The following is a 144,179-nucleotide window of genomic DNA, read 5'->3' as shown; positions in this document are numbered from 1 at the left end:
TCTTTGAGTCATCGAAAGGAAAAAAAAAAAAAACTTTGGTTTAACTTTTTCAGTTGGCGCATTTGCTAGAGTAGGGTCTGTCTTACGGAGCAATTTGATTAAGAAAGAAGGTGCCAGAGCCCACGCAACGGGGCGTCAGGCCCCCTAGCTATGTGTGTGTGACTGTTAGTACTTTTTAGGGGCTTATTGTGTGTCGAGCGCGGAGATAATCAACCTAACACATTATATCCATACAGACACACTCACGCACAAGACACACACACACACACACACACACACACACACACACCTCTTTCCTACAATGAGCTCGTGTCCTCGGACATGTTGTGGGGGTCTCTTCTGACACCTGACTCCTTTTCTCCTCTCACCTCAGTGTTACTGGCCAAAGAGAGGGCTTTCCTAGTAGAGGCTTCTCTTGGCTTTTCTACTGGAGATTTTATTCATGTTGACACTGCCTACACCTTCTCTTGTTAAACTACTCTACTTTAATGCACTTACCTTATTTAGAGTCAGTAAACAAACAGGGGATGCTATTCTCTTATCATTTTACTCTATTTCTCTTAAAGTCATGCAAAAAATCGATACCCTTGAAATTGCAATTTGCAACAAATGAAATCTCTGTTTCTTTGTTTGTTTTGTTCATTTGTTTGTTTGTTTGTTTGTTTTCTTTTTCTCTCTTTTGCTTTTGAACCTTCGCTGATGTCCCTCCACCAGGGACCCTCTGCAATGTCCATCCACTGGGGACCCTCCGCGATGTCCCTCCACTGGGGAACCTCCACGATGTCCCTCCACTGGGAACCTCCACGATGTCCCTCCACTGGGGACCCTTTGTGGATGTCCCTCCACCAGGGACTCTCCGTGATGTCCCTCCACCGGGGACCCTCCACAGATGTCCCTCCAGTGGGGATCCTCCGTGATGTCCCTCCACCGGGGACCCTGCGCCGATGTTCCTCCACTGGGGACCCTCCACTGGGGACCCAACGCGATATCCCTCCACTGGGGCCCTGCGCCGATGTCCCTCCAGTGAGGACCCTCCGTGATGTCCCTCCACCGGGGACCCTCCGCGATGTCCCTCCACCGGGGACCCTCCGCCAGTGCCAGTGCCCCGAGGCCCCTCCGCGGATGCCGGCCCAGTGGGGCCGCGTGCTCGGCCCACGCGGCTCCTCCCCAGCCTTCCCCCAGCCCGCACACCCCCTTCCTCCCGCCGCCTCCCAACCACAGGCCCTGGGATTACAATCACCCGGTTTGTCTGTATTATGTACCTGTTAAGGTGAATATCTAACTAATATCTTTCACTCTCCGGCAGTTCCATGATGGTGGGTACCATATCTGGGTTTGATCTCTATGAAACGTAAACCTGGCCCATTATAAGAATCTAATAAATTAGTATTTATTCAATTAATTGTAGGTCATTATCATCTTACTTTTAAAGGAAATGTCAAGGATTTGTTGTCGTTGCTGTTAGTTGGTATCACCGAGCCACAGCAAGTACAACTCTGCACATACACATTATCAAATACTTGAAAGTGGGCAGCCCCGATGGCCCAGCAGGTTGGCACCTGCCTTCAGCCAGGGGTGGGATCCTGGGGATCCCGGGTCGAGGCCCACGACGGGCTCCCTGCATGGAACCTGCTTCTCCCTCTGCCTGTGTCTCTGCCAATCTCTCTCTCTGTGTCTGTCTTGAATAAATACATAAAATCTTTAAAAAAATTTTTAAAAAATACTTGAAAGTAAGATTACTGGGGGTGGGGGAAGGTAGGAGGGAGATGGTGGGCACTCTGACAATCTCTCAAATAGATTTTGGGCCAAAGACATGCTAGAGTGAGAGTCAGAGACAGCTATGCTGCTCTTGGCCATCCCACTGGCACCCCCACCTAAGCGTCGGGTACTTCTCCACAACGGAGGCCACCCTGCAAGAATTAAATGAGACGTGGCCCCGCCTGGCACATAATAGGCACTGCATCGGTTGCAGACGTTATGATTATTAACGTTACTCTCGCTCCAAGGAGCCCTGCAAGTTGTGGATTCAGGCTGAGCCGGAGCTGCTACCGCCTCCCTTCACCACGAGCCTTTCCAGGGCGCCCTTGCTCCTGAATCAAAGACTCGTTCTTTTCACTCTTGTATCTGAAGCAAACGCTCTCTCTTCTCTCCAGGTGCAGCAAATGGGAGATCTTGCCTTTTATACGCACACTGTGTGGATCTCTTAGCATTTTTTATTTAAAACTGAAACTCCACTTTGGATTGTTCCTCCCACGGCAAGTGGCTGCTTTAGAAATGCCTACCCTTCCCACTGTGGCCAACTCTTAGTTTTTTATCAGTCCAGTAAGGGCTGTGACTTTTGCCTTCTCTGAAGAGCACACTCCATATAAAATTTGTCTTATTTAGGAGAAGCAAGTAAAACTGTGGATTCACTATAAAATTTTGATTTGGTTACTTCAAAACAACTTCTCGAGACATTTACGTAAGTGCTCTTCACCCTTCGCCTGCAGGTGTGATTTACAATATAAGTGAAACAATCCCCATTGCTACCTGGAGCTCACAACGGCCTCTTCACATTTTTCTTCTGCTTTTGGAATGGAAAATAGTGAACTACAATTTAAAGTAAAAAGTTATTTTCAGAAATGTGTACCATCATTTTGAAAGTCAAGTTGCCTACCATTTAGCACTATTGAATGTGCTAGCTAGTCTAAATCGTTTAAGCTGAATGTGGAATAATCCATCATGCTTAATAATTATGTACTCCAGTGTGAGAAGATTAACTAAAACTCTAAACATTCACAGCTGAAATTTGCCAAATACTTCAAATAAAGAGATCCTATGTAACAGCAACTTGTTCGAAACCATTCAGTGCACTGTAGTCTTTTTAAATTAAATTGAATTTAATTTAAAGAAAGAGAGAGAGTGGGGATGGGGCATGGGGAGAGGCAGAGAGAGAATCCTAAGCAGGTTCCTCATGCAGCTCAGAGCCCAACTCAGGGCTCTATCCCATGACCCTGACATCATGACCTGAGCTGAAATCAATTGTCAGACGCTCAACCGACTGAGCCAGGCATCCCACACCATAGTCCTTTATAAGATTTGAGTACAGTGGAGTACTAATATATCAGGGTTTGTTTTGTTTTGTTTTGTTTTTGCTACAAAAGGACAGTGTTCCATGCTAGTGTTTAGAGTACATGAAGCAAGAAAGAACGTGCTAATGTAGACAGAATGGGGAGCTGATAAGTTCTCTTACCAGAAATGCTTCAGCCAGATTTGTTTTAGAATTCAATATGTTGTAGATTTTAAGAAAGCAAGTTTGGGAGCCCCTCAATATCTGGGGGCTGCACCTTGTGATGAAATACATTCATACCTCCAGTAAAGCCTGGGTATTTACACAAACGGGTCTTGCAAGAAGAGGAGGTACTTTGTCATCAGGTGAGTTTCAAAGACAAAAGTAATTTTAAAAATTTTTGATCTTTGTTTCATTTGGATTTGGCTTTAGAACTACATGGATTTGGATGCCTGAGATGCAGTGTTGTGGGTGGGAATGCTGAACGGTAAGAAGCTATTGATACAATTAAAGTGTATGTAGAAGTTTAGTTTTTAGAGCCTTTTAGATCCCTCTTCCCCCCTTAGCAGGTTTTCCTTCAGGTCATTTTGACACATGATTTGTTCATGAGGGATTTTGTCAAATTCTCGGAACTCCAAGATGCAAAAGAACCAACTACTGTGGCGGTGGGCTTGTGAGTGTGGCCAGGGTGGCTGGGGACAAGGGCCTACAGAGGACAAGAGTGGAAGAGAGACAGGAGAAAAAGGCTAGGTCTCTAAGAAATGGCCACGTGGCTGTGCATGAAGGAGGTGAAGTTACCCTAGCACTGTCTGTGGCACAAAGCCCCCAAACAATTAGAAAATCAGCTTAAGACATGCAAACATTTACATAAATAAAATCCCCCAGCCTAAATCTGAGAGGTGTCGTTCTTCTCTAGTTCATCTACACGGTGACCCCCCTTACCCTGAACATGCACGTGGCATATATCACGTGCTCAACATCAAAGCACGTGATCCAGGTCCTCTGGGTCTCCATTCTCAGCAGCTATCTGGGCATATAGAATAAACGACATAATTCTCCTAGCTCTTTCTGAGGATCCCCCAGCAATCTTCACAGCTGAAAGAACGTTTAGTAATGACGGAAGAAGAGGGGAAGATGGACAATCCCTCTGCTAGCTCCCCAACCCAGAGATTAATAACATCGTAGGGGCCCAGAAAGCCTTAAAATTGTCTTTTTTAAACCCACTGAGACATAACTTTGATTTCTGGCAGTAAGAAGAAGTGAAGTTCAGCCAATCTGAGTCCTTAATAGAGATGGGAGACACAACACACCCTGTGCCCTTTTAGGCAACTCATGAAATTGAAATCTCTTCCTTACCTCCCTGCAATCAATTCCATCCTTCTTTTCAAGGTTCTAAAAAATTTAGTAAAAAATGCACACATGCACACAGAGTGTTAAACAACACTCAGATAAATGGCATTGCTCATGCCAGTTAATGATAGGTGGGTGTACACCTCTCTAGGACTAGTCTATCACATTTCCTTGTGTAAAGACACCACGATTCAGTGACCCACTTTCCTGCTGGTGGCATTAGACTGTGTCTGGAGTTCCCTGGCTACAAGCATCGAGGTGGGAGGTATCTGGGATCAGCCACCTTGTGCACATGGTTGAATTTCTCTGGGATTTATCCAGGAGCTGGACTGTAGATGTTGTAGATGATGACAAGGTTCCTAAGTTAGTCCTTGGGCTAATGTGATCTGTGCCTCCCAGAAGGCCCGTGATGTCACCTCCCACCATTCTCCCCCTTTGTCACTCTGCTCCAGGACCTACAGTTTCCTCACTGTCCCTCAGACTCCCTGAGCATGCTCCTGCCTCAGAGCCTTGGCACTGAAGGCACCCCTTCCTTGCACTCTCCCACCAGACATTCTGATCACTCCCTCCTTTCATCCCTTCACCTCATGGCTCACCCTTTTGGAAGCTACTATTATCTTTGGAGGAAGATTTCTAAATTACTGATTCTTATTTCTAATGATTACAGGATTGTTTTGGTTTCCTATGTCCTGTGAAATCTGGTTGGGTATATGAGATTGCTCTAAGAATTTGATAACTTTGTTGTTCCACAGTGAAAATCGTAATTTGTGACTCATTTCTCCCGTGAATCTTCCTTTTTTCTTCACATTGGCTAGTGACACAGGAACTTGGAAGAGCTTCTATTACATGATATGTTGCAATATTCAAGTAAATCCTTGGGGTACTTCCCATTTTTTTTAAACCACCAACTGACACATAAAGTTCTCTTACATATTATTCTGTTTCATTTTGTTTTATTTTCACTCTATCTGACAATTATGAAAGATAGATTTGAGAAAAATGTAAGAAGAGATAGCCTTTGCAAGTTCAGAGTCTTACAGGGAATATCTAACATTGGCATCCTGTGAATTCTAGCAAGATATAAATAAACTAAGATAATGAAATTTAGGATGGCAGAGTGCTTGGCGTTAAGGTCTACTCTGGGTCAGATAAAATGCCGGCAGAATTTCAAAATGTATCAAAAGATAATCATGAAAATATCCTCATCAACAGAATTAAAATTGTACCAAGTACTGCAGTTATGCTAACCCAATTAGGAAGAGAATTTGAGACAAGATATTTAACTGTAAAATGAGTTTGCAGATTGTAAATACAAAGATTACATCTAGCAGAAAGAATGATGTGAAAATATAGGAAAGCTTAGATGGGTTGCCATGTTTAATTAATATCCTCAATCAAAAAGACAAATTATAAATAACAGTAAATATGTTTTAGGAAAACCCAAATGTTTTCTAATAAAAATAGAGCAAAATGGGAAATGGAAGATTGTACTAGATTACAGTTTGGGAAGTGGTGATTTAGAACTAATTAGAAGTTATAGGCTTTATAAAGGTTTAATAATTTCAGGGATTTCGGAGAAGAATATATTCATTTCCAGTATACACACACCATTTCAAAGACACACAATGGCCATGTTACCTGGAGGACAGTGGAACAATGACACAGAATATTCTATGTTCTGTTGTTCCTAGAGGCTCCTTCTTCAGCTCCAGGTAATCTATGCTGAAGTGCCTCTCTTCGGCAGAACGTGTAATTGGTTTTTATCATGAAAGGGCAGAGTTCAAGTAGAACACATAAGATGCACCCTGGGTCAGGGCAATTCAACTGTCCCAGTCAGAGGACATATTTCCCCCCACCCCCCAATGACATGGTCCAAACACTGGTTCCAGGCCCCTCTGGCATGCTGCTTGCACTCCTTTTGGATCTCCCTGGAGAGTGCTTTCTTGTTAAATTCCTGCTCATGACTCCTCCTACTAAGGTCAGCTTCTGAAGAAGCTAACTTATACAAGTGACCGAAAAGGCTCCCTATCAAACCAATCAGTATCTGTATTTTAAGTCAAAGATGTATATTGTAATAGTAGAATTAAATCCCAAAGCCCCAGAAGGTCACCTGACATAAGTCAGTTCCTACACATGGTTAAAAGATCTGTCCAACTGGGAAGGCACAGGGTGGCCTTCACAGGCTGCACAAAACAATGATAATACATAAATAAATAGCTAGTCCCATACCCAGATGTCAAAGAGATGGAGTTCTATACATGTAAATAATGTATCAGCTGGGGATAAGTTGAGCTTCAGTGTGTGCCACCTAGGGCATTCATGCGTATGCAGCCCTGTGGGCAAGAGGCCCTGGATTGGTCTCCTTGATCACTCTGAGTGAGCACCACACAAAGTGGCAGTTAAAGTTTGGCAGATCTGAGAAGGAACGTCTGGAAGAATAGTAAAGATGACCCCAGGAATCAGTCAGGGGGCTTCCCAGGAGTGGATTGTGTTGGGAAAGGCACAAGATGAGCCAGGTAGGTTCAGGACTCAGGGTTAGGTGTTCGGTGTGGTGAGTACACCTGCTGTGCAGTCACTCTGCCAAAGGAAGCAAAGTGGGTGTGGTCTGTGCCATAAAGAATGCACCAGACAGCCTCGGATCCCATCGATGTAATCCCAGTGACCACTGGGGTGGCATGCGACGAGTACAGAGTGTGTCAGAACAAATGGATGTACCTCAAGCAAGAGATGTAGTGCGTGTGGCTAAATGCCCAGCAACTGAACAATAAGCATGTCTGTCCCACATAGACCTCCTGAGACTGAGAATGTGCATGTCATAAAAGCGCTGAGGTGGATGCTCTGCCCAGAACAAACACAAAGGGGCAAAAGGAAAGTGTTCTATGTCAGGCAGATGCCAAGGCCTGCCTCATGCCTGAGCAGGAAGCAGCCATCTGACTATCAATGACCAACAGAACCTTGACATCCTACCAGAGAATGAACAAATGTAGGAAGACCAGGACCCAGAACTATGCAGGATGCAAGGATGAGAATGCTGTCCGCTAGGAGTTCAGGTAGGAAGTGGAGTCAAGTCCATTGTCAGAGACTAGAGTTGACTGAGCTTGGCAATACTGGATGTCAGAGTGGAAAAGGGAACTTAGAGAAATACGAGGAGAATATGAGATTGGAAAGGGAAATATTTGAGAAATATGCATGTCAGTGTAGCACTTTTCTTGATTATGTTTGAAAAAAATGTTTTTAAATGCCACTCAGGGAAAATAGTCTTTATGAGTGGTGATATGCCAGCTCCAACCCTGCCACACAGAAAATGGCAGCATAAGATCTCAATCAACCATTTGATAGAAGATTACGTTCTTTGTTGAGTTGAAGTTCATAGTATTAACCTAAGTGTGTCCAGAGGGGGGTGACTCACATTCTATTTTGCTGAAACAAAAAAATATATATATATTCCCTTCACTTCTTTCCCCAGGTTACACCTACTATCTGTTATTGTGTGGGTGCAAACAACCATGTGGGTATTGATTGCTGTTTCTCAAAAATGGTCTAGGGACCATCAGCCTATGAGGTTGGAATTGAAAATCCCAATTCCCATCCCAGACATAATGAATCAGAATTCATCTAGGTGGGTCCAGAGATTTTCATTGTTGACCAGAATTTCCAGATGATTTTATTTATTGGGCTTTGGGAATGTTATGTCTGAGAAATATTATTAAATAAGGAATTCGGTGTTTAGATTACAAAGTGCTTTGATAGTAACATTTGAATGTGGCAACTATTTATATTTTCTATATTTTGTGGGTAAAACCACCAACTGCCAATTCTCCCAAAAGACCACTAACATAACCCATTGACAAAGTAAAGCTGAGTTTATTGCTTAGGGCAGTGAGAGAATCTACTACGTAGTTCTGACTGTGTCTTAGGAGCATTTGAGAGGAGAGAAAGGTTTTGGCTGGAGTGGGGTTTTAAAATAAATGTCAATGTTAAATGTTTAAATGTTAACGGGGGTGCATTGGTCATCGCATTGGATTACGTTCATTTGTTACAGGTTAAAATTGGTGGACATAGAAAGGAAAAAAAATAGAGTCATAAAGATATGCAATTGTTTGGTGAGAAAAGACTTGCTTGAAGAGAGGAGGTAAGAAATCTATTGGCCAAGAAGGGGATAATGAGGACTAATTGACTGGTCTGTTCTTCAAATAAATAGATTTTAGGGAAGATCTTAATATAAGCCATAAAGTCACTCGCAACTTCATCTTCCTACATAAGAGTTTCCTGGAAGTTTCCTGGAATAGGAAATTGTGCCGACGCAAAGAATAAAATCGTACCAGTAGAGAGAGGAACTGTGTGGTTGTAGATGATTTTAAGTTCTCAAGACTGGGGCCTGGAGTTATCTGTATTCCATTAACTTTCTGAAATGTGCCTTGTATCCATTTCAATGCAGGAAGATCTAGACCACAATTTCCAGAAGGAAACAGACTCTAACCAGGCACTCAGACATACTCTTCCAAGGGGGGCTGAGCAGGGAGACATATGGGAGACAAGATACTTTGTGTATCTCTCAAGTCTAACGTCTCTTTGGTGAGGGGGGAGGAGATTGATCCTTTTGTTCTCTGATTTCTCTGTAGAAAGGTGAGAAAATATTTCATTTTTGAGATGAGCTGCTGGTAAAGGATGTGCTTTACCACATTACATAACATGGCATCCAACCTCAGGGTTGACATATTTTTTTGAGCAATGTTGTCACTCAAATCTGGTATACTTTATACGTCACACACAATCTATGAGCCTGGACACTGATAATGCTCTTGAGTATAAATTAACAAATGGAATAGAAGCAACCAGTCAGCTTACTTCGGAGCAGGCTTTGTGGGCAAACTTGAGTAATGTTTGATCCTGAGCTATTTCACAAACATGGGGCATCAGTACCAAAGGGTCATTAGTTCTCAAGTGCTGATCTAGGGTCCCCATGTTTTTTTGATAAGAAATAGATAATAGATAGATGATAGATAGATAGATAGATAGATAGATAGATAGATAGATAGATAGATATAGGTGGATGGATGGATGGATGGATGGATGGATGAAGGCAGAGTGTGGTTGGAGAAGGTTTCCATGGTGGAGACTATAGGATCTTCTTACATTCCAGAGATCTTCCAACCTAAGTGGGCAGGACAACGTCCTAACTGAAACTGGATCTGGAAGTTAGAACAAGCAGGATGACAAAGAAAAGAACAAAAATGCTAGACGATATTTGCTAGAACAGAGTTTCCCTGAGTTTTCATGCTATGATTCATAGAGAAAATAGTATTTGTAAAATATGCCAGTTAAAACAAAAACCAGGCCCAGGAGTCCCTCCTACCCTGAGGGATGAATATCTCAACAGAGTGTACCCACTGCAGAACCAGCTGGGAAGCTCTGATCTAGAAGAAGGTGAATCTTCTATGGGGCTGTTCTCTGATTCCACAATCAGGGAGGAAGAGAGGCCATCAAACTCATCAAGTTTGAGAACATTCACTGAGGCCCATTCATAGGGGAAGAACAGTACCGTGAGGGCTTTAAAAATGCAATTATTGGAAGAAAACCTCTTTTGCTTCCTGCAGGCTGTCCTGTTCTTTCTTAAATTGGCCTGCCCCCAACATGGAGAGGTTAGAATCAAGGGCAATGCTGGGAGTGGGCTTAGGAAAAGGGTAAAGAGCCTGCCTCTGGCCATATCCACACAGAAGAGAAATAAAGCTCCTGTGCCACAGTAATCGTTTAGGTGTTTTGAAGTTGAAGCAATGGCTCATCATAAAATTTGCCCTACTTTGGTGCCAGGTCAAATGTACAACTGGCTGGTCCAGCAGAATTGAGGCTGGAAGCCCACGTGTTCATCTGTTCGGCAAGCTGTGGCCTTTATGAGAATCATGTTTCGGATGCAGAAGAAAACCTGATGCAACATAATCACAACTTGACCCAGGGAGGGGACCTGATGAGATTACCAGTCACAGGCTCCCTCAAACTGTGAGCCAGTAGGATGCCACTGTCACTGATAATTGCTATTGGGTTTTCATAGCTTGAAGAAGATAATTGCTGTTCATTGTGCCCATTGAGCAGATAAATTTGCTGGCAGACAAGGAATGGCATATAGTCCCTAGACTTGATTATACATATAATTATTTTTTTCTTTTTAATTACAATGGTCTTCTTTGAACCACAAGTGGCACTTCTGTTATTATCCTGCAGGAGGGCCCTCTGAATCACGCTCCCGGACCAGCACTTACACTGTGCACAGACTTCTCTGTGTTGAGAGTGTTCTGTATATCCAGCTTTCAACTCTCTCCAGTTACCAAACAATGAGGTGTTGTGTAAGGCTTATTGAATTTGTCAAACCAGGACGGTAGGGTTTGAAGTGTTTTCAGAAACAAAAATATCAAGGTCAAACTTGGGTGTTTCAGTCCATTTTCTTCAAAGCAATTAGACACAGTAACAAAGATCTCTCCTCCTTCTCCCTCCTCCACCCCACACTTAATGAGAATCCACATTAAAACTGCTAGAGATATTTACACTAATTTCCAAAACATGTTTTGAAGCTTTAAGTCATTGCATTTGTCCTCATCTGGCAGACATTCCATTCCCTTCTTCATTGGACGATTCCATCAAGTACATTTGTGCACCCCACACACATTTATACCTCTTAATTCCCACAATCCTGTGAAGTAGGCATTATTCTTCCATTTCAAAGAAGTTCAAAAAGGCTTCATGGCATCCCTCAAGTTACATAGCTAGTAGGTGACAGATCTAAGAGTCAAGTTCCATGCTTTCCGCCTTGGCACAGTTACCTGCTATGTCAAAGCCCCAGATTCTCTATTCTAAAGTCTCCATGCCTGTGGTGCTCACCAAACTCCCTGCAAATACAGGGCCCCTGAAGGCAGAGGTCTTCAACCCAACAATCCTATTGTCCTTTACCATATCCTTTCTTAGCAAAAAATGATGGATTTGCATCCTCAGTATCTACATTTTCCCTGAGCTCATGCCCAACTTCATGCATGAATCCTCAAACACCTCTGAACATAACAGCGAGGCTCCACTCCCTCACCCAGCAAAACTGCAGGCCCAAGTGGATACAAACATGCTTACTAACCTCGTGCACAGGGCAGTCATAGGATTTATTATCCAAAACAGGCCTCTGGAGAATGAAGAAGCACTATAAATTCCCATTATAACATAACAGATGAAAATGGTAACTCTCTCATGTAGGCTGGTAATAGTCATCTAACTTATAAACTTAAATTCTTCTGTTTAGCATATGCCATGGCTTTAGAGCCTTTGAAGAAGAGGAACAGCCTGTTCTGGTAATTGTCCTCAAATTTTCCTTTTGTCCCCCAAAAAAACAATGTTCTAAATTTTAAGTGGTGTTGATCTAAGGATCTATGACATTTTTATTGATACAATCAAAATTCACACAGACATGGGCACATGACTCTTCTTAATCCCTTTCAAGTTCAAGCTAAGTGCTATACTTAGGATAGTTTGTTTGGATTATTATAAAATCATCAATTAAACAGGGAGGAGATTTCAGGTTTTGCCCACTGAGGAAATTACATATAATTTTTTGAATCCAAGACTATCTGTGGATTCATAAAGTTTGCTCATGCTCCCAGGACACTTTGTGAAGACTTCAAGTGTCCTGTGTCTTACACAGGTTGCGAAAGATTTCCTTGCATACCATTTGCTATCTTGCCTTTGAATATAGAAATAAATGGGACTGAGATCAAACATCAGTGATTTCTAGGAAAGATTCAATTTGCAAAAAATGGATTGACTTATTGGAACTAGCTTTGGCAGTGAGGTAACAATAGTAATATTTTTATATAGTACATGGAAAAAACTTAAAAATAAAATCATTACTGTCAGTCCTAAAATACATTTCAAAATAATAAAGTTGAAATATTTTTTCTTATAATATTTAAAGAATATGATAATAGCACTGGAATAAAAAGTAGATCAACATCTAAGACAAGAGTCAGAAACACCCCATAGGTTTTAGTACATGATAATTTGTGGGGAAAGCAGAAGATATTCCAATCAATTATGTTCCAAAAGAATAATTATCAATTTAGGAAAAGTTGTTATATCCCTATCTCATATTATTCATAAAAGAAAAAAAAAAAGAAAAAAAACCCTAAAAACTATTTGACAAATACAAAAACATGTTCAGTATGTTAGACTAGGAAAAGGATTCATAACTGAGACAAAAAAGACAGTGGTCCATAGAGTGACATATAATCAATTTGTCTACATTAAGAGATAAAATCCGGGTGCCTGGGTGGCTCAGTCAGTTAAGCATCTGCCTTCAACTCAGATCATGATTCCAGGGTCCTGGGATCGAGTCCCACATCTTACTACCTGCTCAGCGAGTAGGGGGCGGGGGTCTGCTTCTTCTTTCTCTTCCCATTCCCCCTGTTTATGCTTGCTTTCTCTCCCTCTCAAATAAAATTTTGCCTTTTTAAAAAGGCAAAATTCTTATGTGACCAAAGATGTCACAAAATATTTAAGAAAGGAGGAGAAAGGGAGAGGAGAAATAAGAGATTCTGAAAATTAATGAGAAATGCATAAAAGATCTAATGGAAAAAAAATGGGCAAAAGAGATGAACAGTCAATTATCACAAGAAAAAAAAAGAATGTAAATTGATAACAAAATACATAAGAGCATCAATCATCCCAGAAGTAAATAGAAAATTTATATTGAAACAACAGAGACCACTTTAGATTCATAAGATGAACAATTTCCAGAGGGCTGGAAACGTAGAGTGTTGGATAGGACAGAAGAAAGCTGTTGCTTTCATGAAGTACAGAGGAGACAGAAACTGGTCCAGTCACTACAGAGGACAATTTGGGCAGATTGTACTAACATTTTAAATGTTCATAACCTCTGGCCCAGCAACCTCAATTCTAAGTACTCAAGAGAAATACAACATGAGTACGACCAGCACCACAGGTTATCTCTGCATCATATTTATTGAGTGAAAAGTCATTAAAAGCCCCATATTGGCACCGGGTACAACAGACTCATTACTATAATTGACAAAACCAAATGGATGGATGCCAGTTGTCCAACTATGGAGAAGGGTCTAAATAAATAATGATGTCTTCATACATGTAGATTGAGGTGAATGAACACATATTACTACAAAAATAGTTCTAAGTTGTGCTTTTAAATCAAAATTTAAAAATGCAGAAAGAGGGATGCATGAGTGGCTCAGCAGTTGAGCATCTGCCTTTGGCTCAGGGAGTGATACCCTGGCCCAGGACTGAGTCCTACATCAGGTTCCCTGTAAGGACCCTGCTTCTCCCTCTGCCTATGTTTCTGCCTCTGTGTGTGTGTGTCTTTCATGAATAAATAAATAAAATCTTAAAAAAAAATAAAAATGCAGAAAGATATATAGAGGATGATGTACTTATTGTAAAACATCATCATCACCATCACGTGTATGCAGAGGCACACAAAGGCATAGAAAATGTTAAGGGTCTACACCAGAGAGGTAACATGGAAATCTCAGGAGGGGGTGTCGGGATTCAGACTGCAGTCAAGGGGAGTGTCAACTTACAAGTAATGCTTGAATAGTTTTTAATGAAATGAATGTTTGTGATGTATGTATCTCCCACTAATATAATTCAAAGAAATACTTTTCTCTTTTAAAGTTTGTAAGCAAGATGCTCTGCTACTGCTCCGATTCAAGGGAAATGTGGGACCATGCAGGTAGAGAGGTGTGGTTTTGCTATTTTTTTTTCCTGTTTCCCATGCACAAGACTATTGAAACAGTGCTTTAAGAGTAAATTTTGCCTCTACCACACTGTGCTTCCTCTCTAAATATTTTCTTAAGACTCTTCTGTGTTTCTTAAGCTGTAATGTGCCTCAGAATCAGATGAAGGGCTTATTAAAACAGATTTTGGGGTCCCACCCCCAAAGTTTTGGATTTAGTAGGTCTGGAATGCACCTGAGAGTTTGCACATCTAACCAACACCCATATTTTGCTACTGCTGCTCACTGATCTGGGCTCACACTTTGAGATTCATTTCTCTATAGAAATTTGCATGCTTTCTTGCTTCAGGTATATGGCCTAAATTCTACTATCTATGCTTTTGAGGTTATTTGCTTCCATTATGTCTGTACAGTGGAAATATTATATAATTATGTGTTTCTGAGCATGCCTTCCCAGCTCTCTCTTAAGTGATAGCACCTTGCTGGTCTGAAGTCAACCAAGGCAGAAATCAGCAAATGCGGCAAAATCAACATCCCCCTCCCACCACGAGAGCCACTTGTGAAATATTTACTACTACGCCACTGATTGAAGACAACCATTATTGCTGCAAAATAATTCATATATATGAGAATGGGTGTCCAAATACCAATCTAGGCAAAAGTTCTGGTTTTCCGGCTTAGATACTCTAAGTGCCCCTTTTTTCTATCTAGAGAGGAACTCTTGTCTGGCTATGACTATTCTTTAGGATTTTGTAAGTAAACCCACTTAGAAAGAAGAAGGGAAATAAAGCCCAGACATGCTCCAGTTGGGCCACTGGGGAATTCTTTTTCTGAGTAGTGTGAATGGGACAGCTATAGGGACCATGACATCTATTGCCTCCATGTATGGATCTTTCTGCACTGTGTCACAGAAATGCAACTAACACCATCAGGGAGGCTCAGGCCAGTCTGTAAAGAACTCATCTCAAAGCCCTTCTTAGGCTTTGCTATGAGGCCTTTTCAGTTCCTCCCAGGAAACCTGCCCCTCGGTTTCCTCTTGGCTCATCCTACTGTTTTGCCTTTTAATAATTGCTGAGCATGAATGCATTGCTCGAATACCTACACTGGCATTTCTGGCTCACTGGTTTGAATATGCAAGGGTATCAAGGGCTCTTTATTGCTCAGGAGAAAGAGCAGCCCAGGATCTGGGCATCAGAGAGGCCCAAGGCCCAATCCCATTTATGTACTTCCTACACTGTGATGCTGGTCACATTTGGCAGTCTCATTGTCCTCCTGTTAAACGGAGTACAGGATTCGTGAACTCAGGGTTGTTATCAAGGTTGGAACAGCTAAAAAAAAATAATTCCAGTAGGGAAGCTGGCTAAGCTAAACCAAGCTTCTTACCTGTGGCTTAAAAAATATATCAGAGCCTCTTCTCTAGAGGGACCCTGTGGAAGAACTTCTTAGGGAATGAAATTAGAACTTGCTTCCCAAGTCCATATTTTGAGTTCAAATTGACCATTTAGGTAGCCCATACTGCCTTAACTTTGCATGTGTGAGGTTGTAAGGAACTCCCTGGTTAATAGCTCTTTGCGTCTGAGACAAACGCAAAGATAGCTCTTAGCATCAGTAACCATTTTGTTTCCTGGCATCACTAAAGAAGAGATTTGCTGATGAGAAATTCTAAAAGGTTTGCTTTCTCTTTATTTGGGGAGACACAGAATGCCTTCTAGTATCTTCAGATTTGATGGGAGGGTTCTGGCTTGTGAATTACACAGAGATACACTACCTCCTACTGACCTCCTTCATGCTTCCTTCTTAGATTCTGCAGGAAAATCCTACTGAACGGTGGTAACAGGTGCAGCGGCTGCTTGGAATGTTCTGACCGAATGAGGCTGGAGCCACTCAAAGCATTTCCCGTTAGATATTATATATTCCTGTTTTGAATCCAAGAGCTGTAATATTTTAGACCTGGCAGAGACAAGAGAAATCGCTTGGCCCAACCAGACCATTTTAAGGAGGAATAAACTAAAGACCAGAAAGCAGAGCGCAGGGGGACCCCTGGCCCTCTCGTCATAACTCGTGAGTTGCAGAGCCAGAGTTTATGCTAGAAATCTCAACAAGACATTTCAAAATTTTGTCAGACTTGTTGAAATTTCTAGAAACGAATGCTGGGCTATTTTACACTAAAACAAGCAAAACCTTAGGTTGATAAATAAAAGCTAAGACATACCTCATGAAGATCTCACAAATCTTATTGAGGGGTATAACTGTGCAAGAACATCCAAGGTTATAATTATTGTAATAACACCAACTTACTGGAAACCTGTGTCCCATACAAATATATTTTCATATTGGTCGGGGGTCATCGCATACACAAGCTCATTTTAATTTTCACAAGAATACATAAATTAGGTGTTAAGTCTAAGGGTCCTGATCTTACAGAGAAACCGCAGAGGTCTACAGAGTTGAAAGTACCAGAACGATCAGCAGAAGTGTCATGATTTTAACTCACCATGTTTTTTGACCCCAGAGCTCCTTCTTAAATGTCAGGACCAGCCTCTCTATTCCTTACTTCAAACCTCCACCTAAGGCTAAGACCTGCTTCTCAAGCAGTGACCTTTTCTTTCTATTCTCTCTGCCCCTTACCTTCCAGTCAATACCAGTATTATTCATGGAGCCTGGCTTTGGAATAGGTTAAAATCTCCCCAGCTCTGGACATGAGCAAGGTCTTCCTGTTTAAAAGCTTCTATTGCTAATCTCTTCCATTTGGCTGGAGCGTCACGCAGAGGACACACTTGCTGAAGTGAGAAAGCCAAGCAAGCTGACAAACCTCAGAAACCACAGCAACAGTTGCCAGGGACCAGGGTGTGGAGCAAAGGGACAGACTGGAGTGAAGGGTGGTAGGAAAAGTCTGTCTTGATACAAATGTTCCGTATCTCGATCGCATTGTTGGTTACATGGCTCTATACATGTGTCAAAACTCATCAAGTTGTACACTTCAAAGGAATGAATTTCTTTGCATATAAATTATGCTTCGATGAAGCTTATTGAAATCACTCTCAAAGTTATCATCTCTAGTCTGGACTTCTCAGCTCCCTTTGAAGACCCAAATTATCAGTCCAGGTCCCCGCAGGAAATATATGGTAACACCAACTATAGTATAATTTAACAAAGGCCTGTCCACAAGGAAGCTCACAAGGTATGGGGTAATCATGAGCACCGTTCGCTTTCCTGAAGCTGGTAACATCTCAGAATTGTTAATACTTATAGTCTGGAGAGAGGGGGTAGAGGCATGAGGAGGACCACCAGGTAGCAGCTGTAGTCCCTGGTAAGTCAAGGGATGTAGCCAGTCCCCGAGCCCAACAGAGAGAGCTAGGGAAATAAATCCCTGGCCTCAGTCTGCTCGCCCTCAGTACCCAAATTCAGCCTGAAGCCAGATCCTCGGTGTAGTCCATATGGGTCAATGTCCTGGGTCACAGTCCAGGATGCAGAAAGGCACAGCGTGGGCAGCAGGGGATGTCCAGTATGGCCCAACTGAATGTCCGCCCACCACTTTTGCTCTCGGGCTGGGGGCGCTAGTTCTTTTCCTTCACCTTCACCGCTTCCTTCTTGTTTGACCTTTAGCACAAAGGCGACACAGACATTAACATCACCCATGGAGTCTGCTCATGATCTGAACAGGTTATCAGGACAGAACAGTGGGTTCAGATTTCCCCCACATGACCCCTCCAGAGGGTGAACACCAAGGTACTAAGCCATTCCTCTGCCTATGAGTACATAGCCCACAGCTGCTTAACAGCCCCAACACAAAAGCAGCTGGGCTCCAGGATTTCCAAGTAAAAGAGGGTTGAGTGCTTTTGCCTTGAAAATTAGAGTCATCCTTAGTTCCTTTCTTTCAATGACACTCATAACCTATCCATCAAAGACCCTCATGGCTTTATGAAGCACATTCGGAAAATGACTCCATCCATCACCTCCACTCTTCCTACTGTGTTCTAAATGGATCATTGTGATGGCCTCCCAATCGATCAATCACCCCCCAAGTGATTCCATGCTCAACATGGCAGCCGGGAGATCATCTGGAATGGAAATCCAATCAAGATACTTCTGGGTTCCATAGCTTCCTTTGGCTTCCCATCTCAATCAAGTGCAGAAGACAAAATCCTTAGAATGGCCCAGTGGCCTCCTTAAGACATGCCCCGTGTCCCCCGACACATACATGAGTTCACTCTCTGAGCTCATCTGCCATGGTTCTCATCCTGGTCCACCACACCGGCCTCCCAGCTGTTTCTGGAGCTCTCAGGAGCGCTTCTGACTCAAGGCTTCTACACCCGCTGCTTGCTTCCACTGACCTCTTTCAGGCTTCTCTCCAATAACGTAGGTGGACATGCTCTGTGTATTTACTGGTGTCGCTAGTTCAAGCCATGACTCCCCTCCTCCCTGAAAAAAATGCATAGAATTCTTAGATACAATTTTATGGACCTTGAGGCCCCATGAAGGTAACCCATGCATCCTCCAAGTTTCAAATGTCACAGTAAAGCATTATGCAATCATAAAGACACTACATCACGGAAGTGCACTTGCCCTGCGAGGCTGCGCGAAACCCCGTCCCGAGGTACATCACTCTCATCTGTGTGTGTAACGAAAGTCAAGGGAAGCACCTGCCTCACTCCCCCGAAACTCATCACAGGCAACTTTTCTAAAATACTTAAATCAGTTGCCACCTCGATGATTTGGAATGTTTCTCAGTATAAATCTCCTCGTTTCCAAAGAAACTTTCTTTTTCAGTCACTCTCCGCAGAGGAGCCAGTGCTAAGACCATCGGGGAAACCTATTACCTGCCGCTAATAGGGCTTGAGAAAGAAGCGGGCGCTGTTACTAATAGCCTCATCCTGGGCTCTGAGATAAGAGCCCTTTCTATGCCGAGCTTTGTTACAAGGGAAATTTCTCATCCTGGCGGCAGATAAGATGTCCCTTGTCGCTGAGAGCGCTCCCCGGTTCCACTGAACACGGGGTGAATGGAGCCATCTGAGGAGCTGTTTATCACCCTCTTCCCGGCCCTCGCCTCTGCTTTCTCCTCATCCCCAGGCCCCGAAACCACAACAGGGGGAGCTCGCCTTCAACCTCCCTCAACCCACCGTGCAGGCTGGCACGCTCATCTTAGAGGTGTTGCACACGGGGCCACTAGGACGGGTTCACTCCCCGGGGTCTGATGCCACGAGCTGGGCCCCGCTGTGAAATGAGCCGGGCACCTGGACGACCGTGACTGCACACCAAAGCCCTGAGCGGCAGCAGAATACCAGGCAGCAGGTGTGATGAAGCAGCTGAAGCTGTGCGTGCCCCCACTGGGCTCACTCCGATCCATGCTGACCTTATGGGAATAAGTTTGCTCTTCGTAAGAACAACGCTTCCAATGAGCAAGTCTATCAAAAAGAAATTCTTGTCTTAACTCTTGGCTCCTACATTGTCTCCTGCCCCACGTCCAGGGGCCTCCCAGCTTGTCTCCTGCCCCCACTCTTAGTTCTTTCCAAAGCTCACACTACTCAGCTTTGAAGTGCCCAATTCACTTGCATCTCATCCCACAGGAGGTTGGTGGACACCATGGGACAGCCACGCCAGGCGGGCACCAGAGCTGAGCCCCCCAGAGGGTCGCCGTCATCTACCTCAGGAGTGACCGGTTAGTGCACCTGTACCTTTATTATGGGCCTTCCCGGATTGCCCTGTGTTCACTTTTCACATCCTCCTTCCATCATTGGGTTAAGACCCTCAGGGTTCGAGGCCACCATAATCATTTCATCCACAGGACCAGCCTTCTGAGTAATAGTTTCTCAATAATTACTTATTGGTTGGGTGAATGCATATGGAGCTTGAGAATACAAAAATCCTGATTGTCTTTTGTTTTTGTTTTGGTCACTGCTGTCAAGAAGCCTCTGCCAGATATAGATAATTATTTTGGACAGTTAAGAGTCATAGCTATTTCAAAAGACTGGTGTGCCCAAATGGAACCTTCCAGTAAAGGGACTCGCCCATCCCTGGGTTTCAGAGGAAGGAGGGAAGGGCCTACACTGTGTCCTCCCTCTTCTTTCCTCTTCTTTCCCCCCATTATATGGCCTCTGGATGCTCCAGAACCTGCAGGAAGCAGATAAACAGGGGAAAGGAACAAAGCATTGACTTAGCTGGTGGCCTTGGTGGTTCTCTCTTGCCTCCTTGGACGGCCCTGAGGCCCTCTGGTACAGCTGTCTGAATGCTGCCCCTTCATGGGGGTGTGCTGTGGGGTCTCCAGAGTCCTCTGCTCGGCCGAGGTCCCCACGTGAGGAATGCCAGGCTGAGCTGATCTCTTAGAAGCTCTTCAAATCGGCTGCCTCCCCCCTGGAAACTGGACCACGGAAGGCTGAGATCTTGGAGAGCAGGGTTGGGCCCATGAGTCCAGCTGGGCTCCAGCCGGCCACCTGCTGCAGCCTCTGCTTCCCAAAGGAATACACGCTCTCACCATGTCACAAACGTGAGGACAGGTGGTCTCTGCTGCCCACCGGGGCTGCCCCGCCGTGTGTGTCAGCTCTGCCAAACTGACGCCTAACAGTTCTCCACGCCTCATTCGTGCCATTGGGCGTCTGTATGAAAGATGACATAATTCTGATCTTTCCTATCTTTCTTTTTTTGTTTGTTTTATTTTTATTTTATTTATTTATCTTTTTCTTTCTTTCCTATCTTTCTGCTGGAGCCCGGGGCAAATGGAAGGTCCATTATAATCCCCTGTGGTGCACATACTGATGGATGTGCATGCAGGTGCTCTGCAGACACCAGGGAGGGCCCCAGGGAGGGCCCCAGTCAGGACACTGGCTGCCAAGATATTGAGATGATGCCTTACATACATTGGCAATGACCCCGAGAGCCTCGTCCCCATCCCAGCCACAGCTTCCCTTCCTCCTTGCCTCTCCCTCACCAGAACTCCCAGAACTCCCGAAATTCAACAACTCAAGAAACATTCCTGGAATTGTGGGGGGCCTCCAGGATCCTATACTGGTACCAATCTATCCTGTCTTCTGACTGTTGGGTCCCGGTGCCTTTGTAGCTGGGACGGACTCTGCGTGCCCCCCTCATGCCTAACGCTGTGCTGACATGTCTGGGAGTGTGTTTGTTTTCTACTGCCGCTGTGACACATGCCACAACTGTGGTAGCTCAAAGAGCATGCACTCATCCTCAGGGTTCTGTAGGTCCAGGTCCAAGTCTGGTGCAGCTGAGGCGAGACTCTGCTTGGGAACCCCCAGGCTGCCTTCCTGCCCAAGGTTCTGGGGGAGAAAATGTGCCTCCACGCTCTACATTCAGGCTGTCAGCAGAATCCTGTCCACGATCTGTGTGGTTGTGGGACTGAAGTCCTGGTGTCCTTGCTATTGTTGGCCAAGCCTTGTTCTGAGCTTCCAGAAGCTGCCTACACGCCTTATCTTATCACCTCCTTCCTCCCTCTGTGAAGCCAGCAACACATGGGCTTGTCCTCACACCGTGGGGACGGCCTCTCTGACATCCCTCTGGCCTCATCTTCCCTGATCTTCTGGTCCACCATATATTGGACTCCAACCAGAGAAATTTTCCTTCTTCTAAAGCCCAAGGAATTAGACTGGGCCTGGGGAATTTCAACTACACCCTTGTCTTCCATCTGTCACATGGATCACACCCAAAGTCCCTTCACAGCAGTACGTAGATTGGTGTCTGATGGCTGAACCAGGATACAGAAATCTTGGGGAAAAGAGGCATTTAAATAATTCTGCCTGCAGCAGGGGGCACTTTTCAGAGGAGTTAGTCTGAATTGAGATCTGAGGACTAGGAGCAGGAGGAGGAAGAGATGGGAGAGAGTGTCTCGGGCGAGGCCAGGGCCTGGTGCATCTGCGGCTGTGAAACAGTTCAGGCTACGGCTGGGGTGATGGCAGGGCAGGGCCGCAAGCAGAGACCACATTATGAAGAGCCAAGGAGTCTGGTCTTTAACCTCAGTCTCCTCCACTGGTTTGATGTAACCTTTTCCCATGTATGGGATCCTTTACTCTAGTATGTGATTTCACCCCATCAAGTACACACTCAAAAGTATTTGTTCCTCTCATACATTTTGGAAGGTTTCTTTGATTAGCAGAGCTGGAGGAGAGAGGCGTCTGCTTAGTCCCTAGCTAACCAAGGAATCCCAAGTACCTTGAGAAGTGAGCTTTGATTATCCTGACCACACCAAGAGGCAGCCAGCACAATGGTTCCTTCTGTTAAACTGCTGGCTACTTGAGACTATTCCCTTTCCTCATGGAGGTCCAGAGAGGTGAGAGATTTGCCAGATTTTACACAGGAAGACAAGGTAGATTCTAGTGCCAGTGGCTCTTTGGTATTTGGGGGAAGAGGGCAGGCAGTAAGTGGCAGGCATCATTTCCTTCTGATTTTAAACATTACACAGTTCCTTCATAAAATGCAGAAAGCACAAAAGAAAGAAGAATTTACTTGTTACTAAGTAAGAGGTAGATCATTCAGATTATTAAGAGGTGTAGACATTGCTGAAGAGGTATGCGGTTCAATAAAATACATATTTATTATTATTTTTTTAATAAATTATGTGACTTCTTTTTTTAAATTTTTATTTATTTATGATAGTCACACAGAGAGAGAGAGAGAGAGGCAGAGACACAGGCAGAGGGAGAAGCAGGCTCCATGCACCGGGAGCCTGACGCGGGATTCGATCCCGGGTCTCCAGGATCATGCCCTGGGCCAAAGGCAGGTGCTAAACCGCTGCGCCACCCAGGGATCCCTAAAATACAGATTTAAAAGGATATTTAAAGAATTTCTTTTTGGATTTTTTCCCCGTGTATCAGTTTATGTGTCCTTCTGTTCTTGTGCCTAGCTGAATTTATGTTTTCTTTCTATTTGTTTTGCTTAATTAAATCTTCTGGTGTTTTATATATTTTATCATTTTCTTTCTTGAGACAACTCTTGATATGTATGTATTTCACATTTCTTCTATCTAATGTACTAACGTCTGCTTTTGTCTTAAATATACTCCTCCACTTCCTTTTCATAAACTTGATATTGTTCTCTCACTAATTTTTTGGATTAAATATTTTATTAATTATCACCATGGCTTACTAATAAAAATTCTCAGGATTAAAAATCTCACTTGGAGTAGAATACGTATGCTTCTCAACTACTCACCCATAAAATCTCCAATGCTATTCTTTTTTTTTTTTTTTTTTCAAATAGTTGGCAATCGATTTTTTAAAATTCCCTCTTTGATCCAGGAGTAGCCTAAAGTGCTTGTTTCCATATTTTAGAATTTCTAAATGATTTAGACTTTTGTTTACCCTCTCATTACTACTATTTTAATTCTTCCATTTCTGAATTGTTCATTTCTATTCATCTCTGTTGATGAGGATACGCCTTTGGATTACTTTTTTTTTTCAAAAATAATTTCTGAGTGATTTATTTACTAGAAGTTTTTAATTTCTGCTATTGCTTTATCCCTCCTTGTGTTGATTTTCTATTGTTGCATAAGAAGTTATCACAAAATTGACAGCTTAAAACAGAGAGAAGGAAAAGGCAGGGGTGGGGAGGGAGGGGAGAAAGAAGAAGGGAGAAAGGACACAAGCAAAGCAAAGTACATCTGAGTGACACCTGAGAAGCCCTGATAAAGGACCATGAGGAAAGGATTGACAGTGAGTACTACTGGTCGGAAGCCTGAGGGAAGACAAGGGTGGCTTCTTCTATTCAACTTTACTAGAGGTTCTAGTCTATATCAAGAGTAGAAAGAAAAAAATAAATAAATAAAGGTACACTATTTAGAGGGAAGAAAAATGACACCACGTTTCAGAGGTGAGATGATTACCTGCAAAGAAGATACAGGAAAGTCAACAGATAAAAAATACTGGAACAAATAAGCTTAATTGAATATAAAGTGAAAACAAAATTATTTCACCTGTGTGTATCAGCATTGGGAAGTGAGAATAAACATTTTAAAGAAGAGATATAATTCACAATAAAATAACAAATTAAGTAGTAAAAAAAAAAAAAAACAAAAACAAGGGACTCCTGGGTGGCTCAGTGGTTGAGCATATGCCTTTGGCTCAGGTCGTGATCCTGGGGTCCTGGGATCAAGTCCCACATCAGGGTCCCTCAAGGAGCTTGCTATGTCTCTGCCTCTCTCTCTGTCTCTCATGAATAAATAAATATTTTTAAAGTACCAGAATATGCATGAAAGCATTATAAAATTAAAATAGCATTTAAAAATCAAGATACAGTAGAGAAAATAGTAAATATTAAATAGTATTATATCGGGATCCCTGGGTGGCGCAGCGGTTTGGCGCCTTCCTTTGGCCCAGGGCGCGATCCTGGAGACCCGGGATCGAATCCCATGTCGGGCTCCCGGTGCATGGAGCCTGCTTCTCCTCCCTCTGCCTGTGTCTCTGCCTCTCTCTCTCTCTCTCTCTCTGTGAGTATCATAAATAAAATAAAATTCTTTAAAAAAAAAATAAATAAATAAATAAATAGTATTATATCAAAATAAAGACACAGTTAAGAAGTTCTAGTAGGAAGATATACCATGTGTATAGATGGGAACTCTCTATAGATGGGAAAATTTAATGCTGATTAAAACTTAACACAAGACTTTTTGGGGGGAACCTGAAGAGCTGATTCTGAAGCATATATGATGAGCGACCAGGCCGAGGACAGCCAGGGTCTTTCTGCAGTACCAAGCGGCCATCACAATCTATCAGCAAGCAAGGTGGCATGATACCAGGAAAGCCTGAACACCAATGGAATAGAAATAACCTACACCCGCAGATGCACTTGTTGGAGGTGGAAGCAGAGCCAATGGAAAAGAAAGGTCATTTCAATAAGCAGTGTGAGGCCATTTATAAATACACAGGAAACATGACTTCGTCTCATGTGATATATTAAATAAGCAGATTCAACAGTATAGAGCAAGAGAAGCTTCTGGAAGGGAAAGTTGGAAGCAGTCTTCCTGTCTCTAGGGTGGTGACCTCTCAGCTAGAGTGGGAGATGCACTCACCTTGACATAAAAGAATGACTGACTGTTCCACATCAAAATTAAAATTTTATGTCAACCAAAAGAAACCACAAAACATAAAAACAAAAAAGCAAGGCACAACTTGAGAGAGGGTATTTGCTTGGTGTACCTAAGCATGAAAGGGCTCACACCGGCCACATGGAGAGAGGGCTTTTACACGTCAGTGGGAGCAGAGAGCTGGTGGAGGGACCCAGGGCTCCGGTTGGTCGCACCTGCTCTTTTCAGCCCTGCACTCATGCCCACTGATGGCGATTTAACCTTCCACTGCCCTCCAATACACATCTGTCATGCTCTGGAACCTTCCTTGTTAGATCCTTCTGGTCAACTTGTCTTCTTCACATGTTGGGCCCAATGGAAGCCCCACCCACGCCAGCCAGCTTTCTCCTCCTTCCTCTTTCCCATCCATCCCTGCAGGCTGTTACATTATTCCAGCTTCCATCCCTGCTACATTATTCCAGCACTGATTCCTGAGAAGCAAAAATCCAGCCTGAGAGTTTCCAGCGAAACCCTTTTCTCTCTTGATATGCCACTGCCTTGCAAGAGCATTTTAAGTCTAATATGAAATTTGAACTGAGCAAAGGCTCCAGGTTCTAGGTAGTCTTTGTAATCGGAACAGCAAACCAAGCTTTTTGGCTTAGTTCTCATGACAAAATGACTGAAGGAAAATACATGAAGTGATATTTCAAATTAACATACTGTTCCTTTCTGTATGTGTTTCCTGGAACATAGTCTACAAAATGTCTTAGCCTACTTTACTTCCAAGCTGAAGAATGGCAGAGTTTCCCTCATTTCCTTGACTCTGTCATCTACAAAGTCCACAGAAAAAATGCAGAATGATCTCTAGAAGTTATCAGAACTGGTTTTCATCTTGGCTTGGCATCTGCTCAATGGATGGCAAACTACTGCACCGCTCTATGTCTCAGTTATTTCATCTCTAAATGGTGAACATGAAACCCACCTCTGAAGACCTTTACCAGGACTAATGACTGTTGCAATGGGTAAAACTCCTGGCCACTCCAGCGTGGGGGGACAGGGAGCTGGATATCTTCCATGGGAACCGCCCCCCACCCCACCCCAGCCGGTCCTGGTGTGCCCACCACTCTACAAAACATTATATAACAAGCCATGTAGATTTGTTGAAGATTCCAAAGGTAGATTTTTTAAAAGAAGTTTAATATCATATGTGGGGAAAACTCTATATAACCATCACAAAATTCACCCAAAATTGATTTCCAGTGACCAGCAGCTTCACCTTCAAAGCACCCTCCATCCTTGCACCAGCAACTTGCTGGCAGCATACTCTGTGGATGACCAGAAAAAGTGATCCAAAACCTGAAAATAAGCAAAGAAGTAAGTAAGCATTACGACCTCTCAATGTCATATGGGGGTGGAGAGTGCCCAAAAATTTTCTAGAAAAATGAACTGAGTTTAACTGTCCCTTCTCAATGAAAGGCAAAGACCTCCAATGTTATGAAGTTGCATGCTAACTTGCAAATGTTTGCCCATCAGATATGTTAAGAATTTCTCTCTGCTAAGACATGTAACCCCAAAGGCCTGTGGTTCTGCTGGACACTAACCTGTTTTGTGCTTGAGCCATGGACATGTTCCATTTTTAGCTTCTGAAATGCTCTTGGAATCTGATGTAACATCTTATTGGCTTGCTCATTAATTAATGCATAAAGACACCTTGGACCTGTGCTTATTTCATCTTTACTTGAGAATAGGGACTTTAACTTTTATCCCTTACTCAACATAAAACAAAACAAAACAAAACAAAAAAACAGAACCTTAAAAAAAAAAAAACAACCAACACCTTGAAAGTAGCTTTTTCACCTCCATTCATAGAAAACAGTTTCCTAACCACTGCTCTTTCTTTCTTTTCTTTCTTTTTCTTTCTTTCTTTCTTTTTTCTTTCTTTCTTTCTTTCTTTCTTTCTTTCTTTCTTTCTTTCTTTCTTTCTTCTTTCTTCCTTCCTTCTTTCTTTCTTTCTTTCTTTCTTTCTTTCTTTCTTTCTTTCTTTCTTTCTTTCTTTCTTTCTTTCTTTCTTTCTTCCTCTCTCTTTGTTTTTTAAACAGTCCTGTCGATCCCAGCTCTCTTTTGGAGGCTGTCAGGGCTTCCACGGCTAAAGGAGCAAAAGTTGTTATCCTTATCATGATCCCATGTGCTGCCTCCCATGCCTGCATGTCTTGTAACACTAAAGTGTCTTTCTTTTCTAAACTCCTTGGTTGTCTGCACTCATGGCCTGCTTATGGCCTTTCCTTTCTACTCTGAGATGTATTTCCACTCCTGTCTCCCACTCTTGCTTTTTGCTTGACATTACATGGTGGTATGGGTAGCTCAGAGAGTCACTCATTTCACATTCAGAGCCAATTAGCCACAAACTGGCTCTATAAAGAGCTTCTCTGGCTAACCCAAGTCCTGGACCTCGAGCTGACACAGACCCAGCTCCTAGGTAACAATGAGAAGCATTGGGGCTCTACAACATTGTGACACTACAATTAATGGCTGTGGCTAAAAGGACCCACATCCAAGGAACAACTGGGTATCCCAGTTCCCCAGTAGGGAATTACCCCTACCCTATAGTTTGTGTGTGTGTGTGTGTATGTGTGTGTGTGTGTGTGTGTGTGTTTCAACTCTGTAACCCAGGGGCTGGGGTAGGGTAAAATGAGTTTTGTGTGTGTGGTTCAGTCTATTTCTTCAAACATTCTGAATGATAATTAGCTTTGATTTTTACATCTATTCATAATGATAGCAGAGGGCAACATACAACAGAAAGGGGGTTGCAAGCTTTCCACTTAGCAATTAATTCTATTATTAAATGCTAAGAAAAAAATAAGTGCCTGCCAGCTGTAGCTTTATTATGTTTTCCCAGAAATAATAATAGAAGGCTCAGAAAGTATATTATTTATTTCTCCTTTCTCCCCCACCCTTGTCGGAGAAGAAAATCCCCATGGGTGGTTGCTCCTTCCGTGTGAAAATAGAATCATTCTGCTGTGAGAAGGCAGCTTGGACAGACAGAGCATAAAGAGGGAGACTGGTATCCAATGGAAAGCTTCTTTGTTTTATTTTTATTTACTTTTATTTGTTAAAAGGAGCATCTATTCTGGGCCAGAACCTGTGCTGATCAAGATGGGGATTCAAAATGATAGCATCCTTGAAGCTTCCTCTACAGAAGCTCACAGCCATCCACACACACCTAAGTTGCAGCAAAATAAGGTGAATGCCAGAGTGATAAAACAAACAGTGCCCTCCAAGCATAGAATACAGGTTGGCTGATTGATAAGAAAGTCTGAATTTTGGTGGAGGTGTCAATCATCAGTCCAAAATAGCTACTGATAACTTCTGCTGGCATCCAACCTGGCAAGTAGTAGGTTCTCAATAAATGTGAATTAAGTCTGAGTCTGTCCTAGATTCTTGGTTCAATCCTCACCACGACGACTTGAATGAGGCTCCACGCCACTTCTCATTTCACTCTTCAGATGAAAGAGGCACAGGCAAGTAGCAGGCAGTGTCCTTCACCAGCTGACAGGTGCTCACAAGTATTTGCAAAAGAGAAGCAAATTCAAACTCAGAATTATTAATACTTTAATCCTAACTTCCAAAGGGCTTAGATGAACACTGTTTTAATTGCCTAGGACATAAATTAAAAACCCAACATATTGGGAATAGTGTGGGGCTTGGCACTAAGTGACACCTGACACTGCGCCTCTACCAGCTGTGTGACCTTGGGCGTGCTGCACTCAGTATCATTATCTACAAAATGGGTCTAAGAACACGTCTTCTGAGGAGATGTTATGAAAATTAATTAATACGCGGAAGAGTGATTAGCACATTATAAACTCTTGAAACTATCTTTGAAACTTCGTGTTGCTGTTGTGCCTTAAAAGTCAGCTTTGTGTTGAGACTCAGCTCAATTCATCTCTATCCATGAGAGGTGTTGTGTGTGCGGGCTGCAAACAAACTGTCCTCAGTTAGAAACTCAGGTGCCCACCGTCCGATTCCCCTCATGAGAGTATGTCTTCCTCCATTTGGCTCATTCGTAGGCCAGTCAGGAGAGCTTGTAAATGAGCCAAGGATGATAATTCTCCCTGACTCAATTCAACCCCCGGGAATGGGCACCCCCGTGTCCCCTCATGATGTGTGAGTGTCAGGTGTGAGTGTAAGCAGGTTACCCTAAACCAGGGCTTGCAAGCTGGCCGTCTCTGGGCAAAATCTGTCCTGAGGACTTTTTGGCAGGTGTAGCACTTTTTGATTTGTTCTAAATTAAATTTGCATGTCCTTGGGGGGTCATTCTTCACTTTGCCAATGGCTCCTTACCCCCAGTGCCACAGATGGGTGTTGATTTACGTAGGATGTCACCTGCTGGCTCCTCTAGGCCATCTGAGATTGTGACCACTAGTCTAAACTGTGCTCACATCTAGTCTGAGTGGTATGGGAACCTGCCCATATGGGTTTGGGAGCAAAGACAATAGTCTCCAGATTGATCTCCCTGCCCCCATTCTTTCTCTCTTTAACGCCTCCTCCCCAATAAAAGTGATTAAGCCTTCAAAATGCAGTTACTGTTAGACTTTCTTACTGAAAGTCCTCCGAGAGTACTGTATCATCCACTGGCCCAGTCGCCCTGCCCACCCAAACGCCCTGCTAGTCTGTGCTTTAGCCACACTGACTTTCTGTCTCCACACGTGCCCTTAGCACTCAAACCGCATACTTCCCCAAATAGTCCTTCCACTGCTCAGCATCCCCTTCTCAGACCTTTCCAATTAGCAAACCTCCCTCAAGATACAATCAAAAACACCGTGAAGTGCTTCCTGATTCCCAGACCAAGAAGCCATGGCTCCGTCTGCTGGGTTATCAGGAGAGTCTTTGTTTTTCTTACGATGTCTAGTTTTACAGTTCATGCTCTCTAGACTATATGTCCCTCAAGAGAAGATGTCTCTGCACTGTCTCACAGCAAAGGGGCCTGTGACAAACTCAGATAATTGCTCATGAGCTCTACATTCTCCCTTCATCTCTCCTAACAGAGCCCAATTTTATTCAGACCAGAATTCAGCTACAAATGTGACCAGCTAGAGCCCTGGCTATAAAGACTTTATAGATATAAAACTTTTGTGAAATAAAAGGGCAAGTGCCCTTCTGTCTGGAATATGGGTACGCTGCCTGGCAATGCAGCACCGAGCTTGCAGCCATGGGACGAAAGCCGCAGCCAGAAGACCAGGAGAGGGGTCCCCGACCACACTCTTAAGCGGTCATACCAGGCTTGGACTCCGCCCTCCAAATTTCCTATCATTTAATGAAAGAGTCTGCCATCTGCCTAAACAATAATAGTTGAGGTCTCAATGACTTACAGCCAAAATAGTTGCCCAGCTGTTACAATGGACAGTACCTTCTGTTGAAGAAATGATTGATTTGATCACTTAAGTGATAAATATTTATTAGGCATCTACCATTCTTGAGGCAGTTGAACAAGACCTGGCTCCAGCCCTCATGGAATCCACATGCCAGTGGGGGAGGCTGACAATGACCGACATGTCAGTAAAAGCACAACTCAGTGAATAAGGTCAAATGATTCCCTGTCCAACGTAGGTGAATCAGCAGGATGAGGCAGTGGAGGGTGACAGGATAGAGGATGGATGTACTGGTGGGGGGCAGGGCAGCACAGGAAGGAGGTTCAAAGTCAGAGGACGAGCTCTATCTTCAGAGAGAAGCTCTACAGGTTGCTTGAGGCAGGAGTTCCTGCTCGGGGGAGCAAGCAGGCCAGTGAGGCTGAAGAGCAAACACAGGACAGGGCGAAGGAAGAAAGGCAAGAACTGGGTGGGGCAGGCTGTGTAATCGGAGACACCACCGTGGATTATGTTCTACCAACGTGTAGTTAGAAGACGGGAGGGTTTGATGACTTGGTTTACATTTTCCAGTAAGTATTTTGCTGGCTGGAGAGCTGCCTGTGGGGGAGGCAGGCCTGGCAGCCAGAGACGAGTTTCCGGATGGGAGAAGCCAGTGGTGGTGGCAAGTGGCCCATTAGATAGAACCTGTGAATGTTATAAATTTGTAGTTCGAGAAAAAAGGAGACATCAGAAGTGACTCCCTGATGTTAGGCTGACCTCTTGAATGTTGGCAACATTTTCTAAAATGAGAAAGAAATGAAGAAATAAAAAGTTATTTAGGATGTACAAAATCTCAAATGCCAATTAGATATTCAAGTAGGGGTTCCAGGTGGGTAATCAGGAACCAGGAGAAATTTGGGGGCTGGAGACAGAATTTGGGGATTTTGCAGCCCATAAAGACATGGGACTGGATGAAGTCACCTGAGGAGGTAGTCTAAGTAGACAAGAGAAGGAGGAGGAGGTAAGTCCTTCAGACGTGTAGGCTGGAAGTGGTGAAAGGAAAGGTCTGTGAGGTAAAAGGAAAACAAGTGAGCACTGTCCCCTGGAAGGCAGCTGCAGGCTGTACTTCGGGAGCATAGGATCTGATCCTCTGGGGTTGAACAGATCAGGCCTGAGGACTATCGCTGATTCCTTGACAAGAGTACTTGCCGTGGACCAAAGCACAACGGAAGAACATGAACAAGATGGTAGAGAACCAAGTGTAGACAACATTCTCAAGAAAATTTTGCTGTCAATCTGAGAAGAGAAACAGAGTGATGCCCAGAGGGATATTTGGGATCTAAGTATATTTCTTATTGGTTAAAAATATTGAAAATGCATTCTGCCCATGGGGGTGATGGAGTAGACAAGGAAATAATGATGATACAGAGGAGGGCATGATTGCAGGAGCACAGTCTTTGAAAGAGGCTGATTTCAGATGCACAGGAGAGGTCTGTCCGTGTCCACTTATTCTAACAGGACAGTAGGTAGTGCGGTGGCCAGTGGACACCACGGCAGGATGGCAGGACAGCAGGATGGCAGGACAGACAGTGCACGGGGATGGGGGGGAGTGGACGGACGGACCGATGCATACTCTTAACGTCTTCCATCTCTCAAGAGACCGGCATGTCTTATGATTCATCTCAATGAAGCTAATGACTTCACCAAGTTACAAGCCCCCAGATTATCAGACCACATGTTCAAACAAAGACATTTTGAAAGAAGAATCTTCTGGCTTAAATCTTTTCAGGGATTTCTAAAATAGACTAACGTTCTATGTTTCCCAAGGCCACAACTTTGTCTCTTCTGACAGGGGGTATAAAGATATAGGTGTGAAGGAGAGGAGGGGTGACTGGAATGGAATTATGAACAAAATAAAACTCGAAAAGAAAAGGAAAGAAAAATATGTTGAGACTTCAGGGCTAAGTGATATTTTTTTTTACTGCCGTTCTCAGAGGAATATTGTACAATTATACGTAGTGCCAATACATTTTCCAAACAGGGCCTTGACAAAATTATAGAGTAAAATTGACCAAATTAGCATTTTTATGATTATTTCCGAGAGTGAGAAAAGTTGTATGGTTTTGTGGAATAAATTAAAAAGTGTTTATTGGGTTTTAAGGAGATTTGCGTTTCAAAATAACTTTGAGTTCATGGAAGAGTTGGGAAATATAAAGTTTTGTGCAGTAAAATTCCCTTCAATTAATCAATAGCAAGAGTGAGGTAGGGGGAATTTCTCAAACTTTTAATGCATTTTTGCAGGAAAAGAAATCCAGGTAAGCTCAGCATGATGCACTTGAAATAAAAGGTTGACTATACTGAAAATCTAGTCATGATTATCCAAATACGAATTCTAACCCCAACTCTATCACTTCTTAAGTGAGTGGTTATTCATAACTCTTTGAATTTCCAGTTACTGATCTGCAAAATGAGATGGATACTAACATAATATATTTTTATGAAGATTTAAACAGTCAACTCTACAAAGCACCTGGCAGACAGTGGTATGTCGTAGGGATTCTGAGGCTGCTTCTCTATCTCTTTTTGACTTCTTCATCTTCCTTTTCTCTGCCTATTTGTTCTTTACCTCTATAATTGCACAACTCATAGGGGACCAGGAGTGTTGATATAAATAATGAGTTCTTTTTTTTTTAATTAAAAAAATCAACCTTACAGTCTGGGAAATATAAAAGCATGTATAAAAATAAATATATAAACCTAACATCCCAACACATCACCTATGACGACTTCTCTGTAACTGCCTCCAAACTCTATCACATCTAAGTAATTTGACAGTTAAAATTAAAGTATGGACTTAACATAGTGCTCTTTTCCCTAAACATTACATCACATAGTTTTTCCATATTACTAAGGATACATACCTTTTAATGAAAGTCTAAGGTTTCTTTTAAGTCATTATAATTTTTGTTTCCTTAACAAACAATACTTATTGGGTAATTAGTTTTTGTTTGTTTAGTTTTGTTTAAATGTGTGGTAAACCTCATCAAGAATATGGATTTTTCTCCCTGTTTCAAATTATTTCCTTGAGGTATATTAAGAAGAATAGGACCAAAAATTATTTGTGGGATATAACTATTTTTATTTTTTAATTATTTTTTTGTTAAAGTATAATTAACATACAGTGTTGTCTCAGTTTCAAGTGTACAATATAATGATTCAACAATTCTATACCTCACTCAGTGCTCATCCACACATGTGTACTCCAGGTTTCCTGTATCTCATCTGTCCCTACCCATCTCCCCTCCAACAATCAACAGCTTTCGTTCTCTATATTTAAGAGTATTGGTTGTTTTTTTGGGGGGAGGGGGTCTCTTTTTCTCTTTGTTCGTTCATTTGTTCTCTTTCTTAAATTCCACACGAGTAAAATAATATGCTATTTGTCTTTCCCTGACTGACTTTTTTCACTTGGCATTATACCCTCTAGATCCAACCATGTTGTAAACAGCAAAATTTCATTCTTTTTTGTGGCTGAGTACTAATATTCCATTATATACATACTATATATTTTTTATCCATTCCTCTATTGCTGGGCACTTAAGTTATTTCTATATCTTGGCTTTTGTAAATAATGCTACAACAAACATAGGAGTGTGTGTGTGTGTGTGTGTGTGTGTGTGTGTGTGTGTCTTTTCAAAATAGCATTTTAAAATAGCATTTTCATTTTCTTTGAGTAAATACCTAGTAGTAGAATTACTGAACTGTAGGGTAGCTCCATTTTTACTTTTTTGAGGACCCTCTATACTGTCCTCCACAGTGGCTGTACCAGTTTGCATTCCCACCAACAGGGCACAAGGGTTCTATTTTCTCCACATCCTCGCCAGCACCTGTTGTTGCTTATCTTTTATATCTTAGCCGTTCTGTTGGTGTAAAGTGATGTCTCATTGTGGTTTTGATTTGCATTTCTCTGATGACTAATGATGAGCATCCTTTCATATGCTTGTTGGCCATTTGTATGTCTTCTTTGGAAACATATCTATTCAGGTCTTCTGCCCATTTTTAATCAGATTGTTTGTTTGTTTTTGAGTATCACAAAGAATGTTTTAATCAGTCTTTCACTAATGATTGATTTAATTGTTATATACTTCCCATACAGCCAAAGACATACACACAGACCCAGACACATACACACAATATCCTTAAATCACCCACGGTGTTTTCCTTTCTTTGCAGAAAATTTTTTTTTGTAGCTTTTATTAAAGTAGCTCCAAGTTGCTTGAATCCTTCACAAATAAGCTTTTCTGCAAAGTTAGATTGATCGGGGGCACAGGCAGGCAAGATTACCTGTAATCTGTAGTGTAAAGCCCCATCCATGCCTTTGGAGGAAGAGCAGGAATAGATAATAATTTTGACAACAGGAAAACCCTTTTTATTTTCTGTTTGACTGTATGACTTCAACTTCTGAAAGCATTCATTCTACCTTTTGCTGATAATATAACCGGCATTTCTAATCGTTGCACTGAAATTATGAAAAATCACTCTGCAGTAACTTCCACCCATGTAATCAAGAGAAAGACTATTTTTGATGACTGCAGACAGTTTTCCAGCTTCGCCCTCCTTGTGCACTGTGCTCTACACCTGGGCGACCTGAAGGGAGCCTATGGTTGGACCCAGAATCATGTAACTGATGGACATTTCAAATAATACACACACACCCACCTGGGAGGACATTCTCTACCCTGGCTCCAACCCCCATCTGAAACAATACCCCAAAGTCTGTGTCCCACTCCCCGCCTCTTGTACTCTTGACCTTCTCCTCCGGGAAACCTTTTTCTGGTTACTATGTGAGTAACAAACTTAATTTCACATCCATCAGCGCCTATGTGTCATTTAGCTCAACATCCACCAAATCCCAGGAGGAGGCTGTCCAGTGAACTGCAGGCTATGGTAAGTACTGCCAGGTGCTGCCAATAAAAAACCTGGAACCCACGTTTCCAGGTATTAAATTAATCAATTAACTGATTATCCATTCATTCTGCCCATCACAGGGTTTTTGCCTATGCTTTTTCCTTTGTCTTTGGTATTCTACTACCTGAACCCCTGACTCTTCTCTCAGTTGAATTTGGCCCTCTTTCTTTAAGGAAAACTTACTTGACTTCTCTAGTCCAGGTTAGATTCCTTTGGCACAAATTCTTATAGATCTCTTTGAGCTGAGATTGCAATAAGTAGTAATTACATATGTATTAATATAAACCTTTGGTCATTTTCCTTCTTCCACTTGCTTACCAACTCCCAGTAGTAGACTACAGCTCTGATCATGCTCTCCATCATTTACCTAGTATCTAACATGGTATGTGGCACATGGACAGAAAAGCAAATGCTTTTTGCATTAGGCATTAAAATACATCAATGCCTCCGAAAGACATTGGCCCAATCCTCAGTATGTGTAGGGGTGTGTGTGTGTGTGTGTGTGTGTGTGTGTGTGTGTATGCACAGAAGTGTGTACACATGCACACACAATAAATCTCAATGAAGTTAGCCCATAGACATTCCTCGGATGAGCCTCAGGCTATCCCTGAGAGCATAGGCAAGAGAAGCAGCAGGGAAAAGTTGTCTAAATGTGTTTCGGAGGCAGATCATTGACGTGGTTCCTTCTTTAGCTACTTACAAGCTGTGTGATTTGAAGGCAAGTTGCTTAACCCCTGTGAGAACCAGCTTCTCATCTATAAAACAGAGATTATAAAACTATAGTGTTGTTGTGGGACTTAAACTTATATGTGTAAGGCGTTCTCTGATAAAATCTATAAAGCACGTGTTTAATAAATTGTGCTTATTTTAATTAAAGTGCCCTTTGCTCGATTAATTTGGATAGCAGCCCTGAGCCATAAGTCAAGGGCAGACATTAGCAAGTAGGCTCTAAGGGTTCGAGTTGAATCAAGATTCTCTTTCTCTGAACTTAGCCTTTCTTTTGTAATTCTTTCTAAGTTATATATAAAAACTTCTTAAAGCCCTATTCCCTTTAACAAACATAAAAACTTCATCTCTTTATTAAATTTTTTTTGAAACCTCAGTCCAAACTTCTAAACCATGTAACCCTTCGGAAGTTAAGGTGAGCTGGGACGTGTGATCTACACATTCTTCTCTTCTATGCTTTCCGAATCACTGCTCTAAACTGACAATACAAAAACCAAAACGAAACAAAATGACAAAAAATAAAAACAAAAACAAAAATTGACGATGCTTTTCAGCTATGATGTCTCCTGATATAAATCAGCAGAGAGAAGCAGAGGCAGCTCTGATGGAATTTCTAACTGGGATGCGTTAGTGCCGATGCACACATCTCTCACATGCAATCTGCCCACACTCAGTCGTGCACTCTTCAAACCTTACAATCACCCAGCTGAAAACCCAGTGGCCCTTCCCTTGCTCCATATTCCTATTACCAGCCATCTGTGAGCATCTAGCAGTCCTGGAAATCTTTTCTGCTTTCCTGCAGGCATAGCGGAGCTGTGCCATCTTCCTGTACTGGTTCAATGGGTTTGCAAACTGAACCCCGCTGCCTGGAGACTTCAAGCAGAGGAGAGTGTGTGTGTGTGGCTTTGCCTTGGATCTATTCAGCTAAGCTGGAGCTGCTGTCCCAGAATAGCCTTCTCTGCATATTCAAGTTTTGCCACAAAAGGAACCTGCATGCGATTTGGAATCCAGAAGGGAGCAGCAACCAAGGCTCTGCTTGAGGGGTTGGTGTGGGGCCAGGTTCTGTTATAGCTTCTGCCCACTGTTGCTCGTGTGTAGATTCACCTGTGGGACTAGGGCAGCAGCCAGGCTGCAGCTGCTCCAGCTCCTGCCTAATCTTCCCCTTCAGCTGCTCTGAGTCCTGGGGCAGACATATGTCCAGTGTCCTAGTGAAGGGCACCAGCAGATCTATACCCCACTCCTGAGACTGGAGGTAGTGAGGGACAAGCTTGGGTCCATTTTGTCCTTGTTCTCTTCCACTTCACATCCACCTTTCCTTCTTAGCCACCAGCTCCACTGGCTTTAAATCCAACAACAGGCACAGAAGCAATGGTCTTAAGGAGATTTCTTCACTGCAACAACAACTATAGGAGCTTGATATCAAATCCTAGAACTGTGTGTATATAAGATATAAGAAATCATTTGTCTGTATTACTGATAGTGAGTCTGTTTCTCTGGTAAAACTACAAATAATCACAAAATGCTCACGTATCTGGAGAATTCCACTATGCATGGCATGCAGAGAGTCTGAAAACAGTGGTTAAGGGGAAAATCTGGGGCATTCCCACAAAAGCATGATTGGCCATGTGTGCTCTAATCACACAGACTTTTACTAGTACCTCACAAATAATATAATCCACAAAGATACATAGGTTGTGCTAGAAATGCATTTATGGTGGAATCAGTCAAGAGGCAAATTAAGGTATCTAGGTCAGCAGGGGGATCAGAAGTCAGAATAGCTGAAGCTGATCTGGAAGGAGAGAGAGAGAGGTGACCGTATGGAAGGAAAATCCATGACTGACAAATGTTGCAGGGAGGGTCTTGGACATAACTGGGTTTTTAAATATTTTTTAAATGCAGCCCTAGTCATGCCAGTCAAGTTCAGTAATCTTTGACATTCCCTATTATCTGTCCAGTATGCCTTAATTCTTAAGGTGCCATGATCTGCCTCAACCTATATTTTCAGCCTTAGATTAAACACACCCCTGTAACAAGGCTGCTATAATCAAAATGACCTCAATGTGAAACTTTTCCCAGAATATCCTAATATCAATATTTCTCCAGGACCAGAACTTACTTATTCTTTAAGGGCAAACAGAGATGACTCTTCTAAGAAAACCTCCTTAACGCACAAGGCCAGAAGCCATTCCTCTGAGAATCTATTGTATTTTGTAACTTCTACATTATATTGTAGTTATTTATATATTGTGTTTATTAAACTATGAGCTCCTTAAAATCTGGGCTGTATAGTCCTCAGCTCAGTCCCGGGTATACCATTAGTACTCTTCAGCCAGCTGTTGATGGAATGAAACTACATGGTATCATGTTTCCAGTTGGTTGTGGCCTGTGTGCCTAGCGCACCTGCTATCTTAGGAAGAACGAAGTTGCTTCACCATTGTTTCACTTGGGAGTTTAAAAAAACTATGCCATCATCTTCCTTCACAATAGAACCCAACATCATCTGTATACTATAACCCAATACTCTCTTTATAACAGAATTTAAAAGATCTTAAGCTGCCATCAGTTTGAGGTCCATAGACTGTGGTTGCCTTTACTGAGTGAAAGGAGACTAAGTTAATTAAACACAAATTCTTGTTCTTTGGGCCAATTATTTGTTGAGGAATATAAACTAGAGACTTTTTAGCAGACAAAGGGCAAGGGCAGGTACATGTCAACTACTGTGGTTGCCTTCAAAGGACATGACTTCTGGAAACTTCTTTACTTATTCTCCCCCATTCTTTGAGCCTACTTAATTTCCACCTTCTACAAGAATCCCTTTGTAATGAACACAGGTATAGAGAGTTGAGGATCTCCTTTAAGTGTCAAAGCACTCGATCTATGTCTATCATTTTGTACTTGGTACCAATTTGTAGCAAATTATATCTGTTAGTCATTCCACTAATTATAGAGAAATAATCATCTGCCAGGGACTTCCAGGCTAGTGGAGGAAGCAAGTAAGTATAATATTTATAAAGCATTGTGCCAAATGTTATGCAAGGATATGCACAGAGAAATGCAGAGTTGGAGAAGTAAGTGCCTAATCCAGGCTTAAAGTGAGAGAAGACCACAAATGTGTTTGAAATACCAAACTTACTAGAATTGTTGAATAAGTGCCTTAATGTCAGAATGATAACAATAAAAGAGACACTATTTTTTGGCACTTTTAAGTTTACATCATGAGTACACTTAGTTCCTTTTAGGTACAACTTCGTCATTGACATATTCTTTGTTCTCCAGTACCGAATACAGTGTGTGGCAAACAATATTTTATAAAGATCTATTAAAGGAAAAACTGACATTTAAAAATCTACTATGAAGATATTATATATATACATATATAATTTAATTTAATAATTTAATAATATAATTTTCCCAGTAAAACTCAAATAAAGTAACAATTCATATTATCATCAGAAACACAGCTGGCTAGAGAAAAAAATGGTGAAATTTGTCCTGAATCTTCTTTCAATATACACTTCTGGTCTTCATTAATGTACCTCTTTCGAAGTGTCCTCATCCCTGTACATCAACCACTGAAAATATTTTTTGTCTTGCCCCTTCCATATCTTAGCTACATTAGAAAAATATACTGGTATGTGTCATGTCTCAGGGAAATGTAGATATTTTACATATATTTGACCTCAGAGAAATGGGCAAAGAGAAATCCAATGGAGAGTTGGGGAAATATTTGGAGGGAGGCATCAGCAGGCATTGGTTTCCTTCAAGACAGACCCCAAAAGAATAATTCCTAAATATAGTCACTCTTGGAAGAACATTTTTGCATGTTGAATTATATCCTCTGAAAAGATATGTTCAATTCCTAATCCCTGGCACCTGTGAATGTGTCCTTACTTGGAAATAAAGTCCTTGCAAATGTAATTAGTCAAGACAAGTTCATACTGAATTCAGGTAGGCCCTAAATCCAATATGACTGGTGTCCTGATGAGAGGAGAAGACAAGATACAGACTCAAGGGGAATGCTGTGTGAAGATAGAGGCAGAACCTAGAGTTACATATCTACAAGGAATGCCAGGATTTGCAGGAGAACACCAGAACCTGGGGGAGGCCAGGAAGGATCCTCCCCTAGAGTCTTCAAAAGGAGCATGGCCTTGCCAACACCTTGATTTGAGATTTCTGGCCTCAAAGGCTGTGAGAAAATTAATTTCTGTTGTGTTAAGCCATTCAGTTTGTGGTAATTTGTTACAGCAGCTCTAGGAAGCTAATACAGACATCAATTGTCAAATGTAAAATATAACCTAGTATGCTCAGATCCCAGTTAACAAAGAAGAGCCCACGGCTTCTTGTCACTGGAGAGCATCACAACCAGTGTCATGGAGGAAAGCACATTGACCACACGGAAGAGTACAGTTTTCTTCTGCCAATACTCTGACCCCTGGAATCATCTCTTTTTTTTTTTTTAAGAGAAATTAATTCACTCTTGACTCATTGATTCACAAACATTTACTGAATGCATACCTTATACCATCATGGTTCTAAGCACTGAGGACATATTAGTGAACAGATGAAAAGATACATTCCTGCCTTCACACAGTTCGTATTCTAGTGATAGTTGGTGAGAAACCAGTTTTTAGGAATAATCAAACTGATAGCTCACGTGCTTTGTCCAATTTCCTTTCTGTTCAATTATGATGCAGAACTTTCATCAGATGGCTTAACATATTTTGTGATGATTTACAGAAGTTCTGATCTAGCTGTGTAGAGTAGGATAGGTGACTACTGGTTCTGGGGGAGAACGGGGAGAGGATCTCTTAAAGTGTTGAAGGCATCCCATCCTAAAGAATGATATTTAGGAAATGTCTTCTGTGGATTTTCCCTGCTTTTCCTCTACTGATTAAAAATTGTTTGATATACTCTTTCTGGCCAAATACTTGTTAAATCCCTATTTTTACTTGGTGTTTAACTAGGGGAAGAACTAATACCCTTTTAATTAATTGCACATCTTCTCTCCACAATTCCTCTGATGCTTCTTCCTCCATTAGATCTCCCCTGAACAGAACCGCTATAGAGGTGAGTTATCTATTAGTCTGAGAGCATGAAGATAGTAAATACAGAGCCTCACAAACACTTAGGCATTCACATGTGCTCATATGATCTTAATTATAATCATTCTAATTTAGTTTGAGTTGGCAATCTTGAAAAATATGCAATTTGTTCGGCAAGTGCCACCAGCCTCCATCCTATAGTTTTCTTGTCACTTGTGAATTATTGAGACAAAAAAAGAAATAAAATATCCCTTCATGGAAATTTCATATTCTTCATTCTCTGGCAACTAGATGATGAATGCATCCCATGCATAGTGCATATCTTCCCCTGCCTGGCCTCCTACACCAACTAACTCCTGGACCCCAAGAATGGGCATGGTTCCCTATATCTTTACTGTGCGCACCGAAGTGCTCTGCATGCACCAGGTTCCCTAACTCGGCTCCTCTCCCTCAATGACCACAAAAAATCAGTCACTCATGTTTAATTCTTTTATCTTCCAAACAACTCTGAAATCCTTTTCTCGAGTTTTTCGGGACTTTCCAAACCATCTTTATAATGCTACACCTAGAGATTCTGGTCATGGTTTTAGTTTGCTTATTTTCTTCACATTTCTATGTAGCCCCTAGGGTTCTTGGAATGGGTCTCTGCCTCCGAAGAACAGGGTCCTTTTTAATCTGACTCCTGACACCTTCTCTGCTGCATTTGTCACCTCTACACTGGCAGCTTCACACTCACATTTCTTTTTTTAAAAAAAGATTTTATTTATTTATTCATGAGAGACAGAGAGAGACAGACACACAGACAGACAGAGGCAGAGACACAGGCAGAGGGAGAAGCAGGCTCCATGAAGGGAGCCCGACATGGGACTCGATCCTGCAACTCCAGGATCACGACCTGGGCTGAAGGCGGTGCTAAACCGCTGAGCCACCTGGGCTGCCCCACACTCATATTTCCTACTCCCTGGGCTTACTTTCATGGATGCTGTCACATGTCCCAGCTCTCCGGCAACATTCTATCAGGCCCTGGTCAGGTTGGCAGCTGACAGCTTGCAACTAAATCCCTCTCCAAGAACTGTCTCCAGCCAAAGACACCTACCTACCTTAAAGCAATGACCTTTGGGGGTAGGGGCAGCAGCAGTGAGCCCTGTTCATTGTGATCCTTGCCCTAAGCAGGGCAACTCTGAGGGCCGTCCCAGCCTTAGAGCTTTCTTTGAAGATTGGCTTGCATTACAAGTGCATCACAGTTCACCGCCCTGCTCTGACCAACCCTACTTCCTTATTCCTGCAGAGATGAGCCTGGAGGGAATCCTCAAGAAATGTCCTATGTGCACATCTCCATTTCAAACATCTGTCTCCTGGGAACCCTTGCTGAAGTCACATAGGATTGCCATACTGTAACTTTCTCATTCTAGGTTTGTAGATCTTATTTACCCGGAATGCCTTTCTCCCACATATTCATATTTTTCCCAATGGGTCCCTTAGCTCACTAGACGGGACTGATCACATGCTCAGGTACAGAGCTGCAGGTGGTCATTTCATGCCAGTTTCCTTCCTTCCCAAGAGACTAAACTTCTTTAAGACAGAGATGATGTATGTTCCTCTTTGTCTTCCTCATGCTTAGGCTACTATCTATCACAAAATAACTAGTCAAAATCTATTTGTCATGTGACTAAACAAATGTATGATCCTATGGCTAGAAAAGGTCAAGCCTTGCAGGAGGTGGAAGCCACTCAGCTTAGGACGATAGAACAGAAATCTGTTGCCTCTCCAGGCAAATTAATCTATTGACTAATCAACTGGCTTTGAAGGATACCTAAATACTCAGATAATGAGAAAGTCCCTTAAATTGAGATTTAGCTTTAGCATAAATTATTAATCTGTCCTGTAGGCCAGAGAGATAGAAAGTATAATTGCTTTTTATTTGGATTATGGTATTGGTTCAGTTTCTGACTTTAGGGTTGGTGCCAGGTGCCATGCTAAGTTAAGTAAGGTACAGAATAACTCTAATTAAGATCTTGGGAACATGAACTAAACAAATTGCAAAGCAAGGTAGAGTGATAAGCTCCACAGGAGAGGGATATACAGCAGTCTATAGAATTGATTAATCTCATTAGGCAAGTCACAGATCCTGTCCAGTTCTCCTCTGATAATGCAGGACTCTGACTGAGTTTTTCACAGGTAAGTACCTTGCTATGTCTTGCATTAGAAGTTGTCAGGTCCACATGGGAACTCCTGTAATACTGACTAAAGAGTCAAGAGGAAGAGAAGACAGGGGTATGGAGAATTCATTTCAATACAATACTGGAGGGGTGGGGAAGAGTCAGATCGGAAGAGATGTGTGATAAGTCAAGAACAAACACATCTGACCAACACCCTCAAAGGTCAGCTAATGAATGGTCCTGCCCACTGCTGCCACAGAAGCCCCTGCAGAATGCTTGACTTTGGGCAGGCTGACCTTAGGAATTGGTTGCCAATGAATTTGTGGGTGCTGAATGGTGTCTCAAAGTGTAGCCCACGGGCCATCTGTACTATAACTACCTGGGACGCTGGCAAATATGAAGAGTCAAGGGCTCATCCCCCATATTATAGCTACATCAAAGTCCCTAGGAGGTCTGAGCCCCAAATCTGCATCTTAAATGATTCCTGGTATTTTATCCACACTAAATTTAAGAATCAAGAATCACTGGCGTGGATACTTGGGGAAGTAGAAAGTAGAGGCAGATTCCTTCTTTTCCTGGGCATGTGTGTTGTGTGTGTGCTCATGTGTGTGCATATTTCTCAAAAGTAACAGAGGCTATAAAGAAGGTGGAAGGTGGAAAAAGGAAGAAGGTGGAAGGAACACATTCAAAGGAGCTTGCAGGCCATTAGATCAGTATATAATTGATATCAAGTACCTTCTGCTAGGTAGCAATAAAACAGACCTTAGGCTTCTGTTTTAGGGTTTTTTAGAGTAGTATTTGGTTACTGTAATATAGTAATTAGTTTATTAAGACAGTAAGGCACTCCTGACTGCCTTACTGTCAGGGTGGCTCAGTGGTTGAGCATCTGCCTTTGGCTCAGGTCATGATCCCAGGATCCTGGGATTGAGTCCTACATCGGGCTCCCTGCAGGGAGCCTGCTCCTCCTCTCTGCCTCTCTCTGTGTCTCTTATGAATAAATAAAATAAAAAAATCTTAAAGACAATAAAACTTCTATGAGAGGGTTAATGGTGTAACAATACAATCCCTCTCAAGTACAGAATTTGAAAACACCATTCCTAAACAGAATACGGTATTGCATTTGGTGGCTTGTTATTCGGTAATATTCCCTTCTTTGAACAGCAGATAAGGAAGTAGTATGTTTGTCATTGTATGTGGTTAAATATGGAATGCAAGCTCTAAAACATTCCTTTCCTTCTGAAAGTCTGCATGAACACCTGGACCTTCCTTCTTTTTCTCTTCAAGCCTCATACAAAGACCACACAACACTAATATAACTTGATAAAATCTTGCCTACAGGCCAACCTAAGTTAGAAAGGTCATGAGACAGGAATGTGGCTGAGAATCCACATCCTGGTGTCGAGCTAGAAACTTGATGATGAAAGAATTAATTTCTGAATCCTAACATCTTTTTCCAGGATTGTGTGACCCATCCTTTCATGAGGTTGTGAGGCAGGAAAGGTCCCTATCATGGGTCCCTTTCTGTGGAGAGGCATCAGAGCCCGAGAGAGGGGGAACTTTCACTTACTGAGTCAGAATTGGGATGCTGAGACAGAATTTCTGACTTCCTGGTGAGTCTTCTGCTCTGAAATCATCTCTTTGATGAGCAATAGTCTCTCAAAGTTCTCTTTCCTGTTAGCTCACTGGCATGGGTAAAATGCCAATCGTACGTCCAGCCCAGAGGATGCAGTTGCTTTAGAGGGTGGATGTCAGATACAAGGACATCAACACGTCAGTCCCCACCTGCTTGCTGAGTGTCAGGGCAGAGGCCAGGCTACATTTCCGAGATAATTTTGAAGGCCTGAGCTGCTCTGTGGGTGTTCTGAGACTGAGAAGATAGCAGACCAATGCAGGGAAGTTCCCTTTCTCCCAGAGGCAGTGGGACACCAGGCTGGCTCCCAAGCTTAGACCCAAAAATGATCCTAGATAATACCCTCAGTCGTGATTCTACACTTACTCTCAAAGGTCTCTCTCCACAGCTAGTGCCCAGGTTCAAGAGCACCGTGTCATACCGAATATTCGGTGCTGTTGGTGATGGGGACTCTTTCCTCACACCAGTGGTAGTCTCGCCTCAGACAGACCTGCAGGTCAGGGCACAGGTACCCACCCAACAAGAAGCAGAGGGTGGAACCTCACACATGTCTATTGTCTGTTGTGTAAGTGAGCAGCCCCTTGTACACACAAAGTCAGGTGTGGGGCTGGGCCTGCGTAGTGGATCTCAGAGATTTGTTGTTAGACATGGGAAGGCAGGTGAGGGCTAATACTCTGAATGGTACAGGCAAGTACAAGGGGAATTTAGAAGAGGGAAGAAACCCACCTAATTCCGTGTTCAGGGAAGGCTTCCAAGGGAATAAAGCCAATGCTAGGAGCTAGAAGGCAAGCCTGGTGTCAGCTCCAGGAATCAGTGCTTTTCTACAACCAGAGTGTGAGCAATTTGAGTGCCAGGACCAGGCCTGATCCATCTGTGCCTAGACCCATCTAGGAGGGACGGCCCAGTGGGTTTCCAGAAAATACCCACTGCAAGAATAAAGGAGAAACAGGAAGAGGCCAAGGGGCATTGCTAGGACCTCTCTGGCCTACAGGGCCAGACCAGATCACTTGGGGTAGGTGATGGACAGGTGAGAGCCAGATTAAAACAAATTAAAACTTAGTTAAACCAACTCTAGAGTCCCCTGCACAGTACAGCACCTTCATTACTAGGAAGACTTGAGCAATAGATAATGACAACTAACGGGGATTTGCATGAAGTCTAAAAAAGAGACCCAACAACAACAAAAAATCTCTGAATGAGCTTCACTGTAAGGGAGAAACTCAGCCAATATGGATGGTCATTTCAGCATTAAAGAAGCTGCAGGTACTTGGAATAAGAGTGACAAAACCAACCAACAAAACACTGCACAGGCTTGTGTGTGCAAGTCCACAACAGGGTTTTCCAGTTCCTTCCTGGTGCTTCTGGCCTCCAGTCACCATTTCCAAGGCCAAGATGTATTTTGCCATGGAAAGACCTCCTAGGAGGTGATCTGACTCATATCCCTCTCTTTTTGTAAGATGCCATGTAGGGGTAAAGCTTGTACAACCATCCATACAGGTGTGAGGCCTGGGCACCCCTCCCTGTCTTGCAGAGATTGTAGGACAGTGAATGAGACCTCTTGGTGTCCACATTACAGAGAGCTGTGCGCGTAGCTGGTGTCAATGCTACCACCCTGGTATTGATGTTACAAAACATGTAACACAAGGGAGGGAAAATCGAGCTCTCCCATCAAATGGTGTGTGTGTGTGTGTGTGTGTGTGTGTGTGTGCTCCTGCATGTGTTTTCTTTCCTCTCTTTCTCCTGCTCCTCAATGTCTAATCATTGTAACCAGAAAAAAATACAGAGACATGAATGTCAAAGAATCTCAAAAGATTAAAAAGAGCAAGGGCTCTGTGTTAAAAATGCCTGGGTTTAGATCTTGACTTTACTACTTCCTGCAAGCTGGGTGAAGTCAAGTAAGCTTCTCGTCTTCTCCTTGCCTTCGGGTTTCCCATCCATGACTCTTTGATAATAAAAACAGCTTTCTCCTGAGTTTGTGGGGAAGGGTAAGCTAGCCAATGCACTATAGCACTTAGCAGAGTGAAATTTCTCCTTAGCATACTCTCTTATTGTCAAAGAGGTGGGCGGCCTGGACACAGGGATGGGTCGAGGTGGGCCAGCACCTCTTTGGGACACTTGCTCTGCAGGAGATGCCATGCTGGATGCTCTGCAATGCATTCTTTCATCTTCGCTTTTTGAAACGAGAACACTAAAGCCAAATGTCCAAAAGAAGATAAACATCTTGCCTAAAGGTAGCGTGACGGAGATGAGATCCAGTTCAAATCCATATTTACTGGTTCTGAGTCCTGGGCTTCGATCTTTTAAGCACAAAAGATATGTGGGTCAATCTCTGGAGCAACACAGAAGCTGTGCCCTTCCCCGTAGTCAAACTTCAGGAAGAGAACCCTCTAAAACGTGGAGAATGGCACCTGGCCACAGGAGAAGATTCACAGCTGAGAAGACAGAGCAGGAAGCCAGCAGAGCTCCCGAGAGCTCACTAGACGCTTGTCACTAGAAGGCATAAGACTCTGAGCTCATAGCTTGGGTGGCTGCAAGCGCACAGAACATCACTGTCTATTGTAGTTTTGTGTTTTACGTCATCCTAAACATTGGACTAGCTGCAAGACTCTAGTGTTTGGTTGGAAAAGTAAGGCTGTGTCTAATAAAAGGACAAGTCAAATTTTATACTCAGTTTTGGTCAGTTGGGCATCAGTGAAAACAAGGAATAGAATTTCTAACAGTCAAATCCTTCCAAGCCGCACACATATTTATTCTGGGCTGAGTCATATCTCGAGAGAGCAGTACTGTAAGACCTGAACCGCTCCTGCTGAAGCGGTGACTTCCCAAGATTGCATTCACATTAAACCTAAGCAATTAAGGGTAAAGACTGCCTCCCTCGGCTTTGTGTCATCGATGCCCTTCATCTTCCTCGGCCCCTAGAGGGGCATCAGCAAATAGGTATGGAATGAAGAATAATTTCCTAATCACTTCTGATTCTTTATCCGTCAGTAATAGGTCATTGGGATTACAAATATCCAAATGGATGAGATTTGATGGATAGTCTTTGACGCTATTATATTCTTAATCTGATTATATTTTAGAAATTACTGTTGTTCACAATATTCAGCAATTATTAGGAATACAAATAAGAGTCTGAATTTGGGGTACCTGGTACTGAATTTCTTTTTAGTGATCACAGTGGTTCCAAAGAAGTAGTTGACATACATATCTGCCTGCCATTCCTCCTTCAGCCTCCTTCAAATCCTTCACAGGCCTATCCAAACCCTAACCTGCTGGTCCTTGCAATGCTAGCACAGACCAGACCAGTAAGTAAGCTTCCCGGAGGACTCCCTCCCGATACCAGTTAGAGACCAAACTGCCCCAGCCAGGGAGAAGCTGCTAATAATCATGGAACTGGAGCAGGCTCAGCGGCTTCCCTGTGAAACTGGTTGTGAATAAGACAAGGGTAATTATGTAATGTTGGTCACTTTTAATCAGTCTTGTTTGCATAAAATAAACCCTAGAATTTTAGCTATGACAGTTTTCTGGCACGCAGTGGGATATGTGGCTTTGCAATACCTACTTGGTTAATTAAAATCATTTCAGCTCCTTTAAATAGCTTCCCAGGGTCATGAAGAGGAGCTGTTGGGCCACTCTGGTTCCATTTTGGGTAGCATTGCTCTGACTTACATTAGGTCATTTAGACACTCCGTGCTAGCCATTTTCAGGAATGTTCAAAATCAGAGGGATAAAACCCACAGAGAAGTTAACACAGTTAGTTTAAGAAGTGAGATTAGTGGTTTTACATCCACACACTAGTCAAATTATAAAAGAAAAAACACACATGTGAAACTAACTAAAGTTAACCCATTTCACAGGCATGGGTTCCTCTGGCTCTGTAGGATAATGAGACATTTGACTGATAGAACCTCCTAAGATGGAGCACAGAACATCTCAAGATTTATCAGAAGAATGACACGTGATCAAAACTCCGTTTCTTTGTAGGCCATAGAATTTGGATTGATGCAAATGATGAAGAATGACTTGGTAATCAAAAATAGAATTTTAACATTAATAAAAATCAAATAAATCCATTTTATTTGTATAAGTGAGATTTTAGCCCTCTTCTTAGGTGCTTATCATTTTTGAGTAAATCAACAAGTCATATCTACCATTCAAGTATTTCAAAAATTGCATTTAAAAATATTTAATGTACTTTAAAATGTATTTAAAAATGCATTTGATGAGAACAAGGTACTAAAATTATGACTCATCTGGTCCTTCATTAAATCCTCTTGACACATTTCCTGAGCACCCTCTACGTGCCAGGCACCATGCTGGGACAAAGGGAGATCACAAAATCCCAATGTGATTATTACAAAAATCCCCTGCCCTCAATGAGTTCAAACTAGTCAGGGACCCCTTAATATTACCATGGGTTAATTTTTTTTTTCTCTTTATGGAAGGTGGAGGAAACAGACAATTGCCTATTATTCTTCAGCAAGATGGAACTACCAATGTCTTGGTGTCCCTTGAAGAGTTAGAGTAATGAAATATCAACTAGCTGCCATAGCAATGACAAAATCTGCATGGCTTGGCCCAATAAAGTTGTTTGAATTCCACAAAGGATCCTGCAGGTCCCGGGTTCTCTCCTATCAGATAGCTGTGCCACCTGGAAAACCTGTAATCCCAGGATTCTGGTAGGAGAAAGAGAGCTGGAGCCAGCTCTGGATCCCTTTAAGGGTTAGGCCAGAAACTGGGAGACATGGTTTCCCCACCATGTTCCACTGAGCAGAACGTTGTTACAAGCCCTGTCTTAATTGCAGGGGAGGCTGGAAGTGTATCTCCCCTGGGATGCCTGGAAAAATCACAACGTAGGGCACACAAATCTGCTCCAGCCACAGTCTATTCCAAAAAGTCAAGCAGAGACCTGCTTTTTGCAAAAATAGGCAATGCTTACAAATATCCTATTTATCGTTAGTTGTTTTGGAAATTGTACATCTTTATTTTGTTTCTTTTTTTTTTTTGATAAAAGATTTGAACCATTTTCTTTTCTTTTACTTAAAATACAGAGTTGCTTCTGCATTCCTGCCAAATCCTGACTAATAAGCAATGTGACATAATAGTTACATCAGGGACCTTGATGCTTAAGAGATAAGAGTTTCCATACCCGCTCGGCTACAAGGCTCAATCTCTTTATTATAAAGCAGGGGTAATAATTCTACTTACCTCATAGGGTTGTTGCGAGAATTAAATCAGTTGAGGAATGAAAGCAAAGGCAAAGCAATATTCTATCTAATGGGAAAACTGTCATTTCCAAGAGTTAGTTCTCTTCCACAGCCTCAATAAAGTGGTCTTTGGAAAAGCCCCTTTCCTGGGGAGCCGACACCTCTGCGAGCTTTATCTTTCCACCGAGGTCATACCCCAGCATCTTCTCTGATCTGTCTGAACCTCTTCAGGGACAGACCAAGGGACCCAAGGCAGTGTGCACTCCCATGGGCCGGGCCTCAACCCAATTTGGCAAACCCAGGAAGGCAACAGGATCTGATTACATTAGGACTTAATTTGGGCTCTTTTCTTTGTTTGTTGAGTGTAAAATGAGATTTCCTGAATTTAAAATCTCGTAGCTTCGGTTTATACAGCTGGGACTTCTTATTAACTTCTGAGATGGGTTTGGGTCCTGAATACACGCTCCACACGTTAAAAAAGGGATTCATTTGGAGAATCTGGGAAGGACTCTACTATGTCCCCCCAAAGTATCACTTTTCTCTGGTTCACTGGGAAGCATGGGTGGCCCTTACATAATTGCAGAACTAACTATTGACTGTGGAAAGGAGGTCATAGGAAATTCCTGATTTCTAATCTAAACTCCAAGTCCCAGATTCCCTATGCTATTATTAAATATTTTTTGCTCCTTATTCCAACCGCAGTCCCCAGTCACTGCTCTTGCCCTGCAGCCAAGCTCTCTCTGTCATCACACATCACACGGGGTGGAGGTGGAGGTCAGAGCCTATGCCAAGGAGGCCAGCTATGCCACATTGCCTGCTGAGGACTCTCTCCCAAGCCTCTGGCCTAGACGACGGGGGGGGGGGGGGGGGGGGGGGACCAAAGCCATCTTACTCTGTGGATGCTAATGGACTAGCAGATATTCATCCAAGGAAGCATGAGCCAAAGCAAGAAAGTCCCTCTCTCCTGCTGTCTGTGGGCAATGAGTCTCCTCTCTTTCAGGCACAACTATACCCTCTCTTCCACCCTCTGCTGCTGCCATAGGTGCTCAGTATCCATGTGATATTTTCTTCCCAAATATGTAGGAATCGATAAGAATTTCATATATGTGTATCCTACTAGGTCATTCCATAGCACTTCTATAACACTGTCTCTGTGCGAGGGGTAGTTCTAAGCATTAGTGGAACAAAAATAAAAGGAAAAAAATATATATATCCCTGCCCTCATCAAAAAGATTATTGTCTATTGCAATTTTTAAATGAAATGTTAGGATCTCAGTAGTGGATAAGTAGGAGGATACAAGAGGTCCTTTGACATATGGAATAAAATTCAACAAATAAAAAAAAATTCCTTGGCCAATAATCAAAAGTATTCAGATGAAAAACCACCTTGTGATACTAGTTTATAGATGGAAAAATTAGGACACATGCACACACACACACACACACACGGTTGGTTGCTCTAGTATTGATGAGTCTGCGCTGAATACAGTATACACATGTCCTGAGGATACTCTCTAGTCCAAGAGTAACAAGAAGCCGGAGCCCTTTTAGGGTTACCCCTTTTCCTGCAACCAGATGATCCTATCATTTTGAATCTTCCCTAAAGAATGCTATAATAGAAGTGAAAATCTACTCAGATGCATTCACTACAGTGTTGCCAGAAATAATACAAAATACCCCAACAATAATCGCTGAATTATCATACATGAAAATAAAATATGTTTTCCATATGGAAATAGGAAACTTCTCCATTTGTTTTTATAACTTAAAAAAAAAGGCAGTATATGGATGATACATGCCCTGTGATTGCAACTACATAAAACGAGTCTTTGCATAGACAGAGGCCAGGACAAACTTTGAAAAATGAAATTATCTGTTGCATGCGTGTGTTGAGAGCAGAGCACCCTCAATTCTTCAGAACACTGTCTAAAATCGCTGCACCACCGTATCAATATATATATAATATATAAATATTTCATCCAGGACATCAAAGTTACCAGAGGCTGAGCACGGGATTGAGGAAAAAAAAAAAAATGCTCCGTGATGGTGGCAGAGAAGCGGAAGCAGTCATCAAGCTTTGAAATACCATACAGATGGTTCCCTGGGAGAAAGTAGGAATTTTCCGAAATTAGCCATGAGCCCACCTGGTGGGCTGGATCCAGAAGAACCCCGCCAGCGTCCCGCAGGTGTCCCCAACACCCCAGTCCCCCGTATGGAAACGGGGAAATGCCCGATTGTGTATGTCGCTCCTGAATACTCAATACTTGTACAAAATTGCTCAAACACTTCAAAATATGTAGGGTTTTACATTCAAGTAACGTAGAAAAGAGCCATTATGATCTCAAACATCTCTGAAGGTTATTGTCGAGGTCTGGAAGGGGGTGATTTGCACGGGAAGGCCTCAGGCACGTCCCAGGAAGCAATCTCCTCCACCTTCCTTCTGCCCCTACCCTTCCACCCTGGTTTCGCCGCCACTCCCCCCCTCCAGGAAAATCGAAGCCATGTGACTTTATTTCAACATCTGCTTCCTTTCTTTTCTTTCATAGGAAGCGTGCATGCATAATCAGACCGCACTGCTGCTGTTAATTGTAAAAATCATTAGTAAACTTACAGGTGCTGTTTACTAGAAAGCATTGCAATTTTCTATCCTAAAATCAGCAACTCCCCCACGTCATTGTCTGCCCCGGGGCATGAGCACTGTGTGGCTTTGAGGCTGTCAGAGGCATTTACTGGGACTGAAAGAGATCGATCCACACCTGCAGCGTTTGAGGCAATAATTCCTAATATTAACCAGACCCCATGAGGAGCAGGCCCTGTTGCCAGCCTCCTCGTGATTCAACACTTCGTGATCCATGTGAAATCATTGAAATATGCCCAGATTGACTGACACCCACCCCGAGTTCCCTCTTCCCCTCTCTGCCTCTACTCCACCCCATTTCCCAAGGGTTCTGGAGAGAAACCTATAAGGAAGATAAAGCCCATCCAGACACCACTGCAAGCCACCTCGGAAGCCCACGTGCCTCGGGGTTTTGCGATTGTGAATGAGGGCAGGGGAAGAGGAAAGTGAAGAGCCCTAGAAATCCTGACCTAACAGGAATGAAGAAACGTGGATATTTTACTGAGAGAAGAGATCTTCCCGGAAAGAGGAAGGAACTTGCCCAAAGCCACACACCCGCTGCCTAATGCTTTTGTTACACAAAACAGATTACAAATTCCATCTGTTTCCTTGAAGGCACCTGTGGTTTTCCTCAAAAAATTCAAGATAAAAGGAAACAAAGCTTGAGTTTACATTTTTCCCAGGTAATAGAGACATTCCTGGATGCACCTGCTGTTCTTTCCCCAGGGCTCACAATTCCCACGCTGCTCCTCTAGGCAGGACCCTACGCAGCCTTCCAGGGGCCTTCGGGGGCAACCCCACAGGCTGAGCAGGTTGTCCCTTTGCCTGCACCCTGTGGCCCTTGGTATATTTACAGCCATAGCCATGACTCTACTGTGCTGCATGGTCTGCTTGTATCATCTTGGTTTTGGATCAGGTCATGATCTCATGGGTCGTGACATTGAGCCCCGTGTGGGGTTTGCGTTCAGTGCAAGGATGCTTGAGGACTCTCTCTCTGCCCCTCTCCCCATGCACTCATGTGACCATCCTTTCTCTCTCTCTCTGTCTTTCTCAAATAAATAAATATTTTTAAAAAAATCACAGGAGAGAAAATCTACAACTTAAAAGGTAAAGCCGAGAGTTGTGTTTAGAGCAACTAGAATTCACAGGCTTATAGGAGATTAGATGGGTCCAATCACACTTCTGTGTGGCTGGGAAATGACACTACCTACTAAAACAGACCATGCAGATATCCTATATCCTAGCAATTCCACCCTACATATACATCAATAGAAATGTGCACATATCTTCCACAAAACACATACTCAAGCATATTCACAGCAGCAATATTTGAATAGGCTCATATTAGGAAAAAAGCCAGGCCTACCAATCAGCAGTAGAATAAACTACAGCATATTCATAAATGGAATACTATAAAGTGGTAAGAAGGAAATAATTACAATTTCCTCCAACAGATGGATGAATCATTACCAAAAGAACTCGGATGTAAAAGAAGACGTACTAGATAATTTTATTTGTCTAAAATTTAAAAATCGGAAAACATAATCTGTGATTTTTAGAAGTTAGGGTAGCGAGTGGTTACTCTTGAGGAGGTAAGGACTGCAAGGGGATACGGGGGCACGAGGGGGTACATTTTCTGAATGTCCAAAATCTGAATCTGGATTCCATGGCATGTTCAGTTTGTGAAATTTTATTACGCTTCACTCTTAATATTTGTATATTCGTCTGAATGCACGTAAGCTTTAGTTAAATGTTGACGTTAACAAACCTTCTGACTGAGGATTGATCGAGTGGCATCTAGGGTCCTAATAGAGTCAATGAGGTAAAGTTCATAGATAGTAAGTTTCAGGGCCATGATTATGAAGACGGTGATGAAGGTGACAATGGATAAATATTTTCAAACACAAATGAAAACACTGTCTACTACTCTTCATTAAGTGATAAACAATGGGTTGGAGATGTTACTGATCTCACTTGAGATGTGCCACCTTCGTATTTCCCTCATTTTAATCTTACACTATCTAAGGAGGTAGGGATGATTATCCTCATTTCATAGATTGGAAAATTCAAGTTGGCTGATTTGTTCAGAGCCGCCCACCACTGTCGGTCATTACTGTCCATCTGAGGGTCTGTCTGTCCCATGTACCGGGAACTTCCTGCCCCACAGCACAATTAGCTTCATAAAATAACATTAATAGACCCCATTTGTATTTCAGAAGCTCTCCCGAGTTTGGAAATAGCAACTCACTCAAACTGTTGCTAGTATTGGTGGTGACATGCATGTGTTGGAAAGTCTTTGTCTCTGTCTCAAAGTGGCTAGGATCTATGGTGACAGGATTCCTGCCCCCAGCGTGCAGCATCCATCAACTAATTTTCTGTGGTTCCTCGTAACGACCTCTGTCAAAGTGTACAACCCAAGAGATACAAGATATGTCCATTCCTGAGCAATTCCTCAAACCTTTTTTCTCAGGAAGAACTTGACAACATTTTTGGTATTAGACAGAAACAAGAATAAATCTTTGGGACTGATGGCTGCCTTTGGGTCTTATTATGAAGAAATGTCTTCTGATCATCCAGCAAAGTTGGAAGTGGTGAATCTTTGGAATCAGGTGAAACTCTGTTTTCTCCCTTGTGAAAAAAAAAGAAAGAAAGAAAGAAAAGGAAAGAAAAAGAAAGAAAAGAAAAGGACTAATAGTTATAGGGCTGCAGGAAAGCCTTTGGTAAAATGAGCATCCTAAACGCCCACGGCGAGGGGCGGATGCGGGATACAAGATGGAGGAGTTCCCCTTCAAGACCTTCCATCTCTTCTGGATGATGGAAGACTGAGCACCCAGTGGGGGCTGAGATGAGCGGCAGAGGAAAGGAAATGGCCCTGGAGGAGTGGCAGTTAGGCTATTTCCTGTCCTTGGTGAGCCTCCTCTCCTGTTCCTCTTAGGACAATTCTGAATATTCTCCATGATCCTACTTTCTCGCTCAACTAGCCTCCTTCGCTCCAGTCTGGCGTGTCATCGTCAACTCCTATCTCAGGAGACTTGCAGCCAACCCGCCCTCCTCGGCGCCTCTGCCCACACACCTACAGACAGTCCCACATCATCCTCAGCACCTTTCCTTTTCCTCACGCCTCACTGGTGGAAGGTGGCCTAGTGCCCAAAACACTTCCAAAATTCTTTGCAGGCCTCTAACAGCTTTTAAAAATGCGTGCCTCTTTAGTCCCAGAATGTATGTCGCCCCTCCTGTATCACTCTTACACTGAACTGACCTCCAAATTGACCCTCCCACACCTATTTTATCTCCAAACCCTCTCCCCCATCTCATATCCACACTTCTCCGATGATCACTCTTACACAGAGCAGCCAAGCTCACACCCTCCACTTTGCTGTAGCTGCTCCTGCTACACCTCCGTGGTTTAGAATCCACGGAGAATGCATCTTGGTTTATGGGCTGGGCCCCTCCATTCCACTGACACCGTGGATGGCTTTGTCTTTCTTGGGTCTCACTGTCCATTGGTTTCTGTGACTCCCAGTCTCCAAGCACTGTTCTGACTTGCTGGCTGGTCCTCCTTCCCTGCTGGGCTCTGCTTCCTCCTGCATTTGGTGTCCATGACCCGTGGGTAGCCCTCTTTACCCATCTCTACTCTTACCACTCAGATAACCTAAACCTTTACTTCTATGCCAGACTCTCCCTCAGAGCTTCCCATTTTCATACCCAGCTGTTTGCTATATATTTTCTTCTGAACATCCAGACCCCAGAGGTTAGTGAAGACCACCATTTGAAAGAGGAAAAGAGAGAAGATTGATAGCATCCAGAGGGCATGTGTATCCCCATGTCTAGCACAGAGTAGGGGGTCAATAAATGTCTGTTGAATGAATGAATGAGTGAGTAGTGAAGAAGGCTCAGAGGTAGTCAGATGATGCTTCTTTCTGATCCATACCATCCATCACTGTGACTTTACCCAGCCACGTGTCAGGCGGCCGAGTGTCATGTATCTGCTACCCAGTTTCAAAGAGAAGTGAATTAGCCAGAAACCACAAGACTGCCATTTAGTATATGCATACTTTTTCAAGTTGTCATTAGTTGGGTGTCTTCTTTTTTTCTTCTAATGTACCCTCTGTCTTCCCAAACAGCTATATTTCAGAGAATGTTCCTGAAGAGATCAGGGCTGTTCATAAAAGGCCCAACCCCCAGTGGCCAAAGGGCCAGGCCCAGCTTGGTTTTAACAAGCTGCTTCTCCCTTCTACACCTCTGCTGAACAGTAACTGTAAACCATTAGGTGGCTGCTCCGGATGGAAACGAAGGATTTGCTGGATCATGTATTTTTTTACAGAGATTATTTAAGGCACGATTTCTGTTTATGGTCCCAGGACAAATTATAATCACCTTTGTTTACCTCCTTTTCCTTCCTTAATTAACTGACAACCTATTAGCATACATTTTTTTACCCCAGGGGTATTAATTATACATAATTTATATCATAAGCACTTATTTCGTATCAGTGGGATGAATAAAACATTTACCTGCTTATAGCTACTTGAGGTTAACATTTTTATACAAAAAACTCACCTGAGACTTCCAATCAAATTATCAGATTTTTAATTTTCTGTTACATAATGATACTGTACTAGTCATTGTAGCATTTTATTCCACTCTAGGCTAAACAATCGTTTAGCAGAGTGCTGTGCCGGCAGCATTAATTAACCAATAATACATGCTTTGCTGCACAATGAGATGCAAATAATAAAAATGTGAGATTTGCTAATATGAGAGCTGGATCTATATCGGGATTGGAGCACCAGCGCCAGCGAAGTTACAACGATCTCTCGGCCTTCAGTTTCATAGCTCCTTGGAACCAGAAGGGACCCTAGAGGTCAAAGGGCAGGCACACCCTTTTATCATCTGAAAGGTGAGGACTCAAAGGCCCAGAAGAGGCAGGTGTCTAGCAGAACCAGCTCCATCAGCAAAGGGACTGCCAGAGCTTGGGACACAGTGTCAATCTACGGACCTCATTCCAGGACCTTTCCTGACCACACGGGATGCTCCTCTCTCCCCAGACATGCCAAAACTGGGATGTTTGAATCAGGGGTGGTCTTATGCCCAAACGTTTTGAAACCAGATGTATACAAATCAGACTTTAGGGAAGAAATGTCACTCAGGCTTTCCTCGAGGTGCAGGTGAAGTAAATGAGAAAGCACGCGATCCTCCCAGAAGACCGGGCACTGACCTGGGGAGCCACGGGGAGCCCCAGGTCCAGCCTCCAGGCCTACCACCCAGGCTACCATCTCCTTAATTTCCCCCTTTCCTTTCCCACCCCATTTTGTGCTGGCTGCCTTCTTCCTCTGAATGGAGGAATGTTCCAGACTGTTAAGCCTGATCCCTCCCAGCTCTGAATACTTATTTACTCATCAACGAATATTTACTCATCAACTAAGGGTTACGCAGACACCGGGAGCAAAGTTAATTACAACATGAATGCACGGTTTCACCTGAGAAATCCTCTGTTGCTCAGAGGGAAAATAGGGAAGATTTCAGTGGTGTTGTGACGGAGGGAGAGGAGAGGCGTATGGGCCTGCTGCGGATCCGGAGCATCGATGATGGAGGGGGAGGGAGAGAAGGTGGAGGCGATGATGTCCTGTCTGCAATGAGGCCTCTGCTAGGTGCTCCTTCGGGGCCCCTCCTGCAGCTCTAAGTACGAGGATCCTCACCTCCCCCAAAAGAGAACTTCAGTTTAAAGGTTAAGCGACTCGTCCCAAGTTGCAGCTGTAGCAAGAGGTGGTGCTGGGGTTTGAACCAAGGTCTAGATATTTTTAACACCCAGGCTGTTTCCATGACACTTCACGGAACAGCAAGGAAAACGTAACAGGTGTTTAGGTAGAGACGCTGAAAAACCCTTTTCCCCGTGTTATTCACACCCCAATTTGGAAGTATAAATGCTGTGCCTTTAATTTATTCTCCCATCTTGCCTGGAAAGAACAAAGCATATTTCTCTTGACTAAGTCTTTTTTGCACCACTAACGAGTTGAGGTGGCAAGAAAACACTTGATGTCAGTGTTGGGGAAGAGTGAGAGGAATCCGCGCTTTGCATCTCCTCCCATAAGGTGGAGACGGCAACACAAAGGCAGAAGAAAAAATGTGGCAAAATGCGAGATGCCCCAGAGCATCTTGGTGGACAAGGCTGCCCAGCCCGACGCGTTCTCCAGCGTGGCCCTCACACATTCCCACCGGGTACCCAGCCCAGCCGCAGGGCACCCTTCTCACCGCTGGATATTTGTCCTTCTCTTAATCCCTGGTAAGCACAAGACATCAAAGCCTGGCTAGCAATCAGAAGCCATCAGTAGATCATCTCCTGCACCTAGCCATCACATGTTGGGGTTCTTCAAGGCTCTTCTAGGTCTCCATCTCTTTGTAGGCTGTGCTGTCTTCATAAGCGACTCACCCACGCCCAAGGCTTTGATTCCCATGGACTATTCCATGACTCTCAGTTCTCACCGCCAGCCAGATTCCTTCCTTGGGGAACCTGAGGTGTGGACTCAGCAACTCCCCTGAGGGGTCTTAAAACCACCCAAAGCTAATGTGTATCAGACCAGACTCATAATGTCCTCCCCCACCTCCTGCACCAAAAAGATAATTAACAAACAAAAAAGAAAGAAAGAAAGAAAGAAAGAAAGAAAGAAAGAAAGAAAGAAGAAAAGAAAAGAAAAGAAAAGAAAAGAAAAGAAAAGAAAAGAAAAGAAAAGAAAAAAGAAACAGAAAGAAAAAAAAAAAACTTCAAACTGGTCCTTTTGCCAGGCTTCCTTAACTCAACGAATGACATCCTTCACCCGTTTGTTCAAACCAAATGCCCGTCTCCTCCCCCACATCCTGTCTACTGTGTACCTATTTTGTCTCCTAAACAGATCTTGAGCCCATCCATGCATGTTTCCCACTCCCACTGCCATCACCATAAGCATGGCTGCTAAAATCACTCACGTTCTGCAATCGCTTCCTCGTGGTTACCCTCAATCTCAGCATTGCCCCCTCCACCTGATTTCTGAACGACAGCTAGAGTGATCTGTTCAAGGCCCAAATCTGGTGATCTCAGTCTCCACTAACAATAATGGGAAAGACCTTTTTAAATTTGGAGCAAAAGTAGAAGCCTTTTGAAAGTCTTTGATATTTTTGAAAAATATCAAAATATTGATAAAGTACACTGTATAAAAATAAAATACTTGTGATGACAAATCCACTCTACATAAAGTTGAAGATAAAAGTCCCAGTTGGAAATTGAGACCAAGTGCCAACGTTCCTAAACTATAAAGACATCTTAAAATAAACTTTAAAAGTGATAAACAATTCAATAGAAAAATGAACAAAGACAAGGGGCCCACATTTTCGTTCTACACTGAGCCCTGAACATTAGGTAGCCAGTTGTCCCCACCAAGCTCAGGGGGCGCTGTGCCAAGGCCCATGGTGATTTCTGCAGGACCAACACTGACCAGAAGCACCAGCTTAAATTTCATCATCACCTAGGATCCTAAAAATGGGACTGTCCCAAGAAGATGGGAATACCAGGAAAGGAGGAATCTCCTGAGATGGTGAGGGTATAGGTATAAATTCAAAGGCTAAATTGTTATAAAATAATAAATAAGGCTTGGAACACTTGCACCTGGGACCAAACACCATACCTATTATATCTTCTCAATCCATATGGGGTGATGCAAATAAGACTCAGGCCTGTACCCTCCCCACAAACAGTTCATGATGAAACTGTTATGAGGGCATGTGCATGGGAGAAATGAAATCTTAGCACAAGGCTTTGACTAAAAAAACATCAATGGAAGAAATGAACGAAAAAAATTACAAAGTGTTTTACAATAAATCACAAGAGCTTGAATAACTTACAAAAGAATGTACTTAGCAAAAAAAAAAAAAAAAAAAAAAAAAAAAAAAAAAAAGAATGTACTTAGCATGTGATAAAAATCAAATAGTGACAAAGTTGTGCTTCGTATGGATTCACCTTCTATCAGGACTAGCATGGGGCCTTGCATGACCAGGAAAGATGCTGAACACCTCACACTCACTCTGCGGCCAGTCTGTGTGGACAGGCAGTCACTCAGTCAACTCAGAGGAGAAAAATCCACCCGGGGTTGTGTGACCATACACACAGTAGGGTAAGGAGGAAAGAGAGAACTAAAAAATTGTAATAGTTAAACAACTTGATACCCCTCCACATCATTAATGGCATATTGACCTAGCTCTTGACAAAATATTTCAAAGGAAGACTGTGATTTGGGGTTCTTGGGTGGCTCACTGGTTGAACGTCTGCCTTCGGCTCAGGGCATGATCTCAGGATCTTGAGATGGAGTCGAACATCAGGATCCCTGCAGGGAGCCTGCTTCCCCCTCTGCCTATGTATCTGCCTCTTGTTCTGTGTCTCTCATGAATAAATAAATCAAAACGAAAGAAAGAGAAAGAAAGAAGAAAGAAAGAAAGAAAGAAAGAAAGAAAGAAAGAAAGAAAGAAAGAAAGAAAGAAAGAAAGTTTATTTTTAAAGTTAAACTTCTATCTGACCCCTTTGAATTTCTCCTGGTGTCTTTTCTTCCCTTACCAACAGCTGAATGCTGAATGCTACTTGCTTGTCCAGGGCTCTGATCTGTGTCCTAGGCAGCGGGCCTCACAAGTTTGCACCTGCAGATGTGCTTCCTTCAGAGCCATCATGGTGCTGGGACATTCATGCTCCCAGCCCTGGCCCACCTCAGCTTTCCTGGCAGGACCTGTCAGTGGCACATTCAAGCTCTGCTCAGGGACAGCTAATCTCATGTTGCCTCACTAGCTCAGAGCTCCTGAGAGACATGCGGCCGCTGTAGAAGACACTCCCGTCTTTCCCCTGCTTCCCTCCCCTCTGCTTCTATTCAGGAGCTCTCACGTTGGTGCAGGACACATAATGTTTCCAAGAACAGTACTTCTAGGAAATTTCTCCTGGACTTTTCATTTCATTCATCCCAGGCTGTCAAATTTTTAAGTGGATTAAAATAGACTCAGTGTTTAGCGAAAGAAATGTGTAAGGTATGACCTCTGACTTTAAGGGAGTTATGACTTAATATAATAAGCAAGTAGAAGCTAGTATAATATTTTCATTACAGTTAACACAGACATATTCACAAGAATATGAAAATTTAGGAATGTCAAGATATAAAAAGCTCAAAATAAGACTTTCAAGGTTGTAGGAAGAGCAGACATTTTCAACTGTGAAAGTGAAAATTATACAGTTTTTATACAGGATTTTAAAGAAATATATTTGAGAGACAATACCTTGCCTTTATACCAAAGGAACAGAGAAGACAATATTAAAAAAAAAAAAAAGGTTCATAGCTTATTGACTGATTCTTCCCTAAAATCCTGCTCATCTGTGACTACTTTTCACAGAAACTGTTGAGTCTGGGGTGAGTCCTGTAATTTCTCAGATAAAGGCCGCTATCCTTTCTTTGCCCCCTCCCCCCCCCCCCCCCCGTACGGGGCAATCCCTGTGACACTAATGCATCTTCTGTGAACACAAATTCTCCATGGGTCACGTTGTCATCTCTTCAGTTTCTGCAACGCCTTGCACCAGGGCCAACTGTGTGGGCCTCATCCACCAACACCTGCGGGGAGACGAGATTCATACCCTCCGTACCATTTCATACCACGTAGACAATCAGGTTCTTGTTGGGTTTACTTTTGTCCCATGGCTGTGTGAACTGCTGAGGTTCAGGGGTCACGTGTTCGATGCATCTTAAACGGAGCTGGGATACACACCAGTGGAGTGTCCTGCATACCCTTGGAGTGCCAGGCAGCTTCTGAGTAGTAGCCTGCGAGATCTTTGAGTCTATAGGAGCCACGACACATTCTTTGCTGCTTCTCTGGCACTTCACACAGTGCCTGACCCAGAGAATGTTCACAAAAACAAAAACAAAAACAAAAACAAAACACTGTTCACTAAGAAAAGCTCCACTGGAGCTTTCAAAGGTGAATCCAGAGGAGCAGGGTCTTGAGTCGCTGGGAGCCCAACTCAGCAGACTGGCATCACAGAATGACGGCAAGCCCTCCTGAGAAGGATAGGACTTCATTCTTCCCGTGTGTTTAGAAATAAAATGGAGTCTCCTGTCTTCACACTAACTCCTGTTCTTCAGGCAAATCTGAAATTATCCTTATTCTCCTCGTACTACATACTAGACATTTCTTCAGCCAATATTTAAAAGTAATCTCCGAGCTCATTACTAAATGAGAAATGAAGGAGCTGCAGCTAAAAACAAAATGATCACTCTGGACAGATGGCTGGTGAATTTGCAGACTAGCCTTCAAGCCCTCTGGACCTGATTTTAAAGTAAAAGAAGTTTACTTATGTTATTTCAGCCTCTTTTAAGGCCATTAGCACCATATTATAATTAGCACCAGCTCTCCAAAATATAGTTTGAGGGGCCAGCACAGAGTTCTGAGTGGAGATAAAGGTGTATTAATGAAATCACGTCTAGAATTTGGCTTGGGAACCAGCCCTGAGAGGGGATTTATAATTGGCTTTAAGCTGACTTCACAAGCATTTCTTTGCACCCCAGGATATACTCATCAAGGGAGGCAAAGTATAGAAACTATTGCCATCTACATGAAAGAAGTTAAAAATAATTCTCGCAGGATACTTTAATAGCATTTCTACACCATTTACTATTTTTCCTGAAATAAAGAAATTTGTAAGTGTCGTGTTTTAAGGAGAAAAAAAAAGTTTGAGGTAAAATGTGGCAATTTCTAATTTCAAGTAACAGGGCAACATTAATGATGGAAAAGAGATTGAACTCACACTCACAGAACTTTCTTGCTGATGAACATTTTACACTAGAATAGGTAATATCATCACTGCATATGCATGTGGAGAAGAAAAAGCAATGTATCCTGAAAGTACACGGATAAGAACACAAATGCAGAAGGACAAATCTCAGAATCAAAAGGCCCATATCTGTATCTCAGTCTCCCCAGTCCCAAAGAGCACAAACTGGCAAGTCACCTAATCTTACTGTGTCTCATTTTCTCAATTGCAGAATGGGAATAATAATACCTAACAGGGTTAGTGTGACTCGTGAGTGAATTCATGGGTTCAGCCAACTTGGAAAGGTGCCAGCACATGGTGAGCTCCTTGTGCCTGCTCTTAGCATTAATGATGATGCCTCACTGCCCACGAGGTCAGGATTCGGGGCGATGTGGTTGGGGCACTGAATTGGAACACGTGACTTCTCATCCCACTTTTTAGGAGGTGGTTGAGAACCATTGGTCATTGACTCCCTTACTCTGGACATCAGTAGCTCCCCCTGAAAAACTGAGTAATTTCAATTTCCTTTCCTTCCTTCAATTTCCTTTCCATTTGGCATATGTGAAAGTAAAGGGCTAGTTTTGAAAAATAACCCCAAAATTTGAGGAACCCATAAGGTCTTTAATTTTATGAGTACAGAGAGTGCATTTATCATTCTCTAGCTCGTTGACAGGATACCAAAGCAACTGAGGCATTGAGCCAAGCGAGGGAACATGGTCAGTGGTTTGCTTTTCTGACACACTGTGTGGTGTCCTGTGTGGTGTCCAGCCAAAGCTAAGTGAAATGCTCACCTTGTTACCTTGTTACCTTGATTTAGAAGGATGACTGCAGAGAGGTACTGCTATAGTAGGGCAGTGGCACCAGTGGAAATATGGCAAATTGGATTGAGAGGTAGAAGACAGAGACCAAATCAAGGCCAGAGTCAGAAATAATGTATAGATACAGGCAAAATCCCTTGCTGTAGTAGTTATATATGGCTTCAAAACAATCTATCCTAAAACTTAGTTGTTTAAGACAACAGACATTTATCATCTCACAGTTTCTAAGGATCAAAAACCCAGGAGTGGTTCAGCCAGGTGGCTCTGGCTAAGGTCTCTTATAAGGTTGCAGTCAAGCTATTGGCCAGATCTACATCACCAAAAGCCTTCAAAAGGCTGGAGGAGCCACTTCCAAGAGAGTTCTCAGAGATGGCTACTAGATGGGAGTCTCGGTTCCTCTTCATGGGGGTCTTTGCACAGGGCAGCCACCTGAGTATCCCCAAGACAAAGCAGATGACTTCACCCAGAGCAAGATGAGCTCCAAGGCTGGTTGATAAAGTCAGTTATCCAGGACACAGAGCTCTAGATGGAAGCTGGGGTCTCTCATAACCTAACCTTGGGAGTCACATACCATTAGTTCTATCATTTTCTATTTGCTCACACAAACCAACCCTGGTACAGTGTGGGAAGGGACTACACAATGGTGTGAACACCTAGAGATGGGTGTCATTGGGGGCTAGGTTGGAGGCTGGCTCCCACAGTTGCCTGTTTTGCCCAAAATAAGTGGAAGGCAAAATAAAATCTCTCATTCCTTCAATGTGCCTGTATCTATGAACCTCTCATAGAGTCAATTGTTCTTAGATGTTTGAGCCACAGGGTGGCTGGAGGTACCATTTACTAAAATGGGGTCCTTGGGTAAAAACAAATTTGATGGAGTTTTTGGAAGGAAATAATGAATTCTATTATGAAAATATTTAGTTTGAGATATCTATGAAACTGTCATGCTGGATATGGTTATAATGTCTTAAAGTATTTTTTTCTTCAACAGAGCTGCTAAGCACAAACCAGTGACCTCAACTCACCCCCCCCCCAAAAAAAAAGAAGTTAAAAAATAGCTAAGTGCTCCAAAATAGGAGGAAAAAAATCTGGCTGTGCTGGACTTAATAAGAGGTGATATGTCAGTCTCCAGCAAGGCATCTTCCACAGAAAATTTCAAGAGCAATTCTGATCATACTTAAGGAGTGTAGTGCAAGTCTAGTAATTAATATCATCTTCCTTAATAGTTCAAAATTACATCCCAGCTCGGAGTTGCCCCTGTATTCCAGATTTGTGAATATAATTGCGTACTTGACATACACTACATTTTTGAGTGTCTAATAGGTCTTAAAACTTAACATTTTCCAAATAGAGCTTCTAATTTCTACCTCACACCACCACCGAATCTGTTCCTTCCTGAGTCTTCTACAAGACAGTAAAAAGTATTACCACTGATCCAACGGTTCAAACTAATAGTCTAGGTAGGAGTCACTGTTAGTTCTTTACTATTTGCCACATCATCTGATTCTACTGCTTCTACTTGCAAATATATATCACAAGTGTGTCCACCTCTATATTCATGGAAATCACCCTAGACCAAGCTGTGATGCTCTCTCACCTGGAGTGCTGTTGTTGCCACTAACTGGTTTCTCTGATTCCTTTTCTGCAATTGTTTTTTTTTTTTTCCCATCCTCCACATGGCAGCCAGAATAATCCTTTAAAATGTCTAAGGAGGAGCTTAGCTCACATCCTTGCTTAAAGCCCTCTGACAGTTTCCAATTATACTTAGAATAAATCCCAGACTCGTCCCTGGGACTGCAAAGCGCTACCTCTGCTCTGTCCTCATCTCACACACTCCCCACCTCACTCACTGTACGCTGGCCTTCCTCCTGACCCTGCAATACACCATGCTTGTTCCCACATCAAGGCTTTTCCACTTGCTCTATCTAGAATCTCCCCCAGGTACTTAACTAACCTTATTCTTTAGGTTATTCAAGTCTCAAAACAAAAACAAAAACAAAACCCCCAAAAAATCTTCTGGAGGCCTTCCACAAGCATCTTTAAATGTTGGTCCTGGTTCCTAGCACTCTTCATCACAATTAATCTGTGTGTGTGTTTTTTTTTTTCTTCATGCCCCTTGGCAGTACTAGAAGCTGTGTGTTTCCTGATTATCATCTTTTCCCAGTAGGATATAAACTCTAGGAAACCATGAACATGTCTTCTCTTATCTATAATCAGTTTCCCAGGATCCAGCACAATATATGCTAGTATTATATGCAGCATACAGGTGACGTTCAATAAATAGCTGTTGGATAAATTAAAAAAATCATTATGAACTGCCTAGCTGTCAGGGTTGGGAAAATCCTTTCCTAAATTATCTGAGGGCTTGTACTGTTTCTTTTTTTCCCTAGCTACAACACTTGGGTAAATTTTAACACTAAAACCTCAGATGAGAGGACTAGGGAAGCAAAGTGAAGCAGCGGGGGCAAATACAAACAATGGTAAATGAGCAGGAAGTAGTCTTTGCTTCAAAACTAGCAGCTCAACTGGAGCTGGGGATATGGAATGGAATAGGATGGAATTAGGAATTAGGAATAAGGAATAAGGATATGGAATTAGGAATAAGGATGATCTGTGTTCCATAAAACCTAAAACCCAAGTTACGGTACCACCAAGCATTCTGACAAAGAGCCATTGAAAATATCATTGAGATATAAACTTCTTGAGATTGGTTTGTTTTGATTTTCATTTTGATAAGTTCCCCTGCTCTTTCTGACAAGTGCTGAGAGCAGTGTCTGGTGTAGAGTAGGAACTCGGTGGGTACTGAGGAGACAAAACCCTGTAGCCAGATCTGGCTGTAAGTCTGCATTTGGGAAGGCATGTGGAGAAAAAAGTATGTCCAGGGTCCAAATCAGGCCACTTAGCGTTTTAGAATCCACGCTAAGAAAACACAAAATTGGAGAGAAAAGTAAGTGTGATAACAAAATCTTATGGTAACATAACAAGAAAAGAGAATTATGGAATAATACCCCTTATAAACATTTACTCACTTATCTTAAACAAAATATTGGCAAATTAAATCAAGCAATATAGAGGTGTACAGGAGACCTCATGATGACCAAGCAGGGTCTATTCCTATTGTGAAAAGTTGATATGATATTCAAAAATTAATCAATATTTTGGGACCAAGACAAGGATGCTTACTTTTACAACTTCTTTCCAACATTGTACTAGAGGCCTTGGCCAGTGCAATAATTAAAAGAGACAAAAACTGTAATGATTGGGAAAAAAAGAAGTAAAAAAATCCTCTTTTTCTTTAAGTGGCAAAAGTATGCAGGTAGAAAAATCTGAGGGAATCTAAAAATTATTAGAACTAGTAGTGAATTTTAGCAGTGTAGCAGGATACAAGATGCCCTATTTAAATTATTTCAATGAAAAATTTCAATGATTTTTGAATTATGACCCAAAATTTAAAATATGGTTAAATGCACAATCACTTAGTAAAATATGTATTGCAACTACCTACCAAAGAAGAGGTTCTAAAATTAAATAGTAAGAACTACAGAACTAATTATAGATATATTTGTATACACAAGTTAATTTGCATGCATACATTTCCTAGCTCTCTCCACTGAGAGGGCCTAGAAGTAGTGACATCCCAGAAGCAATAAGAACACCTAGTCTCACAACCTTGGTTTCTAAATATTATTTTCCACTAAAAGAATCCAAAAGAACACAGGAGTTAACCTGAAGGGGCCTCCCAATTGCCAAACTGGAACAATTTGAACAATAAAATAAATAATAATATTGGATTATTCCAATAAAATAAGTATTGATGAGTTCACAGTAATATAAATAAATAAATGAATAAATTAAAAATGAAACACAAGAGCAAACTCTTCTTTACAGAAGAATTTGTAAATGTTGATATCCATTCCCAAGATTAGGTTTAATTTCCCTCTCTTTGAGTGTGGGTTAGGCTTAATAACTGGTTTTCCAAGGATGGAAAAAAAAGAATTTTTAAAAAAGGGAAAAATAGAAATTTGATGTGAGGAAACCTGGTAAACACTACCTTAACCACATAATCAACTTTACCATCACCAGGAATGTCATGATGATACCATGTATCCTCTGACAAGATGAGATGAACAAGAGCCTTCATCTTTGCAGACTTCTTCCTCAAAATCTAGGGGCTCAATCTACTCATGAGAAGACATCAGACAAACCCAAATTCAGGGACATTTTACAAAATACCTGACCAGTCACAGACCAGAAGAGACTGGGAGAGAGGGTCTAGACGTAACGTGGTATCTACACTGGACCCTGACACAGAAATAGAATATTAGTGGAAAAATTGGTAAAGTTCTAATGAAGTCTGTTGTGTAGTAAATAGTAATTTACCGAAGTTAATTCCTTGGTTTTGACAAACACACAATGGTTAGGCTAACTTTAGAAGAAGTTAGGTGAGAACTTGACGTCTTTGTAAGTGTTCTATAAGTTGTAGTTATTTAAAAAGCATATAGAAGGAATCCTGAATATAACACCTATGCTTCAAATTTGTATATTTATATTACAAATATAATGTAAGGTATATTATACCAAACATTAAAGAAACACATCATTTTTATATTATGGAACATATTCCATGGCGTAGGGAATGGTGAGCTAGTTGCCAATTCGTTCTATGAAGCTAGCATGGTTTTGAAAGCAAGAGAAAAAAAGGGTAGCAAGATAAGGGAAGGAAGGAAGAAATGCAGGAAGGAATGAAGAGAAAACAATTTGAACAAAATAACGAGTCAACGTCACTTATGTACTTATACGCAAAATCCCTAAAAGTACGTATTAGTAAATCAAATCAATAAGTACATTTAAAGAATAAAACATCATATAAAACAAGCACGTGTCAACCAGGACTTCCAAGAAGTTTCAGTATTTGGTAATGTGAATAAACAGAAGGAAACACGATTATCATGATGGTTCCTGGAAAACACTTGATAATATTCAGCACATCTTCCTGGTAAGCAGCTTTCTCTGGAAACAGAAGGGAATTTTTCTAAACCCACTGAAAGGAATCTCCCAGTTTAACCACAACCAACATGGTACGGAGGGTGAATCATTAGAGACATTCCCACCAAGGGCAAAAACAAGAACACGATGCTCATTATCACAGAAACTAAAAGTTGTAAATGAGCTAAGAAAAACAAAACAAAACAAAAGCATGCGAAAGCACAGAGCTCCTCAGTGTGGCCCCTGGACCAGCAGCGTCACCTGGTCAGAGGTGTTAGGCCCCATCTCGGACCTCCTGCTCAGAAACTCAGGGTGGGAAAGGGCAATCCGGGTTTTATCCAGCCCCCCGGGGTTCCGCGCGGGCTGAAGTTTGAGAAGCTCCCTGCAAGCCACAGTGCTGGCGTCCCACCCTGCTCTCCACTCTGCTTTTGGCACTCCGAGCCCCAGCCGCGGTGGGTGCTGGCTTCCTGAAGTCTGCAGCTGCCCCACCGCCTGAGAGCTGCCCTCAGCAGAGGACATCGACGTGCCTCGAAGTGCCTGGAAGGAGCGCTCTCCATTTGGAATAGCCTGCGGCCAGCGACGGCCCACTCCGGGAACATAAGAGACAGGCCCTGTAGGCTCCAGGTGGCAGCGCTAAGATGCTGTTCCCGGTCCAGAAGGTCCTGGGAGACGCCTGAGGCTGGACCACAGCTGAGCCCACATCTCTGCCTCCCCCCTTCCCCTGCCCTGTCCTGCTTCCCTCACCCTACAGCTTTCACAAGAGAGCACACTCTCTCTACAAACCACTGGCATAAGATCCTGTCTCTGAGGCACGAGTTTTGAACCTTATTTCTACCTAGAATTTTCAAAATGATCTATTATAAATAGATTATATAAAATTTATAATTATATATAATTTATAATTTATATATAATTATATATAAAATTATAGTTTATATATAAACTATTATAATAACTACACATATATGTGTAACTACACATATAGTGTAGTGTAACTACACTACACATATATTCTTTTTTTTAATAAATTAATTTTTTATTGGTGTTCAATTTACCAACATACACAACAACCCCCAGCGTTCATCCCGTCAAGTGTCCCCTTCAGTGCCCATCACCCATTCACCCCCACTCCCCTCACTCCTCCCCTTCCACCACCCCTAGTTCGTTTCCCAGAGTTAGGAGTCTCTATGTTCTGTCTCCCTTTCTGATATTTCCCACACATTTCGTCTCCCTTCCCTTATATTCCCTTTCACTGTTATTTATATTCCCCAAATGAATGAGAACATACACTGTTTGTCCTTCTCCGACTGACTTACTTCACTCAGCATCATACCCTCCAGTTCCATCCACGTTGAAGCAAATGGTGGGTATTTGTCATTTCTAATGGCTGAGGAATGTTCCATTGTATACATAGACCACAGCTTCTTCATCCATCATCTTTCGATGGACACTGAGGCTTCTTCCACAGTTTGGCTATTGTGGCCATTGCTGCTAGAAACATCGGGGTGCAGGTGTCCCGGCGTTTCATTACATCTGAATCTTTGGGGTAAATCCCCAACAGTGCAATTGCTGGGTCGTAGGGCAGGTCTATTTTTAACTCTTTGAGGAACCTCCACGCAGTTTTCCAGGGTGGCTGCACCAGGTCACATTCCCACCAACAGTGTAAGAGGGTTCCCCTTTCTCCGCATCCTCTCCAACATTTGTGGTTTCCTGCCTTGTTAATTTTCCCCATTCTCACTGGTGTGAGGTTGGATCTCATGGTGGTTTTGATTTGTATTTCCCTGATGGCAAGTGATGCGGAGCATTTTCTCATGTGCATGTTGGCCATGTCTATGTCTTCCTCTGTGAGATTTCTGTTCATGTCTTTTGCCCATTTCATGATTGGATTGTTTGTTTCTTTGGTGTTGAGTTTAATAAGTTCTTTATAGATCTTGGAAACTAGCCCTTTATCTGATAGGTCATTTGCAAACATCTTCTCCCATTCTGTAGGTTGTCTTTTAGTTTTGTTGACTGTATCCTTTGCTGTGCAAAAGCTTCTTATCTTGATGAAGTCCCAATAGTTCATTTTTGCTTTTGTTTCTTTTGCCTTCGTGGATGTATCTTGCAAGAAGTTACTGTGGCCGAGTTCAAAAAGGGTGTTGCCTGTGTTCTCCTCTAGGATTTTGATGGAATCTTGTCCCACATTTAGATCTTTCATCCATTTTGAGTTTACCTTTGTGTATGGTGCAAGAGAGTGGTCCAGTTTCATTCTTCCGCATGTGGATGTCCAATTTTCCCAGCACCATTTATTGAAGAGACTGTCTTTCTTCCAGTGGATAGTCTTTCCTCCTTTATCGAATATTAGTTGACCATAAAGTTCAGGGCCCACTTCTGGGTTCTCTATTCTGTTCCATTGATCTATGTGTCTGTTTTTGTGCCAGGACCACACTGTCTTGATGACCACAGCTTTGTAGTACAACCTGAAATCTGGCATTGTGATGCCCCCAGCTATGGTTTTCTTTTTTAAAATTCCCCTGGCTATTCGGGGTCTTTTCTGATTCCACACAAATCTTAAAACAATTTGTTCTAACTCTCTGAAGAAAGTCCATGGTATTTTGATAGGGATTGCATTAAACGTGTAAATTGCCCTGGGTAACATTGACATTTTCACAATATTATTTCTGCCAATCCATGAGCATGGAATATTTTTCCATCTCTTTGTGTCTTCCTCAATTTCTTTCAGAAGTGTTCTATAGTTTTTAGGGTATAGATCCTTTACCTCTTTGGTTAGGTTTATTCCTAGGTATCTTATGCTTTTGGGTGCGATTGTAAATGGGACTGACTCTTGAATTTCTCTTTCTTCTGTCTCATTGTTGGTGTATAGAAATGCCATTGATTTCTGGGCATTGATTTTGTATCCTGCCACGCTACCAAATTGCTGTATGAGTTCTAGCAATCTTGGGGTGGAGGCTTTTGGGTTTTCTATGTAGAGTATCATGTCATCGGCAAAGAGGGAGAGTTTGACTTCTTCTTTGCCAATTTGAATGCCTTTAATGTCTTTTTGTTGTCTGATTGCTGAGGCGAGGACTTCCAATACTATGTTGAATAGCAGTGGTGAGAGTGGACATCCCTGTCTTGTTCCTGATCTTAGGGGAAAGGCTCCCAGTGCTTCCTCATTGAGAATGATATTTGCTGTGGGCTTTTCGTAGATGGCTTTTAAGATGCTGAGGAATGTTCCCTGTATCCCTACACTCTGAAGAGTTTTGATCAGGAATGGATGCTGTATTTTGTCAAATGCTTTCTCTTCATCTAATGAGAGTATCATAAGGTTCTTGGTTTTTCTCTTGCTGATATGATGTATCACAATGATTGTTTTATGAGTGTTGAACCAGCCTTGTGTCCCGGGGATAAATCCTAATGTGTATATATTATATAGTTATCTGACACCGTGTGTCAAGTTCCTTCTATACGTGAGCTCATTTAATATACACAATATTCTTCTGCTACAGATGTGTGGTTATTGTATAGACACATCGAGGAAACCAGGACACAGAGAAGCTTAATGGCTTGACTGATTCCTTATAACTGAAGATCTTTACTACACATAGTTAGATGAGGATAAGTTTCAAATAATTTGAGTTTGCAGGGGTGCCTGGGTGGCTCAGTCGGTTAAACATCTGCCTTCCGCTCAGGTCATGATCTCAGGGTCCTGGGATCAAGCCCCCCATTGGGCTTCTTGCTCAGCAGGGGAGTCTGCTTCTCCCTTGCCCTCTGCCCCTCACCCCTGCTTGTGCTCTCTCTCACTCTGCTCTCTCTCTCTCTCACTCTCTCTCTCCCTCAAATAAACACAATTTAAAAATTTTAAAAGACTTTGCAAATAAGGTAACAGTAAACTATGAGAAATTTAAAATGCCACAATTAATAATCATTAAATAAAATTAAGAAGAGTTTACCAAAGCATGGACACAACTGATGATCATATTCATAAATTCTATTTGGTTTCTATTGCATACACTCACTTATTTTTATATGCAACTACAGCAGAGAAAGCAACACTTGCCAAACACAGGTATCCCCTTACTGTCCCAGCTCTTGGTTTCTAAATTCAGAATCCAAATAGATTCAAATCAATTTTTTGATGAGTCTAGGCTATCAGAATCTTCTCTACTTTTTAAAACTCAAGCGGCTGGGAGATGACAGTTTTTCTCACTATTTGAATTTGCTCTTAGAATTCTCACTCTCCAACTTCATGAAAGGAACAGATCAGTTCTGGAGGCAAACATGAGCTCCATCTTGTCCTCTTTGTCTTCTCTGCACAAGACAAGGCCCTCAGGCAAACTGTGGCCAATGTATGTGAGCAGAAGGGACCCACGACAGCTGCCTCTGAGCACCCTAGATTCTTCAGTTTACCTGCACCATGGCCCTGCGACCATGACAGTCACATGTCCCCTCTCTGCAGCTACAGGATGTCAGACCCTGCACCAGCTCAGCTCCCTGGCCCCTACATGGGGATGAGCCCTGCTGCCCTCCAAGGACATTGGTACGAGTGAGAGAATGATGAGAATATTGCCATGTGTCCCCACTGTGGTTTTGGGGTTCATGTGTTCCTGTTGTGTAGCCTAACCTGTCCTGACTAATATAATAATTATGTGCTAAACCTTGAATCAGTGGGAAGGGCTAAACTAGGTAAGAAAAAGAAAGAGTTAAAAATTAAGAGAAGAGGGATCCCTGGGTGGCGCAGCGGTTTGGCGCCTGCCTTTGGCCCAGGGCGCGATCCTGGAGAACCGGGATCGAATCCCACGTCGGGCTCCCGGTGCATGGAGCCTGCTTCTCCCTCCGCCTGTGTCTCTGCCTCTCTCTTTCTCTCTCTCTGTGACTATCATAAGTAAATAAAAAATTTAAAAAAAAGTAAAAATTAAGAGAAGAATAAAGTTAGTTGTCTTCTCTGTCATACAAAAATAAAGTCCTGAGGAAGAAAACATATTAAAAGAAAATATAGGATCTTATTTTTTGACAGTATTTTGATAAGACAAGGATTTTTATATAGAGCACTGAATTCAGATTTAAAGGAAAAGAATGATAAACATGACTACATAAAAATGTTTTTTTCTTATGAGGAAAGACATTAAAGATTGAAAATACAATTTCCAGTTGTAGAAATATTTTGTCATACAGTGATGCACACATGCATACATGCGCACGTACACGAATCTGAAGTATATCCAAAATACCTGAAAAGAAATCCTATATACCAAGTAAGAAGAGATAAATATCTAGTAAATATAAAATAATAATGGATAAAGGATATAAATAGGCATATTATGGATGAAGAAACCCAAATAGATAATGAGGATATTTAGAGATCCATCTTTCTTATAATCAAGAAAATGAAAGTTAAGAATATATTATTTTCATTCTTTATACTGATAAAACATTCAAAGAATAAAAATAAATAAATGAAAAAAATCAGACCATGTCATGCAGCATTGGATGCTATAAATAGAAGAAGCTTTTTAAGTACAATTTTGTTGCATTGATTAAAAAAACAACAACAGCAATTTTGACACAGTAATTCCACCTCCAAGAACCCCTCACAAAGAAACATCTAACCATATGCACCAGTATTTTTAATAATATTCACTGTGACATTATTTGTAATATTTCCCAGTCGGAAATATAATGCACAGCCAAAAGGAGTAGTGAAATAAATGATATTGTCTCTACATTAAAGAATACTATGCAGACACTTAAGAATTAAATAAACAAGACAGGTTTACTGACTTAAAGAAGAGTGTCAGATTTGGTATAAATGAAAAATGCAAGTTGCAAGTAATGAGCATAGTTCAATCCCTTTTATATAAAAAAATGTGACTGGAGGCACATGTATGCATTACTTGTCATCTGTGGGGGATGTGAAGACCCTATTTAAATTTTATGCAATATTGATTCTTGAATTTGTTAAAATGAGAATGTACATTGTTAAGAAATCAACTGAATGGGGTGCTTGGGGGGCTCAGTTGGTTAAGCACCTGACTCTTGGTTTCAGCTCAGGTCATGATCTCAGAGTCGTGAGATCAAGCTCCCCATCAGGCTCCCAGCTGGGCATGGAGCCTGCTTAAGGTTCTCTCCTTCTCCCTCTGCCTTTCCCACTCATGCACACACTCTCTTAAAAAAGAGAGAGAGAGAGAAAGAAATCAACTGAATAAAAACTAATACACAGAAGCTCCTACTAAATCAATAGTACATGTGTATACCCTTGACTACTGTTTCCCAAACTCCAGTTGTTATTATAATATTCTCCTCAATTTTGTAGTATGTGTACGTGTACATACTTACATTTACATATTAGTTTTCTTTAGATTTAGATCAATTCACCTTATTTTCCGATAAATTTAAGTTTAAGCCACTGCACAAATGAAACATAACTGGAATGATAAACGCAAAAATTATTCAGTTTAAAAGAAAACTGCATGCAACTAACTCATCAATTATATAATGCAAATATGATAAATGTAAACATTTCCTTTAAATGAATGCCTGAGAGTAATGTACTCAATGGTAGAGAGGAAGATGTTTTTGAGCAGTTAGTATAAATGGTCTGTGTAGCTGGACACACAGGGACTCTGTGTCAATAGGCAATTTACTTTCTTCAATTTTAGCCAACCAGGGCCAAGTTACCTCACTCACAAACAGCTGGGAAAGATAAAACATCTTCTCCAACACTGTTAAATAGTGAGAGTTCACGGTTTCTCCAAAAAAAGTGCATTGTTCAATACACTTTTCCTTCTGGAAGATCTGCATTCTCTACAAAATCGGTCTTCTCCCAAATATGTCCATTTACATGGCAATATCCAAAAACAGTACAAATACCAATATCTGATCCAGTACTCACTGTCATCATCTGACCTGAGGAAAAAACTCACAAACACCATGTAGTAAGCTTTTCAGCCGTCTTTTCATAAAGTTCAACACAGTTCTCAGTTACTTCATGTGAGTTGATAGCCAAGTTGATCAACAATAATGTTTTAGATATTTCTTTTTTTTTTTAATTTTTATTTATTTATGATAGTCACAGAGAGAGAAAGAGAGGCAGAGACACAGGCAGAGGGAGAAGCAGGCTCCATGCACCGGGAGCCTGATGTGGGATTCGATCCCGGGTCTCCAGGATCGCGCCCTGGGCCAAAGGCAGGCGCCAAACCGCTGCGCCACCCAGGGATCCTGTTTTAGATATTTCACTGAATGGGTGAGTTTTTCAGAAGAGTCACTCCCAGGGTCTGGGCATATTTGTCTGACGAACCAATTACAATCAAAATAGACACCATTTACTGACTGAGATGCCATACTAAATGGTCTGCACACACTATCCTTTGATTCCCACCATCACCTACACGGCGGTCCCCATTATACACTTAAAAAATTGACATTCAAGAAGGCAGAGTGACCTGCCTGGGGTCACACAGCTGAGAGGTTACAGCTAAGCATCAGCATCAAAAGTCGAACCTTGGAATGTTGAATTACACCACTATCCTCTTACCGTCTAAATTAGAATCAGGGTCTACAGTGATGTCCCAATCTCTGCAGAAAGACTAGTGTCATGTCTGCTCCCCTGGGCCTTAACTTCTGGAGGGGTCCCTACTTGGCCAGCGGGGTCCCTAGAATGTGCAGACAAGGGGATCCTTGGTACTGATTGGTCAAGGTGCCATAGTCACACCTGGAGAGGGCTCTTGGTTGGCAAGGGTGCCTGTGAGCCCAGGGGTGTGTGTGTGTGTGTACGTGCACGTGCCCCTCCCACCTTCCTGGCTTCCCCTCTCTCCTTTCTCCCTTCCTCTCCACCTGCTGGCCTTCTGCAGACCCTCCAGCCCCAGCTCTTGCCCCCCCTCCCAGCACTTCCATCTGAAATCACCCTGCATCACCATGGTAAATACATTACACTTTTTGAAATACTGAACTAGTTTAAGAAGAAAAATATGCTAATGCCCAGACTTTGCAGCAGATGTATATTTAGGTATGTTTCACAATTATATGATTGGCTTTGAGGCATTCATATTGTAATAGTCTCTTCAACTTTTACTGAAATAACTCATCACAATCAGCAATTAATGTGTTCAAAGTACCCGACGTGTATTTGACTTAGTCACTGTTATTTCCCTGCATTTGGGACCCTGAATCCCCTCAGTAGTTTCAGGCACTAACACTTTTAGTCTAGGTTTAAGAAGTAAGTTGAGTTGACAAGTGTAATCCTTGCTTCTTCCCTGCTGTTTATCGACCACCAATGTGTTTCAGCCCAAACCCAGACTCTAAATTGAGAAGCAGCTTGATGCTCTGTTCTGCTGTTTAATTGTGCCATGTGGTCTTTAAAAGGCTTTTTCTTTCTTCTTCTTCTTTCTCTCTCTCTCTCTCTCTCTCTCTCTCTCTCTTTCTCTCTCTCTCTCTCTCTCTCTCTTTCTGAACAGTCAAGATGAAATTGGCTTCTGGTCAGCAACTCGTTTTCTTTCTCCCTCCTCTGAGGTAGAGTAGCCAAAAAAAAAAAAAAAAGGATTTTGTTTTGTTCCATTTTGCCTGCAAAGCTATGGATAGCCAAATATGACTACAAATTATCTACATTGTTTTTATGAAGAAAAATATATTTATTTTGCTAGCACTTGGAAACATCGCCTGCTGGGGCCAGGGAACTGAAGCTGTCCCCTGATTTCTGTCCCGCTCTTACCCTAATTGGAGAGCTCTGAGCACAGCAGAGGATGTATGTGGCTAAATTGGGGTATTATGAAAATAGTTCACAAAGCAAGTGGAAAGCTATATATAAAAATGATATTTACTTCTCATTTTAAATGAAGCCTAAGACAAAAGGCATATAGGTAAACACAGCTGCAACATTTTTAGGCATATAATCAAATGCAAAAATAATATTGGAAAACTATGTTAATTATTGTAATTAAATTGTGAGCAGTATTGATAGAAAAAAATCTTTAAAACATATACAATCAAAATGGAGCTTATCACATTATGGGAGTCTACTCTATTACATATGATGCGCTTAGGTGGATCTATCACTCCGCCAACCCCCTCGTGCTCCCCAGGAGTAGACAGGGGAAGGGGGTGGACTCTGGAAGGGGACCGCAGAAGGGCTCTGTACCTGTCCACTTCTCAGCCCTGCTTGCAAGTTTCTGGGAAATAAGTTTGCCTAACCCAAGCACTGAAAGTTGATAGAGAAAGGGGAAGAGCATGGACTTTGGAGTCCATTTGGTCTGTACTTGAATGAACGGAGGCTCAGTCATCTTTTACCAGGGTGATTTTTGGCTCCATATCCCCCTCGATAACATGAGGCAAAGGTCTTGAGACCCTTAGAAGTCCAAATTCCACTTTGACAAAGCAGTTGTCCTGCCCTAAAGGAAACATGCCATGTTCCCAACAGTTCTCTCACCACTGGTATTATATGTATGGAGGGGAAGTTCCCCTCCTTGATTCTAAATGCCCTGGAGTCTGAGGAAGGGTGGCGCAAACGTGGCTCACCCACAAAGCTTACCACATCCCCAAAGTCCAGAAAATGGCCTTTGGCTGCCCTTAATCTTAGTATTCATTTTCCTCATAAATTCCTAGGTTCCTGAAGGCTCCTCTAGTCCAAAGGAGGTCTTGAAAACTAATGTCGCAGTCTTGTTCTGGTCTACCATGCTACCCTTTTAGGATCTTTCTGGGTGTCGAAGAAAACTGGTCATCGAGTAAGAGGCTTATTGGTGCCATTTCTCCTACTTACTTTGTATAATCCAAGGGGGAGAAAATATGCTTTTTCAAGCTTTCTAATCAACTTTACTCACAGCAAAGGTTGGTTGAGGAGCCACGCTGGAGTCTTCCCCATCTGTTGCTTCGTGGAAATGTTTGTACAGGATCTGGGCTTTCTGCCGAGTCCCGTTTCCATCAGAAGTCTTGTGTTTCCTGTGCATATTCTCACTCTACACATTAACCCCCTTTTCAGCTTTCACTTAAGTCTTATCTCTCACTTGATGAGCAATTTTTTCACTGGCTGGATCATTTACCACAGTTTCACAAATGTCTTTTTCTCATTTCTGTAGGGAGAAATTGGTGAACTTGTTCATTCCTCAGATCTGAGCCACTGCTGAATTCATTTCTCTCTTTAATTGACTCATTTTTACATTCTGGCCAAGAATCCTCAGTGCTGTAGCTTGTCTCATTTTTTTCTTCATTTTCATCACCGTTCCAGCAGCTGGCTTTTTTTTTGGGGGGGGGGAGGTTAGACATTATTTCACAAAGAAACTAAATTTTTAATAAGTGAATATAAACGTATATAGCAGCAAGAAGAGATGATTCCAGCTAGGCGAAAGCAAGCTTGCTGGCATGTGTACCAGGCTGGCTCAGCCCGGACCCCGCCCACAGGACTGGTACTCAGGGCAGCAAAATGTCATGGTATTTGTTAAGGGTCAGAGCGGTAGGTGTGTTCAACTCCAAATGTCACGCTGTTTCTGCAACACATCACAGGTGACACAAGCCAAGCAGGACAAATAATTTACCTATGAGAATCATAATCAAATAATGATGCCTGTTTTACAAGGTTGTGAAGATCAAATGAAATAATATTCATGGAAAAATCTGAAAAAATTGTGAAGTACTCTGCTAGTAGAGTGATTTCTAGCCTACTGTAGGAATCTCACTCTACCATAGCCCCCAGCCAAGGAATCCTTGGTGTAAGGGTCTAGCACTGAGTCTGTGTGGGAAAAATGCAGTAAGGGTGGGTGTGTGCAAAATTTTGCAAATCCTTAGAAAATGAATGTTTTTATAACCGATAGAACAAAATATGGCGCATTGCTGATAGGAATGTAAAATGTTTCAGCCACTGAGGAAAGCAGTATGGCTGTTTCTCAAAAATGTAAATATTATATGATCCAGCAAATCTTCTTCTGGATATATACTCAAAAGAATTGGAAGTGAGGACTCAAACTGATATTTGTACACCCATGTTCATAGAAGCACAATCTACAATAGCCAAAAGGTGAAAACAACCCAAATATCCATCAACAGAGGAGAATGTAAACAAAGTGTGGTATCTATACACAATGGAATATTATTCAGGCATATAAAGGAATGAAATTCTGACACCTGCTACAACCTTGATGTACCTTGGAAAAAGAACAATGACTTAAGGAATACAAGACATTCAGTATGAATACGAATATCATCGAGTTATTGAGGAATACAAGAACCTTGTATTTGTAAACTAATTTCCTTTCATCATCCTTCCTCCTCACTCAGTTTTAAAGAATTTTTTTTTTTTTTGGCGGTGTCAATAAAATGCTTAGTATCCATCTGACTTAGTTGTGGATTATAACAGATTAGGGTGCACTTATTTTGCCTTTATCTGGTCCTCCGTTCAAATGCTCAATAAATTTCTGACCTCATATCTGAGATTTCTTTGTCCCCTTGGCTGAGTTAGGCCATGATTTCCAATAAGCTAAGTTTTGCAAATGTCTGAGATAGGAAAAGTTTTAAAGCTATTTTTTTAGCCTCTTTTCAGGCTTTCCTAACTTCTTCTCCGTGAGTTCAGGTGTGAGGCTCTGCTGTCAGGTCCCCGTGGGCTGGCTGCAGCCTCTCCTATCCTCCAGGTAACTCAGCCAGTGCAGGGCATTGGAGGAAGCTGCTCCTTCCACATGCCTTCCCTTCTCTCTCTCAAGACTTCACCATACGTCCCCCCTCCTGCCATCCACCCTATTTCCCTTTTCAATTGACGATGCCACTCCCCTCTTTTCTTGCAGTTGCCCCCAACAGAGATAACTGCCAAAATTCTCCATTGACTAAGAAGTATTCTGATTGTTTTTCTCATTAAGGAAATGGGCTGTAGGGAATGGTGAATTATTACAATAGTAGGTATCTAACAAATGGTAACCACTGGGTCCAAATCCTTCTAAGAAATAATGAAAAGACATCACTGTGAGCTTAGTTTGAAGAGGTCTTACCTCCAAGCTCTACCCAAAGGTGAATGGTAGTATAACTCAGTGGCTAACAGCCTCCACTTTGGAATCAGCTACAGTTGAAATAGAATCCAGCCTTTGCCAACAAATAGGTGCATGATTGTGGGAAAGTTATCCAATGATACTATACTAAATTTTAGTCTCTTTCTGGGGATAATACCTGTTATGAAGACTAAATGAAATCAAACATGCAGAGTACAAGGTAAATATTTACTCAGTTTGTACATACTAACTACTATGCTGATGATAACAGAACAGAAAATTACTTTTACTTTATCAACAGGTGTATTTTTTTAAACTTTTTTTTTTTTTATGATAGTCACACACAGAGAGAGACAGAGAGGCAGAGACACAGGCAGAGGGAGAAGCAGGCTCCATGCACCGGGAGCCCGACGCGGGACTCGATCCCGGGTCTCCAGGATCGCGCCCTGGGCCAAAGGCAGGCGCTAAACTGCTGCGCCACCCAGGGATCCCTCAACAGGTATATTTTTAATCTTCCCTTCTTTCATAAAGTATACTGGTGAATTACTAAAAATAAATGACCATTAGCCTTGATATTTGTATCTAGAGTCTAAAGCTGGAACTATGCAATTGGTGTCCCTGAGCCCCTCACTCAAAAGAACTCAAAGTTGACTGAAGACACATGCAATAAAGTTATAGAAAGAGTATTTTTTTTCAGACTTTCTGTCAGGTTTCTACCACCTTGAGGTCGATCCTCTTCCCTGACATATTCTTTACTTGCAAATCACTGTGTGTAACGCATATGTGCATATGGTCACTGTGTTGGAGGGGATGGGTCTCTTGAACTTCGAATATCACAGGTGGCCCTGGGCACCTTCAGTGGGCAGCCAAAGCTCCATGAGGAATGTGAATGAAAGATGTGGGGTGACATCGTCGGGGTTTTCCTTTAATCCCTTGAGTATTAAGTGTCTCTAATTACATGGCTCTGATTACTAAAGTCTTACAAGATTAATTCTGGGCTGATGTCAAGCATAAGGAAAATAATACAAAGTCTAATCTCTTTGCAGCAAGCTATATTAGGATGAGGGATTTTAAGCCACTGAACCATATTGGCAGTGAGCATGGGAATGGGCTTTGGAGCATGTGTTTCCTCCCTGAGTCAAGGCCATTTTCTCAGCCCCAGCAGCATCTGAAGACTGGGCCCCTTGTGGTCCATAATCAGAGTTCAGGGAGGGTCTCAGCACTGTATCAAGGGCTTCAACTTTGATGAGTGCAAAAAACGCAGAGCTTGGGTTTTCTCCAGTCACTGCTCCCTATGCAGCATGCTTCGGAGCATCACCTTTCACCCTAACACTGATTCCTGGCTAGTTTCTGGTATGACATAAGACTGGGAACGCAAGACTTATTTAAAGGGACATAAAAGTCCCTTCAGTCTGATTCAAAGCTTCTTCCCATTCCCAGGCTCAGGCCTGACCCCCAGCTCAGGAGCCTTCAGTGTAGAAGAGAATACAGATCGTTCTTGCTATGTTTAGTTAACCACTCCATCGAGGGTGAGGGAAAGCTTGAGAACACATGCACAGCTTACTCAATTGCTTCTGTTATAATAAATTACCAGGGCCCTTCGAGGGACAGACATGCAAATGCTGGGTTTCTCCCCAGATGTGGATATCTGGGTTCCTCGGAAGTTTCGTGTAACATGGACAATGCATGTTTCCCAGAGACACATGGAGAGCTCCTTAACTCACTTCTGTGCCCTCTCTTCTATCACCGGCTCCCACACTCACACTTCCTACCCCAAAGCCCCATAGCACCCAGCACTCTCTTGGTCTTAGTTTCTTCAAAGCAGTTCAAGTTTGGCTACTTTCTTCAGCACCTGCCAAGCCACTGGGGCAACCTCATACTAGGGAGAGCTCATACGACCTCTCTTTGCATCTTCCTGCTGCTCATTCTTCAGGTTACTTGAAGTGGAGGGGTGAGGCTGACCTGACAGTTCAGCCCAACAAGGAGAAATCTATACTCCACTTCTGAATATTGGAGATTAATGACCTTTTCTCTCTTGGACCAGCACTCAAGATATCTAGACTAGCAAAGCGCTACTCAATAACCTGTTACACATAGTTGTTACATAAACCAACAGAGTCTTCCTATGAATGTGTTGAATGGATAAATGAAGAAATCTTCATGAACAAAAAATCTTCCTATGCATATACGTGATTACATACTAGATCAGAAGCTTGCTGATAGCCAAAAATGCACTGTGTCATGCATTTCTTTTAATCATATAAACTCACACTGGCAGATTCATGCATACCCTTTGAAGTGCTCAAGGATTCCAATGATGTATTCCTTGACTTTCCATTTTGATTCAGTATTCTCAATATTTTGAAGACATTTATCCATTGAGTTGCATAATAAAATAGTTGTACTGATAAGACAACCAAGTAATATGATCACGATAAAGTAGGGTATAAAGATATTCTTGAAGTTCTTGGAGGGTGGAAAAATCCCTAACATTTGTTAACCAACTACCATGGTCAGTAACATCTTGACATCTTAACTTCTATAATAATACGGAGAGGTAGCTGAGTCATAGTTGTGAAAACCTGGGCTGTGAGAAGTTAAATATGTGACTATAAGCAGATGACTAGTAAGTGACAGATGGGGTTCAAGTTCAGATCCATTTCAAGAGCCCCTTTTTGCTCAGTCTCAAGGAACTCAGGTGACAGTTGGGTAAACTTGCTCTTGTGGATTTCTCTCTTGCTGAACTAGTTTTCTTAGAGGAATTTACAAGAAAAATAATTACTTTTCCCCTTGACCATAAGCTCCATGATAACAGGGAATACAGCTTTTTTAGATCTCTGGTCCCACCGTTTGGCATAGTCACTATGGTCTTGCATATGGTAAGTGCCCTCTATATTTAAATAAATTAATGAATAATACGTGATGAAGCAAAATGATACCCAAGGAAGAAGAAAATATATAAATACCTTGAGTTTGATCATCTAAGAATAGGTTTTAGCAAATGCCTATATTTTTTCAGTTAAAAAACCATGAAATTTGACACCTTTATTCCTATGTGAATTATATTGTTGCAAAAACAGAGAGAAAGAGAAAGAGAGTTTCATTTGAGATGAGTTTCCCTTTATAAAATAGGACTGAGCAGATTGCAGCAGCTGAATGCAACATCCTGGCAGACTGCATTAGGAGAATGATAACACAAGAATCAATGTTTAAAACATTCCCCTCAAAACCAACTCTCAAAATTAAAAAATACAGTCTCTGAGAAATGCCTAAGATACCAGGAAGGTATGAACAGGAATAAACAATTACCCTCCTCTTCCTTAGATCTTTCATTCCTTAATTGTTCCTGGACTGGCTTAAAAAGATCTCTAGACAAAGTTAATCGCTTTTAAATACCACAGTAGCAGGCTCCATTTTTTACAACTTTCTTTTATATGTTTTTGGAGAGCCTGTAATTGTACAGTATGGATCCTGAACCCAGGAGCCAGGAGCTGCCACAAACAGAGATGCTGAATCTGTGCTTGAAACAGTGCAACAGAAGTACAGGGCCGGTTTCTTAAGAAGGAAGATATTTTGTCTCTGCTTCTGCATCTACACTTGTGCAAAGGAGTCCCTTCCACTTCCCCACACACCAAACCTCAGTTCAGGGGGTTGTGGGTATGCTGATTTTGGTACAGAAAAAAAACAAACAAACACTGTTGCACTCAGGATTGCATTGGAAGAATGTTTCTCACATTCTCCACAATTGGGCATAAGAGAGATTCTCCATCCCATCCCTGATCTTCCACTGTTTCTCAAATTGCTTGGGACTCAATGTCCCCTCCAGCAACAACTTGACCTCTGTCTATATACCTCCAGCTCTAGCCTGCTCTCTCTCCCAGTTGGACTGCTTATATAAACATTTCAAATAGAGCCTTCAAAATTCTGGACTCAGGGTTCCAATCTAGAATGCTGAGACCGCCCACTTCCGACCCATTGCTCAGTCAGTAACACCCACCTCATCTGTAAGCCAGAGGATTCCCTACCAGGCCTAACATCACCTATGCAAACATCCACACTCTGAGGATTGCTCTTCAAATTTGATTTGCTCAAGCATATAATACTTCATGGCATAACTTTTTATTTTATCCTTCAGGATTACGCTAAATCTCTCAACCAACTTCTAAAAATATTATTCATTGCCCCAAACAAACAAACATTACCAATTTTTATTCCTTTCTTCTTCAACACTGTACACAAGTCTGAAAAACTTTACTATTGTTTTGAAGTCTCATTTGAAAGGGTTTTTACTCTCAATAGCCCCATAAGGACAACTTTATATGAGAAAAAATATTACATGTTAAAGGGAAAATATTTCTGCATTGTGATCATTTGCATCTGTGGTTTGCCATAAAAAGGTGAGGCACTTAGGTCTTTGATAATCTCTGTAATGGTAAATCGAACAATCACATGTTTTATTATTGAAATAGCTTCTGTCCCGACACATAACATTTTGTTTCCAGTCTTGGGATCAGGAAGTACTTCTGGTAGGAGTACACTCAAACGGTCATGGTAAACTGAGAGACTGACAATGGCATACCACATGGGAGGCACTTAAATTTCTGCTGCCATTCTGTCTACTTTTCACCTAAATTTCTCTTTAAAGAATTGTTATTCATATTTTTCTTTGATACTGCTTGAGAGAATCATATATCTTCTATGTCTAGCTACTGATATTTACTGGCTTATACATTTCCTTCCATCATTTTTAATATTGAATGAATAATTATATACTGAATAAAGAGCTTCAGAAGAATGTTTTCTTTATTTAATAATCTCTGCTCAGAACATTCATCACAAAAATTACACTTGCATTTTAGAGTTCAGATATACAGGAATACAAAATGGATAATAGAGTTCCTACTCATTTTATGAGGCCAGTATTGCCCTAAAACCAAAACCAGACAAAGACATTACAGGGAAAGAAACTATAGGCCAGTATCATGATGCAAAAACCCTCAACAAAATAACAAAGTGAACCTAACAATGTGGAGAATAATTTTACCCAACAACCAAGTAGGGTTTCTTCTAGTTATATTTCAAGACTGGCTCAACATTCAAAAATCAATGGAATCCATTCACATTAACAAGCTCAAAAAAAAAAAATCACAAGATCATTATCAGCAGATACAACAAAAGCATTGACAAAAGTTTTAAACCCAACATGCATTCATGATAAAAACTCTTAGTAAACTAGGAATAGAAGGGAGTGTCCTGAACTTGATAAAGAATACCTACCAAAAACCTACAGAATCTTGAATCTTTCCCACTAAGATCAGGTACAAGGCAAGGATGTCCCCTCACTGCTCCATTTCAACATTTTACTGGAAATTCTTGCCAGTGCAATAAGACAAGAAAAAAAAAGTATACAGATTAGGAAGAAATAAAACTACCTTTGTTTTTTGTTTTTTGTTTTTTTTTAAAGTGTCTTTTTTTAAAGACTTATTTTTATTAATAAGTTTTTCTTTATTTTATTTATTTATAATAGTCACACAGAGAGAGAGAGAGAGAGAGGCAGAGACACAGGCAGAGGGAGAAGCAGGCTCCATGCACTGGGAGCCCGACGTGGGAATCGATCCCGGGTCTCCAGGATCACGCCCTGGGCCAAAGGCAGGCACTAAACCACTGCGCCACCCAGGGATCCCATAAAACTACCTTTGTTTCACAGATTGCATGATCATCTGTGTAGAAAACTCAAAAAAATTCAACAGAAACTCCTGGAACTAAGAAGTGTTATAACAAGATATCAGGACACAAAGTTAATATATAAAAGCCAATCATTTTCCTATATACCAGCAATGAACAAATGGAATTTGAAATTAAAAATACAATGCCATTTGTATTAATACTTCCAAAAAAGAAACATTTGGGAATTAGTTTAATTAAATATGTAAAAGATATATAGGAGGTCAACTACAAAACTCTAATATACAACATCAAAGAATATTTAAATAAATGGAGAGACATTCCATGTTCATGGATAAGAACTTGATATATAGATTCAATGCAATTCCAATCATAATCCCGGCAAGTTATTTTGTGGATATCAGCAAATAGATTTAAAAGTTTACATGGAAAAGCAAAAGACCTATAATACCCGATGCCATATTGAAGGAGAATAACAAAGTTGAAGGACTGGTACTACTCAACTTGAAGATGGATTATAAAGCTACAATAACCAATACCATGTTTTTTGGTGAAAGAATAGACAGATAATCAGTGAACAGTACAGAGAGCCCAGAATTAAGTCCACATATATATAGTCAACTGATTTTTGACAAAGGAACAAAGGCAACACAGTGGAACAAAGATACTGTTTTCAACAAATGATGCTGGAACATCTGGATATCAACATGCAAAAAAGGAAAAAAAAAAACGTGAATCTAATCATAGACCTAGCAACCTTCACAAAAATTAACTCCAAGTGTATCATAGATTCAAATGTAAAGTGCAAAACCATAAAACTCCTAGAATATAACAAAGGAATAAACATAGATGCCCTTGGGTATGGTGATGCTTTATTACATAAAACACCAAAAGTGTAATCTATGAAAGAAGTTATTAGTAAGCTGTATTTTATAAAAATTAGAAATTTCTGCTCTGTGAAAGACAATATCAAGAGGATGAGAAGTCAAGCCACAGACTGGAAGAGAATATTTGCAAAAGACACATCTGATAAAGGACTGCTGTCCAAGATATTCAAAGAACTCTCAAAACTCACGATAAGAAAACAATCTAATTTAAAAATGCACCAAAACATGAACAGACATCCCACCAAAGAAGACATGCAGATGGCAAATAAGCATATGAAAAGATGCTCCACATCATAAGTCATCAGAGAAATATAAGTTAAACCAATAAGATGCTACTGCATATCTAATAGAATAGCCAAAATCTGCAACACTGACAGCACCAAATGCTAATGAAGGATATGGAATGACAGGAATTCTTAATTCACTGTTAGTGGAAATGTGAAAATGGTATAGCCACTTTGGAAGACAATGGCAGTTTCTTACAAAGCTAAACACTCTCATCATACAAGCCAGGTTGTAGGCTTCGATGTTTACTCAAAGGAGTTAAAAACTCTCATCCACACAAAAATCTGCATGTGGATGTTTTTAGCAGCTTGATTTATAATTGCCAAAATGTCCTTCGGTGGGTGGATGGATAAATTCACCGTGATATAGCCAAGCAATGGAATACTATTCAGCCATAAAAAAGAGCTATCAAGCCATGAAAAGACATGGAGGAAACTTAAATGTGTATTACTAAATGAAGAAAGCCAATCTAAAAGGCTACACACTGAACGATTCCAACCATATGACCACATGGAAAACACAAAACTATGAAGCCAGTAAAAATATCAGTGGTTGCCAGGGATTAAGGGGTGGGGTAAGGATCAGTAGGAGGAATGCAGAGGATCTTTAGGGCAGTGAGAATACTCTGTATGATCCTACAATGATGGATACATATCACTTTACATTTTTCTAAACCCATGACATATATATCACCAAAAGTTGAGGGATGCTGAAAATGGGAGGGGCTGTGTGTGTGTGAGTGTGTGTGTGTGTGTGTGTGTGTGTGTGTGTTAGATTATAGAGGAAATCTCTGTACCTCTCTTTCAATTTTGCTGTAAACCTAAACTGCTCTAAAAAAAAAAAAATAATAATAATAAGGATAATAGCAACCACCACAGGAACTGAAAACATTGAATTTGAGCACACCCATGCCACATCACTGTGTTGAGCCCCTAACAATTTAAAATTCCTAACTGTAAGTGGGTTAAATGAATCATTAAGAGGGCTGAAAATTTGTGAACTAACAAAAAATTAAGCTCTTCATCTGATGTGAAAGCAGTGAACTTCCCAGTTGGCTTGCAAGGGAGCATTGTGCAGAGTCTCCTAAAGTCAGAGCTGGTCTTATAGGAGGTTTGGGAGTCTTGCCTGCAAGGGATTGTGGATTTTGAGAGGTGGGCATGTTTGGGCATTGAGAACTTTGAGCAGTGCCACTGTGGTCATTGAAGTAAGGCTGACTTTCAGAAGCAAGGTCACGGGGGTAAAGCCTTTGCTGATTGGCTGTTGTCTACAGTTGTAAGGCTGTCTGTAATTTGTTGAGTTCCTGAAGCTTGGGGCTGTCACTGGTTTGCTGATTTTCTAAAGCCACGACCCACCTCCAGGTTGAGGCAGTTACAGATTGGTTGATCCTCAGAGCATGGGCAGAGTATGAGGTTATCTCTAATTAACAGTGATTTACTTGTTCACAATTTGGGATTTAAGCCAAAGAACAATCTTTTCCTGTTTAATATGAAAAAAAAAAAGGTACTTCTAATTCTTCTCAGTTCATTCTTTTGTTTTCCATCAGCCAAAGTTGTGGGCAAAACCATAGACATTGTCCAGAATTTTGAATGTAGAATTGTGATTGTCAGCTAGTGTTGCCAGTTATGTGCCCCAATTACTGTAGTTGGAAGTAACTCTGACTGTTGACATTTGTAAATTTATGGATAAAAGCTGAATATAGGACAATTAGGACTTCTTGACAAAGACAATATAAGACACAAGAAAAAAAAATCATTAAAAACAGAACATGCCCTCTAGGTAGATGCATGTCAACCTTGCAATAAGGCGTCTACAACAGTGGATGTTGTTATCAATACAGGACTTATTCCAACATAAACAACCACAAGCGTAATTAACTAATATGTTCATATTAGGTCTTATTATTTAATACAGACAGTAGGTGCAGCTCTTTGTCCAGATCTATTCATCATTTCAGAGTCGATTCATTAGTTGCCATGCCTCTTGTTACTTGGAACTTAATGTTTTCACACCTCGTCTCTCTCCTGAAGCACATGTGTTTGAATGGAAGAATTCCAACATGAAAATCTCCAAGATGACACTCAAAAAGCTCGTATTTGAAGCACAGAAATACAGACACTGGAATATCTGTAAGCTCCCCTTGCAAGGCCTAGACATTTAGGGTTTGAGGGATGTCCACAGATTCCTTTTATCCACAACATCCAAACACCAAACACCATGGAAGAGCTAGACCATTTGGTTCACCACTTCTCATTGTTTTTGCAATCTATTCGCAGTCTAATTGTTTATTTAATGACCTCCCTCTTTTTGCCTTAACTATCTTGCCTGGTAAGCTGTTCCACACATTTATGATTCTCTGCGTGGAAAAAAAAAAAAGAAGAAACACTTCCTGACATCTGTTCTGAATTTGTTTTTCTTTAATTTTCATTTATACCCTCTTGTTCTATCATCTGTGTTGGGCTCAAAATAGGAAACCATGTTGACATTTTCCAAACCATTTAAATTTTATGTTCTTTAATTAAAATCCCCCTCTTAACTAGATAGACATCTAACCTGGTGGGTAGATGCTGCAGTACTACATCCGAATGAAGACATTTTTGTACTCTTCCCCCTCCAGAGGAAAAAAAAAATAATCTTGAAGTTATAGCATGTCTGTGTTATCCAAAACCAAAGAAGAGATTCACACACTTTTATTTTCTCCCCAAGTCGAAAGTAACTAAGCCTGACTGAAACTAAGTTTGAAATAGTAATATGTAGCTTCAAGGCCCAGCAAGCTGGCGCCATGGACCTCCTTTTTATAAGTATTTTTTTTTCCTGGGCAATAGTATTTGTGTTGGTCAGAAACCCAGGCTACGCACACCAATTCCAAATTTCTCAGCTCATATATCCCTTTCTCAACCTTGGAAGCTAATATAAGCTCTTTTACTCTGGACCACTGCATAAATTACATAAATAAAAAGGATCATATTTTTCTATGAGACATGGAGGCCATATCAAACTTAAGTAGGAAACAAGTAAAAGATTTTCTTGGGGTGAGGTTTTTGGGACCAATGTATCCAAGACTAAATTGTTTAAAGGTCAGACATGAGCTGCGTTCCGTGTAATATCTGCATGCCCCTCCCATAGTATCCAGAGGACTGCCTTACAAATAACTGTCTAGTAGTTGTTATTTTATTTTTTAAATGGGTACATTTACCTTGTAAATGATAAGGAGTGGTCTTGGAATATCTCAGAAAAGAACTTTAACTTCAGAATCTTAATAAACATATATATTTCTTTATATAAGTGCTACACTAGGAAGTAGACATATAGCAGCAAACAGAGCCAATCTGGTACCTGCCATCATGGCAGCTAACATTCCAGTGAGGAGCTAGACAGGAACCAGAAATCCAACAATTACATACTTTGAAAATGTAATAAGCTCCAGGAGGGAAAATGTAGGGTTTAATGAGAAATTAGTTAGGAAGGCCAGGCTTTGGAGGGGGTCACCCCAGAAGGCTGCACTAAGTCTGTGATAGAGTGAGACGTAAGGACAGCCGTGAGAGGAACAGTGTTCTAGGAGGATGGAATGGCACATGTGTGAGGATGATTCACTGCAAGGCATCACCAGTGCCAACCCTCTGCCATGGGAGGAGAAGCTGGGGACAATGATATCTCTCGGCATCCTTTCCCTGTCTGGTCCAGGATAGAGTTTGCCAGGGAAAGAAACCCACATGTATCTGATGGCAGAAGAGAAGGGACTCCTCAGTTCTCAGGGGCAATTGTACCAGACCTAGAAACAAAGGTGAGATTCACAGAGCTTCTCCACAGGTTTTTGAGACACACCTGCCTACCTGTCTGATACAGACCAAGGCAGTTGGCAGGAGCTTTCGCAGGTACTTTTGAGAACCACAGCATCCCCAGTGAACCTTTAGTAACTACCACCTCTTATATTTCAGGCTAAAGCTCCCATGTTTATTCTCATCTTCCAGTTGGAGCTTTCTTGATCTTTTCTCCCAGAGTTCTCCCTATAGTCACATAAGCCCCAATGTCCATGTTTAGCCTCCTTATTCCCAGAATAATTATAGTGTCTCTATTTTCCTATCTGAACCCCCATTGATATGACATGAGAAGGTCTTTATTTTTCTTGAGAGAGGTGAGTAGAGAGAGAGAGAGAGAGAGGAAGAGCAGAAAGAGAGGGAGAAGGAGAATCTCAAGTAAGCTCCATGCTCAGTGTGGAGCCCAATGTGGGGCTCAAACTCATGACCCCGAGATTGTAACCCAAGCAGAAATCAAGAGTCAGATGCTTAAATGACTGAGTCATCCAGGTTCCCCACGACAGGAAAAGATCTAAGGAAGGAAAGTCCTCAGCACAGTTATGAAGTGAATGCCAATAACACAAAACACTACAGCCTTAGGATATTATTCTGAAAAAAAAATCCCATATCAGATCTACTAGTGCTAAAACATTTGGAAGTTGTGTGCACACATTTTCTCTTTCCACAAGCTTTCACTTTTAGGAAGCAATAAAGATCCAACATGTCTGAAGAGTTCAGTTATTGTTGGTCTTTCTCTGGTCTTTCCAAAACATGTGAGAAGTTCCATATAAACATAAAATTTCGCTCCTCTGTTGGTATTGCAATGGCTCTGGAATGAGCTCTGAGACCGGTGGAAAGAAGGGTACTACGTCAAAGAAAACTGCTCTACTGTTCCTAAAGCCCTTACCCAGCAGGATGTTGATTGTTTATAAATTACAAATTAGCTTTCTATTAAAATACATATAATTATGTGATTAAATATGGGGAAGTAATGTCCTGCAAAACATTTCCAGTCTACTAATCCTAAGCAACTCAAATAGTTTGTTTGAACAAAAAAGTGGTTCTCCTCTCTAGAATGGTCAAGGACTATGCATTAGAGGATCTGCATTTTTTTTTAACCAGCTGTAAATCTTACTCTTCTCCTATAAGACTGAGTTTGCAAAGGTGGTGGACTTTGGGGGATGAGAGAGAGCCCTGGTGATTCTCTCTCTCAAGAGAACTCTACTCGGATTTTGCTCAGTAAGTGGGGCCAGGGGTGGCCTGCTCTGGTTTTATATCTCAAAAAGGAGTAATCATAAGATATTTATTTCTATTTTTATCATTAAGGTGTAACTTACATACAGCACACTTCAGCCTTTCAATGTAGAGTTTATAAGTTTGAGCAATTCAGCAAAATCAAGACAGAGAGTAGTCATGTCCTACCCCACCTCCCAAATCCCCCCCCCCCAAAAAAAAAAACATGCGAAAGTTTAATTAGCTGATTTGAAGCATACAAATGCAAAGCCTTCTCTGGAAGAATGTGCCCAGGCACTTTCCCCGTGTCATCCAGCACTGTCTCCGGAGGTTTTTGATGAAGGAAGAGAATGGCATTCAGAATTCAAGCAGTAAGTCTGCCCAGCCCTGGAGTCAGACAGTCTAGGCTGAAAGCCTGATTCTGTTGGAATAGTTAGTGGATGCTTATGAAAACCCACTGGTGTTTCTAACTCTCAGTTTTCTCTTCTGAAAAAAGGATGGGCACCATCATGGCCAACATACTGTGCAGCCAAGGGCAGGAGAAAGCAGCATGGAGTGCAGCAAACGGGGACGTCTCTCACACAAGAGATGCTCAGCAAATGACCCAGAGCAAACGGGGGCCGGGTGTGTTCCTGGCCATAGAGACAGAAGGACTACAGGAAAGGACCCCACTGCACAGACACTGAAACTCTAAGAGGGACTGGCCCTCCCTCTGGCTCCTAACTCCTGCACCATATATCTGGCTATTTAAAACCTTGTAAGGTGACTTCATGTTATTTAATCCTTTTCTCTCATTTCAATCTTGGGGGCTTTATTCTCCTCTTGCATTTGGTTTTCTTGGTATAATTACCTACTCTCTCTGAACTGCTTGTCCTTTCAAAGTGCTTACTTTGTGCTGTCGCAGAAGTACACATTTTTGGCCAAAGTGATGGAATTTGCAGCCAAATGAAAAAGAATATGTGCAATTAATGAAAAAACGGCAATGGACTATAATTTACAGATTATTTGGCAGAAGCAAAACGAGAGAGACATGGCCCATTTTGTTCCCAGCCCTGGTTCCTGTAAAGTCTTCTTTCAATTTTATGCAAATAATGTATCCGAGAAAGGAAAACTAGAGATTATAAGTGTGGGAGCATTTCACAATGCCCTTCCACTCACAGGGACAAATATTTAATGGTCTGCAACGAGATCTCTGCCTTGCCTGTTTCATACCCCCAAATGGTGCCATATTGAACTAATTCCTCCATAATCGCTCTGTCACAAACATAATTTTCCATGTAATTAAAAAGATTTACGCAACATCTTCAAATATGTTACACAAACTAAACAAGTAATTTGATATTAGGATAAACTTTCAAGGAATTTGGGGCTTAGGGTCATTTGACACCCCCTGGGTTGGGTAGAAGAAAGATATGTAAGCTCTTCCAGAGCCCATGAAAATGCATCCTGCCATGTGCAACACTGGATGTGGTTTGCTGTGTCCTGGTCCCGGGGAATAAGTTAGTAAGAAAAAGAAACCAAATACCCTATGAAGTGAAGGAAAGGGACGAGATTTTTTTGTCGATTAATTTTATGTGTGAACTTGACTGGGCAATGAGATGGTCAGATAGCTGGTGAAACATTCTTTCTGGGTGTGCCCATGAAGGTGTTTCTGGAAGAAATTAGCATTTGAATCATTAGATTGAGAAAAAAAAAAAAAAACAACAACCCACCCTCACCAATGTGGGTTGGCATCATCTAATCTTCTGAGGGCCTGAATAGAAAAATAGGGCAGAGGAAAGGAGAATTTGCTTTCTGTTGGACCTGGGATATCCATGTTCTGGCCTTGGACAATGGCACTCCTATTCTCAGGGGTTTGGACTCAGACCAGTATATAGACAATTGGTTCCTAAATTCCTAGGCCTTTGGACTGGGACTGAATCATATCACTGGCTCCCCTGGTTTTCCAGCTTGTAGATGGCAGATCATGGGACTTCTAAGCTTCTAGAACAGCATGAGCCAATTCCCATAATAAATCACCTTCTCTATCTATCATCTGTCTATCTATCTATCTATCTATCTATCTATCTATCCATCTATCATCTATCATCTATCTATCTATCTCCTATTGATTCTGATTCTCTGAAGAACCCTGACTAATATAATTTTGGAGTAATTAAGAATGATTTCAATCTCTGCTCTATTGCTTATAGTTGTGTGGTGTAGGGCAAGTCACTGAACCATCAGAATCTCACCTCCCTGGTCTGTAAATGAGCCCTATAGGTGCTCATCAAATCTGCCACCAGGGCACAGGCCAGGCCAGATCAGTGACCAGCACCATGATAATGCTTACACTGTATTCTAAGCATATGGGGAAACCATTAAAATTTTAAGCAGAGGGATAATGTCTCCTCACTATATTCTCAAAGTCAGCCAAGGCCAGTTAGGGCTTTTCAGTTACAAAGAACACAATTAAGGCAAAACGAAGTGAAAGAATTTGAAATGATAAAATCTCTGAACAAGCAGCCCTGGGTTCCCTGTCCTCCAGACATCTAGACAGCAGGAAGAAATACATCACCAACTTCGAACGTTCTCAGCTCTAGCTGTCCTTGCTCTAGATTCCAGCTCCCAGGTCAGCATCACATCATGCAGCTTAGGTCACCTGCCCAGTGCTAGGAGGACTCCCCCATCAACAGCGCCCCCTGAGGCTGATGCAGTGGAGGAGAGACAGTTCTCAAGGGATAGCTAAGGTGTCATTGCCCAAGTCAGGGGTTTGATTCTCGGAGGACAAAACAGCATGGATGGCCATCATGTTTATGGATTTGGGGGGGTGGGGGTGGAGGGAATTGGCAGTGGAAAGGAAGTGATGGTTTGGAAGGCTGCTTCAGAAACCCAGGCAGGAGCTAAAGGTGGCCTGGACTAGACGATGGCAGTGGACGTAACCATACGAGAGCAGCTTTGACACACAATGTAGAAGCAGCAGCAGCAGGTCTTACTGACAGGCTGCATATGGCAGTTGAAAAGGGGTAAGTAAGAATAAAGTCCGATGCCAGTGTTTCTGGTTGAAGATGGTAATCAATGGACTCAGTTGTCTGTGATTCGTCTTAATTCTATTGCTAGTACTGCTTTTAATAAAGGAAAGAATATGTGCATATGGCATATAACATTTTGAGCTTAATATATTCATATAGGGAACACAGATATGCAATATGCATATGGGCCACAGCATCTGCAAATCTATTTTAATAAGCACTTTTATTAAGCTTGAAAATAAGCTTTCCTATTTTTTTAATTTGATGAACATATTTTAAATTATTTCTTGATTCCATGGGGCATTTTTTACTTATAAATATTTTGAGGTCTTCTTTTCTTCTTTTTTTTTTTTTTAATTGAGTCCTAATCCAAGTTTTGCCCAGCACCAGCCCCACACGAGACACTCCCCTGAGTAAAACAATGCGCTCATCTCATCACGCAGCATGAGGGAATATCATGATGCAAGGAGGGAGCAAAGTGCGCAATTGATTTCGAGACTAAAAATATCATCTCAAATTCTAGGATATCGGCTCAGTCTTCCTCAAGACTATTAGAATGGGAGTTTCAAAAGTTCAAAGACTATTTTGGTCGGAAGCCTGAAGTTCTTCGAAATAACAGCAAGCAGCTGCTTCTCTCCGTCTCCTTCTCTCCAGCTATAAATGCAGGGCACTTGTAGAAATTTTTGAGTCAGCCACAGAGGGTGTGAGCATTTAGAGACTTTTTAATTTTTCCTCTGTGGTATGATATTTCTCTATAAAGCAGAGGTAGAAAGTTAATAGGCCCAGTGAAAATCAAATTTCATTTCTCGGGATCCCTGGGTGGCGCAGCGGTTTGGCGCCTGCCTTTGACCCAGGGCGCGATCCTGGAGACCCGGGATCGAATCCCACGTCGGGCTCCCGGTGCATGGAGCCTGCTTCTCCCTCTGCCTATGTCTCTGCCTCTCTCTCTCTCTCTCTCTCTCTCTCTCTCTCTGTGTGACTATAATAAATAAAAAATTTAAAAATAATAATAATAATAATAATAAAACAAATTTCATTTCTCTGCAGAAAGGGGGAGAACTTAGCAACTTTCCTGTCTGTTTTTGAAGTCTAGGATTCCTATTGATATAGACAAGCAACCCCTCTGTACTGTCGTTCTTGCGCTGGATCACATTCTGGGTTATCACTTGAGGTCACTTAGGAACCAGTGAGGTGAGGGGGAAAAGCAAGGGCTTGGGGGCTGTGGCACCGGAAATCTTACCTTGGCTGTGACACTGACCAGGTGGGTTACTCGGATGGGATCTCTAGGTCTCGAAGATGGTTTCTTTATATGAGATAAGGAAGCTAATGATGCAACCTCAGAGATTGGTGATTCAAATGAATGCAGCCACCTTTGTGAGAGCATCTATGGTGCCACATGACGCCTCTTATGGGCAGGACAAAACAAATAGCATTTTCCTTATTCTGTTCTCCATGATTATCATGACCATATTCCCCGTGTGTGAGAAGTAGTAGAATGTGTAGGCACACCTTTGTTTACATGTTTCCCTTTAGTCAAGAATGCTCATCATTTTCTATTCAGACATTTTATGCCACAGCTGAGAGGGAGTGGTATCATCTCAGGGAGCCACAGTGGCCCTCAGGAGTAAGCTACTGTGGAATGACATGTCACAGGGAATCTCTGCCTAACTTTCACAGTTGGCCCTGCTTCTGCCATTTTGTTTGTGCTGCACAATCATCCCCACTTCAAAGATGATTCTTACTAGGTTAATCTTGAGTGACTTGGCCTTTATCCCAAGATAAAGCTCAGACTGTCCTTTCAGTTCACAGGTAGGATCTGCTTCCAAAAAAAGGACAAGGAAGACCCTCTCTTGGGCTGTGTGTAGGTACCCAAGGCCTTTAGTAGAATGTGTGAAATTTGGTTTATTAAACTTCTTCTAGGGGCTGCCTCAGTGATCCACTGGGCCTCTTGAATATCTGGAGTGATCTAACTACTCTTTTTCAAAGAGCAGAGGAAGAAGGCCACCTGGATCCTTCTCTCAGACCACAGAGAACAAAGTAACTTACAGTCACGGACATTCTCCTATTAATGAAATAATACAAGTTTTCTCTCGAGAGACAACATAGGAAGACTGTTAGGAGCACACATTCTGAGCCAGACCACCAGATCTGAAACATGATTTCAGCAGTTACTAACTGTGTGACCTCAGGGAAATTTCTTAACCTCATCTGCAAACGAGATAATAAGAGAACCTACCTCATATGATTATCGTGAGGATCAAATAAGTTCATTAAAAGAAGATACTTAGAACAGTGACAACATCAATTAAGTGTTAATGTAGTTTTTAAAAATATCTCAGGGAAAACCTCAGAAACAAATAGCAATAGTTTGCAACTTGTGTTTCTTATAAAGTTGATGTGAATGGTTTTGTTAAGAAAATTAAGAAAATTGTAATGACATGGGATAATGCTGTCAGAAAGTAAAAGTTCAAGGAGAAGGCAACCCAAATTCTTTAATTTTCCCAACTACTATGTAGTAGAAATGAATTGTGCTCTTACAAGTTAATGTTTAAAAAAAAAAAAACAATTGTCTGGGTGAACTTTGTGAAAATGGATGTGCAGATTTTACAAAATGTGAGATGAAGCTACTGAACTTTCCAACACAGTCCACTGCATGAAATGATGAGCCCTTGCACATTTTCATGACCTTACCCCCAATTACCTCCTTGTCTCCACCAGATTCCAGCTGGACACAGACTTCACAGGGAAACCCGCCACCATCACAGCTGAGCACGTGTAAGGCTCAGAGCCGTGGGCAGGGTGAGGTGTCTAATAATGTCAGCAAGTTTTCTAGCCATATTTATATGAACAAAGCAAAAACAAAAGGAAACAAAAACAGAAAAACGAGATCAAGAATAAAGTCAATGAAGGTCTATGGGGCTGTAATGTCAATGAAGTCATGTGATATTAGTTTGCTCTCTGCTTCTTCACACTCCTAATAGGCCTCCACCTAAATCAAACCCCTGGAAGATCCCCTTAGACTCATTCACTCCTGTATCTCTGTGCTGTGTTAGTTCTTTCTTGTTCTTATATCACTCCATAGGTAACACAGAGAGTGACAAATAGGTACAGACTCTTTAGTCCTACAGTTAATGGGAATATTAGTTGGACAATGACAATAAGGTGTGCGATGTGTCATCCTAGAGGCACAGAGTCATGGAGGGATCTAACCGATTCTTAGCTTCCCTAAGTATGGCAAAGGAAACTTAGCAAAAGTGCTTCTCTGGTCTGATCTAGAGGTGGAGAGCAGTCAACCAGGTGATCAAGAGGAAGGAACAGCATCTCTAAAGTCCTAGAGGTAAGAGAGAACAGAGTAACTTTGAGTAAAAGCAGTGTGGCTAAGCCACAAGTTATGAATGAGGGAGAGAGGAAAGATGGGGTAAGAGATAGGTAGCAGATAAGAAATTAAGAGAGGCAGACAGGTGTGTGTGTGTGTGTATGTGTGTGTGTGTGTGTGTGAAGGAGGATATAGAGGCGTGTCAAAGGATGTGCACATGTGTGTATACATACATGTGTTTTATTATTTTTGAAATGTTTTCTGAGAGTCAAATTCCTCTGTAGCAGTTCTTCAGTGTTCATCAGGCTTAGGAAGGAAGACATGATGTAGGGGGACACATTCCTATCCATCATCTCCAGAAGTCTATAGGAAGACAGAAGGAAACTAATTCAGTGAGGTCAAACTTCAGGTTCTTTATCCACCAGCCCAGGCAAGGTTGCATGCTAGGAGATAGGGTTGGTTTTAGGAATATCTAGATAAGCATAGAGTAGCATAAAGTCACCCAGGGTGGTGACCCACTTGTCAGACTGAGACCATGGGGGTGGGGCAGATGTCAGGCCTTCAGGGCAACCCCTGCCTTTGATTTGGCATTATCCCCCACAGAAGAAATGATGCAGAGGAGTTGGCTGCAAGGGACAGATGGATGCGCCTGACACAGGGTTTCTACCCGCCACGGCCACACATAGCATGGATAGCATCCTGCCCCAAGTCTCAGTGTGTCCAATAAAGAAATGAAAAAGTGCTGAGAAGCTGGTAGGACATAAGAGGGTTCTGACCAGAGCTGGGGAGGAAATGGAGATTCTAGGCCAGACTAAGAGTGGGTCTACTTCTTAAGTAAGTGCCAGAAAATTACTTAAAAGGCCAAATAGTGCCAATGGTCACCAGTCCAGAGAGCAAACCCAAAAAGCCCTGAGTAGGGAGGGACCAGTGAAGATCCAAATGAGGCTCTGTGAAGGTAAAGCTCTCTTCTTCCCAACCCCCATGGGAAAACAAGTCGATGCCCTCATTCAGCCTGAGTGCCATCTTGGGGAGAAGGGACAGAAGGGGCATCTTGGAAAATCTGACCATTTACAAGATACTACAATATCTAAAAGCAGTCCTGAAAGGAGAATGAGAATGAGCTGAGTTTCATTAATAGCCAATATTTCAACTAGAGGTATGTGTCTGGACTGGAAGAGGCTGAGATTTATCAACTGGCAAGCCTTTAAGTTTTCCTGCTGCCCAAGAGAGTAAGGGCTCATGATAAAGTTTCTGTAAACTGTAGAAAACCAAAAAAGCTACATTTTATTCACAAACGTGACTCTAGAATATATGAGATTTTCAATCCTCAAATTGAATCCATGGTACAACTTCAGTTCTATCTTGGCACCCCCAATTGGGAGGCCATGGATGCATAACGTAATCAGATGTACATTTTAGCAGAATTACTACAGTTTTCATTACGTTATAAAATGCCATTAATGAGATACCAAGAAAGCACATCACATTGTCAGCTGAGTATCAATAAGAGTGAAGCCAAAAATTCCCTTTAATGTTGTCTCTATAGGAGACTTTATTGCAAGCATCTTTCCTGCCCTGTAGGAGCCGTGAGCCAGTAGCAGTAGGAGGGAGTTTTCAGCAGCTGCCAAACATGACATTTCTGGACAGGCTGTCTCACCCTCAACAGGGGACATCTGGAGAACAGCCTTTCATCTATTGGCCTCTGCACGTCTGGCTACCTGCAAGGGGCTGGAGCCCAAGGCATGTGTGTGGCTGGAGCCTGGCTCTTGTGCCCAGCTGGGCTCCAACACACTAGGCAGAGAGTAAGGTTTCCTTGCTTCCAGCAGCAACATCTGTTCTGGGAAGCCTTTGTCCATTCCTCTCCGAGATGTACTTATGGCTCCAGCCAGCCTGGAGGGATGGTCTAATCCATGACAACCACTACAGTCTGACAGGTGCGGGTGCCCCAGTGGATCACCTCCTATGGCTGGAGACCAAAGCATTGCAGGAGAAAAGGCTGCCTGTCATGAGCTTGCCACCTGGCTCAGGGGTATGTGCCATCAAAAGGAAACGACTATGTTATTTATTAATTCCACTAGAGCAGACTTTTGTGCAGTGGGTGTCCTTTGCTCCCAGGGGATGTATGCTCGGGATATTGAACTTGTGGCATTGAGCAACAATGTACTCTTACCCTCACAGACAGCTAACGCATGGCCAAGCTCTCAGGTTATGAGAGCCTCCTGCTCTCTGGCGTGAGGATTCCTATGCCAAATCAGGTCAAATATGGAAATAATTGTTGGTCATGTGGAAAAGTTAAGTTGGTAAAAGAAATGGGGCTGGGGGAAGAGATCACCACCTTGTCTATCAACTCATAAGCCCTCAGGTTCTCTCTTGTGATTTAAGATGATAGTTGGCATGTCTGTATATGTGGGCATATTCACACGTGTTTTGTAAATGCACAAAAGGCCTGAGAAAATGTATCATGTACTGTGTGCAGAGGTCAACCCCAGGAAGACAATGAGAAAGATGGCTGGTGATGGTGGTTACTCCGTATTCAATACAGTTGAGAAATGATTGAATAGATGATTTCATGGATTCTTGGCTCATTATGAATGAGATAATGAAAGAAAAATTATGTTTAATCTGCAGCAAATCTGTGTTGAAAATCTACCCATTCTCATCAATTTGGAGGATCGGTAAGAAGGAGTACTCTTGGAGTCCAGATCTGGGTGATTTCAGCTCTACCACTAGTAGGTAGTGTGTAGACTTGCAGCCTCACCTCACTCTTCTGTAAAGTGGAAATAATAAAATGCCCTTCATAGATTTGTTATAATGAGTGAAGTAATTTTGCTCCAGCCTCCGGCACCAAAAAGTGTCCCAATCAAGATTTCTTTTTTTCTTTTTAAGATTTTATTTATTCATGAGAGACACGTAGAGAAAGAAAGAGGCAGAGACACAGGCAGAGGGAGAGGCAGGCTCCATGCAGGGAACCCGATATGGGACTTGGTCCTGGGACTCCAGGATTACGCCCTGAGCCAAAGGCAGACGCTCAACTGCTGAGCTACCCAGGGTCCCCCCAGTCAAGGTTTCCACAAAGCACCATTGCCCCTCTGTGTCCCCATGATGGCACACTCCCGATATAACTCCATCCAATCTTGCTCATGCTGATGTTTCCACTAATCTCTGCACTCTACAAAGGTAGGCAGCCAGGGGCTCTTTCTTTCCTCTGTATCCACAGAATCCAACTCAGTGTTAGGTACATATTTGTTGGCAAATAAGGGATGAAGATAATGTGAATATGTCAACAGATGATTAAAAGAATGAGCAAATAAATAAACATGGGAATCAATAAAAAGTTCAGTCTATATATTTAAAAGATTACTATCCTTTAAAAGCATCTTTTCCATTTATGGAAGATGAATTCTTGACATTATTGGAGATCACCAGTTTTTTAAAATGAAAAACAAACTGATGATCATGATGATGCTCACAATGATGATAACAATTTTTGAACACATGACATGAGCCAAGAAATGTTCTGACATCCTTCCATGGCTTCAGTCATTCAATCCTACCCACCTTTCCATTAAGAAAGTATTCCAATAGTCTTTATTTCACGAGTAAGGAAACAGAAGCACAGAAAGATTAGGTGTATAGTTCAAGACAGAGCAAGGCAGTTTGGCTTCAATTTCCAAGCTCTTGCTACCAGATGATAGCGCCTCTCAATTCATACTATCCTCTGTATCGCCCCTGTGGGTAAGAATAGATGAGGGGAATCTGGCTCAAGTAGATGAGTTCATCTCTTTACCTGAAAACAGTTCTGAACTTGGAGTTAACTAGAGACAGGTCTCAACCAGGACGGTCTAAGGTGACCCCTCAGAGCTGTTGACTGAATGGGTCTTGAGATATGTGGCTCAGTTTTAACCCAGGTCCAATGCTGGTGAGTTATCCATTCCCCTTTCCTCTGAGGTGTAGGACAAACCTGTCTCCAACCAGCAGGCATGGGCAGCGCTATCACTCACTCGTGCTGGGCTTTTCTGATTTCTTTGCAAACAGCAGAGTTCAGCTGAACAAAGCAGTTCTGTCATAAATCTTGCTAATTCAGATTGGGTAGGGCATTAGTCATTAAGCACTGGTAAATGACCAATTTTCTATCACAGCTGTTTTGCAGCTATATTTGAATGCAGAACACGAGCTTTCAGGCCCACGTAGCAATAAAATTTGCAGTTTCTGGTGATAATATTCACTTTGCCATCAGACCCCCTTAATGACCAATTTGGACAGAGATCATTGGCAACTTCTGGTTCCTCCCTGGACAACTAAGGAGAAGCAATTGCCATTTAATTTCAGAGAATGACTTTTTCAACTCATGTAAACTTCCGTCCTCCTCTACGCTAACTTGGAAGCAAAAGTAGGCATTTTTTGCAAGCTGCCATTTTCCCCCGAGTGCCAGGTATGAAATGATTGGGAAACATCAAGGCAGCTTGTAAAAAAGGAAAAAGCAGCAATCTGGAGAATGAAGACAGAAATGAATAAAATTACCAGACGTTCAGAATGTTAATAAAAAGATTCTTATTTTGACCAGCATGTTATTTGATGGGAGAAAGAAAGAAAAAAAAAAAAAGGTGCATTCTCTGAGGACTGGAATGAAATTATCCACACCAAGAAGGAAAATCTGTCTTATAGCTGGAGACCTAGAAGGCCAGTAAACACGATTGTACCTTTTTTGCTGTTCTTTCTCCCCCAGACCTACTTTGTGAGAGGTCACTAATCAACCAGAGACCCATGTTGGGAGAAATGAGTTTTCTAACAAACTGAATTCATTAGGTAAAATTTGTTTCCCCATGAGATGAAGCACTGCACAATGGTTAATGATGAGACTGAGCCAGTGGCTCAGAGATATATGATTTGGGGGAAAATTCTTTTATCTTGCTCACTCTCTGTTTTTTATGCCTAAAATGAGGAGTGTTATTGAAACTTCCTGACTAGAATCACTGTGAATGATGGGAGGGGTAATGAAAGTCAAGGGCTTACTATAATTCATGGAAACCTATAAGTATCTTGCACATGGTAGGTACTTTAAAAATATTTGTTGAACGACATCATCAGACTTATCCCACTAAGCTTATGTAATTCCAGCACACAATAAAGAAACCTCCCAAGGGTGAATATATATTATCCAAAGTCTCTGAATTATGGATAAGAACTTTCAGGTAATGCTATTCCCCTGGAGGATCAGAAACCACCCTTTTATCTAACTGAAATCTAAGGCCAGAAGGAACTCATTTTCTAAACAATAATCCTTGCCCATTTGATATTCTAACAGAGACTCTGATGTCTGCTTTTGTGAAGCTGATGGAGCCAAGAGCTCACCAAAACCATCAGACCTGTAGGCTGCACAGTATCTAATGGTCTGTCTGCAGCCAACTCAGTATTTAAAGCATTCACCAAATCCCTAGTTGTTTGCTTTGGGGTCCAGCCGCATCCACACAGTTCCCTTGTGTTGGGAGGAAAAGCTAATTTACAAGCAATATTAAAGATGCTCGATTCTCTGAGGAAGTTGAAATGTATCTAGGAAGGTTGTTCACTACAATGTTATGTGGTATAGAAGAAAAAAGCTTGAAACATCAGAAATGGCCAACAATGGGGAACTGATTAAATAAATCACATTGTGTAGCAATTAAAATCATATCTCTGAACATTCTTACATAGGCAACTATTAATTCTACGTTTATAAATGAAAAAGTATTTTAATTATGATCTGAATTCTTTAAGGCTGTAGTTGTAGAGGTCTAGAAACACAAATCAAAGACACCAGGATAGCTGAAAGGATAGAAAAAAAGACAGATGGAAGAGACAAACAGATATATAAGCGATGGTAAATATTATTAGTAGTTATTTGGAGGGTGATGGGATAATGGGATATGTGTTTAATTCTTCAGACTTGGGTGCTTTTCAAATTTCTTACAAAATGAGCACAGACATTACCTTTGTAGTCAGAAAAAAAGTTAAGGCATCACAATGACATCATGCAACAAAATCCACACATGGATGTGAGTTATGGGATATTTCTCCCTTCCTTTTGTTTTGGAGGAAATTGAGGTCAGGTAAGTAAGAAAGGAAGGAAGTGAGGAGAAAAACAATGAAGAAATAAAAGCAAAACTCATGTGTTTTTATAGTCAGAACAAGGTGTGCTGGCCCTGGCTGCCCCGATTCCTCAGCACATGATCCATCCTCATCAAAATGAAGAAGAGCACTTCTTCAGCTAGACTGACAATATGAGAACTACCAAGTGAACTGGCAAGTGCTGCACAGCAATTAAATATTCAGCTAATAGTGCAGAGGTGCTATTTCCTGAAAACAGTCTAGTAAGCAAAGCCTTGAGTTTACAGAATGGGACCTGGGTTCAAATCCTGACTCTATGCTTTGCTGGTCATGGGACCTTTAGCCAAGTCACTACGTTGCTACAGGTTTCACTTTCCTTGTTCAAAAAATTTGGTCTTCATCACCATCTTACTAACTGTTGCAGGTTCAAAGGCACAGTACGTACGAAGAACCATGTACTGTGAAAAGCATACCTGAAACCTTTACTTTTAGGCCAGAGATGCTATTTCTGAAATAAGGATCCATGATGATTATGGTTAATATGCATGTTGAAAATCCTCAGGGTAAAGACATAGAACGTGTCATATATATATGTAAATATATGTAATAAAATATGTACATTAATGTGTCTAGCCTCTTGATCAAATAATAGATCCAAATATATTTTATCACAAAGGTCTTGTGGAAATGTTATGCCGATGATATACTGTGTACAGAAAGTTGGTGGGTTTTTTAAAGGTAAAATTAGGGCAGTTTTCTGAGATGTACACAGATAATTGTGCAGGCAGCTATATGATACACTCGAAATCCATATAGGCTCACAGCGTGGCAAGGCATGGACTGCGCAAGATGGACTTTGTCCAAATACTACAAGGCATGATACAACAGGCACAAGTTTATGGGGAAACCAAAGTAAAATTTGGTTTTGTGACAATCACATAAACTCTTGAATACAGAGATAAGAAATAGTGGCTTAATCTCCTTCAACTCCTGCCTTTCATGGGTGGGCAAATAGGGCAAAAATGCTCAATAACAATGTAAGTATAAACTATGCATCCTCATTCTTGAAACCTGGGTGTAAAATGGGTCAACAGCTATTTTAAATGTCCCTATCTAATGTCAAGAGACGTCAGGTCTTGAGGCACTCCTTTCTCAGCCAAGTCTTCAGAATCTCCTGGGTGTTTTAGTGCCCAAACATCACCTTGGAGGGTTTCATCTCATTGTTGGGACTGGAAATCAAAAATGCCTCTTGAGGTTGGAGGAATCAGCACCACCCCCTAGGCCAAGCTTCCAAAGCTCCCCAGCTGACTCTTCTGGACCCAAGGCCCTTGCTGTAGGCCACACCCAGGTAGCTGATTTGGTTCACTAGACCGGACACAGTGGTTCTTCAAGTTGAGAATAGAATTGTCTTTCCCACGTGAGCTGCTCCTGGGTGCACACACCATGCCAGCGGCAGCCTGGGCTCCCAGGCGAGCTGCTTCTGGCTAGGTCTGAACATCTACCTCCTCTCAGACAATGGCCCACATTTTCCTTTCAATGGAAGTTTTTCTCAGGAATTAGGCCATTGGTGTGTCTCTTGATGGCCCACAGTGCTTCCATTTCAGGAATCCCATCAAACCTCTTCTAGGAAGCCATGCTTGGAGCCTCCCTGGATCAAACTACACGGTAAATCAATCGGCCAAGTTTTGATCACTCAATCTCAGGATAAAGGGGTTGGGATGTGGGTTTCTGTTTTCTCAAAGGATCCTGGAGTTCTGTTATGCAAATTTGCTCACCCACTTCCTTCCCCCTCCCCACCCATAACCACCAACTTGATAACACATCAATCATTTCTCTCATAGAAGAAAGCATATGCCTCACTGGACATTTTCTCCAGGTGGAACTGCCTGAGTTACATGTTCCGTGATCACATAACAAGGAGCAAGAAGGTCAGAGGTCAGAGAGAGAGCATGACCTGTGTGGGCTGCAGTGAGGAGGATGACCTCCCCAAGGAGAAGCAGGTCAAGCAGAGCTTGACAGGGCAGACAGGTGCAGGCAGGGCCGAGGGTTAGGGTGTATAGTGTGGAACTGAACACCAGGTGTTTTCAAAACCAGGAGAAAATTCACCATAAGGAGGATCCAGGGAGGTGAAGAGCCTGTGATGAAGCTAGAAATATAATTGTTTCCAGACAGGTCCAACGGTTTTCCTGGAATAGTCCACAGGATCATTCTAAATATCTGGACTACAGAAATCCAAATTCCATCCCCATTCCTCGGAGCTCGGCTTTTGATACCCCTTTCGAGGAAGTGGGAACCTGGGGTTCTGGCCTGGGACGTCTCCCTGGGACACACCGCGCAGTGCCAGAGGGGGGAGGCCAGGGCAGAGACTTGTGGAAATCCTCAGAAGGGAGCTTGCAGCTCCCCACCAGGCTCAAGGGGGGAGTCGGAAAGAGTAGCCAGGAGGATGGAAATTAGAGGAAAGTGAAGATAACTGAGAGTAGGAGGGACATAAGGCAGGACAAGGTGAGCCTGAGCACTGAGGTGAATCTGTTAAGGTGCATTATCAGAACTGGCTGCCCAGGGTCCAGGGGAGCTACTGAAGGATCTGGAGCTTTTGAAGGAACTGCTGGAGGTAACCGCCTTATAGCTTCCTTGATCTTACCATAGTCCAGTTTTCCTTTTCCAAGGAGCTGAAGGGCAAAATGCTAACAGAAGGGTTCCTAAGTCCATCCTTAGAGAAATTTCTTCCGGGCTCTTCCTGAGGGATCCCAGATGGGGAAGGTGGTTTTCAGAGAACAAGTCAGCCCAGCCTCCTGTCTCCTCTGGTCTCTTCCCAGCCAGCCCGCATGTAACGGATGAATGATCTGAGACCCAGAGAAGTGAAAGGTGTATCTAAGAAGCCTAATACCCTGGGTCTGCTAGGGCAGTGGGTTTTTTTGTTTCTTTGTTTGTTTGTTTTAGATTTTATTTATTTACTCATGAGAGACACAGAGAGAGGCGGAGACATAGGCAGAGGGAGAAGCAGGCTGCCTCTGGGGAGCCCGATGTTGGACTTGATCCTGGGACCCCAGGATCACAACCTGAGCTGAAGGCAGACGCTCAACCATCGAGCCACCCAGGTGCCCCTAGGGTAGTGTTCCTAATACAACACCACACTGAAATTCTCTCGCTTCCTTTGCATGAAATATTATCTGATCAACAATGAAACTCTGTGAGGAGCTTCCTGAAACTCGCAGCTCTCTATTCTCCTACTTCACACTATGTCCATTTAGAGGCTGAGTCTGTGAATTCAATGCATCTCTCCAAGCACCAAGAGTAGGGGAGTCAGACATTAATGTAAAAGAATCTCAAGCAGTGCATAAGTATGACAAAGTGCGTAAGAGATGGTCTTTATTGATTGTAGCCAGAGTGGAGGACCTGGGTTGGCAAAGTAACAAGAAGTCACACCGTGCAGCAGGCTGGCCCTTTGCAAGGCAACCTTGGAGTACTTACTTGATATCATGTACGTGCCACGCCATCGTGTTATGTTGTTGTTTGCTTTTTGCCTTGCCATTGTTTCTGATTTTAATACTTTTTCTTCATCCAAGAATTTCCTCATGAGTTGTTTTTAGAATTCATTTCTCGGGGATCCCTGGGTGGCGCAGCGGTTTGGCGTCTGCCTTTGGCCCAGGGCGCGATCCTGGAGACCCGGGATCGAATCCCACGTCGGGCTCCCGGTGCATGGAGCCTGCTTCTCCCTCTGCCTGTGTCTCTGCCTCTCTCTCTCTATCTCTCTGTGACTATCATAAATAAATAAAAAAATTTAAAAAAAAAGAATTCATTTCTCATCGTGGTATCCGTGTACTTTCGCTATGATTTCTAATTTTTGCATTTTTTAACATTTAATTTTATGGTTTCTTTCAAACTATTCTGTTTTCTATCCTAGGGCACCCATTTCTTGTTTATTCTTTGGCTGACTGTCCTTCATGGTTGTTCATTTCCTCAAATGGTGTGTAATTTTGTCATAGAAGATCCCTTTGGCAGGATCTGGGGTTTCTGTGGGTGTCCCCTACACCGTACACAGTTACAGTATTTCTACAGAGTAGTCTCATATTTCTTTGTTGTTGGCTTAGGCCTTGGAATTTCCATGCGGGAGATTCTATGGTAACGTCCCTGTACCTTTACCAATCGTGTGCACTAGATGCCACACTGCTTACAGCACAAGCCTGATACCTTAGTAGAGACATTTTCCTCCCATCCAGAATCCTAGGCAAGTGGTAAGCCTCCTTTTGGTGTCTCTAGGCGCCCCCACATGTGGTTTTTCTAGTGTGTTCCACGGAAACACTGATCACTTCTGGATCCTATCCTTTTACAGGGACTTAGCTTCTCACCTCCAGTTGCCCCAGATCAAGATCTACAGCTTCTGTGTGAGCCACCAACTTCCAGGGCGCACCTCTGATCCGTGTCTCCGGGGACCGTCCTGGTGCCAGAAGCCCACTGCTTAGGCTTCTCTTTCTCTCTTAGGTTTTGGTGTTAAAATATATTCTTTTCTTCCCCTCTGAGCATGCCTCAGTATTTTGAAAACCTGTTTTATTGTTGAATACTCAGCACTTTTATGCATTTCAAGGAGGGCTTCCCCTGATTCTGCAGGGCTGCCCTGCTTGCTTTGCTTGTCCAACCACCTCTGCTGACCACTTCTCAGTGACTATTCTAGTCCAAGCTGCCTACCTTTTGGCTCACCCACATGTGTCTCATTCTTCTCTCACTTTACCCCTGCCCTTCCGGGGCCCCATCCAGATGCTGCCCGTTTCCAAGGTCTAGCTCAAACCCTTCCTCCTTCTCAAAGCACTTCTGGCATGGAATGAGCTCAGATTCTTTCTTTCCCATCCAGCACCTCTTTCCTTCCAGCACAAATTATCTGCAACAATTCCTGGCATTTTTGGTGGCTGTATATATTTTTAAATCATAGAGGTAGGTATGAAAAAGATGACTTTATACTTCTACAGTGTAACTTAAGCTCCATGTTGAAATTCTCAAATTTCAACTAAAGCAGGAAAGTCAACCTCCCCAGTTCAAGGAAAATTCAGTCACTTCTGGTCTCTCTTTTTTTTTTTTTCAGTCTGTCAGTGAATCCAGATTTTTTCCCTCTTTCCTTGTTTCTGCCTTCAACCTGGGCTGATAGCACTCCTGGTAGGCTAATGTTTCATAGGACCTCTGGAGGAAGGTGATCTTGACCAGGTCAGACCGTCCTCTGCTGGCATCCCTCTGAACAGAGCCCCAGTCGCTGCTGGTCTCTGCTCATTGGCCTTTAGATCCCCTGCAGCTCCTACTGTGTCCATTGACCAGCCATAATCTCTGCCTTGTGACACATGTCATCTATGTCACAATTAGGAAGACTATTCCATTGGCTCTTATCTCCACTGGCAAACAGGAAGGTTTAGGATGTGTTGGAAAATCTGTGGTGCTCTCCCCCGTGCCATGTGGATGTTTCTGTGAGGTCTGCTCTAGTGCCAGGTTGGATGGAGACTCTCCTGAGTCCTAAGGCTGAATTCTGTAAAAGCAAGCCACCGGTTCCCTGGCTTTTGCATCCTCCCACACTGAGGGAGGTTCTATGACTAACCCCCCAAAATCTCCCTTCCTAGGATGGAATGGGAAGTGAGCATGTGGAGCGGGGAAGCCACACTCACTCCGACTCTTGCCTGTATGCAGCTCTTGGGAACAAGTCCTACTTGCACAACAAATCCAAGAAGGTATCTGGTTGCTCCTCCCTAGGACACTGGTGAAGATAAAGGCATGAAAAGCAGCCGGTTATGTACGTGTTCTGGGAAATCCTGTCACTGGGAGATAAACTAGGTGCCAGTTCCTTCAAATATTGGTTCCTGATCATCAAAACTAAAGTCTGAAACTCTCAGCTAGGTTATGACTAATGACTTTCTCTAATAAGGGCCCTGTTGGTAGGGGAAGGGGAAAAATAAGAAAAGAAGGGATTTTACAGTCATATATTTTAATTTCAGACACTATCCTCAATGTTCTTGCATATATTCTACTGCCATTTTTCTTTTCTTTTTTTTTTTTTTTTTGGTGTGTATTATCATTACAATGGTCTCCACAAAGAGAAGTTAAAGAACATCCTAATCGCTTTGAAATATCGGGGTCTGAAGGAATGCCTTTGGGGGTCGGTCTCACCAAAGATCAAACTTCAGTTCCGTTCCAGCACTTGTGAGTCTTGGAACATTTGTCACTGTTGGGCATTGGGACAACTATATCTATTTGAAATCTAAAAACCAACCATTCAGTTTTTCTTTTCAAATTATTTTTTTTGTAACGTATACCATAAGTATAGTAACAGGTGTCCGATGAATATAGTAAAATGTATACTCATTAACTATATGTAAATCTTATTTTTTTTAAATTTCATACTATTCCAGTCCCTAATTACCATGTCATCCTTGGTCCTTCCTGAAGCCTGACGCTCACCGTGGTATTGGCAGGGAGCCGAAGGTCAAGGAGGAAGCAGAAATTTCTGTTACGTTACTTAATAATATCTTTCCTTCATGATAATTTAAAGTGATTTTTACCTTAAATAACGAATTGGGTGTGAATATTAAAATGCCCACAAAATCAAAGCAGCCTCCTAGTCACAAACACATCCGCTGTGCTCCCTGTAACTCAACACTTAACGTTACATAGAAATGATAAAATAACTGTGACTCCTATTTCTCATTCTCCACCAAAACTTTTTCCCACTGATGTCTAATGTGATGATATTTTTATGTAACATATTAGCATCTTAAACTGTTTTTCTAGCTGCCATGGAATGAGCATTAATATTCATACTACAGAATGAGCATATTATAATATGGATTTAAAACTTGTGATCAACTTTATAATTAATTGGTGGTGCTCTTTTCCCCTAGGAATTGAGCTAATGCAGCCGGTTTAATTAATCACAATAAGTACTAGCTTGTGTAGAGTGAACTGGATGCATCCCGGATACTATCCCATTACACTCTGACCACGACGTTGTAGGGCAGGGGCCCCTGCTGTTCTTGGCGAGAACTGGAAACTCAGCCAGCTGGACCTACTTGCTCCCAATTCCTCGGCCAATGAGTTGTGGAAACGAGATTAGAACCCAGGTCCATCATTCCTCTGCTTTTTCTACAACCCACTGGCCTCCCCAATTAAATCTGTACCTCTGAGTTGGGCAGGGAAGTGGTTTCTCTTATTGTTAAGTTTGATCTGTTTTGTGCATTCCACGTGGCCCCCACCCCCACCCAAGTGCCCCCCTCACCTTGTTAAGGAGCACCCGAAGGCCCTTCTGATGTAAAGTGAGCTCTTCGCTGCCATCCCCTCTAACATGGGAGCGTTCCAGCCAGTGTTTGCATGTGGCTGCACTGCTGAAGAGATCATCCCAGCTCCTAATGGTGTGAAAAGCAATTTCGCATAAGCCTATTTCAGAGCTGCACACTCCATCCACTAGCCAGTGAGAGACAGAAAGAGAGAGAGAGAGAGAGAGAGGGAAAAGCACTAACTGTTCCTTGCTGTATAGACCACTGTAATTAGAAACAAAATGGATGCGATAAATTCTTAAACCTTGCAAGGAAGTCAGCTTTCCCTGGAAAACCTGTTTGCAAATGGTACCATGCTTCTGCATTTTCCACGCTGTGAGTTTTCTGCATCTGCTATTTAAATATAACAGCACATATGGTAGCATCATTTTGCAAAGCGGCACAGGAGAAGATGAAGAAACCATCACCCTCCCCGCTTCCACTGCCCCCGCCAGCCCTCTGGCCCGTGTGCAGCATGTGGAGAACAGGGACCTGGAAGAGGAGTGAGCCCTGGGGGGAGGGCCACCCCCAACCTTCCTTCCTTCCCCCACATCATCTGCCCCTGGGGTTTCAGGTTCTTGCCCCACGATGTTCCAAATCCCATTCACCGCAGATTGGTGGGACCCCATCTATTTTATAATAGAGGGAATCTTCCTACTTGCTTCATGTGGGTCTGTTTAAGATGTGAAAAAGACTCTTTGAGTTTCACCTGATGACAAGTTGGCACAATAAGAACCCTCTGAGGTCACCTCTCTATCCCTCCTTCTCCCAGCACCTCCTCAACATCATCCAAGTTGATTCTTTAAGTGAAACAAGTGGCTGCTACTGCCCAGGAAAATCATGCCATGGTCTAAGAAAACAAGCAAACAAAAACCTTATCAGTTTCCACCAGAAATGTTCCTCTTCTAACTTGAGTCTGTTAATGCTCAGTTAAAGAGGCCTCCCCATGAAATGGCTTTTCCTCCGCTTGCATGTGCCCAACACCCCAAGCACAGGGGAAGCTTCGAGCTGGACCCGGCAGGACATGTGAGAGAAAGTCAAGTCCCCAACATGCACCAACTCAGCAGAATAGCTCCCAGGAACCTGGGGTGGGGAGGCAGCCCTCACCGAGGATGCAATCAGGCCAGACACAGAATCCTCCAATGGAACCAGGTCAGCTTCTCCAAAGCTAATTCTGGAACAAAGGGCCTTGCGCCTCTCTGAAGTCTTGCTACCCAACACGTAGCATCAGCACTGCCGAGGAGCTTGTTAGGAAGTCAGACTCTCTGGTTCCACTCTAGGAGTACCGAATCCAAATCCACATTTTACCGAGTCTCCAGGTCACTCCTGGGCACATCAGCATTTGAGAAGTGCTGCATAAAGCCCTGGCTTTCAAACTTGACCTCAGTGGAATCACTTGGGGAGCTTCAAACACTTCAGTTGCCTAGGCCCTGCCTCCAGAAATTCTCATTTAATTGGTCTGGGATGTAGCTGTGCATAGGAATTTGTAAATCTTTAATGTTCAGCAAAGTGTTCGATGTTAATGTTCAAAGTGTCCAATGTTAATGTTCAAGCCACTGCTCTGAGGTGCTCCCTCTCCCTCAAAGGTCTCCTGGAAGTCGCCCACCTCACGACACTGTCAACAACCTCCTGGCAGTTCACGCTCGTATGGATGCTACCCACTGCCCCTTGGAGCACCCAGCCTGCCGTCTCCTGGCCTGGGCCCGCCGTGCACAGTGGATCACAGTGGGGAGACTGCAGGCTCTAATCTAGCTCTGCTGCCCTGGCCTTTAGCTGATCTCAGATCGTTTAATCATGGCACTTGCCTCGTAAGTTTGCCAGCCTAATGAGAGAATGCAAGAGGGGGCAGGCTGAACAAGCCCTTTCTCTCTCCTCCCTCTAAAGAACCATTGCACCAACACTAAAGAAATATTCATAAAATCCAAATGTGATCTCCCAAATGTGGAAGGGGGCAGAGGGTGCCTGTCAGCACAGAGTCTCAACCAGCTTCTTTCTGAAAGATGGAAAATGGCTGGAAAGCTTTGGCTACTGAACCAGCAGTAGAAAGCAGAGTCCAGAGAATGCTGGCAAGGGATGGGGAGTCGGGGGAGATCACCTTCTGGGAGATTCCACGCTGACCTTCAAGGCCAGGATGTGGGTGCGAGGTGGAGGTGGAACCCTGGCCATTAACCATTGGTCACGGGCCCCACCCTGCACCCACCCCGCCTTGCCCCTTCCTATGGAGAAGCTTCTCCGTTTGGGTTTCCTTGGCCTCGTAGTTCTTCCTCCCACAGGTGATGAGTCTGATTTCTGTATCTCAGGGATGCATCTACTGTTGAACTTGTCATGAGGTCCTGAGTCTGTCAGTCTATCGATAAATCCCTGGAATACAGGGACCAGGTCTTTATCATCTTGCTCCCATGCACCCGTGATCGCAAACAGACCACTCAAATAGTGTTTGTGGAAGGAAAGTGCTTTTTCTAATCTGCTTTCATTCTACTCCAGAGCCTGGAAACTTCTCTCTTGCCCAGCATGGGAAAGCTTTCCTTTGAAAGCCTCCATGTTCTCCTTCTGGCCCTACTAGCCACCTATGCCATCCCCTTCCAGAGACCCTACTTTCTAGCCATGCCAAATATAATAGCTCAAAATAAAGGCATATTATGCCAATGGCTAACCAATGCACAATGGGATACCTAGCTGGCCGTCTCCCAGAGGATGGCATTTCCTTAACAAGTTATCTTCTATCCTTAGTCTACTCTTGAGTCTTACCTGTTTAGAAGCCTTAATTTATCATCATCAGAATAGAAAGGCTTTATCTTGTTTTGCAGTTTCCCATGAACCAAACCAGCAAGACTGATTTATAAACCAGATGCCAATTTGTCACTGATGCACCAACTTTTATGTGCCAAATCTGCTTTTAGATACTGATGCAGTCGATTAATGCATTCCGTTCATTAAAGCTAAGATTTGCAAACATGGAAGTTCTTCTGATGGATGGAAGTGCTCTTGCCTATTTGCTTCTCCTGACCTCTGCTGATTTTACTAGTAGCACTACGGTGCTCCTGACAGATCTATGGGGGAAGAACCACTCTGATGTAGGCCCCAGCACCAATTTAACTGTGCTACCCGGAAGGTCCCATTCTGTGTCTTCATACTCATTTTTTTTTTCTCTACTGGAATGCCCCTTCCAGATTCCCCTACTTGACCTATATTCATTCTTATTTTAGGGCCCAACCTAAATGATACTCTTTTCATAAGCTTTTCTTGAATCTCATAAGCAGCTCCTTTGAACGTGTTACCTTTGCTCATATTCCTATGATGGAACTCAGTTTATGCCAGGTAACATGGGCGGCATTAAGTTTTATGGAGACAAGACATCATCTCTGCTCTTGAAGAACCAAAGATTAGTGGAGAAGACAGGAATTTAAACATAAAGTGATTTTATAATTTAATCTAGCGTTGGTATATGGTAAAGGTGGTAATAAGGAAACCCCATGTTTTGTCCAATCACAACCATGACAGTCAGAATACTTAGTTTCAAACCCAAGAAACTGAGGCTGGCTGTGGGACTAACACAGGACTAACGTTGCAGATGAACTTGCAAAAATCACCAGGACGGCAGGAACAGCAGCCTAACGGGCAGATCACCAGGAGCAGTGCTCCCAAATCACACCGCAGAGCTGGTCTTCTGGAGATGACTCTTTTCTGCTGCCCAGCAGTGGGCTCTACATCTTGCACCCCGGCACAACCGGCTGCTACTAGCACCACTTCCCAGGAAGCAGCGGGGCTGCAGCCACCACTGCCACACCACAAATTTTCTGGGGTCTCTGTATCGCTGAAGTTTACACCCATGGCAAAATGGCAGATCCCAAGTGTGTGCCTAAACTTCAAGGAGGTTATCAGAGCAAGTAGCAGACATTTGAACCTCCCGCACTGGGAGATAGGTTCCTGTAGCCCCGATGAAAGTAGCCAGAGATCTCCAAAGACAGGAGAGATGCTCAGCTGTTGGCCAAAGAGAGGTGACCATAATGATAAATATCTGGTTTTAAGGAAGCAAGACATTGGAGGAAAGCTCATAACAACGATGCAGGCCAATGTCTGCCTGAGAGCAAGAGTAAGGCTGGGGCGGAGGGGGTGGGCAGGGAGAAAGGTGAGCCCTATCTTTCTTCTTCTCCTTTAAAAGGGCCATAGACAGAAGTACAACAGAATGAGGTAGAGGATAGACAGGAGCCCCAGAAAGTGTCTGGTCTCACTGCCTCACCCTTATGTGTTAAACTGGGGCCTTGAAAGTCCAAGGGTCTTACCCAGGGCACGTAGCTGGTTGGAAGTCAAGCTCAAGCTAGGAGTGATATCCCCAGTCCTCTACCCAGTTATCTTTCTACTAATTACTTTTTTGAAAATGCTTACTCTCTAAATTACCTCCAAAAGAATTTGGCCCAATACAGATTTCTAGGCAGGTTGGTCTGTGGCAGGTCGAAATTATATCGAGTAAGTCTGGTCCATAATAACTCTATTCACTATCAGTCTCAAAAATATGTAATTAAGTATTTCCCAGGAAATGTCCCAGATCTTCCAGGCCATCATTTTTACAGGCCCAGACACACAGTTTAGGGTAATTTCGCTGCCCATAATGCAGGTTTAGAACTTAAACTATTTTGATTTGCTCTGGCCCAATAGTATAAATGTGCACACTCTGATTGGTTGATTAGGACATTTGAGTGGTTCATTCTGGTTGAGGGTGAGATATAAAAAGCATGTTTGGGACAGTTTTCGAGCAACTAATGCTCCACACAGACTGTTTGGGTGATGGATGGTGCATCCGAAGGCAGCATTAGACATTCAGGTTTCAATCTCTCCTTATGGGCTCTTTAAAGTCCAGGCTGTGAAACAGCAGCTGAAGCTTTATGTCCAGCCGCTGATGCCAAGACCACACAGAATGGGGTGAGCATGTGCACCAAATGTGGGGCAGGCTGCTGTGGGCACAGCTCCGGGGTCTGATGGTGGGTCACACTAAGGAGTTTGTAACTTCTGATTATTTTATGAGACCCTCACTCAGCCTCTTTGTAATTCAGCCAAGTGGGACTGGCTTAGGAAGAAAGAAGTAAACGGCTTCAATGACTGGAAGCCTAAATGAGAGGAGGAGCAGAACGTTTCAACACAGAAGCAAAACTCTCCAGTCTTGGAAGCCATCACGTGATACTCTGATGTCTCAGAGGGACCTCACCTGGCATCGTCCGGCAGCTGGGCTTGCCACCTTTCCTGCAAATCTGGCCCTCCCCCAGGTCCCTCCTCAGTCACTGGTGCTACCTCCTGCCCAACCACCTATGCTAGTGGAGAGTAAGATTTAGACATGTTGCTCTACAGATCGTCAGAAACTATGATCACAGCCATTTCTGATTCCTGGAGAAGTGACTCTATTTCTTGGCATCCGAAGTGCTTTCCCTTAGCAAAATACTTTAGGTGGCCTGTATCGCATTGGGAAAGTTGCAGCCTCCAAGACTCGGCCTGGTAAAGAAGAGGTGAATTACTCAGCAGGTTGAAGTAAAAGAATCTGGAGGATGCTTGGGCACTCCAAGCAGGTAAGATGCCCCAAACAGAAAAATGAAGAAAAAGCAGGAGACCCCTAATGAGTCATGGAGCACGGCCAGTAGATAAGGGTGAAGTCAGAGGAGCAAATTATCAATTCTCATGAACAACCATCAGAAAAAAAGACATGTTAACTAGGCCTGTACCATTTTGAGATAAAGCAGAGTCTTCTGTGGACAGGCAGGAGGAAGACAGCAAGACAGTCCCCAGGCAGTGAGGCCAAAGCTCTCAGGGACAAGCTGTCCCAGTGTGACAGGCTGTAAAAGTGACATCAGGTGACATCAGGCAAACACAAGTCATTCTAGGCAGAGGGCTGACTGGATGATGATCGGATGGATGAGGAGGGAGGATCTCAGGGTGGGGTGACAGACCTTTGACTCACAGTTTGTCCGGGTCACCAGCAGCACCTCCTTCTGATCAGAGCTCCTGAACTTGTTGTCAGAGTTTCTAGGCCAGCAGTAGCCACAGAACTTCTGTTTGCTTCATCTTGCTCTTCTTTGGAGTCTGAACTTCATCCAGATGGCCCCGGCATGTGCACACATACTTGGACATTTTCTTGGGAAGAGTGGAAGTAACTGAATCCCTTCTCAGAAAAGCTCCATGGGTAGGGAGTAGGGATAGAAATGGCACACTATTCGGGGAATAGTGCACAAGTTTTCAGAGAAATTCTCAGGACCCCATCTCCCTACTATTTCCTGGTCCTAATTTTCAAATGGTTAAAGAAAACACCACTCTCATACAAATGTGAACATACGCCAAAGATCTGTTCAGCTCATTATTTAGTGAGGAAGCCACTAAGATGTTAATACTCGTTCAAATGGGAATTTGAGGAGCTATATATTTATGTGCGATTTCAGAAAAGAATGTTAGAAAAAGACTCTCAATTAGATAACATAACTGGTTAACAATCAGGCCACACACCATAATCTTTGTGCCTGTTTTTTTTTTCCCCCTCACTGGACAGAAATTATTTGCACCTCTACCAGATAAAAATCTACATATTAATCTCTGCACCAAGAGTTGTAAAATAGCCCAGTCTCCAGGAAGTCAATCAAAGGTGCAAAGCCAGCACCAGGCTGAGAAAACACCTCATAATCTTATTTGCATATCTCCAAATTTCAGATAATCTTTCTCACACTAGAACGCTCTCATGTACCACCTTTCCGGATTCTCAGACAGAGCTGTTAGCATGACCTACAAAAAAAAAAAAAAAAAAAAAAAGTTCAAAGATCCCATTAATTTCACAAAAGACTTTAAAAAGTTAGCATGAGATGTGGAAACAAACATCCCCCAGAGTGAGGCTCCAAGAACCTAGACAACACTTGGCCAAGTTAAAAGAACAGATTGCTTAGTCGCACGTGTATGAAAGGATATTTCTTCCCCTTCCGACACACATGGAAAGATTTCTCAGAGCACAAACTTCCCCAGGAATGTGCTGTTTTGCCAGTCCTCTGGGGGATGAAGGGTCAAGTTGATCTTTTTATTCCAGATAGGATGCATGCACCAAATCTCCCATTGGGGGAAATTACTCTGTTGGTCTTTGTTTATTTGTTGTCTCTGAGCTTGCTCAAAGGAATCGGGTCATCCACCTTTGAAAAGAAAGACAGCGTGGGGCCCCGTAATTCTGGCCTCTGTTCTTTCTTTTTTATGTGCCTTTACTATCTTAGCCTTCAGAAGAGAAGTGTTTTCTCCAACGCAGGTGTCAGCACCATCTTTTATTTCAGAGGACTACCTTAGCAATGGCACTTTGAGCTGGTCCTGCACTGAAAGCTTGAGCAGACACACATGATTTTATGAAACGATGAGTCAGGAAGAACTCTGCGTGATAACGGGTGTCCCCCCGGAGAGCTGAAGCGGCTCCTGCCCAGCCTGGAGGAAGTTCAAGAGCCTCCAGATCAGAGGACTTAGCAGCATCTCTGTGGAGGACCCAGCAGACCTGAGGCCGTTCTCTTGAGAAACAGAGGAAGCCCCAGGTGCCACATCCACCCACTGGGTTCACGGTTTCTTATGCCTCTGCTCCTCCACAGGATGCAATCAACAGACATGAAAGCAACATTCCTTGCACCAGGAGTCCCCTAACCCAGACCTGGGACCAATTTGGGGTCTGGCCAGCCTCACCAAACAATCTGAAATTTTTATACTCTAGGATTTTTCCTCCTCTAGGAATGGGAAGAGCTGAATACATCAGCCAAATATCTTTACAGCCAGAATTTTCAGTATAACAAAAAGATTTCCAAGTCCTAGTCACATTTAGATCAAGGCACATTAACATAACAGATTTCTAGGTCTAGCTCAAGAATTTTGATGATCTATTACAGTTTGTCATAATGGGATTTGGCCTTTACTATAATTGAGGGTAAGAAACACAGAACTGGACCATAAGTCCAAAATTGCTGTGTAGAAGAAGCTCTCTTCAATCATTTTGTAGAATGCATTGATTGCTGGAAATATCATCTTACCCATTCCATGTGTTTCTAGATTTCAGTTTTCTAAGTGCCATAAGCCTACCTAATTTTACCATCGGGGCATCTGTAGATATATTTCTAACATGGAACAAAAACTTCAATAAATCTATCCAGTTAGCTGTGGATGCCATTATAACTTCAGGGTTTTTTTTCCTCTCTTTTTCTATGCAAGTTAATAATATTTAAACTGTCTAAATGACCCTTTTCCTGTTTCTAAGCAGAAATTCAGACCTTATTTGTATAAAATGTTGAAATTCTGGCAAATAATGCCTTGGCCTGGCATACTCTAAATCCTCCACTTAAATGGAAACTGATCCCTTCAAAGCCATAAAACCTCTGCCAGTGAGCACAGCATCGGCAAACCCAGAAGCCCTAATGATGCCCCGCTCAGAGGCAGTACCTTGGTCAGGGCACGAAGGCCTGAAAACTCAAACCAATATGGTCTCTAGAGTAAAATATAAAGTGTACTGAGGGAAAGTGTGGACCCAGAGTCCTCTATCAAGGATCACAAGAGCAGTTTTGTGACCATTTTAAACACTTCCCACATACTTTTAGCCTTGTGGAAACACATCCCTTCTCTCTTATGCTCACATCTGTTTCCTATGTTAGAATATAAACATCTTCAAGGAACAAACATAAATCTTTCTCTATACTTCCACATATTTAAGACATGCATGCAGTGCACTTGAATGGACCAATGGTACTTTAGGAAGGCACTGTTTATTCTATTTTGGCGAGAAATATCCACATTAATACCTCCTAAGAGGAATGTGTAAGGAGGAATGTATAAAATGGGTCTTTCTCTTGCCATGTAATATTAAACATGTTGTCACTTTTATCCCCAAAACAGAAACACATGAGGATAAGAGAATGACTTTAGAAAGGGTTCTTTATCTGAGCTTTCTATTCTCTGCCCCATTCCCCCCCACACACACACACACGTGAGCTCACACACCACACATATGTGAGCTATGCATGCAAAACTGCAAAGATATGGAGCAGAACTTGATAGTGAAATCAGGGTGCTGAGTCTCAGGAAGGCAGAGAAGAGACTGGGGGAGTCCAGAAGTTGAGGTACACGTGGGACCCTTCTCAGGAGTGAATGAGGAGTCCAGTCTTGCCTGAAGCAGCTAGAGGTGGATGCTTCATTGGGTGCTGACTGGTGCTCATTGTCAAGAAATGATGCTGAATGGAGGGTGTCTCCAGAACCTCGGGGATGGCAGGAGGATGAACAAGGGAGGAGACCATGGCTCAGGCAGGACAAAAGTGCTTCTTCACACCCTGTGAGCAAATCTGAGTGATTGGCCATGGCTGCAGGTGGACAGAGAAGTGCAAAAGCCCAACAGGACAGCATGTATGTAATAGAGTGGAGGCACACCCATGGGGACAGTATGAGGAGGATTGAGATGAGGGATCATGAAGGCTGTGCAAGCCTCAAATCCTATTAAGAAAGACCTCTCCTGCTCTTCAACAGATGGTGCTAGGAAAACTGGGTAGTCACATGCAAAATAATGAAACTGGACCAGTTTCTAACGCCATACACAAAAATAAACTCAAAATGGATTAAAGGCCTAAATATGAGGCCTGATACCATAAAAATCCCAGAAGAGAGCACAGGCAGTAATTTCTCTGACATTGTCAGTGGAAACATTTTCCTAGAGATATTTCCTCAGGCAAGGAAAACAAAAGCAAAAATAAACTACTGGGACTGTATCAAAATAAAAAGCTTCTGCACAGTGAAGGAAACAATCAACAAAATTAAAAGACTACTTATGGGATGGGAGAAGACACTTGCAAATGACATATCCAATAAAAGGTTAGTACCAAAATATATAAAGAATGTATACAAATCAACCAACCAAACAAACAAACCCAAAGACCTACACAATCCAATTTAAAAATAGGCAGAGGACATGAACAGACAAGTCTTCAAAGAAGACATACAGATGGCCAATGGACACATGATCAACATCACTAATCAGGCAAACAAAGCCATTATGAGATGTCACCCCACACCTGTCAGAATGGCTAAAATCCAAAACACAAGAAACAACAAGTGTTGGCGAGGATGTGAAGATAGAGGAACCCTCATGCACTGCTGGTAGGAATGCAAGCTGATGCAGCCACTGACGGTGGAAAACGGTGTGGATTTTCCTCAAAAACTTGAAAATGGAATTGCCATTAATCCAGTAACTCCACCAGCAGATATCAACCCAAAGAATATGAAAACCCTATTTCGTGCACTCCTATATTTGCTGTACCGTTATTTATAATAGTCCAATTTTGGAAGTAGCATGATTAGATGAGCAGATAAAGAAGATGTGATGTATATATACAACAGAATATTATTCAGGCATAAACAAGAATGAAATGTCATTTGCCATAACATGGATGGGTCTGGATCCACTTATTATGCTAAGTGAAATAAGTTAGTCAAGTCAGAGAAGGACAAATACCATATAATTTGACTCACATGTGGAATTTAAGAAATAAAGAAAAAAAGAAACAAAAAAGTAGACTTTTAAATACAGAGAACAAATGGGTGGTTGCCAAGGGTGGAAGGGGGATGTGGGTGAAGGGGAGTGAGAGCACACTCGTTGTGATGAGCACCGAGCAGCGTACAGAATTGCTAAATCACTGTATCGTACACTTGAAACTAATATAACACTGTATGTCAACTACACTGAAATCAAAAGTTAAAAAAAAGACCTCTCCCGCTGCACAGACCGTGGAATATTACTCAGCCATAAGGAAAGATGGAAAGAGCTTGAGGGCATGAGGCTGAATGAAATAAGCCACAGAAAGACCAACTGTGTGGTGTCACTTACATGTGGAATCTAAAAAAGAGGGGGGAAAAAGTCAAACTCAGAGAAAGAGAGGAAAAAGGTGGTTTCCAGGGGCAGTGATGGGGGGGTATGGGGGGCAGGGAGCGGTCAGTAAAGGGCACAAAGTTTCAGCTACAAGATGAGTGAGGTCAGAGGATCTATCGTATAATATAACAAGATGACTATAGCTAATAACACTGTTGTATAAGAAATTTGCTGAGAGGAGGAGTTAAATGTTTTCACACAAAAAAAAAAACACAAAAGAGCTAAGTATGTGAGGTGATAGATGTGTCCACTAACTAGCTGGGAGGATCCTTTCACAGTGTCCCTGGGCCCCCTCACGACATGCACTTTAAATATCTTACTGTTTAAAATTGTTTATTAAAACATTTTTTATTGAAAAAGTTAAAATCATGTTGGGACAGCATTCTGTGGAAATCTGCAGGTTTTTTGTGGGGCTTTTTTTTTTTTGCATTTTTTCTTCATTTTTTTCTTTCTTTTATTTTTGTATTTAAATTTGATTTGATACTATATAGTATAACACCCAGTACTCATCCCATCACGTGCCCTCCTTGGGGCCTGCCACCCAGTTACCCCATCCCTCCCCCCCACCTCCCCTTCTGCACCCCTTTGTGTGTTTCCCAGAGTTAGAGTCTCTCATGGTTTGTCTCCCTCTCTTACATTTCTAGCTGTCAATTATACTCTATGAGCCTGAAAAAGAATAATGATACTAGAGAGGGAGAGAGGGAGGGAGGGAGGGAAGGAGGAAGGAAGGAAGGAAGGAAGGAAGGAAGGAAGGAAGGAAGGAAGAAGGAGGATGGACAGACACAGGAGGGAGGGAAGGAGGGAGGGAAGGAGTGGGGAGGAGGACATTGCCAGGATTCCAGTGACCGCTGTGGAGTGTGTCTTGTTCTTACACGACTTCAGAAGCCCAAGAGAGCCTGAAGAGGTGTCCCTCCCTCCTGCTCAGGTGCACCTCCTCACCTTCAGGTGCCCCTTCTCATTCCTCCCCTCCCCAACCAAGCCTGCTCAGCCCTTTCTGTCTGGGTGGTGGGTGGGGGGAGTGTAAGGTGGGAAGAATGAACAATTATGCAGCGACACCGGTGTACGTAGACTCTCCCAGGCAAGTACTCGGTCATCTTATTTTCACTTCCATGTGAGTTTAAGTCAAGGTTTTAATCTTTCATTGAGACATTTCTCTTGCAGATTCTCTCCCATATTACCGTGTTGTTTAGGAATCGGAGGACGGATGTAGAGAGAGTTCAGGTGGCAGAGAAATGTCCCTCTATTCCTTAGGAGACAGTGAGACAGTTCCCCAGGCTCGGACACTGATTCCTTGTATCATGTATGCAATTTCCCATAAGTCCTCTGTCGCTGCATTTCTTCATTTGCATAGTGAGGGAATCATGCTAAATAATACTAAAAAGAAGCATATGATGACTTCATGACAAAAGTAACTACGAGGGGTCTTTGCTAAATGTAGGTTGGATCCCAAATGCCTGTTGTGTTCCTTATGGTCACTGGCATCGCCAGCGCCATGCCTTTCTGTTCCAAGGGAGGTTAAGGACCCTCGGAAGTCTCGATCTCCTTTACATGCATTTTGCAAATGGCTTCACGGGGCTATTTTACCCCCGAACTTCACGCGGGCAGAGTAACGCGGAAATGCAAGCTAAGAGGCGTGTGATCCCCGGGCAGGCGCCGACTGCGGGTGCAGCCCACACCCCAGTGTTTATGAGGCATGAGCGTTTTCCAAAGAGTGGCATGGAAAATCCATTTTCTTGATTTCATAGGTTCAGTCTTCTAAAATCTAATCCTAATCTAAAATCTAACAGAGTATGTGCATGTGTGCGTGTGTGTGCATGTGCGTGTGTGTGTGTGTCCGGGGGGGAATTTCTTAAATTATTTCTACAAAAATGAATTTAAAATCTCAAACCTCAAAATACAGCACAATGAAACTGAGCTATTTATTCTCAAATAAAGAAAAAATCAAAGATATTTTCCTAAAATAAGAGCACTGAGAAGGGCCTTGGAACAAACGCTGCGGGAGGACCATTTATTATTCTGTGGCTCTCAGTCCAGGGGAGGGTGGCCGGAGGACTGAGACGTCCCCTCCCGCTTCCGGGTGGGACAGAGAGGAGGCCGCTGGCTCTTCCCAAACTCCTTCCAACACTCCAGCACCTTGTGATTATTCCAGAAAGGAAACATGATTAAAAGTAGAGCAAAACACAGCCTACGATTCCCTGTACCGTCTGCTCCCTGCGTGACGAAGAAGGGAAGGAGAGCCGCTCCATTGTGTGCCTCTCTTTCATGTCTTAATGATGATAATGTGACGATGATTATGTTGATAAAACATGCTGAGGAAACCTTTTTGTGTATAGAATAAAATATTTTCCATGGCACTTTTCTTTCCTAGTGGGAATTGATTTGAATCGTGATGCGTTACACACGATTTCCTTATCTATAAAATAGTCATGAGAGATTTGGAGGCAGATAGAAACGAGTTCTCTCTGTGAGAACTGTGCCACATCCTCAACAGCATCCTTGCCTTCCCCATCTGTAAAACGAGATCAATTCCTTCCCAGGGGGTGCTATGTGCGGCGCGATGTGCACAGCATTTAACATGGTGCCTGGGACGCAGAAAGGCTCCACGGGCAGGCCCGTCTCCTTCGTTCACACCCTGGTGTTCGCGACTGCGTATGAGCCCTCTCCTGGGCACCTGGGATATGCTCGCAGGAGGAACAGTCACTGTTTTTGCTTTCAGGGATCTTGGAGCCAGTGTGAGAATATCAAATAAATAACAGCACTAATACAAATACAACTGCAAACTTCAATAAGTGCTGTCATCAGAGAGAAGAAGACAAAGCGAAGTTGACGAAAGCACGGAAGACAAAGCCCTTACTCCATCGGAAGAGCTGCGAAGTCTTCTCAGGTGGAGTTACCTTTGATACAAAAGCAGAAGAAAAAGAAGAGATAAAATGGGTGGGGAGAAAGAATATCTGTGTTTGAAAACCGTGCAGGATGTGCAAAGGCCCGGAGGCAGGCAGGAGGCGACAAGCTCTGGCAGGATGACTGGTGCTCAATAAAGGGGCGCAATAAAGGACAAGGCGAAATTGCATACGGGGCCCTTTCTCTGTGCCTACTCACTGGGTTGTATTTCTTTTCTTTTTTTTTTTCTTTTGCATGTAGAATAAAGGAGTACGCGGTGGGTGCCTCCTTGGAGCAGGTACTTCCTATTTTCCCTGACACCTGGCACAACCCTGAGAACAGTAACTGTTCAATGAGCAAACGTAAAGCTTGAATATCCCCTGGATCCAGTCAGCCCACTAGCCCTCATCCAGGGGACGTCACTTCAAGATGTGATCCCTGACTTTTCCAACTAATGGACCCTGGCTGCCGCGTTCACCCATGCTGAGACCTTCTGTCCCAGACCGCGCTCGCAGCCCCCCTCCTCCCCTAGGCCGCCGTGGGCTCGGGGGCTCAGCTCTCCATCTGCCAGCAGGAGAGACCTTCTTTTCATGGATGGAGGTTTAGAAGTTGGATTTTGTAGGAGAAGAGCTGCAAATCCCAGGATACAATTATTTCAGTTCTGATACCTGCACTTCTTTCTTGGGAGAAGTAGGGTGGGGATAAGTTCAAGGATTGCCTCACACTCATAAACCTCTCTTTTCTCCCCCTCTTCTTCTTTTTTTTTTTTTAATTTCCAAAAGTTCCACTATTGATTAACACCTGTCTCATGCCAACACCTCTTCCGGCACCTCACACCACCTCCCCAACCCCTGCGCACACACGCGTGGGCACGTGTGCACACATGGGCATGTGCACACACACACACACACACACGTTTTATCAAAAGGGATCAAACATGTCTGAATCACAACCAGGGGTGTGATTTGAGTTCTTTCCTATTGTGTCAAAGAAATCTGGGAATGAGCTCGCTCCGGGGCTGGTAAACGTTTTTCTGTAAAAAGCTAGATAATAAACATGGTAGGCCTTGTGGGTCATAGACCCTCTCCCAACTCAACTCTGCCAACTGTTGCATGAAAGTGGCCCGAACTGCTATGTCAACAAGTGGCTGTCACAGAGCTCCCACAAAACTGAAAACTGAATTTCACGCAACACCAAGAAAATCCTTTGCTTTTTTTTTTTTCCCAACATTTTGAAAACATAAAGAACCATTCTGTGCTCATGCGCCATAGTTGGCCAACCTGAGCTAAACAACGGTTGGCTTTTCTTGTAGGCATCATGTGTGATGCTCAGGGCACTCCAAGGTCAGGCAGGGGTAGGGGGGGTGATGAGCATATGCCAACATCAGCCCCCACCGGACCTACCCACAGTTAAACTCTGATCTGGCCAGAGGTCCTACCACAAGGGATGTCATCCGGCCGGTGAGATTGAATGAAAATGTGAATTAAGCATGAAATGAATGAATAAATGAATGAACAAACGAATGAATAAAAAGAAGTCGTAAAAAAAGAAAAAAAGAGGGCTTGCCTGGGTGCTAGAAGCATCTGATCTGGATCCACCTCATGACTGTTCTTGCACTTTCATACGTTTCCCTGACAGTTTTCAAAAGCAAAGCCCCAATTTGCATCTCTAATTAGAAACATTTTTGTGACTGGAGAGAGGAGTGGAGACGGGTCTGCATGTTATTATGTAGCACTGGGACACTCCAAAACCATCCAGAAAGGAGGCCTGGGGTCTGAGCTCGGAGAAGCATCTTCAAATCCCGCCCCCACCACCTCCCAAAGTGGGTTCAATCAAGCCAGCATATGCACAAGAGTCACAATTTTGTATTTCAAATAAGAGACATGCTAAGGAGAAAACAAGAAGCTCTGCGGTGGAAGAGAAACGGAGAGAAACACACAATCGCTCTTAGTCTGTCATTTCCCCCACAGAGCAGTAAATAAGAGCTTTGATACATAAAAGCAGTTATCAAACAGTAACAAATTAGTTCTTCACCATCTGTGATCCATGAGAGGGGGTGACAGTTTTAGTGCAAGATTTTAAAATATGAAATCAACTATTTATGAACCGGGTTCAGAGCCTGCATGTCTACCCGGCCTCTTAAAGCAGAACCACAAGAAAGCGCTGAGGTTTTCAGCTAACAAAAGCCAGCAGTTGCGGCTCCTCTCTTTAAAATATGCTAATTACTGCCTGACATTTGTAAACAAGCCGCTTCCTCCCCTGCCTCAGCTCGCCAGGCTCCCTGGGCCTTGCACATCACGTTAGGGACCCAGCTTCCCGCAGGAGCCTGGGGATTCCGGGGCCTCTGGGCAAAGCAAGGCCGCCCTCCCTTGCTCCCTTGGTCTGGATCTTGTCCAGACACCCATCAGCCGGATTCTTTGGTCCCCAAAACCTTGCCCTGGGGCTCTCCCTGGGACCTCCCACCTTCAGCCTCAGTCTGGGCTCAAGGCACCCCCATCAGCTATCCAGGACGTCCTCGTGGGTTGTTAAGCCGTGCCTGGTTCCAGGCAGCCCCAGGAGCTTCGGACCGAGCCACCTCTGGGTGCCTCCTTCCCAGGGCCCGGGAGCCCCTGGGGCGCCCACTCTCCCTACCACCTACCTGCACGTCGGCGGGAGAATTCAGAGGACGCCTGATGCCGGCCTTGGCACTGGCGGGGACCTGTAGGGCCACCTCCTGTCCCTAATCTCACCCTTGTCCTGTAACGCAAGCCATTTCCGAGAGGGCCAAGGGGTCCCTTTCGAGAGAGGGGTTTGCAAATCCTCCAAGTAGCTAGTGATTCCTACTGTGGGACGTGGGTATACAGTTCAGAAACGGAAGCAAATGGTCTTCCAGAAACAGGAGAAAACCCCACCCCTGGGATGTTAGATGTGACTTCTCCGCTTGGCCATAGGGCGTTTTTTTCTTCCTCAATGAGTTATGGGAGGTTTCCCACAGTACAGCCCTGCTTCGATGTTGTTCTCTTCCTTCGTCTCCTTGGTTCTTCCCCCCCCCCCCCCCACGTAGGAGGGAGAATGGAAATAAGTAAATAAACCACAACTTAGTCTATCTATGTGCAATTTTACTATAGCATTATGGTAAAATAACGACTGGTTCGCAATCAGAAAGAGACGTGTTCAAATCTCATGTTGGGGACGCCTGGGTGGCTCAGCGGTGGGTCGCCCGCCTTCGGCTCAGGTCCGGGTCCCAGGATCCAGGATCGAGTCCCGCGTCGGGCTCCCCGCAGGGAGCCTGCTTCTCCCTCTGCCTGTGTCTCTGCCTCTCTCTCTGGGTCTCTCATGAATCAATAAACTCATGATAAATAAATTCATAAATAAATTCATGACTAAATAAAAGTCTTAAAAAAAAAAAAACTCACGTTGGTGTTACAGCTCAGCATGTGACGCAGGCCAACCACTTGGACATTTTCCGCCCCTCTTCCCTTCCCTGTAACATGGGAACGATTTCAGACAGATCGACATACGAAGGTGCTTCCTGCAACGCCTTGTGCAACGAGAGCCTGCGGTCACTCGGGCAGGCGACTCCACGCCCCGAAGTTCGGGGGAGATCTTGTGAGTGGGAACCTTTTGCAAACTGCAGAGGGGCAAGCAGAAGCCAGAGCTCGGGGCTCTGCCAAAGTTCACGGAGGAGGCTTAACCGTATCATCGAGGGGTCCACGTCTGGCAGTTGCTAAGGCCCCTTCTTGCTTCATCGACCAGCGGGCCCATCTGCACAGCGGTGGGGATGTTTAAGATTCCTGAGAAGGCGCAGCGACACTTGGACGTGAGGACTTGCGATGGCTCACGCTCTGACGGCCCATCAGCCAGGTTTCGACTGCGCTCCTCGTCCCCCACCGCCTGGACTTCACACAGGGGCGAACACAAGAGGCCTGGTTTTTCAGTAACTCTATCTGGAAACTGGCTGCGTGTTTATGAAGCCGGCACAGAGTGTACTTAGATTCCTCAGCTCTAAAATTAAAGGGTATCTCTGTTATTTATTTACAGTATTTATTTTGTACTGCTATAATTCAAACCAAATCAAACTCCAAGCCCAGAAACAATAGCCTGATGAATTTTTAAAGAAACTTTCCAAAATAAATCTATTTTTTTGGCTTGGGTTAAGTAGGGGAAGTTTCCACCCCTAAGGAAGAGCTTTGCTTTGTTTGTTTGCTTTGTGAATGCTACAAGGCGTTCAGTAAGTCATTACACAAGGGGTCCCGCTGTCGCAAATAGGAGATGGCCCCGCATCTGAATGTGTAGGACAAAAAAAAAAAAAAGGGACGCCCGGGTGGCTCAGTGGTTGAGGACCTGCCTTTGGCTCAGGTCATGACCTGGGGTCCAGGATCGAGTCCCACATCGGGCTCCCTGCAAAGAGCCTGCTTCTCCCTCTGCCTGTGTCTCTGCCTCTCTCTCACTCAGCATGTGTCTGTCATGAATAAATAAATAAATCTTTTAAAAATGCATAGGACAATCATCATATTAAGAGTCGTTATTTTTGGCATGGAAATGCTTGCAATGTGCCGGACACCAGGTTATAGGTAACCGAAAAACACTGTAATACTAATGACATTCTGTCTACCGTACAGCTGTAAGAACTCAGCTCAGAGAAGTCTTCTGGCTTGGACAAGGTCGGACCGCGACGGGAGGAAGCTCAAACCCAAATATTTCCCTGCAAACCCGCATCTTGTGCACGGGCCTCGCGCGCCCTGCCCGTCTGGCACACAGCGGAGTCCTCCTTGTTGTGGCTTTTTATCTCCCTCGGGTGTTCTCGAGCGAGTGTTTGCAGGAAATCCCGGAAGACATCCAGATCCCCCCCAGGACGACTGTCCTCCCAGTAAGTTCTTGCCCACAGCCCTGCCTGCCGTCACTACGGCCCTCGGCTCCCGGGGCGTCCCAATCCGCCCACCGCGGGCCACAGGCACCTGCGAACGTCCGCTTAATAGAAAGGTGGGAGCAAGTGCCCGTGGAAGGGAACTACTTGCACGCTGATTGCAAATAAAACCCCAAAGGAGAGGTCCCCACTGAGCCATCAGAAATGTGGCTGCGTGGACGAGACGAGTGAAGAAATGAACAGGAGAAACAGGATTCAAATATAAACTCACGGCTTCAGGGAAACCCAGCAGAATCGGATTCTCACTTCGCCGCTAATTCCTCTTCACTTTGCTCCTGTGGTTACTAAAACATAATTTATTGAAAAATGTGTCTCTGTGTTGCTTCCTCCGCCAAAAAAAGAAGTGGCCCTTGACGCTTCCTCCTGCCTCCTCCCAGCCTTGAACCAAATGGCAGCCCCACGCATCCTGCTTCCTACAGTGTCACCTCCCCACGCGTCGTGCTTCCTACCATGTCACCTCCCCACGTGTCCTGCTTCCTACAGTGTCACCCCATGTGTCCTGCTTCCTACCGTGTCACCCCATGTGTCCTGCTTCCTACCATGTCACCTCCCCACGTGCCCTCCTTCCTACAGTGTCACCTCCCCACGTGTCCTGCTTCCTACAGTGTCACCTCCCCACACGCCCTGCTTCCTACCATGTCACTTCCCCACGTGTCCTGCTTCCTACCATGTCACCTCCCCATGTGCCCTCCTTCCTACAGTGTCACCTCCCCATGTGTCCTGCTTCCTACAGTGTCACCTCCCCACGTGTCCTGCTTCCTACCATGTCACCTCCCCACATGCCCTGCTTCCTACCATGTCACCTCCCCACGTGCCCTCCTTCCTACAGTGTCACCTCCCCACGTGTCCTGCTTCCTACAGTGTCACCTCCCCACGTGTCCTGCTTCCTACCATGTCACCTCCCCACATGCCCTGCTTCCTACCATGTCACCTCCCCACGTGCCCTCCTTCCTACAGTGTCACCTCCCCACACGTCCTCCTTCCTACAGTGTCACCTCCCCACACGCCCTGCTTCCTACCATGTCACCTCCCCACATGCCCTGCTTCCTACCATGTCACCTCCCCACGTGCCCTCCTTCCTACAGTGTCACCTCCCCACACGTCCTCCTTCCTACAGTGTCACCTCCCCACACGCCCTGCTTCCTACCATGTCACCTCCCCACATGCCCTGCTTCCTACCATGTCACCTCCCCACGTGCCCTCCTTCCTACAGTGTCACCTCCCCACGTGTCCTGCTTCCTACAGTGTCACCTCCCCACGTGTCCTGCTTCCTACCATGTCACCTCCCCACATGCCCTGCTTCCTACCATGTCACCTCCCCACGTGCCCTCCTTCCTACAGTGTCACCTCCCCACACGTCCTCCTTCCTACAGTGTCACCTCCCCACACGCCCTGCTTCCTACCATGTCACCTCCCCACGTGCCCTCCTTCCTACAGTGTCACCTCCCCACGTGTCCTGCTTCCTACAGTGTCACCTCCCCACACGCCCTGCTTCCTACCATGTCACTTCCCCACGTGTCCTGCTTCCTACCATGTCACCTCCCCATGTGCCCTCCTTCCTACAGTGTCACCTCCCCATGTGTCCTGCTTCCTACAGTGTCACCTCCCCACGTGTCCTGCTTCCTACCATGTCACCTCCCCACATGCCCTGCTTCCTACCATGTCACCTCCCCACGTGCCCTCCTTCCTACAGTGTCACCTCCCCACGTGTCCTGCTTCCTACAGTGTCACCTCCCCACGTGTCCTGCTTCCTACCATGTCACCTCCCCACATGCCCTGCTTCCTACCATGTCACCTCCCCACGTGCCCTCCTTCCTACAGTGTCACCTCCCCACACGTCCTCCTTCCTACAGTGTCACCTCCCCACACGCCCTGCTTCCTACCATGTCACCTCCCCATGTGTCCTGCTTCCTACCATGTCACCTCCCCACGTGTCCTGCTTCCTACCATGTCACCTCCCCACGTGTCCTGCTTCCTACAGTGTCACCTCCCCACACATCCTGCTTCCTACCATGTCACCTCCCCATGTGTCCTGCTTCCTACAGTGTCACCCCATGTGTCCTGCTTCCTACCATGTCACCTCCCCACGTGTCCTGCTTCCTACCATGTCACCTCCCCACGTGCCCTCCTTCCTACAGTGTCACCTCCCCACGTGTCCTGCTTCCTACAGTGTCACCTCCCCACGTGTCCTGCTTCCTACCATGTCACCTCCCTATGTGTCCTGCTTCCTACAGTGTCACCTCCTTACACGTCCTCCTTCCTACAGTGTCACCTCCCCACACATTCTGCTTCCTATAGTGTCACCTCCCCACGCGTCCTGCTTCCTACAGTGTCACCACCCTGCATGGATGCTCCTATAGTGTCACCTCCCCACATGTCCTGCTTCCTACAGTGTCACCATCCCACACGGATGCTCCTACAGTGTCACCTCTCCATGTGTCCTGCTTCCTACAGTGTCACCACCTTGGACGGATAATCCTACAGTGTCACCTCCCCACGAGTCCTGGTTCCTACGGTGGCCCCACCCAGGGTGGATGCTCCTACAGTGTCACCACCCCAACCCAGGCCCTGGAATCCCTGTGCAGCCAATTGACTTCCTGCCTCTGTTCCAGTCCAATCCGGATCCCAGCAGGGGTGAGGACAAGGCTTCTAAGATGCATGTGACCGTGATGCCCCTGCAGGAAACCCTTGGAAGGCCTCCCGTGGCCCCGGGTACCTTAACTCCTGACTTAGGCCCTTGCCTCCCTCCGGGCTGCGGGTCTCACTACACTCCCACCCCAGGCCTCGTGGAGCATTTAGCCGCATCGTCATCCTTGCTTCCTTCTCCCCTTTCTTCCTTTTTTTGGGCAAAACGCCCCTCCTGACTGTCCCTTGCACCTGCCGTGGCTTTCTTCCGGTTGTACCACTCTCCTCCTCTCCTGGCCTCTGGGCTGTGCGCGTCTCTGGAACTTGGTTCGAGGTCTGTGCTGGGAGCCTCCCCGGCCCAGCTGCCCGCATCTGTGTCACGGTAATCCCCGTCTGTCCCGCGATCCAGACGCGCCACCGCAGCAGCTTCTGTGTCCGGCCGCAGCGACGGTCCCAGTCCCTAGACCAGAGGTAGCACGTCACGTGGACTCAGTCACCGTCTCTTGTAGGAACAAATGAGTTTGAATCCGCGGAAACATTGCTAACAGTGGGACGTGCTCCCAACACGAGGTCAGCGCACCGCACCCCCGGGGCCCCCTGGTGCGGCTGCAATCGGAGCTCTCCTCGCCCGATTCCTCATCACAAGCTCTTGCGAGGCAGGTTAGAGAGAGGGGCCTGGCGGACAGCGCCGCGTCTCGGCGACATCATGATGAGCCAAGTGACCTTCCTCCGAGAACCAAGGTCTCAAAGCTCAGTTTTCCCGGCTGTAAAATGGGGGTAGTAATACCTGTCCCGTCTTCCTCTCAAGGACGTTACGGGGACCTAAGGCAATAACATGAAAATAACATGGTAAACCCCTAAAGGGCTCAAAAAATAAATAATATCTTATTGGGAAGGAAGAGAGGGAGGAAGAAAGAGCAACCCTAGTTCTAGGGGGGAAAAAAAAGCTACCCCTTACTGCGTGCTTCCCGTGTGCCAGGGACCGCTCCCGGCCTCGCAAGCCACCCTGGGCCTACTGGGTGGTTTCCTAGGCTCACGGCGGCGCAGAGGACGAAAACTGACGGTGGGACCCCCTGTCTTCATTGAGCAGCACTCACTTGTTGGCGTCTACGGGGTGACAGCAGGGAACGCACCCAGCAAGCCCCTGCTGGGATGCCGCGTGGAGCAGGAGGGCACCGTTACGGTGACGCAGCCAGTGTCTTAGTTTCCCGGGGTTGCCGTAATAAATAACCACAAAATGCAGGAGGCTCAAAACAACAGAAATCTATCTTTTCATGGTCCCGGAGGCCAGGGGTCTGAAATAAATGTGTGGGCAGAGCTGGTTCCCTCTTGGGAACCCAGGGGGAGAGTTGTTCCCTGCCTCTCCTACCACCTGATGGCTGTCAGCATCCTGGTGTCCCCGGCTCGTAGGGACATCCTCTCAATCTCTGACGCCGTCTTCCTGTGGCACTCTTTTCTCCCTCTGTTTTCACTTATCTTATAAGGACACCAGTCATGAGATATAAGCCCACCCTAATCCAGGATGACCTCATTTTAACTAATTACATCTGCAAAGGCACCAGTTGCCAATAGGGTCACTGCTAGGAACTAAAATGCGTCCTCCCAAAACTCAAAGGTTGGCGCCCGAACCACCTGTGTGACTCTATTTGGAGATAAGGCCTCTAGGAAGTAATTAGGTTAGGCCTCAAGAACAGGGTCCTAATCTAATAGGACTCAAGTCCTTGTAAGGAGATACTGAGATACCCGAGCTCGCTCTCTCTCTCCACCACGTGAGGACCCAGGGAGGAAGGGGCCGGGCCGTTGGCAAGCCAGGAGCAGAGCCCTGCAGAGCCCCGCAGGGCCCGGCCATACGGGCACCCTGATCTTGGACCTCAGCCTCCAGAACCATAAGTAAATAAATTTCTACCTTAATCCACCCAGTCTTTGCTATTTTGTTATGGCAGCCTGAGTGGACTAAAAGAATCACACTGCAGCTCCTGGGTGGACATGGATGTAGGGGGACACCGTCCACTTCAGTACAGTCAGGAAACCCCATTAGCTCGACCCCTTCTGAGACCAGCAGAGCAGAGAGCATGTGACTTACAGAGATCGTCATTGGTATTTGGATTGAAAAGTCACGTCTATGGGAGAAAGCACTTCACAAGGACTCCTCATTTCTCATAATGCAAAACAAATGAGGAATCCCTGGGATACTGCGAATAATGGCTGTTCCTATTACAGTTTAGCTGCGCGGGGCGGGAAGAGGGGGGCATACATTCGCTGTAGAAAATGTTTGCCTTTCGTGTGTTTGCGGGTTTGCCGGTTTGGAAATACTATTTGTGTGGCGGCCCTAGCTCTGCTCTGCACACGCACTCGTTCCCCGCCTCTCGCGTGGACCTACGGCACAGAACGTGTAGAAACACGGCCCGATTGGTCTACATACCAGCTCACGGCCCGGCTCACCACGGTGCGGCTGTGCTGGGAGAGCAGCTGTATGACCGTATCAGCCCTGGCAGGGTGGCGGGGGCGGGGGGGTGTACGGTGCTGGTCCAGAGCTCATATTTGCCTTGGCGCCTGCTGGCTGCACGTCTGGAATGAACAGGTTGATGAGGGAATCCGAGGGCCTGGAGCGGGGAAGGTAGAGTTGAGGTATTTCTGACCTCTCAAAGCACGTGGCCGGCTTCCCTAGGCCAGAGAATTGGAAGAGTATTACCCGCCCCACCTCCACCCCACCCCAGAATCTTCGGCTCCTATTCTGAGTCCCATAGTCTGTCGTTGTTGTTGCATCTGTTTTTTTGGCACGGTTTTCAGACCATCATTGAGCTGGTTAGTGTTCTCCTCCAGGGTGGAAATGGTACCACTTTTTTTCTTATTTTTTAAACATTTTATTTATTTATTCATGAGAGACACAGAGAGAGAAGCAGAGACACAGGCAGAGGGAGGAGGGGGGCTCCCTGTGGGGAGCCTAATGGGGAACTCGATTCCAGGACCCCGGGGTCACTCCCTGAGCCCAAGGCAGGCGCCGAACCGCTGAGCCACTCAGGCATCCCGGGACCCCTTTCTTTCATCCCAATTCCTATTCATCTAGAAAAAGAAGCAATGCAAAGGTTGCAAGTCTGTGACAGCCTGTTCTTCCCCCTTCCTGGACGAGCCGAATACAGAGGCAGGGGAACATTCAGACAATTTATTTAAGGAGTAATTTCTAACCAACAATCTCACAAAGCACGCAAATAACATAGAAGATCATTTCTCATTAGAAACCCATCCCTTCGGTCATCAGGAGTTAACTGAGCACCTGCTCGGTGCTGGGTACTATGTGCTCTGAGGGAAGGAGACTGGGGCCATGATTCCAGCTCACAGGGAACCCATCAGGGGTGCTGGGGCAGGGGAGACACACACCCTCACTTCTTACCAGCAGTACAGTAGGATGACCTGGGGCAATCCTTGAGGCCTTGGTGTTCTTATGCACACCGTGGAGAGAGCAATGAGAAGCCCTGTATGAGAGGGTTGAGGGTAACGCTTAGAACGGTTCTTGACTGGGAGTCTGAGGAGGACCCTTACCGCATGGTGACATCCCTAAGTCCCATGTTACAGGCAAAACGTGCATCCCGGAGAGTATGGAAAGTTTCAGGGAAGGGGGAAGATGCAGGAGCGTCAGCCTGGGCATGCGTGTCTGGAAACCAGCCTCGGACTGACCCCCTGGCTCACAGCCTCAGAAGCCCTCACGCTTCCAGAACTGTCTGGAGGGCACCTGGGCCCTGCACTTTGAGCCCTTTGGGCTGCTCGAGTATTTCAGCAAGACCATGTTTTGCTCTGGTGTTGCCTTCTAATACAGGGGATGTTCTAGCTACTGTCTGAAAAGCTCCAGGCATGCCGTCCTGGGAACCGTGGAAAAGGCGCCCTCCCGTCCCCACCCCCAGACAGGCCACATGGGGGGAAATCCAAATTTGTCATTTGCTTCTTATGAAGCTCTTGAGAGGAAAAAAGGGGCAAAGCTTGCAGGTGTGCAAGCCCATGTCATGCAACCAATGGTGAGAGGTTTTTCCCTTGATTGTGGAGAAAAGAGGAGCTGGAGAGGGCGAGGTCTTAGGCCCAACCCGGCCCTGCCATGAACTTCCTGTGTATTTGGGGGAAGCCATCTAACCTTTGAGGGCCCATTGCCCCATGCATTATATGAAGAAGTCACCTTGCGCCCACCCAGACGATGGAATGCTATCCAGCGCTGAAAGGCAACGAGCTACAAGAAGGAATCTTAAATGCACGGACCTAAGAGCAAGAAGCCCATCTGGAGAGGCTTCGTCCTGAATGATTCCAACTGCGCGACATTCTAGAAAAGGCAAAACTGGTAGAACAGTGGCAGCCAGGGGCTAGATAGTAGAAGGGATGAAAATGCAGAGCGCAGAGCTTAGAGGAGTTTTAGGGCAGTTGAAATACTCCGTGCGACACCCTAATGATGGATACACGTCATTATTCATTCGTCCAAACCCACAGAAGGGACCACACCGAGACTGAACCCTAACGTCAACGATGGACTCTGGGAGCTTATGATGCGGGATCCGCAGTGGTCATAGATATCCCACTCTGGTGGGCCCCTTGGGCCTGGAGAGCTTATGCACGTGGGCGGCGGGGGGTATATGGGAAATCTCCCTCTTCCTCTCAATTTGCCTGTGAACCTAAACCTGCTCTTAAATAACAAAGTTTTTTTTTTTAATTTTTTTTAAAGTCACTTTGATCACATCTAGCACAGCTTCAGCTATAATTTCTGGTGTTCTCATCCTCCAAAAGGGGCCACTATTACCAAAAAAGCCTATTGGGGTGCTGGGTGCATTTCTCTACAGTTGTCTTCCTGGGGCTTTAACTGAGAGACTCTAACAATATGTAAATGCTCCCTTTTCTTTGTCATCCGACAGACAGGCTTATCTGATTCAACTCTAATTGCAACTAAGAAGAGTCATAGCAAGTTAATTATACTCAGTTTCTGCCTCAAAAGTACCTGATAGGGTTTCAAATGCAAAATTACAAAAGAGTTCAGACGTCAACACGGCCAAACCATATGTCCCGTGTTACCAGCCTGTGTTCTGCATATCTTCTCAGCAATCGGGTTTTTAAGAAATTGATTGCAGTTTTTGTGGACCGCCGTTAAATCTGCAGATTACATAAAATTGGGATGTTTTGTATTTAGTTGCTAAGGAGAGTTCCCCTAAACTGAATAAAGTAATTGCAAACAGATCTTTTCTGTGACTTCTCTTTCGAAGATTATTCCTGTAACTGCAACTTCACTGGGCCTTGAGCCCCTGAGCAGGAGTAACATGGTACAGATAATACTACTTACTTGCAAAATGAACTTTCGGCCCAATAAACAAGACTCTGAAGGTAAAAATCATACGACACGCAGCTTTCCTAGCCCGAAACTGGGAAAACCTTCAGCTAGAACACCAAAATACCAAACGCAGCTGCTGTCATTAATTCACACGGGCAAGCATCCTCTGTTCTGTGTTTGGATTAATCTTTTTCTTTTTTTTTTTTTTTTTTTTTTTACTCTGATGGCAAAGTTGGAAGAGACCCACTCTTGTTTCTTCAGATCCCTTTGCATCCAACTTGTATTTCCTATAACAACTTATATTTACGAAACACATGACGTACGTAATGTATCCAGCTTGTGTTAGGAGCAGGAAGTTGCTAAGCGAAAATAATAATTCCTCTTCACCTTAAGTGACTCCTCGGGGGATATGGGGTTCTTTGGGCTTGGGCTGCAGGTCTCATTTACGTGTTTCTTCAGCCCCGGCTGGGGCTCACCTGAAAGCCCCGCTCCACCTCATGATGGACAGGACAGGTTACGGCCTCTCCTTCAAGTGCGGGATGAGACACAACCCCCATCACTCATTTGGAAAGACGAGCGCAGACACTAAGACTTGGGAATCGTGTCCCTCCTTCCCTCCCAACTCAAATCTTTAAATATAGGAGGACCCATGGCTCCGAAATCCGTGCTTTCCCTCCCTTTGCCTTCGACTCTCCTGCTGCATGTGAGACACCGACTTCTGCATCCTCCCCAACTCACGTCCCCATGATGCTGCTTCCTATGTCGTTCCACCAACCTTTGTTCCTCCCCCTTTATTGGGACCATACAAAATCCTGACTTTATCCAAATCTGTCAAGAGCCACCTGCTTCGATCCTGAAGGGCTGTGCATAGGTGTGGTCACTTCTACTCCATCGTTTGTCCACCCCACCATCCAGGGGGACCCCCCCTGCCCAGTGCATGCACTCTGCTCTCACGGGCAGCCCCGGGCATCCACCTTAAGCCCTCACCTGTCTTCTCAGATCACACCTGTCTGAATGTCTTCCTTCCCTCCCTCCCTCCCTCCTTCCTTTTTTTCTCCTTCCTTCCTTCCTGCTTCCTCCCTCTCTCTCTCTTTCTGTTCACCTTTTCCTCATGTTCTCTTATGCAATTATCTAAGTTTCTGTGGCCCCTGGGGTGGGTCTGTGTGCACATCCGGGGTTGTCTTGTCCCTTCAGTGTCTGGACACCCTGTGAAGAGGAGGCGGGCTGCCTTCCTGTCCTTCCAGGGCCCCACAGGCTCGTTATCTGCTCTGTATCCTGACATCAAAACATGAAGATCCACAAAGAACACATTCCAGTAGCTAATAAATTCTTAGTCTCTGGGGTCTACATTCCAGAATTCATCTTATTTATGATGTTAGACCCAAAACAATGAAAAATTTTTAAAAAATTACAACCACAGCTCAGGTCCCAGATGACCCTATATGGCAACCCCATATCCTAAAACAAGATTCCCGTGGGGACGGCTCCACCATTCTGTGTCTGGTGACTCCTGGGTAGCTAATTAGCTGCCTTTGCACTTGTCTTAGCATCAGTGCACATTTTTTTTTTTTAAATTCTGAGACACAGAGAGAGAGGCAGAGACACAGACAGAGGGAGACACAGGCTCTCCGCGGGGACCTCGAGGCAGGACTCGATCCCAGGACCCTGGGGTCACGCCCTGAGCCAAAGGCAGATGCTCAACCATGGAGCCACCCAGCCTTCCCAGCATCCATGTACATTAATGGGGAGACCGGATGGGTCACTGGGTCCCTGGCTCCTTGCCATTTAATTGCACTTAGCCAGCAGTCGACCTTAGCGCCTCTGCGCCACTCGCTCCCCGCAGCCTCGGGGGGATTCGGTCTATCTTTCCTCCACCTCCCAGCTGGGGAGAGAAGCTGTGTCATCTACCCGGCATGTGTCACCTACCGAGAGGCGAGGGCTGCCTTTGTCCTTCGACTGTCTTTCCACATTTTGGACACGTCATGTCATCTCTGTGAGCTTCTGTGTCTCTGTCTGTAAGAGGGGACACCGAGAGTGCTGGCCTCACCGAGACCGGCCAAGTTCATTCACGGGAAGTCTTAGAACCGTCCTTGACAGCAAGAAAGTATTCAATCGACATGATCTGGTCTTTTTTCTTTATTAAGACAAATAATAGGGGATCCCTGCGTGGCTCAGCGATTCAGCGCCTGCCTTCAGCTCAGGGCATGATCCCAGGGTCCTGGGTCCTGGGATCGAGTCCCACATTGGGCTCCCCGCAGGGATCCTGCTTCTCCCTCTGCCTGTGTCTCTGCCTCTCTCTCTCTCTCTCTCTGTGTGTGTGTGTGTGTCTCTCATGAATAAATAAATAAATAAAATCTTTTTAAAAACAAGACAAATAATATAGATTTATTTTTTCAAGACTAAAATGTTTCATGTTAACCTGTCTGACTTTACGGGCAAGGAGTTGTCAGAAGCCCTATGCGATGCAAAGTCAGTGCTTGGGGACACTCCGGCCCGGCCCGCATGAAGACTGGGGTGCAGGAGCATTTCGTGCAGCATCTGGCTTAGGTCCATCCCTTCCCTGACTCCATCTCACTCCCAAGACTCCTGCCTGGGACAGGGTGGGACCCATTCTACTGTGAGTACCTGTGTGGGTTTTTCTCCCAACACCAGCCTACTCTCTGACACCAATGGGACGTGTGTGTGTCAATCCTACCCTGACTCCTAACCTGGAGTCGACACACCTCACAGGTTAGGGACTCAGTCCCACCAGACTGTCCCACTTCAGACACCAGCTGAGAGTGAGGGGTTCAGGATACTCACACACCTGCCTGGCCAACGACAAATTTGGTGGTTCTCGGGAGCCCTCAGGTTCAATAATTCGCTAGAACAAATTGCAGAACTCAGGAAAGCACGCGGCCTGGGTCAATCAGTCTGTTATAAAGAATGGAGCTCTGGAATAGCCAGCCAAACGGAGGAGACACGTAGAGCAAGGTGTGGGGGCTGGCACGACACAATCCTCTGGGAACCTAGATGTTTTCACCAACCCAGAAACTCCCCAGACCCATCATTTAGGGATTTTTACAAGCCTGTATTACAGAGGCGTGTTGGATTAAACCATTGCCCATTGGTGGTGGGATTCAACCTCTAGCCCTCACCCTCCTGGAGATCTAGGGTGGGGTTGAAAGATCCAATCCTTAATCCTGGGGTTGTTTTGGGGTGACCAGCCCCCTATCCTACTTAGCCCTCCATCCTCCCCCTGGGAGACACCAACTTACCATACAAAACGATAGTAAGTTGCATGTTTTAGGATCTCTTAACCAAACATGTAGTTTTTACCATGGGGCAGTACCCCAGCCCCAAAGACATGGCCTGAGTGGTGGAGTGGAGAAGCGCACATCTCTGGCTCTGCCCCCGGGAGTGCTGAGCCACCTTGGGCAGAGCACTTACCTCCACAGGTTTGTCTCTTCCTGTGCAAATGAGGAGCTGAATTCAACCGAGACCAGAAAGGTCCAACTCTCCCTCTCCGCGTACCTCCTATGGGCAGACTCCCCACCACCACCACCGCCCGGTGATGCAGGAACCACTTCTAATCCTCTCAACAACACAGCCATGTAGCGGTAGCTCTCTCGACTTACGAGGTAAAGGAAAAGAGGTTCTAGGAGGTGAGGGGTCACAGTCAAGGTCACTGCTAGTAAGTGGGGTTCAAACCCTTTCTGTTCCCACCATTCCCACAATGCACTAACGGACCCTCCAACTTGGAAACACAACATCAACTTTGACAAGTACCATTCGTGGAGCGTTCACCTATCTCCCGTCTCCACAGAAGTTGGCTTCCCAGGCAAACTCTGTCAAAGACGATCCCTCACCAGCCGTCCCAGAGTTTGTCCTCACCCAGATTTTCTCCCAAAACCCTACGTCCACCATAGTTGAATACATAACACCCAAGAACTGGTTTGGCCTACCTCCCCATCAGGCAGCAGACGGCTCCGTGCCATGCCGACCTCCTGAGGACGAGTGTGTTGCTTGGATGTGTGATGCCTTCGAACCTTCATGCAACCCACCCTGCGGGCTGAGCCCCAGGGCTGCCTGGGCACTGGATCCTGGTCACAGAAGACCTCAGGCTCTTTCTGGCCAATGCATATTTTAACACACGCAGCCTTTGGCGTTGCCGGCCATCTGTCTGCTCCAAGCCCTGCAAACAACCACTTCATCAGCTCTTTCATCTGGCTGAGTTTTCCGAAGCATTTCCTCGTTCCGGCTCCAGCGGAGGCCTTTTACTCCCTTCTAAATGCCTTCACTGAAGGCCTAACAGGACTCCCGCCCTGCCCTGACCCGAGCTCCCCACGCAGACGCCACGTTACCAAAGGCCCCTTTCCTGTTTGTCTTCTCACACCGTGTCCTGGGCCTGTTCTAGAAATAGGGGCTTCTCCCTGTCTCCTCAGATATTCTGAGATGAAAGCAGAATGTTTTTTACAGAATGTCCTAGAACAGCTCGAGGTCACAAACCCTGAAATCCCCTCATGCCTCCTTGACCATTTCTAAGCTGATCTAGGAGAGAACGGAGATTGTGGTCACATCACGAGCAAACACCAGTCTGAACTAGAAGGTGGCATGAAGGT

The 144,179-nt window shown here is 43.6% G+C and overlaps 1 protein-coding gene and 1 long non-coding RNA gene across 3 annotated transcripts; one reads left to right on the top strand and one right to left on the bottom strand.

Annotated features, from left to right (window-relative positions):
* The first annotated feature begins 780 nt into the window (after window positions 1-780).
* Window positions 781-1,269, top strand: LOC121491898 (putative uncharacterized protein ENSP00000383309). Its single transcript, XM_041757025.1, has one exon. It carries the CDS (start codon window positions 781-783, stop codon window positions 1,267-1,269), a length of 489 nt encoding a protein of 162 aa, XP_041612959.1.
* A 25,090-nt stretch (window positions 1,270-26,359) lies between these two features.
* LOC121490416 lies at window positions 26,360-114,374 on the bottom strand. 2 transcript variants are annotated; one of them, XR_005987656.1, is made up of 3 exons: window positions 114,076-114,374; window positions 112,932-113,058; window positions 26,360-26,502 (listed from the first exon to the last, which is right to left on the bottom strand). It is a non-coding gene; the product is annotated as an uncharacterized LOC121490416 (long non-coding RNA). The 2 variants fall into 2 exon arrangements; XR_005987657.1 differs by lacking the exon at window positions 26,360-26,502 and adding an exon at window positions 108,765-109,440.
* Window positions 114,375-144,179: the final 29,805 nt, after the last annotated feature.

Source organism: Vulpes lagopus, chromosome 5, assembly GCF_018345385.1.
Source record: "Vulpes lagopus strain Blue_001 chromosome 5, ASM1834538v1, whole genome shotgun sequence".
NCBI lineage: Eukaryota > Metazoa > Chordata > Mammalia > Carnivora > Canidae > Vulpes > Vulpes lagopus.
This window is presented reverse-complemented; position numbering and strand designations above follow the sequence as displayed.

Bases quoted from the DNA above. Each gene is read 5' to 3' on its own strand.
- LOC121491898 (XM_041757025.1), top strand. From the start codon at position 781: ATGTCCCTCCACTGGGAACCTCCACGATGTCCCTCCACTGGGGACCCT.